This window comes from Gobio gobio (genome assembly GCF_949357685.1).
Source record: "Gobio gobio genome assembly, chromosome: 21".
NCBI lineage: Eukaryota > Metazoa > Chordata > Actinopteri > Cypriniformes > Gobionidae > Gobio > Gobio gobio.
In genome coordinates, this window is record NC_137117.1 from 8,138,676 (window position 1) to 8,282,854 (window position 144,179).

The 144,179-nt window shown below is 40.6% G+C and overlaps 3 protein-coding genes across 4 annotated transcripts; 1 reads left to right on the forward strand and 2 right to left on the reverse strand.

Annotated features, from left to right (window-relative positions):
- Nucleotides 1-9,140: 9,140 nt before the first annotated feature.
- LOC307117747 (inactive serine protease 35) lies at nt 9,141-10,406 on the forward strand (the record flags this gene model as incomplete). Its single annotated transcript, XM_079802789.1, has 1 exon — nt 9,141-10,406. One exon carries the CDS (start codon nt 9,141-9,143, stop codon nt 10,404-10,406), a length of 1,266 nt encoding a protein of 421 aa, XP_079658915.1.
- A 2,673-nt stretch (nt 10,407-13,079) lies between these two features.
- Nucleotides 13,080-31,510, reverse strand: tcp1 (t-complex 1). Its single transcript, XM_079802788.1, has 12 exons — nt 31,211-31,510; nt 28,121-28,206; nt 27,896-28,024; nt 27,535-27,632; nt 27,343-27,453; nt 24,068-24,249; nt 23,856-23,982; nt 20,263-20,438; nt 20,050-20,173; nt 19,130-19,322; nt 13,800-13,963; nt 13,080-13,511 (listed from the first exon to the last, which is right to left on the reverse strand). The coding sequence occupies exons 1-12, from the start codon at nt 31,281-31,283 to the stop codon at nt 13,298-13,300; spliced, it is 1,677 nt and encodes a 558-aa protein (XP_079658914.1). The 5' UTR covers nt 31,284-31,510; the 3' UTR covers nt 13,080-13,297.
- A 7,349-nt stretch (nt 31,511-38,859) lies between these two features.
- LOC307117738 (pleckstrin homology domain-containing family G member 1) lies at nt 38,860-105,081 on the reverse strand. 2 transcript variants are annotated; one of them, XM_079802775.1, is made up of 18 exons: nt 104,935-105,081; nt 77,794-78,254; nt 70,422-70,522; nt 67,951-68,020; nt 63,060-63,106; nt 51,310-51,460; nt 51,060-51,191; nt 50,267-50,449; nt 48,011-48,106; nt 47,034-47,120; nt 46,438-46,471; nt 46,265-46,351; nt 46,124-46,162; nt 45,985-46,007; nt 45,718-45,888; nt 44,651-44,770; nt 41,796-43,668; nt 38,860-41,665 (listed from the first exon to the last, which is right to left on the reverse strand). In XM_079802775.1, the coding sequence occupies exons 2-18, from the start codon at nt 78,127-78,129 to the stop codon at nt 40,686-40,688; spliced, it is 4,530 nt and encodes a 1,509-aa protein (XP_079658901.1). In that variant the 5' UTR covers nt 78,130-78,254; nt 104,935-105,081; the 3' UTR covers nt 38,860-40,685. The 2 variants fall into 2 exon arrangements, with proteins under 2 accessions (XP_079658901.1, XP_079658900.1); XM_079802774.1 differs by lacking the exon at nt 104,935-105,081 and adding an exon at nt 93,094-93,367.
- Between the last annotated feature and the right edge of the window lie 39,098 nt (nt 105,082-144,179).

Consider the following 144,179-nt stretch of genomic DNA (forward strand, 5'->3'; position numbering starts at 1 on the left):
ATGGCGTTTTCCAAAGGGATCTCAATACGTCGGTGATGTCGACATAATGTTGAACGTGACCAACTGAAAGGGAACGTCTTGGTTACGTATGTAACCCTCGTTCACTGAAATTTTAAATATAATAATTGATTTAGTATTTTACATTAAATACAATGAAAAGTGCTATATACCTTATCGTACGCCTATATAGACAATGCATAATGTTACAATATTCCTATTCCATAGCTATTGCACTTTACAGTAATTATCCTAAACAAAAATAAATCTTCCTAGACTGTGTGAAGTAGATTTTGTATCATTTAGGCTATTATATGATAGGCTTACCTTTTGTTAAACTTTTGTAAGAGATAGCTTAACTCGGGATCTACTCGCTGTAAATATAGCCTAAAACTGCCCGTAGCCTCGTTTAAATGGCCTGGGTGTGCTTGGCACAAATGACAGACTAGTTATGTGCCCGTTCCCGCCTCTCTCTCTCTCTTTCTCTCTCTCTCTCTCTCTCTCTAGAACTGAACGGTCTCGTGCATCCCAACACAGTCAGCACGCGCTGCTCCTCAACACATCCTCCATCCATCCGGTCTGCTCCTTGTCAAAACACTTGGATACATGCAGTTACAGAAGAGTTCACAGTTTTCGTCCGCAGCTTTCTTCTCGCATCATTAAATTTGAGGGTGAGTTCGTTTTGTAATGACTTTTTTTCCCAAACATGAAAGTAAATTAGAAACATGCAGCAAAAAAAACGTACGTGCCAATTTAGGCGGAGACAGTTAATACTAAATACAACGAGTAATCCATTTCTTTTTACAATAGTATTTACAATAGGAGGAGAGCTGGGCACAACCTAACACTTTTTGACTTTCAGTTTGTGTAAATCCACTTAGGGATTAGAGTATTATTTTTTCCCCACACTCATTTTTACACATCTAGTACAATTATGTGGTTTTGCTTCATTAATTTATACTTTTTTATACAGTGCATACTTCATGATTTAGCCTACCCCGAAAGAATGGAAGTGACATATGACAGCTGAAAATGTTATCTGATATATATATATATATATATATATATATATATATATATATATATATATATATATATATATATATATATATATATATATATATATATATATATATATATATATACAAGACAAACTATTGACTCCCAGTCTTTATTCTCCTTTTCCTTATGGTTCCTCAATAGAATTCATAAAAGTATAGAATAGAATCAGCATAACTCAACTGTTAATTACATCTTCCAAAGATTTTTTTAATTTTGGAGCAATTTTTTTCTCTATAGAGTTATTACTTAAAATAACCCAACAATGTTAAAATGACCCAACATTTTGGTAAAATAACCCAACATATTGACCCAATATGTGTAACCCAACAGTTGGGTTTAAAAAGTATTATTTAATTTTTTTTTACTGTGTATATAGTGTTGATATGGCAACTAGTAAATACTTTTAATACTTTTTCTTCAACGAGTAAATACTAAGTTTTGTCATGCTAGCATGTGTTACAACTAGCCCCACCTTAGGTTGTTCCCTGCTCACCTTAAATGCAGAAATATCATGCTTCTCTTTACCCTCTCTCACTATGTACTGAATTATCAATAAAAATTCAGCAATTACACAAGCCTAATCCTCATCTCTTTACAGAGTTGTCTACTCTGCATTATTCATGTTTAATGCAGCAATAATATGACTAATTCTCTGTTCTTTTAAGGTTATGGCTTAATTAGTAGACACAGTACAATTTTAAAAAATGTAACTCCACCTCTGCAGGGAAATATAAGAAATGGAAAATTAGGTTTTCCCTAAAAAAACTAAACAAAAACAATCTGTTTTCATGCTACCTTCAGTCCTGGACAGAATTATCGGCAGCCCTGAGTTATAAGTGCAGAATTTAAAAAAAGGGGCTGATTGTTTGCAGTTTCTTTTTCACAATGGTTGAGGCAAGAGAATTGTATGAGAGCATCAGAAATGCTATTTTTCAGAAACATAAACAATCCAAAGGCTAAACAAGGCAATTGGCAAAGATCTTGAAATCCCTGTTTCAACAATTCATAATGTTATCAAGACGTTTCACTTTCATAAAACTGTTACGGCGCTTCCAGGACGTGGTGCCAAGAAGTAACTTTGTTTGAGAAGGCTGCGAAGGTTGGTGCAGATTATGGAAAAACACCAGGCAAGACATCTAAAGAGCTTCAGGCTGACCTGAAGGCATCAAAGGAATGATGAAATCAGAAGATTACCATTAAGCATTTTAAAGTGAAATGTGTTAGTGACAAAAAACTAGGTTTGTGCTGAAGGTCTTGGCTCTTTCAGCAGGACCATGACCCAAAGCACACATCTAACAGCACCAAAGAACCGCTGAAAAGGCCAGACCTAAATCCCATTGAAAAATTTTGGAGAGCGGAAATTTCCCACACAGCAACTTAGTGTCGGCCCAAAAAGGACTCCTGTAAACTTAAAAGAGCTTGAGTGCATAGCAATGGAAAATACCAGCAGACAGGTGCAAGAAGCTTCTGTATGGATCAAGGAACATTTAGAGGCTGTCATTGTTGCCTAAGGTTCTGCTACCAAATATTAGTAAAGGGTGCCAATATTTGGGCCTCATTAATGACATTTTCGTCAATAGCCTATATGAAAAAATTCGGAGTAATTTGTGTGTAAAACAGACCTTCTGGAAAACTCAACTCCAGACTCACCAACGCTTCATAAACATCAGATTTGGTAGTTAAAGTGGTCCTATAATGCCCCTTTATACAAGATGTAAAATAAGTCTCTGATGGCCCCAAATTGTGTATGTGAAGATTTAGCTCAAAACACCTCACAGATCATTTTTATAGCAAATTATCACTTTTTGAGGATGAGCAAAAACGCACCATTTTTGTGTGTCCCTTCAAATGCAAATGAGAAGAGGGCGGGGTTTCAAGAGCTTGTTTTAGCAACTCCGATTACCTCACGCAGACACGCACTGAAAAGGTCAGAAACTGTTCAGCCTTTTATGTTCAAACCGGAGTCAAAAAATTATGGAGAGACTCAAGAAGAAGTGATGTAGAATGCAAATGAATTCATGTATAATGTGGAGTTAACTATCTTCAAGTCATTGATTAACATATTTTGTCATGATAATCTATAAATCGCTCGTGTGGGAACTGTTGTAAAATGCCTGCAGAGCCAGAGAATATCTGCTGCATGAAAAAGAGACTAATAGGCTATATGCCTAACAAAATGTTTTATTAACGCATGTCTACAAAAGCGTTTTAGCCAATGGAAAAAAATAAGGTGCTCTTCTCAAAACGGCTTGCTGGTGACGCTTAAAAACGCCTTGGAGTCGCACCGTTTTTCCAGCTGAGACGCTTTGGTTGCTATGATGTGGAACATCCACGGCAGTAATGTGTTACTAATATCTAATTTTGAAGAATATTTCTGAATATAAAAATGCAGTAACTAGCAATATTAACTTCTCCATTGTTGTTCAGGAGTTGTACAAGGAGGATGGTTGGTCGGTGTAGTATTTGTCCCGCCCCTCCTTCACTGTGATTGGACGATTGGAAAATGTGACAGTGACGAGCACTGTTTTCAAAAGTTTTCAACTCTCAGCTACAAAAACAAACAAACAAAAAAACAGAGCAAACGAACTCGCAAAATATTATTATGGTACATAGTGTTATCAAAATGCAGTCATCAGTTTGCCAAAAAACCCTATAACCATTTACATGTGGTAGGGAGCAGGTGTACATTTGTTTCGTACCAACTAACATTTTGAAAATATGAAGATTTCAATAGACCTGAAAGTTCCTGAACTTTGAAAAAGTACTACCTTTTGAGCAGGGACTTTCTGAGGGGGACATTTTTACCCGGCACTTCTTTTAGACCCTGGTTCCTACAGTCGAAACACACAGAGTACCACTCCAAAGTCCCTAGTTCATGGGGAAAGTTCTTGTGGTGGAAATGCGGCTAACAATATCCTTCTTAAATCTCCATCTGCAGAATTTCATTGCTGGCTTCGCACACTATTTGCCTTTACGGAGCTTAATAATAATTTGTTACATTTATATAGCGCTTTTCTAGGCACTCAAAGTGCTTTACATAGAAGGGGCAATCTCCTCAACCACCACCAATGTGCAGCACCACCTGGATGATGCAACGGCAGCCATTTTGCGCCAGAACGGCCACCACACACCAGCTTATGGTGGAGAGAAGAGGAGTGATGAAGCCAATCGTATATATATGGGGATGATTAGGAGGCCATGATGGACAGGGGCCAATGGGCAAATTTGGCCAGGATGCCAGGGTTACACCCCTACTCTTTATCGAAGGACATCCTGGGATTTTTTAATGACCACAGAGAGTCAGGACCTCGGTTTAACGTCTCATCCGAAGGACGGTGCTTGTTACAGTACAGTGTCCCCATCACTATACTGGGGCGTTAGGACCCACACAGACCACAGGGTGAGCGCCCCCTGCTGGCCTCACTAACACCTCTTCCAACCTGGTTTTCCCAGTTGGTCTCCCATCCAGGTACTGATCCGGCTCAGCCCTGCTTAGCTTCAGTGGGAAACCAGTCTTGGGCTACAGGACGCTTATCCCTTTTCACTTCCAGGGAGATCAGTTAAACAACCCAATAGTTGAGCTACAAGAACTATCGTAAGATGGTACAGTATTTACTCTTGGTAGGTTTTCAGCATTCATCTAATTATGACTTCCAGAGGTGGTGTGATGCTATAGGGCAAAGGCATAGTTGTTCAAGCCACATATGTGAATTTTACTCCTCCCAAAATGGAACTACTTAAGCATTGCAATTCCTGTGATGAGATTAGTCAATAGGAGTGTCTCTCTTCAGCGAAGCAGACATATGTTGCCTTGTTGAAGTACAGGCCTGGTAGACCTGGATGTTACCTTGGTGTTTGATCATTAAGGTTATGAAACATTGTTTTAGCCTCACTCTTGGGGCCGGTTGCATAAACTGCTAAGAATAGTCTTACAAGTTAGTCATCCATTTTTTTTCCTGAAGGCTGTTCAAAACTTTTTTTCATTTAATAAAATGTAGAATTGCTCTGACACTGAAAAGTAAGACTTTACTTTTACCCGTGACTAACTGTTAGTCGGTCAAACTAGTTCCCAGTGTTGGGGAAAGTTAATTTTAAAAGTAATGCATTACAATATTGCGTTATTCCCTAAAAAAGTTACTAATTCCACTACTTTGTTACTTTTTATGGTAAATAATGCCTTACATTACTTTTTCTACACCTGGCCATAGTCTCAGCCTCAGACGCACACGGATTGTTGGCTGAACGTCTGATGTGGCACGTCTGTTCTGGAAACACTTCAGGAGTTTCGAAGTCGTCATCTGATTGGTTGAATTCTACAGGGTGTCCGTGAGGAACAAAGATGCTGTGACTCCAAACTTCCTCGTGGAAGAACGCTGTCGGGTTTACAACTGTGACAATTAATGAGGACTTACCAAGATACACTAAACACTGGATTTTCTAAAGTATGGGAAGTTTGCGGCTCCATTGTTGCAGTAAACTTGCACAACGTTCTTGAATTAATAATTTATAGATGCGCGCCGGTCTGTAAATTGCAGGGACATCGACTTTACATTTTCACACCGCTAAAAGTGACACGGAACAAAACGAAACTGTGATTGGTTTGCTTTACATGTCAGTCAAACATCCTCTTTGTCGGTCCTTGACCAATGAAAGCTGTGAGAGAGTCCAGGACCCGTATTCATAAAGAATCTTAATGCAAAGAGTAGCTCCTAGAGACAAAATTCTAAGAAAATTCTTAGAAATGTGGGCGTTTACTCTTAAAATTAACTAAAAAATCCTAGTAAAGAAAAAAGTAATTCAGAAAGCATAACCCTTAAAAGAGGTCTTAAGGTCAAATTTGTTAGGAGCACGGACAAGGACTTTTAAGAGGCTTAAGAGTTTCTTTAGCAGCGGAGAAAATGGCAGAAAGACGAAGAGGGAGAAGAAATGTGTTGCAGACAATGGAGGACAGTGACTTAATAAGACGCTATAGATTAGATCGTTCAGGGATCATGTTTGTTGCATTAAACCCAACTTTCAGACCACCAATTAAATAGACATGCCAGCAATCAGTGTAATTGGAAAGAGTGGAACAATGTTTATAATTCTAAGCCAATCAAATACCTTATAGGATATTAACAGCATGGTAAATAATAAAAGGATTTATATACATATATATAATGTGTGTGTGTGTGAGTAAGAGAGAACGGTAAAATAGGACAATTTGCACTTGTAATTTCAAAGTGAAGGCTTAGAATAGACCCTATACTTAAAAGCGTTCCTTTTTTCCCCTTTTTGGACACCCAACCAATCACAGTCTTCAAAAGACTGTGTCATACGTAGCAACGGGGTCAGCCCCGACCTCTTCACTAAGATTAAAGTTTTTGTTTTTTCCTTGCTCAGAGTTGCTCTCAGATCGGTCCTGAATAGCTCTTAAGCTAACACTCCTACGTAAAAGTTTTTAAGCTAAATTAGGAGTTTTCTGAGAGGACTCTTAGAATTTTTATGAATACGGGCCCAGGGGAATAAACCCTATTGACAAAGCTGCTGAGAGCAACTTTTACTAAGGAATAGAGAGAAGTCTTAAGCTAAGAGTAAGGGCGGGGTTGACCTCGTTGCTATGGATGATGTCAACACGCTTACTAACTATGGCCATAGTGATTGTCTGATAGGGGAGGAGTCTCTGTCAGTGATTGAATCATAGAAATATTGTACAATGAGGTTTCAAGTTGCAATATTCAAATAATGGTTTTTAAAAGCAAATGTTGCCTCGAGAGATTGCAGAATTCAAATGACAAATTATGCCTGTTCGGGAGGAGCACTACCTAATCAGCTCGAGAAGAGGCATATATAAAGTATACAAAGTCGACTCACCTCTACAGTTTTCTGCATCCCTCCGCCACCCCGACTCGTCACAGTCTCGGCCCAGCCGGGGGTATGGGGCAGAACTCTGGGTTTGGGCTAAATCCTGAGCTCGGAGCCCTCAATCCCCTTGGACAGCATGCCAAATAGTCTTATTTTACTCTTTTACTCCATTTATAAGTGTGAACTCGTGAAACAACTGCCACAGAGTATTTATTAAATAAATTAATATTATTTTTGCCATTTTATTATAATAGAACGTTGAGTAGACAAGAAGAAAAGGTGGAAGAGAGGTCTGCAACAGCCATTAGGATTGTTTAGTGATTTGGTCTTAGTGACTTAAGACTCTTGACCTCTTGACTCCTCCTAACATTTCACAGATAGGAGCTAGTTTTAGTGCTAAAATTCTTTGTGAAATACTCTTAGAGCAAAAATTTAGGAGTCCTAAAATTAGGACTGACACAACCATTATTTTTTAAGAGTTTCTCCTAAATCGGCAAGTTAGGAGCTACTTTTAGCCTTAAATTGTTTTGTGAATACAACCCCAGACCTTCTGACGTCAGGCTACGCGAGACTAACCTGGGGTCCGTTCTTCATGCGTCGCTTAAAGGGTTAGTTCACCCAAAAATGAAAATTCTGTCATTAATTCCTCACCCTCATGTCGTTCGACACCCGTCAGACCTCCGTTCCTCTTCGGAACACAAATGAAGATATTTTAGTTGAAAGCTGATGCTGAGAAAGGCTTCAGATAGGCCTCCATTGGCATTCAGTACATTTACACTCACAAGACCCATAAAAGGCACTTAAAACGTCGTTACAAAGTCCATCTCACCACAGTGACTCAACAATAATTTTACGAAGCGACGACAATAGTTTTTTTGCGAAAAAAAAAATCAAAATAACACCTTTATCCAACTTGTTCTTGTCTTCCGTGTGTGCCTCCACGACGCATGCGCGAGAATATGACGCAGATCCGGCATTCGGACACATGACCCAGAGGCGATTTGTTTACAAGCAGAGGAAGACGCGCGTGTCTAAGCTGATGAATTCTACATTGATCGTGCTTTAGGTCTCGGCATAGTTCTCAAAATGGGATTAAAGTGTGCATTTCATGGATTCCCGAACCCCGGCGCTACGTCATATTCTCGCGCATGCGTCGTGGAGGCACACGCGGAAGACAAGAAGAGGTTGAATAAAGTCGTTATTTCGATTTTTTTTTTGCGCACAAAAACATCGTAAAATTATTGTAGAATCACTGTGGTGAGATGGACTTTGTAACAACATTTTAAGTGCCTTTTATGGGTCTTGTGAGTGTAAATGTACTGAATGCCAATGGAGGCCTATCTGAAGCCTTTCTCAACCATCAGCTTTCAACAAAAATATCTTCATTTGTGTTCCGAAGATGAACGGAGGTCTTACGGGTGTCGAACGACATGAGGGTGAGTAATTAATGACAGAATTTTCATTTTTGGGTGAACTAACCCTTTAATACATCTGAGATGATTTGACAGATCCCAGATCTGCTGATCATGATAACTGATCTCTGGCTAATTTGGTTCTTCAAATGAATTTGTGGATTGGACTAAAATTGGATTAAATTGTCTGAGATTACTGCGCATTCTCGTGTTCCCACGATCAGCACCCTTGGCTTGGCTGGCGGTAAGACTTTAAGACACGTAATTACGTCATATAATTAAAAAAGCCACCTTGCAAAAAACTGCAAATTTCTGGACCTTTATAAGGAAACAGCCAAGCAACCAAAATTACATAAAAGTTATAAAAGATAAATGAAAAAAAATCACGATTCCCAATAATTTATATTAACAATTTCTAGTATTTGTACAGGCTTTACATTTTTATTTCAATGATGTAATTAGCAATTAATTTAATTTTACCTTTGAAGCAGATTTATGTGACAGCATTATACTAAAAACATATATCTACTACTAAAGTTTCTTTTAAGTTATCTGCATGTCATGTGCTACATCAAGCCACTCCCATAAAGTCTGTTTCGGTTCAAATGAATGCACCCACAGCATAGACTAACTCCACATCATGTGTAAGAATAAACTTATTAGGTAATTATTATTATTATTATTATTATTATTAGGTATTCCCTCATGAATAAATCTCTCAACGAGTAAAACTGGTTGTGTCTATATTACACAGTCTTCACATAATGGCTATGTTTATCCAATTGGCTTCTGAAATCTTGTCTCTTTACTTTCAGGTAGAGCAAAATGACAGGCCCTCCATCTTTGTTGTTCAGTCTGACTGCATTGGCTGTTTCTTTGGTCTCTACTGGTGCTTCTACCACTAACTATGAAGATGACTGCCACTTGACACAGATTAAAGTCCCAGTGATCCTGGACGAAAGCACAGTGAGGCTTCAAAGCCCGGAATTCACTGCTGACGACGTAAGCGAGCCAGGAGAGATGTGTGGGATTGAGTGCCAGCGAAAGCTGCCAGAACCGGGGCCTGCTGAACTGGAACGACTACTGTCTTATGAAACAATCTACGAGAATGGAACACGCATCTTCACCAAAGTAAAACTGGAGGGGGACACTGAATTAAGAAACACGTCCTCTTCCGTTGTCTGCGAGACAGGACGCCTTACACGCAGAAAACGGCAGGTTTACGGCATGGACGGGCGCTTTGTGATCACGGATAAACACTTCACCACCAATTACCCATTTTCTGCCTCAGTGAAGCTCTCTACGGGTTGCTCAGGCATCTTGGTTTCTCCAAGACACGTACTGACTTCCGCCCACTGTGTCCATGATGGACAAGACTATTTGAAAGGGACCAAGAAGCTCCGAGTGGGTATCATGAAGCTTCGCTCCAAACGCAGGGGAGGGCGCCAACGAGGAGGCAGGAGGGGAGGAGAAAAGAGAAGAGGAAGTGAAGATGTAGCCACTGAAGGAGAACTACTTCAAAAAGTTAGAGAACACAGGAGGAAAAGGAAGAACCGTTTTAGGCGAGACACCGACTCCAGACAACCCGTGTTCCGGTGGACACGTGTCAAACTAACTCAAGTGCCAAACGGTTGGATGAGGAGAGCAGGCAAGGAGGTCTCAGCTGACTACGATTACGCCCTTCTGGAGCTCAAACGGCCCCACAAGATGAAGTTCATGGAGTTAGGCGTTGTTCCGGTAGTCAAGGACATCCCCGCTGGAAGAATCCATTTCTCTGGTTTCGATAATGACCAATTAGGGAAAGTGGTCTACCGCTTCTGTTCGGTCTTAGAGGAATCGAACGACCTGATGTACCAATATTGCGATGCGCAGAAGGGGTCGAGTGGAGCCGGGGTGTACGTAAGGCTACGAGATCAGGCAGGAAAAGGGAAGTGGAAGAGGAAGGTAATTGGTGTGTTCTCTGGACACCAGTGGGTGGATGTCGATGGGATACAGAAGGACTATAATGTGGCAGTCAGAATAACACCCAACAAGTACGCCCAGATATGCCACTGGATCCATGGAGATGCTACTCAGTGTAAACTGGCCTGAAAAAAAGTTTTTTTGGAAGTAACTAAATGTATTACATCCAACTTGCCAATAGCCGCTTTTCCACTGTCGGGCCTGTGGTAGCCAAGACTAACAATGTGCCATGCGAGGCCAATAGCCTCGGACCTCAAGCACCGAGCCCAAAATGAAGTCATTGCACTGTTGAGCCAGTAGCTCCACAGCACTTCCCTACAACCCTTTAACACACCTACATAGAACGCCAAACAACCCCACCATTTCACCAGCTGACACAAAACTAGCTAGTTCACAAAATAAGCATGACAGAAGTGATTGTTTGGTCTTAAAGACTTAAGATTCCAGAATCGATATTTGATCAATGTTTTACAATAAATAAATACAAAGTTAGTGGCAATAATTTATTAACTAGCAGTGCTAATCAATCTTGCTGAATCAAACTGGTATACTTACCCTTTCACAAATAAAGAGAACACATACTTATTCAGTTGCACCTTCCATTTATACGAGTTAACCGAGGTGCATGTTATTATGCCGAAGCTTTAGTCTGGTTTCAAAGACACAATATATACATATCCCTTATACGGTGATCAGAATCCCTATCGCAAGGAATTCATTTCAAACACTCTCTGGTGTCTAAGGCTGCGTTCACACTGCAGGCTGAAACGACCCAATTCCGATTTTTTTGCCCTTATGCGACCTGTATCTGATCTTTTCATGACAGTCTGAACGACACAGATCCGATCTTTTCAAATGCGACCCAGGCCACTTGGGTATGTGGTCCAAATCTGATACATATCCGATCTTTTGAAATGCGTCTTCAGTCTGAACTGCCAGGTCACATGTATCCGACCCGCACGTCGTTGATACGCGACAAACGTCATCATTGTAACTCCCGTTCCTTACTCCAGTCCAGTGGTGGCGGTAATGCACAAGAAATAGTTGCTAACCGCCAATAAAAGAAGAAGTACGCACCTGTTGCTAGCCAATACACTCCAACTCCAACGCGTTTCTGCACTGTTTTGGGCCGCCGCAGACGTGTCTCTTCCCGTGACTAAGTTAGTTGAAGGCGCTCGCAAACATAATTGAAGGTGGATCTGGTCATTCTGAAGTTACTGACGAATTCGGTATCAGTAAAGCCACTCACATCAGTATCCCACCACTCCTGGCTGCGACTCCGCACACACACGTTTCTCTGTACCGACGTTGCTACCACTGCTCCACAAAACGCCATGGCCAAAAACCTTGCTCTCCTCCTCTTTTTTAATTTTCTTCTTAACATGAGAAGGTTGTAATGGTGCTGGCTCCGTTGCGAAAATAACTTTAATAAAGCTAAACGAACTCCAATGCTGACACCCATATTTGGCTACTTCCGTAAACAACAAGTGACGTCGTTGACCGTTGAGTACTCTTCTGCGCATGCGGGTCACTTCTGGGTCATTTCACGTTCACACAGATGATCACAAAAGGTCGCATTTAATTGGAAATGTGAACGGCCTTGCAAAAAAATCGGAATTGAGCATTAAGCCCTGCAGTGTGAACACAGCCTAAAAAGTGAGTTTTGAGCTGAGAATTGTTTTAAATGTTGAAGTTAGCTGGTAGCCTGGTATAATAACATTGGAAATGAGTAGCAGTGTTGACCCTCTCCTGACTCTGTTCATGACCACTCCTCGAGCCCCCGTTGGCCCACTTTGGACCAAGGTATTCGGCAGGCCAAAAACCCCCTGGCCATCGGCCCCAAAGCAGCCCTGGAAGTGACAGTGAAAATGCGACTGGCCTTGGCATGCACTAGCATACAAGCTTCTGGCCCAACAGTGGAAACGCGGCTAGTAAGTCCTTCAGACTGCTGGGACGGTCTAGATGCAAACTTCATAACTGGTCATATCTGTGACCCAATGGAAAGTCCATGGCGAGTAGTTGCGTGCACAAATGGAGCATCTATAAAGGAAATGCCTTTTTTCCCCACAAGCTGTATATTTATTTCTGTTTTTATTGGCAAACTTTGAGACTGTAGGCTTTGTACCGTCATGTTCAGGCCAAGTTTATGTTGAAAAGCCAACATCACCAGCTGAGGCCAAGTAGTTAACTACTGAAAAGCAAAACAACTTGACATTCAGTATGATTTCTGTTTAAGTTTTTGACGAGTTTACCCAAATATGAGAATGTCACCAGTTGCATGTTTTCAATAGAAGAAAAGTGGATGGTGATTCATGCTACTGCTGAGAGAAAAGGGATTTGTGAATAACAGCTTAAAAGTTTGAGAAAAAAAGTGATGTAAATGATATGATCTACACTATAAAAAAAATAAAATAAGTTGTGACATGTTTTTCAATAAGATTCAACTTTTTAAAAGTCAGTTTAATGCAATTTAAGTTAATATGACTTCAACATCGAAGTTGATTGTACTTAATTTAAGGCAGCAACCTTAAATCAGTATAAATCCCCATCCGGTTTTGCTGCATGGAAAGTAGTAGCTCAGACATTCATGGTTTAAAAGGATGTGTAGGTAACTCTTAACTGGGGTGATCTTTTTTTGGTCATTGTATTTGTATTTATTTAAAGTTAAATACTTTTAATAATGTCCATTCAGTTAAAATACGAAAGTATCATATCATAAATGTACTGTAAACTCCGCTTCTGTGGTTTTGATTCACAATACATGGCTTTAATATCTTTTACAAAAAAAAAAAAGTCAAACAATTTTCCTTTTTACACCATTCTGGTTTATTATTTTTGAAATGGCAGAAAAGGAACGTGTTACATTACACATGACACAAAGCCATGTTGGCAAAAAATAAGTAACGCAAACAAAGTGCACATTCTACACTAACAGCTCATCTGTTGGATCCAAATATAAATACAAAGCTGAGCGGAGTGACACCAGAACCGGCCAACTGATAATTTGATGCAGCTGGACTTTAATCCTCCAGAGAGCCTGATTGGACAGCATCCTGGTAGGAGGGCCCGCCCTCTTTCTGGTCAGGGTAGAGCTTGATAAGGTCGTCGATTCGAAGGATAGTGATGGCTGCCTCTGTGGCGAACTTCAGACTCTTGGTTTTGACCATTGTGGGTTCATACACTCCCGCTTGCTTGTTGTCTCTTGGCTTTCCATTTACCAGGTCCAACCCGATCCTAAGAGCGCACACACACAAATAAACAGAGTTAAACAGAGTAATCCATCTATTTTTAAACTGCACTGGCTCTTAGTTTAATCCATAATAGGCCACATAACTTCCAGATTATTGTCAAAATCCCATCAATCAACAAAACCAGTGGAAAAGCCATTTTAGGCAAGTAAACCAAAACCTTACTTCTAAACACCACATTTTTCATTCCTGATTGTATGTTTGTCTGACGGTACAGTCGTATATCCAAGACCTGAACAGGTTCCCTGTGTGATGAGGAGAGAGCGAAACTAACCATTTGAGGTTCTTGCGTTCAGGGTTGACTTGAGCCTCATTGTGGAAGGCTCTGAGTTTGGCCACCAGGTCAGTGGAGTCTTGCGCGGCGTTGACTGCCAGAGTTTTAGGAATGATGAGCAGAGAGCGAGCAAATTCAGCAATAGCCAGCTGCTCACGGGAACCCTACAAACACACACAATAGTTACATGCATACGCACAACTTCACAAGCAAATTATTAAAAAGCACTATTAACAACAGTGTGCAACAGTGACCATCTTATTTCCCCACAGAATATTGAAAAATGTAAACAGAACTTTCATTGCAACATCGACTATTCTTCTCAGGATTGTGGTTTTAACAATTCATTGAGAATCCAGCAATTCAATGTGAAAAAAAACAAAAAAAATATATCTGAAATCTCACTGAAGTATAGGGATAAGTACCGAAACCCGGTATTAAATGAGCCCTGGTGCTAAATTATGAAAGACCGCAGCGCAGTATCGAGAAGCTCTGACGCTATCGGTACTGGAGAAATGAAGAAATATACCCTAAACCCAAACTTAACGTCAGAATCGGTGATTGTTGTAAAAGGCAGTGTCTACTGTTGCTAAAATGCAGGACGTGTTTGGTGATAAAAAGAGCTATTAAATGCACAATAATCCATGGAAGAGACGCGGTTTCCAACTTCAAGGCAGCTGTGTGTGTGTGCGCGCGTGCGTGCTGTGAAACGGACCGACTTGCACATTATACATTAGGCTTCGTGTGCGCATCTAAACCATCAAATACACAACAAATAGACGGATTGGAGAGTAGTCACCTAAACACAGTTTAAGTCTTAAATGGGTGAAAATAGTTTGGAGAAATGGGAGAATATGATATTATGCATTAGGTCTTAAAGGGGCAGCGTCTAATAAACCTGCTGTCGATTGAGCCATTAATGTGAATCAAACAAAAGGCAAAGAGAAAATATGCACAGCTCTTGAGTGAATAACTTTAGCTTTAATAAGTATTAATCTATCAATTATACAAAACTATGGAGCGTTATTTTACATTTCATTACTTTACTAGATTTCTTTGTAGGCCGTATTACTTAATGTTGGTAGACCTTCCTGAAATTAAAGTACTGTTGTTTTTGTGAATTTGTGTCTTTGTTTTATTGTGTATTTATTTAACATTTGTTTCATTGTTCTTATATTGTATCTTATGTTTAGTTCAAACATTCCTGTTTCTTTTGCGTTAGATATTTTACTTTTCATATTATAAAGCAGTGTTATGTTCTTAATTAGTTTTTTTTTTATTATTAAAAAAAGAACCGATAAGAATACCGTTAAAGTACCGGATCGATAAGCAGTATAGGTAAGAGTAGTAATACGGTTAAAACCTTTACGATACCCATCCCTACTGATGTATAGCTTCATTTAACATCAAAGCTAACAGTAGGTCTGTCTGGAGAGGTTTACAGATGAATCACTACCAGGGTTCCCACTCTTTTTCAGCGATCATTTCAGGACTTTTTCAATTTTACTGACAGGATTAAAATACAAGGATCATGCCAAATATTGCTCTAAAGCCCTATTCGCACGGGATTAGTATTATCTGGGCACCTCGTGTGATTTAGAAATGACTCCCCTACATCTGAATTTTGCGTGGCGCATTCGCACAGGATAAGCAAAGCCTGTGATTTTACTCGAATTTACTGACTTATCTCCCGGATATGATGTAAATGACTTCTCTGATGTCAAGACTTGTAAATGTTTTTTCGTTATAGATATAGCTGTATGAAATTATAAACAGTCGTATCGATATCATTTTGATTGTTTTATAGTAATACAAATAATTTAGTTCAGTTAGAGAACAGACGCTACAATTAAAAACTGAACTGAGCAATAATAACAATATACGGCGGAAGATTCAGTTTCAAACCTAACTGTAAAAGCGCCCATTTAAGCGAGTTGTCATTGTACTGTTCTGTTTTTGTGTTTTTCATTAAGAATAATATTAAACACACCATTCAAGCAATTTACTCCCAAATTGGTGCTCATTCTAAAGTGAAAATATAATCCGCGCGGCCGCACGGGATTCATAACGGTGCGCATTATGAACAGCCTAGCTCCATTCTTCGTGAAAGATAAAGATAAAAATGCGCACAGGAAACAAAAACCTTGCAAAAATTATATGATCCGCCCTAATCCCGGCCAAATCACAGAGATGCCGATTCGCACGAGACTAATATCACAGGACCTCAGTGTTTGGCGAAATATGGTAGGTAATTTTTACTTTACATATTACAGACATGGCCGAGTCGCACGGGATTAAGATCACAAACAAATTCTCTGCAATTATTACAAATCACCAGAGGTCCCCAGATAATACTAATCCCGTGCGAATAGGGCTTTAGTCTTTAAAAAGACGTAGTTTATTGCAATGACTTAACTGTAAAAATATTTTTTAATATGAGCTCTTAATCATACATTATGATTATGACTATGGAAGCTTGTTTTCGCCACAGAATAAAAAGATAAAGGTAATTGCAATTGTGTAGAAAAAGTCAGAGTAGCGAGAAGTCGCAATGTGCAAGTTTACATAATCGTGATATAAACATGCGCAATTCTGACTTTATAACACAATTATGCGATTAGGGAGCTTCTTACCAGTTAACATCCACTGCATAAATTTGAGCAGTTAATAACATTATCTAACTGCTGCAAGTGGCAACAAAAGACTAAACATCATCATTGAAAATACTCTCACGTGTCAAAACTCAGCATTCCTGAACATTGCCCTTTCTGCAACTTGTGGTAATTGTTTAGGGCCAGTGATGAACTCTTTGTTCTCGGCTAAAGAAAAACTTTCCAGGACAACAACAAGGTTTTCCAGGACGAGTGGAAACTACCCTGAACTACACATCCATTTCTCAACGGATAAAACAAATGAATTCTGTATAGTCTGTAACCGATCACAAACAGGTCTTGTGAGGGTTAATAAGTCTCAATGATAAATTAGGCATGTTAGTTCCGAGCAGGATGGACGCAGCTGTCAGCGGAGCTGTTTATCTGTCCTTTCCCCGTCTCACGACTCTCACCGTGCAACCACACAAGCCATCGAACAGGCACAGCAGCAACAATAATGGGAGTGTGTCCATGCATGCAATCACACTCAACACAGTAAAACCTGTAGAAACTGGTCTCAACTTCATTCTGACAATAAAAGATTGTCGCATTTATACATCAGCTATAATTGTAACACTCAGTGTTTCCCACACATAGACTAATTTGTGGCGGTGCGCCACAGAATCAACACCGGCCGCCCCATATTGCGCGTCGTTCTTCTTTTTTTTAACGCTATTTAAAACAAGCAGCGTATTCGTTGAAGGGATCGACCGATATGGATTTTTTTAGTGCCGATGCCAATTTTTTTTTCATCAGCCTTAGCCGATGACCGATACGGGCTGCCGATTTTCTTGAGCCGATATTTGGAGCCGATACTGCTTTTGCTCCCTCAATTTACATCATAAAAATGACACAATGATCAGGATGATAACAATTTAAAATTTACAATTAAAAAAAAGGAATATTTATTGAACTAAAAAAAAAATTATTTAACAAATAGTAAAAACAGGTGAGGTAGAACAAGAAAAAAAAAAAAGAGTTCAGTGGTGAAAATAAATTCTGAAAATAAATATTTAAATCATAGATAAAATAATTACACTATTGCACAGTATCAACAAGCAAGCAGCATAATAAAGTGCACACTGACTGTACTATACTTCATTTTAAAACTATTTACAACCTAGTCATTTAATGGTTACACTCAACAAAAATGCTGGGTTAAAAATAACCCAAGTTGGGTTGAATATGGACTAACCCAGCAATTGGGTTAAATGTTTGCTTAAAACAACCCAATTGATGGGTTAGTCCATTTTCAACCCAACTTGGGTTATTTTTAACCCAGCATTTTTTAGAGTGTAGGTGCACTTAACTTAATCTCTTGTAGAGCAACACCAGCGGTAATTCAGGAAAAAATCTCCCAATGCTCCACGTGAAACTTCAGTCTTTCGACCTTTTACCATTGTGTCAATTCTCAATTGATTTTGATTAATATGCGCGAGGGAGGGAGAGCAAGACAGTTTGAAGACAGTGAGAGCTTCCCTGTGGACGCCTGTCTGTAAATAATGCAGGGGAAAAAAATATCGGTGCACGCAGCAGCCTTATATCGGCCAATGCGATACACGTAAAAATCGCAAATCTCGGCCGACATATCGGTCTAACACTAATTCGTTCAGCTGCATTTGCTTTCCCTGCTCTCCCTCCGTCTCTCTGTCACTCACGCGCGTCTCTAGCTCTCTAATGGCCAAACCTGCTTTTCATATGAAACAAAGTTTTAATACGAAATTCAAACAATAAATAGCGTTTTGGCGCTAATGTGGCAGTTAAAGTCAGAGGCGTTGAAAAACAGAGTTGCGACATGCTCTCATCTCCCGGTGGCGCGCACGGTCATGTGGTTCACGGAGCACTCAATAGTTCCACACAAACCTGCGCTGTCAATACATTTCAATGGATAGATGACAGCTTCACTAATACAACTATACCGGTATTTGCAGCAATTTTTGGTAAACAGTGCAGCATAGTGTGCAGATCATTACTGCTTATTTTTAGGTTTTGCATTTGAATACATATTTAGACATGTGAAATTTTAAAACGTTAATAACTTACTTCCTAATATTTTTTAATTTAATGATACTTATATGAGCACACAATTGAATATTAATGAATGCGAGAAAATATAATTTTCCAAGAAAAGTTTCAAATAGTTCTTAAAAGGCAAACGTATTTTTCCCTATATGTACAGTAGGCTATATACATATGTATTGATACTGAATCGACATTTGTGCCAATCACCAACCCCCAAATACCCCCACCCACCCGCCACCACAAATTGGTTTCTAATCGGTGGGAAGCACTGAACACTATTTTACAGTGTCACTGTGTTAACAATAAATGATGCATAATAACATGCAACTAACCCAAAATTACATGTACTTAATATTACTCGGTACTTAAATGTATAGTTACAGTAATACACTTTAAGGTGTCTGTTACAGTGTAATTATACATTTAAGTACAGAGTAATAATAATAATTAACAACATGTTCTTACTATAGGGTTAGGGTAGGATTAGTTGCATGCAATTTACTATTATTACTATGATAAGTACATGTAACAAATGACACTAAGATAAAGTGTAACCTAATGTACCCATGTTGGTTTGTTTCAATGTAACATGACTTGATGGACTTCACATAAACATGCACACAAGTTCCCAGCAGCTGTGAAAGACGTGGTCCTCACCATGCTTGTTGCATAGTTCTCCAGATAGATAGACAGTGCAGCCTCTACAGCGCCACCTCCTGGCACCACTGATTTGGACTCCAGCACCCTCTTCACCACACACAGGGCGTCATGCAGAGAGCGCTCCATTTCATCACACATGAAGTCATTCGCCCCGCGCAAGATGAGAGAGGCACATGTACGTGCCTTTGTGCTGAAATGCAGAGAGGGAAAAGAATAAGGCATGAAGTGTTACTAAAACAAAGTTGTTTACAATGCAAAACATTTCTAAAAGGTCCCATGCAGTGGAGTTAAGAGCAAAATGTGCTGAGACTTACAATCCAAAGCAAGTGACATAATGAAATTAACATCAAGCACGCAAAACACACAACATTTCAGTTCTAGCATTACTAACTTGACCCTGCAGCCGTATTCATCATTAAAACTAAAGTATTGTCAACCAAAGCTAAACGTTTGTTTATTTGTAGCACATTTCCCACACAGCAGTAATTCAGTTCTGCTTTAAATTTGTTTAGGCTAATCGAACAATTTCTAGTGCCATTCATTATAATTATTTACTGTTATTTTACATGATTTCGGAATTTAATAATAAAATGTGACTTCTACACCTATTTGACTTATACTTTTTTAACTTGAGACTTATCTTATCTGTATTTTTCTGGAATATCTTTAACTTGAGATATACAGATAAAAAGATTTAACGCTCGTTTGCATGATAATACTAAGGTAGAGTGATCAAAAGGAACCGGAAGTGATTTCATGAGCCACACGTTTACTACACTGGCTTTGTGGACTTTTACACATTGCTTAACCTCTGGAGGATGCAATGGGCAGGCATACTAAACGTGCATCTTCAGAATATAGTTAATATCAGGGACAAGTTCCGTCCTTCTGATAACGGAAAAGGAACATGATCTCACTTTTTGACAAGGATGAGCTCGTCGTCACACACTCTCTCCTGCACCACCTCCTCCGCCTGACCCAGCATGGACACCTCAAACGTCTCCTCTCCCTCCAGGTTAGACAGAGACGAGCAAACAGTGGCTATAGGGGACAAGTGGATACATTGACATTAAAGAAGGCGTAAATCTAAGCTTAAGTGTAGATAAAAGCAAGTGTAGTAGTCAGCTGACCGCCAGTTGCTTTGGCGATGCGTTTGAGGTCCTTCTTGAGCACTCTCCTCACAGCCATGGCTCCCACATCTACAAAGTACTTCAGACACATGTCATCAATGCCTCCTGTGGACAGAATCACATTAGCCCCAGACGCCAGGATCTTCTGAATGCGCTCCTTCGTGATGTCCGATTCCCTGGGAAACAGATGCAGAAGAGGCACGTAATTCAAATGAAGCGTCAATTATACAGTGATAGTACAATGGCAGCCGACAGAGTCTAGGTAAATCGCATTTGTGCTACCAGTGTTTCATAATAAACCGAAAACATTTGAACTTCTCATAACATAAAACGTCTCTAACGTTGTATTTTGCACCATTGCTTTGGCAAAGTATCCGTCAAACAAACTAAAATCACAAGAGTTATATGGCTTTATGTCCTTATCAAAATGCTGGGATTTGATTTAGTATAAAGTTTGTTGTAGGGCTGCAACAACTAATTGATCAAATTGATAATCGATATTGAAAATCGCTGACGTTTCTCATTATTGATTAGTCGGGTCTTCCGTCTGTGCATGGAAAACTTCCACCATCCGCGCCAAAATATAGCACTGAATAACGCATTTCAAAATGCTGACAAAATGCATCTAGAAATAGTGGAGTGGAAACAGAGCGAGCTGATGCAGGAAAGGTACGTGATCCAAATGCCCAAAACATGAGAATTCTTAAGCTTTAGGCGAATGTATTAGCGTTTAACATACCCCGTCATGTGCTTTAACAGATGTGTGTGAAGCGCAAACCGTTCATTTTACAGGTTATGTCCTTATCTGTAAATGTTACTAATTCACGCAAGTATTTCCATTTTGCAGGAAGGCTCTTCCTGACACCAGCATTTTTAGCTTCAAACTTCACTGAACAAGTGCCGGCGAGTAGTAGAGAGTTAATATTCAGTACACATTCATTTAGCTGAAATATCTGCTGTTGGACACTACATTTAAGTTTAAAAGTCAACATGTAACAAGCATTTTATGATATTATTAGTAAGTGTGTAAAGGGATAACAGCGTGTAACTGAATATAAAAGGCAAGATGTTTCTACAGGATAAAAAAAGGACAGTAACAGGTCATTGTGTCCAGAGCGAATGTGTGTGTGTTCCTGCAGAACAGTCCTCTAATATGGTAACACGGAGTTCCTGTTTTTTGCATTTTTGTTTTTCTTTAATATCATGTTAATGTAGGGATTTAAACTGTCCTTTTGCTTAGTAACTTTTTTGCTATTCAGAAGCGGAGTACGCAGAGTGAGCTGATGCAGGGAAAGTGCATGATACAATTTGTCCTAAACATGATACATGCTTTATATTAAGGGCTTTAAAATAACTGGTAAGACATTGTTAAGGCGTAACTTATAGTTTAAAGCAGCTCGCCCTATCACTGTCAGACGCTCTGAGAGATCTTGTGCTGACAGACAGACAAATACCTGCGGTGTTTAATCCGTTTGAAATGTGATGCTTTCTTCAGTGCATAACTTACATTTCACAGGGATATTCTCCATCTGTAAATGTTAGAAAGTCATGCAAATATGTCCATTTTTCTGCCAGGAGACGACGAGCCTTCTGCATGTGAATCTCCGCTAAAATTCAGACTTTCGAGCACCGCAGCGCGCCAGGGTTGCCAGGTTTCACAACAAAACCCTCCCCGCATTTGGGCGGTAAAATATATGTGGTTATTTTGGCATGGTTGCCTACTAAAATTCGCATTCCAGGGGCTAAATATCACATAATTGGGGTCTCTTCAACCAGCGGACATGAAGAACAGCCCGCGGCAACAGTGATGAAGTAGCCCAATTCCGCGGGAAAATTGCGGACTTGGCAACACTAATCCGCGCCAAACAGACGGAGAGCTATAGGATAGGAATGCAATAATTCTGACTAAAGTATACATATTTCTAAAATATTTGTTGTTGGACAATAAATGTGCCATATGTAGAATTTTAAACCTACAAGTATATATATTTTTATGAAAGTGACCATTATAATTGGGTAATCAAATATAGGCTAATATGCTTTTGTTTTTATTTTCATTTTTAATTCAGTGAATTAAAAAACAAAATTATTAATACATGCCGACATTACATTCACTGTATTTGTTTATAGCCTTCTTTATCAACATTGTTTTCAGGACATCATTGGGCAGACTGTGAAATAAAATTATTATTAAAATAAATACAGATTTTTTTTTTTTCAAATAGAAAAACGTAGAAAATACAGCCCTATTAAGTATCCTGATATGCATAGTGTTATGCAGAAACCCCATTTATAAGGCATATTAAAATATTCACTGTATAATTAATATTTTTTTGTGATTATTTAGTACCCTGTTAAAACAAGTTACATTACAGTACATAATTACCATAAAAATGTAACAAAAATATAATAAAGGCAACATCTATAGTTTTTTTTTTTTATCTGAAAAAAAGGTTAACTGTGATCAAAGAGCTTACAAATCAGTGAAGCATTGGAATCGGGATCAGTATCGGCCGATCACCATGACAAGAAATCGGTACTCAGTATCGGCAGCAAAAATCCTGATCGGAGCATCCCTACTGCAGTCTGTAACTTTTAGCGCTCGAGCGGTTAATAAACAGAACGGAAGAACATTGCAGCCGGAGCTACTTCTCTCTGTTTGTGTCTATGGCGAGTCACGCAGGGACTGTCCCAATATAAACACGCATTATAAGTGTACCACAATGATTCAGGGTAAGATAAAAACACGGTTTGGAAAATGGATTCATGTTGTACATTCTCATTAGATAATCTTTAACACAGTTTTAAACTATGGATTTGAAGCAAAACCATGTTTAATTTGTGATTACCATGGATTAACTACAATAACCGTTATTTATTCATTTTGGGAACACAATGTGTGCCAGTTACGCTTCATTCGCACATTGAGATGAGATGCATTTGTAGATGAGTAGTGTTCTGCCAACATAAAACAAAGATTGATGTCCGACACTGTGGCAGTCTAACGTCAATCAGAAATAATAGAAAGCTGGCACTTTTAGGGAAAGAAATTAGGGCCTAAAAAGTTTTCAATAGTGTTGAAAAGAGGTGCTTAGCCTTCTGAATAGGGACAAATAGGGACACTATTTACACTTGATATTAATATCCGCCTCTGGTGATCCGAGCACTAATACATACGCAAAACGGGTCCAAAACATTGGTACTCAAATGACTAAAATCAAATAGAGAAAGTCAAGTGACAATAATGCACTGTAACAAACCCAGTTGATTCAAAATACAGTAAATAATTGTAATATTGTGAAATATTACAATTTAAAAAGACCTTTTCTGATATTTCTATGATAGTAAAGCTGAATTTTCAGCATCATTACCCCAGTCTTCAGTGTCACATGATCCTTCAGAAATCATTCTAATATGATGACATTTATGATCATCATCAATACTTATCAAAACAGTTGAGAGCTCCTTCATATTTTTTGGAAATACTTCTTCATATTTTTTGTCTTTCACTTTAGATCAATTTAACGCGTTCATCATAAAAGATAAATAAATAATAAGGTTTAGTTTAGGGGGTTATAACAATGTGACCACACCTCTGTCTGATTTGGTCAAGTTTCTCTGGATCATTGATGACCACCTGAACACCCATCTTCATCTTGGTTTTCTGCAGGCTGAAGTCCAGACAGGCTATCTTGGCATTGGACACGCGCTTTACCATTCCTAAACAAACACAAGACATTTTACCACAGTCACACTAACGAATACTACACAAACGGCAATTAAACCCAGCAGTGCACAAACAGACCTTGTGATCCGACAGTGCAGTTAAGTGCATATCCGTTGACGAGGAAACTCTCCTTCTGGCTGCGTCCGTGAGCCTTCAGCACATTGACGGAGTTGATGGGATAGCGGGCAACACCTTTACCATCAACAAACTTCACAGCCAGGGCAGCGTCCACCACCATATTAGCAAAAAAATCAGCATCACTAGCACAATGTCAAGGAACAACATCTTAATTTGCACGTCAATGTCATTTTATGCAGTTTCAAACTAGGGATGAAACGATTACCGGTTTCACGATAAAATTTAGTGACAGTTAGTAATATCGTATAAAATTTTATTATCATTAAAACCGTGTGTGATTATCACAATTGTGAAAACTCTCGGTAAATCTTGTCCAGTCAGCGTCAGTCTGGCGCAGCGCACCGATGTTTTTTGAATGAGAATAAGGGCGTTTTCACACCTGAAAGTCTGCACCAAGGTCCGAACCGAAGTTCACGTTTTGATACTTTCGGTTAGTTTTGGTTTGGTTTCACATTGCAATTATGTGAGCGGACTAAAGAACTTTACATGACACACTTGCGTCCCCTCATCTGTGTGGGTTGATCTGGACATTGATTGGTTTGTAAACGGACGTGTCTCTGACGTCAGCGTCTTTGACAAGAATGAATGAACGGACCACTGATATAGATCAGTGGAACGGACTCATATCGCTGCCACTATTGAACAGTGCGCATTGCTTGACTATGTTCTTTTCGTTACGTTTAAAGGGTTAGTTCACCCAAAAATGAAAATTCTGTCATTAATTACTCACCCTCACGTCGTTCGACACCTGTAAGACCTCCGTTCATATTCGGAACACAAATGAAGATATTTTTGTTGAAAGCTGATGGCTGAGAAAGGCTTCAGATAGGCCTCCATTGGCATTCAGTACATTTACACTCACAAGACGGATAAAAGACACTCAAAACATCGTTACAAAGTCCATCTCACCACAGTGACTCTACAATAATCTTACGATGCGACGACAATAGTTTTTGTGCGCAAAAAAAATCAAAATAACACCTTTTTCCAACTTGTAACTGCCTTCCGTGTGTGCCTCCACGACGCATGTGCGAGAATATGACGCAGATCCGGCGTTCGGACACATGACCCAGAAGTGATTTGTTTACAATCAGAGGAAGACGCGCGTATCTCAGCTGTTGGATTCTACATTGATCGTGCTTTAGGTCTCGGCGTAGTGCTCAAAATGGGGTTAGAGTGGCATTTCATGGAATCCCGAGCCCTGGCGCTACGTCATATTCTCGCGCATGCGTCGTGGAGGCACACACGGAAGACAAGAACAAGCTGGATAAAGGTGTTATTTTGATTTTTTTTTTCCCCCAAAAAACTATTGTCGTCGCATCGTAAGATTATTGTAGAGTCACTGTGGTGAGATGGACTTTGTAATGACATTTTAAGTGCCTTTTATCGGTCTTGGGAGTGTAAGTGTACTGAATGCCAATGGAGGCCTATCTGAAGCCTTTCTCAGCCATCAGCTTTCAACAAAAATATCTTCATTTGTGTTCCGAATATGAACGGAGGTCTTACGGGTGTCCAACGACATAAGGGTGAGTAATTAATGACAGAATTTTCATTTTTGGGTGAACTAACCCTTTAAAAGTGGACATTTCAAGCTTTATATACACATACCCCACATAGCTGCTGAGTTTCGGTTTATTTGAGACGCGCTCAAGTTCATGTGTAAAGCATGTGATCGCTCCCGCGATTATTGTCTGCTATAGACTATTTGCTGTAAATGGTCTGAAAGTCTGAACCATACAGAAAATGCTTTCACACTAGAAACGAACCGAACCTTTGTTCAGTTTGATCCGGACCGAGACGACCTCTTTTCATCTGACCAAATTTCGTCTGTTTGGTCCGGACCGTGGTACGGGGGAGGTTTCACACCTGCAATTTTGATTCGGACCAAACTGAAAAGTCCGAAAATCCAGACCAAACAAGATAGGTGTGAAAACGCCCTTAATGTCAGAAGGCAGTGACAGCACTCGGGGATTGTTCAGACTTCTAAAAGGACCAAATCTGAGGTGTGGTCATATTTTGGCTTTTACTAAAGTCCTGAGGGAAACGTAATCTAAGATGGTCACCTTGTCTGCAGAAAATGCCAGAAGAAAGTCGCTGTAATAGGGGGAACACTTCAAAACTACGAACGGAAGGAAGGCAAGTGGACTTTGACCTCAATACCAAATCTACGTCTGGCAAATAATAACGTGAAGTGAACGAACAAATTCAGACAAGACTAGGGCGACATTTAAGGTATAATAATCAGGGTTTGACATTTAACAACGTTAACGTTATTTCGGCTGCACACTAGCCACTCTGGCTGTAGAACTTATTATAGTCTTCTCAAAAGCCATCTGTTAATCGCGTTGCGCATTATAACCACTCACACGTGTTTCTATTGAGTTTATGAATGCTATGTCTCATAATCAGAGGCGTTCAGATTAGCCGGAGTTTCGTTCAGAGCACTCGCTGAAATATGCACTCAGATCAGAGATAAATGTGCGATGTATGCAGGAGATTCACTCATCATACAGTGGTTGACTGTTTTTGTTCTATTTCAGCAGCGAAAATGGTTTAAAAAAACACAGCAGAACCACAGCGCATCTGATATGACTGGCACAACGCTGGCGAATTTAGGGACCGTCTCTAAAGTTACATACAACATTGGTAACGTTATACACGTTTCAAACTTCAAAAGCATTTGAAGAGAATGACAGTCATAAAACTGTAAACTGTACAGTTAAAGACTGTAAAGTGATCATTTAGGTGTCAGGTATGATGCACACATTTTGATATTTAATAAAATAAACTGTCAAATCATATGGAAATATGGATATGCATTATTTCACTTGGATGCTGTTTGGGCTCTTTAGTTATTTGTTGAATTTCAAATATAAAACTTGTTGAAATGTTTTAAGTGTGTGCATCTCTTCTTTTTGAACACTTCCATCTCATTTGAACAAAACCGTGATAATATTGATAACCGTGATAATTTGGGTCACTATAATCGGGATGTTAAATTTCCATACCGTTTCATCCCTATTTCAAACTCTGAAGAGAAATGCAGACTCTCCTCGCGGCCTTACGGAAAGCTACTTTCACTTACAGAAACAAGCGTCAATAATAGTATCATAATATTATGCTTTTTTGATACCTCGGAGTGGAATTGCTAACAACATTTTTTTGGACACTACCATGATAGTAATCCAACAACGTAACAGCACAACAGAGGATACACTCCAATGATCTTAGAGGACATGGACGTCTTGGCGGCATTGATGAGACACTCTCTGCCCAATTCATCTGTGGCGATGGTCAGATTCTCATTGATGTATCGGACCGCCTCCCTGTGAACCACAGCAAATTACACCGATTAATGCTAACGTCCTGCTGACTCATGCTCAAACGGCACAGGAAGTGACTCTTACTTGCAGGCCAGTCTGTATCCACTGATGATGGAGGTGGGGTGAATCTTCTGCTTGACAAGCTCATCGGCACTCTTCAGCAGCTCAGCGGCAATGATCACCTACACACACACACACACACAGAGAGATGAGTGGTTTCTACAACACAATCCTACTTTGAGACTCAATCAGCATTGTCTAATGTGCGGTCCAGACATGGGGAGGCAGCAGGGGAAGACCTGCATGTCCCGCAGTTTACGACAGACAGATTCTGTGTCCTGTTAGCATAGCCACACACACTGACAAAGCACAGATGGATGGTACTATAACAGGAAATGTTTATATACGTATAATAGACACTCATCGAAAGTAACAAATGTCTCACCACTGATGTTGTGCCGTCTCCAACCTCCTTATCCTGCAGCTCTGCTAGTTCACAGAGGACCTTGGCCGCCGGGTGCTCCACCTCCAGCAGCTTCAGGATGGTGGCCCCGTCATTGGTGATGGTCACGTCCTGAAACACACACACACACACACACCAGCATTAGCAAACAAACCGGACACTGGATCTGGACTGATATCACTCTGGGGGAAACAAGCTTAAACTTACACCAATGTCGTCCACCAACATCTTGTCCAGTCCGACAGGGCCGAGAGAGCTCTTGACGATGTTAGCGATGGATGCAGCGGCCATGACTGCAAATGAACAAATAAACCGTATCAGCATATGAAGATTTTAACATGATTTGAATATTGTATATTTCAGCCTGCATTCCGAAACCGTTACCGTGTACGTTTTTAACGCAAAGTTAAAATGCAAATGGTTAGTTAAATGTGACTACGGGTGTTTTCACACCTGAAAGTCCACACCAAGGTCCGAACCGAAGTTCATGTTTTGATACATTTTATACATTCGGTTAGTTTTGGTTTGGTTTCACATTGCAGTTATGCGAGCGCACTAAAGAACTTTACATGACACACTTGTGTCCACTCGTCATCATCTATGTGGGCTGATCTGGACATTGATTGGTTTGTAAACGGACGTGCGTCTGACGTCAGCGTCTTTGACAAGAATGAATGAACGGACGCATATCGTTGCCACTATTTTCTTTTCGATACGTTTAAAAGTGGACATTTCAAGCTTTATATACACATTTCTCATGTTTGTGAGGCAAGTAGCTGCTGAGTTTCGGTTTATTTGAGACGCGCTCCAGTTCATGTGTAAAGCATGTGATCGGTCCCGTGATTATTGTCTGCTATAGACTATTTGCTTCTTATTTATTAAATCCAGGCAATTATCTGATTAAACATTGATTAAAATTAAGATACGATTTATACAAAACAATTCACATTAAAGAAAGGCTTTCTAAGCAAAATCATTCAAAATTTCTTTCAAAATCATTTCTGACCTTCTGTCTTCTGACAGATTGCGCATCTTTTCACTTTTCATAATCAATGTAGTTAAAATAATATAATATTCAAACATAAACAGGAACTTCCTGTAAATGGTCTGAAAGTCTGAACCATACAGAAAATGCTTTCACACTAGAAACGAACCGAACCTTTGTTCAGTTTGATCCGGACCGAGACAACCTCTTTTCGTCGGACCAAATTTAGTCTGTTTGGTCCAGACCGTGGTACGGGGGAGGTTTCACACCTGCAATTTTGATTCGGACCAAACTGAAAAGTCCGAAAATCCAGACCAAACAAGGTAGGTGTGAAAACGCCCTAAGTCACTTAAAGGCACAATATGTAAGATTTTTAGATCAAAATATCCAAAAGCCACTGGAACAGTGTTATATATTTTGTTGACTTGTGTACTTGCATAATCCTAAAAGTTTCCAGCAATGTTTAAATCCAGACAAATAACCAGGACATGGATTGTGTCCGTGCGTTGCTTGTCATGGAAACACCAAAGATGCTTTAATATATTATATTTTATTAGACAGACTCAGGGCTCGACATTAACACTTGTCCGGGACAAGTGAAAATGTTACTTGCCCAACGGACAAGTATCCAGGTTAAAACCTCAAAACAAAAAATAACTAGGGAATCACCAAAGTGCAATAATGATTCTGCGTTCAGTTAGTGCAAGTGGAGATCGATAGTGGATAATAATATAAAACGAACTGACAAGCTTGAGCTGTTGAGGCTCGCGCAGCCTCTCGAGGAGAAAATCGAAAACAAATGAGCGCCGCTCACACACAGAAACTCAGTTAACATACACAGTTAAAATTGTGCAGTTTTTATATTTATAACATATGATACAATTAAGCAACATTACACTAACAAGAGTGTTGTTTTCCTGAATACCATCACGACTGAAAAAAACACTGATTTCATACGCCAGTTCCATAAACAATTATTTAACATTAAGTCACTTACATTTTAGATGTAATATGGACTGTTTTTGTTCTATTTCAGCAGCAAAAATAGTTCCAACAAATATCACAGCAGAACCGCATCTCACAGCAACAGTGTGTGTTAGTGAATGATTCAACGTTTTAATGAATCGGTTGAATCAAAGATTGTGATTCATCTATGAATTAAAGAACGCAACACACTCATCTTGCGGACGTCCTGTAGAATTCAACCAATCAGACGAAGACTTCAAAACTCCTGAAGTGTGTCCAGTGCGCCATATGCATCAGACATTCAGCAAACGGTCTGAGGCGGAGACTAAGCTCGCTTCATACCATTGTGCCGTTAATACAACTTTAATACCTTTGCTCATCCATGAACATGACTTATGCCCAAATCGAGTGCCTTTCCATCGGCTGTGGAGCTGAAGACAACTCCCATGATCCCACGCTCAAACAAAACGGCATCAAGCTACGCCTTAATTATGAATAAGCGACCTCTAGTGGCGACGACTTACATACTGTGCCTTTAAGTGTTTGTTTACGCTGTGTGGGCTTATATGGCAGTTTACACACTATGGACTTAAAGGGTTAATTCACCCAAAAATAGTGTACTCGCCCTCTTGCGCCAGTGATTCTAGTTTGTAAAACCGTATGCGTTACTTTTATGATGGATGGAGGCACTTCTGCGGCCTTCAAAATCTAAGGTACCATTCACTCCCATTATAAAGCTTGGAAGAGCCTGGATATGTTGGTATAACTCTTGTGTTCGGCTGAAAGAAGACAGTCATAGACACCTAGGATGACTTGAGGGGGGGTAAATCATGGGATAATTGTCATTTGTGGGTGAACTATCCCTTTAAACTGACACTAAACGGGGCGTGGACGCAGCATCACACAATAGCAGAAGTCTTCAGTTACCAAAGACATACATGTATTATATCTCTTTCTTCCTGGTTACAGCATCGTGTGGTGTTCGCAAGGCTTTTCATCCATCATGGCATCACTCACACACACACACACACACACACACACACACACACACACACACACTTCTCCATCACAGGCATTCATTCGTCTGATAATGTCGCAGTGTCAGTGATGAGCATCTCTACCGCCTATAGATGCACAATCACTGAACCGACAGCGCGCAGCCCAGAGATATTAACCCATCAGCCACTCCTTTTGTTGTAGATCCAGTATAAACGCACCGTAAGCCGCACGTGCTGCTCGAGACACCGGCCGCTGCCGCTCTTCCGTTAAAAACATCGCCACACCGGGCCTGTGTCTCGCGCCTCTCTGCTCGCATCGCGGGCTAAAACGCGCTCATTCACACTCACCGTTTTGAGCCCTGACGGACTCGCCGCTCGTCCTGTGGCCGAGCACAGTTAACGGACCCTCTGTCATGGACATGTTGAACAGGAGAAGAGAATGGAGATGCGCGCGGTGGGTTATGGGTAGGGTGCGCGCGGGAGGGGCGCGTGTGGAAAGTTCCAGATCAATCTAGATAAGCAGCTTTCTTTCCGTTCACACTCGCACACATGAGCCACTTAACCACCCCAAAGACTCGACTCTACACACTAACGTCTATAAAGAGCTATATACCTCACAGATTAAGCCAACGACCGTGAAAGTTGTATAAAACTACAATTCCCTGTTTGAATCTGGTCATTTATTCGATGGTTTTCGTCAGTGTATTTCCTAAGATTGAGTGCCTCTAGTGGACTGGTGGAGCAGCGGCAGTTCTTTGTACACCATTGTGATGGGAGAGCCGAAGCTTTTTAAAGCTTCGAATCAATTTATTCACTGTTTCGAATCGTTCGAAGCGACACTCGCTGGTGGGGACACCTGCTGGCCAAAACAAAAACTGAGGCCAAACATGCATAAAACAACTTTTACAAACACACTGCAAATATTTTATTGAACGTAAAATCTATCAAATGCAAATTAACTAGTCATCTAATAAGATTAAATATCAAATGTCTGTATAATATGTGTTCTTGTATCACTTTTCAGGCCAATAAGAGCAGGGTTTCTGTTTTATGAAGGCACATTTAAGACCTTTTTAAGACCAGTTAAATAAAGCACACAATGAGTTGTGTCACTTTAAAGTTTGAAAATACAATTTCCAACAGATCTTTATAACTTTTACCAAAAATAGCTTAAAGTTTGAGATAAGAAATCTTGGGAAAGTTATTTTATGATTAAAACAAGAACGCATATCTTCCAATAAGTTCATAGAAATCAACGTAATTCAAATTTAAGTGATTTTCATACCCAGTGACAGATATTTGTTCTTTTTTTAAGCATAAACTCACTTAATTTTGTTAAATTTCTCAGAAAACAAGACTTAATTTCTTCATTTTGCATGTCATTAAATGTATCTTGATCTTAGGATGTTTTGAATTTGTACTGGAAAACAACAATCCTGAGAAAGAACATCTTTTTTTTTTGCAGCGCATGCATTGAATTTTTGTTTTTCTTTATAGTTTATTCTGTTTGGATTTTTCTGGACTTTGCTTTAATGGTTAGACACAATTTTACTGTCTTTGTTTCATTCATCTTAGGAACACAAGTGAAGATATTTTCAATGAAATCTGAGAGCTTTTTGTCCCTCCATTGACAGTCTAAGCAACTTCCACTTTGACGCTTCAAAAAGTTCATAAAGAGATCGTAAAACTAATCCATACGAATCAAGCGGTTTATTCCAAATTTTCTGAAGAGACTTGATGGCTTTATATGATGAACGAAAGCCTTACGGGTTTGGAACGACATTATGGTGAGTAAATGACAGACTTTTAATTTGTGGGTGAACTATCCCTTTAAGTGTACTGACCTACTTATGATTTATTCATAAAAATTTGACAAATTCCATAACAATACAGTACATTTTTTATTTATTTTTGTAAATGGATTCTGCAATTCCGTCCACATTTTCTGTATGGCAGAAATCATAGGGCCCTATTTTAATTCCATGATATTAAATAAAAAATTTTTTTTAAGTCCTTAAATTGTTTAAGGTCAAATTAAGACTTTACCCGTGGAAACCCTGTAAGAGACTATTAACTACTATTATTCCTTTATACTAATGTCTAATTAAAACATCTATGTACATCACATGGCAAACTGCTCTAATGCTAATGATATCTTGCATCTTAATGTACATGAATGCAAGACGACAATTTGATCATAATTGTTTTGTACTAATAAACTAACAAGAAATATATTTTTAAAATGAAAACAAGTGGTATTTGCACTATACTTAATACTATAGCGGCCCTTGTGTCTATCTGCCACAAATGTACTGCAAAGTTCTCAAGAACACAGATTCCTTTCCTTTTCTGTTTGCAGTGTGTCAGTCACGCTTGTCTGGAAAGTGATTAGAACACACACAAACACAGTTTTATCCAATCATACGTCTTCAGACAGGTAATCAAAAGCACCCCTACTCGAACACTTGGGCCAAATACAAGGAAAAACATCATGTAGACACGTGGTCAAGTGCAATGTGGTATATTTGCACAGTCCCTCAGACTGATTCAGCCGATTTAACTCATCAAAAGACTTATTTGTTTGTGAATCAGACATTGCTGGTGAGTGAACTGGGAAATGGTAGCAACTGTTTACAGTAAATTGCTATGCAGATTACATGAGCATGGTTTAGAATAAGTGCACTGTGCACAACTGCAAATTTTCAGATTTGTCTGTTGTTTTGCCCTTATGGCTGGTTATATAAGCTAACTTTTGCTCACAATCCTAAAAGTTTTCAGTCATGCAAAGTATAGTGTTTATTTACCATAATTAATCCTAAGCTTAAAGTATCAACTTTTCTTGTATGTCTAAATTAAACCAAAGTGCTGTTATTTAAATATAAATTATTCTTTAGTGTGAACATAAGGGACCATTTACACAACTAAAAACTGAAAACTTTTTATTCATTTTGGTCGTTCATTTACACGACAACAGTGTTTTTAGACGTTTCACGCATCTGTGTGAACGGGGATCATTTTGACAATGTTGTCGTCTGTATGTAAAAAAAAACATAGGAAAAACGTTTCTGTTTTTAGTATATTGTTGTCATGTTAAAGGAACACGCCGACTTTTTGGGACTTTAGCTTATTCACCGTATCCCCCAGAGTTAGAGAAGTCCATACACACCATTCTCATCTCCGTGCCATAACTCTGTCTGACGCACCCACCGTTAGCCTAGCTTAGCACAAAGACTGGAGGTAAACGGCTACATCCATTGCGGCGCAATGATATTACACAGCGTCTGAAAATAGGCTAACTTCCGTCAACATAACCAATGTGACAACCTGCTGTCACAGAGAGCGTGCTGGGGACTATTTTCAGGCGCAGCGTAATATCATTGTGCCGCTGCAGTTCCTTGATCATTACCATAGACCGTAAAAAAATATGGACTACGCGACTTCATTGACTTCCGCTGACCATAGTTGAAGCTTTCATAGGCCCACTCACGGCGCTGACATCTTGGGACCGAGTCTGCGCAGTAGCGATCTCGAGACCGGAGTTGCGCAGTAGAGAACAGGAAGTAGAGGCGCGATTATCAAAAGCCCGCCCACACTCTCACAGATGCAGAACAATTCATTATGTTGGTGTGAAATAAACAGTTATGGAAGTGTAGAAATTAAAGCTAAAGCTGCAATCTCCTCCCAAAAATCCAGAAAAAAGTCCGTTAGTGCCTCAGTGACGACTTCACTCAGAGAAGCCGTCAATCTCAGCTGTCAATCATGACGTCACACCCCCCGTTTTTATAGCATCAAATAACTCACTAAAACTAAACTTATTTAAAAAACGAACACTTGAAATGAAATTATTTGAATAAAAACTGCCTAAAATGACAGAAACCATCTTTAGGAAACAATTATTTGAAGTGTAATTAAATAGTTTAGTGTGTCTCGCGCCCGTTCAAATACATGGAGAGGCGGGGTTTAGGAGCTATACTGGGACCGGCCACCGGGTGGGCGATCGAGGCGCGGAAGCTTCAATTTCTGACTGGAGCACTACAGGCTTGATCATTACGCAGGAATGAGAGAATAGTTCCTAGCCATATCGGTCTAGAAAATTGCAATTTTTCATTTTCCGTTGGCCTTAGTACACATTGTATACACATCACAACATGTAAATAGGAAAATGTTGGCGTTATTTTGTCACGTATTGAGCAGTAGGCTAGCTGGAGCCATTTACCTCCAGTCTTTGTGCTAAGCTAGGCTAGCAGGGGGTGCGTCAGACAGAGTTATGGCACGCACGGAGATGAGAATGGTATGTATGGACTTGGATACGGTGAGTAAGTCCCAAAAAGTTGGCGCGTTCCTTTAAACATACCTTCAGTGTTATCTAGAACAGGGGTTTTCAAACCTGTCCTGGAGAACCCCCAGCCCTGCGCATTTTGTATGTCTCCCATATTTGACACACCCTTCAGGTCTTGCAGTTTGAATCAGGTGTGTTAGATGAGGGAGACATACTATAGCTGTGTCCCAAAGTGAAGGGTGCGCACTTCGAAGGCCGTGCACTTTGAAGGTCAGGCCAGGCCACGCCTTCGAAGTGCACGAAGGGGGAACCGAGGGACAGGGTTGCCAGGTCTGCACAACAAAACCCCTCCAATTGCCAATCAAAAGTAGCGGAATCACGGCCAAAATGGCCCAAAATATGCGAAAAAAGAGGGGGGCGCCCGGTAGAAATATTGCTAAAGTAAAGACAACTTAAACCTGTGGACTATAGACTACAAACAACCCACATCAACAGTACTCGCAGCCCAATTCCAGACTTGGCAACACTGAACCGAGCGTCGTTGAATGGGCCAGGTGTGTGTCAACTGACAGCGGATGTTCGCGAGGAGATTTTAAAAAGAGAAATGGAGCAGAAAAGTTTGTTGTTGTTGTTGCTTTTTATGAGTTTTATTGGATTTTGACATGCTTCAAAGCCTGCGACGATGGGAGACCGGACCATAAGCACGTAAATCTGTAGCCTATGGTTAAATATTTAATCGTTAAGTTGCAACTGTTGTTTATTTATTATGTGAAATGTAACTGTTACAATATATTTTAAACATTTATATAATTACGTCCAAGCATAGGTGTCATTTACACTGGGGACGCTGGGGACATGTCCCCACCACTTTTTGAAATGGCTGATTTTGTCCCCACCACTTTTTGAAAGCATTTGGTTAAAATGTTCTGAAAAATCAAGCGAACCAAGAAATGTTGAAGGTTTATTTGCACAAAATAAAACATGCAATGCAGTTTAGATACAGAAAGAAACAATGTACATTGTCCAAAAAAAGTAACTTAAACAAAATAAACTATTACTGATTCTAAAATGACTCTAAAATGACCCAAAAACATGCATGCGCCGATCAGTAACTTGAACAAATTCTTGACACAGTTTCTTCTTGTCCAAGTTATACATTCTCTCTCTGTGAACATGACAAGCAGCCACACTGTTGAATCGGGTTTGTGACATTACGTTGTATGCTTATGATGTGTTTTCTTTTACATATGTAATGAATTTCAATGTAATCATTGACTTAACGTTCGGTTGAGCTGGTGTTGCAGGGACTTTTACATGTGCAGTCGACACTGTTGAGGGTTTTATGCTAAGTATTTTGTTGACTGGCCTAAGCTACTAAAAGGATTGAAAATAATCAAATATATTTGATATTTGAAATCCAACAAAGAAATTTGCTTTACTGTTGTCAACACATTTGCTTATCACAAGGACCTGGAAGACAAAAGGCAGGCCTGTAGGCCACATGAGGTGCCACACCTTTATGTGTGACAGTGGGGGAAGTTTGGTCAGTTTGAATGTTATGTGTGAGTTTGGTCTGATTGGTCAGTTTAAAAGAATACATTTGGTTTCAGTCACATGGTCAAGGAATAGATAAAAGGATTGGAACTGTGGCTCTCTCTTTTCCTCTGGCTCTTGAAGTCATCTGGGCTTCTTGTCTTTGCTCTCTTCTTCTCTCTCCCCCCCCCCCCTCTCTCTCTCTATCTCTCAGGTAACATTGTATTCATGCTGTGTACGATTAATGGTATAAGTTTATCATCTCATTCATCCATTTTGAAACTATTTTAAGTGTAACCATAACCAGATTTTGTCATTAAATCCTTTTTATTCCAAATACTGTGCTAACTAGTTTTGATTTAGTATTGACTTTGAAGTGCTCCCTATTGCAATACAATATAGTCATATTATAGCAACGCTCTCCCACATATTTTGCTATTGTAACTGCGCTTATCTCCGTCATTGGTATGAGTTGCAGTGGGTGGAAATAGACAAGAAATGTACAGTTTTCTTCCATCTTTCTGATAACGTTTTTTAGTCTAATGGCAACCCTGTAGATTGAACCATCTACAGGAGTCCACTCTTACACTATGCCCATTTTGATGCGCCGTTATTCAATATTTTTCCCATCCAGCTGTAATGTTTTTTTCATCTGATCTTTTGTCCCCACCACTTTTCAACACAAACTGACGCCCCTGCGTCCAAGTCTTTATTTAAGTACTTATTTTTATTCAATCCACATCATCTCAGATGCATTGTACTTTTTGACATGACATCCGTGGACTGATTCAGCCCCGCAAACCTGCGGACAGTGGAAATATGCACTCATCCCAGGTGAAGATGATGTCCCGCTGGCACAGGCCTTACCAGGTCTCTGTTGTGCATTACCATCCCGATCCGGCTTAAATTTAATCCCGCGCCAGATATCTGATCGAGCGCCGCGGGAATGTGGACCAGTCAAATCCTGTAGTCACCAGTGTGCTTTGAATTCTGGGATAGGGTGGGCTGCGAAGTTGTGGGAAGGTTCCATCTGCTGTACCCTTCCCCTGCCCGAGAAATGGAGGGCGCATTTTGAAGTCGCTTTAGAATTGCGGCAGCCTTCGTCGCACCGCTGTGACGCAATCGCACTTCAAATGTGGCCTTCAGAGGTGCAGCTTTCACATTGGGACACCCTTCGTTGCGCCGCTGTGACGCAATCGCACTTCAAATGTGGCCTTCAGAGATACAACTTTCACATTGGGACACCCTTCGTAGTGCCGCTATGACGCAATCGCACTTCAAATGCGGCCTTCGAAGTGCGCGCCCTTCACTTTGGGACACAGCTAAAATATGCAGTGCTGGGAGTCCTCCAGGACAGGTTTGAAAACCCCACATCTAGAATGTCATCTAACAGCGCTTGTATTTTTTGACTGCTTACTGCTTTCTGATGCTGTTTTCAGCCCATCTGTAGGGTTTCTTGTATGGTTCTCTCCAGGACTGGACTGGGGCTAAAATTCGGCCCAGGACAAACCCATCCGGCCCATGAATTCCCCCATGAATGTTTTTGCTGGGGTTAGGGCCTTAAATTCGAGTAAATAAATAAAACCAGGACAGGGACAAATAATGATGGATATTATTGAATTTGCTGCAAATGCAGTAAAAAAATGTAATATTGCACTTTTGTCACACAGAAATGGAATTGATAGTAAAGCACTGATTTTGAGCTAGGATGCATTAAAGTGAATTTACTGCTAATTAATTCTGTCATCACAAAACCATCACTCTTCTGTGAAACACAACATAAGATATTTTAAAGAATGTTGGAAACCAAACCATTTTGGTTAGGCTACCATTGAATATTGTATAGACAAAAAAAGAAAGAAAGAACAGTTACACAGAAAGAAATTAATTTGGAATGAATGCCATTAGGGTGAGTAAATGATCACATTTTTGGGTTGAACTACCCTTTTAAAAACAATAATATTTTAGAGTTAACACCTAATTTATGTAAGACACTGATATCTATCGCTCATTAAAATAATATTTAATTACGTGTCATTAGAACTATTAAAAAGTTCATAAAACATTTAAAGAGAAAAAGGCTTTGTCCTTGATTCATGGGATCCAGGCTTTAAAAAGGTGACTGATGAAAATGTCAACAAACATTTAACCTCAGCAAAACTGAAGGCAAAAGCAGTTTTGTTTTAATTCAAGGTTTATTTGTTGCCTACAATACATCTTCAACCAGTTACTACAAGGCAGTTATAAAAACAAAACAAATGTCCAAAAATTAAATTAAGATCATGAAAATAGGTAAATGGCAACATTCATAAATATGTACATCTTTACAAACAGAATGTTTAAAAGGAGGAAAAGTGCAAAAGTAACAACTCCAATGGATAACAGTCCCCACCAGTGAAACAGGAAACAAAATGTACAACTAAATAAAAAGAAAGAAAAACTATAGAAACATACTTCATTCAAAGCTTCCATCCATATTTAAATTCAATTTATTTACACTAGTACTTTTATTAAAATCATTTACTCCTGGTTTCAGCTTTCTTATTTCAATGTAACATTTTGTTTTGTAACATTTTGTAATGTAACATCTTTGAACAATGCATATACAACAACAGAGCTACACATTATAAACCGTTTTCCAAAACCAGCTGAACAACCAGTTGACCACGGAGTGGAGGGGAATAAATAAATAAGAAAAATAAACTGAAATGTGCTGTGAAAATCACTAATAAAAATATCTAAATCTTTGGGATGACAGACAGTGTGTAGTTTGAATGCGGAGACAGGGTGGGGACTTCCAATGCTGAATATTTTAAACACTAAACACAATTAAATTATCAAACAACACATAGTATTGAACTCAAATTTACATCAAATTACAGTACTTTTCTGACACCTCAAACTCCTCATTCTCCAACATGGTCCCCTGAACAGATTAATCTAAAATTAGCACACTATAAATTATATTGTCCTGTGTTTTTTGCCGATTACATCTTCTAGTGTTGATCCTGGCATGATGCTAATTTATATTTAATCTAAAAACAGTATTGTAATTTTACTCCATAGTTACTGATACTATGCTAATTTGTTTGTAACTAGCATTTTAACAAAACTTGATCACCTTTTAAATATACTTATGCCTTTCCAATCTGATAAATCTATATCTATATCTAATGTACAGCATATTAAAATATATATATATGGATTCTATGTATTCTTGGACTGGAGAAAATGTGGCATGCTAATATTACAAATTACACACTGAATGGTCATTGGCTGATGTTAGCATAGTTTCCTGTAGATGCAGCCACCTACACAACCAAATTTACTAACGTTTACACAATTACAAGGAAAATATTGAATTATTGGCTTAAGGAACTTTCAACATGTTTACACAGAAATTATGGCAGATAATTTAATTAACATCACCAGGCATGTGCGCCTTATGTGGCTTATCTTAAAGCTTGTATGACAACATTTATTTACATGTACTAGAATATTATAACCAGTAGTTTGAGAATATTGTAACATTTTAAGAGAGAAATAAGTTTAAGTTGTGTCTATGATTCAAGCCCATGTAGCCAGTGTTCTTCTTTCATTTTCTTTCTTTTCTGAATTACAGTTCCCTTTTAAACTTTGTAAAACTTAGGTCATGGTACAGGTCAGATCATGATGATGAAATCATGTGACACAATTCTTGGGTCTTAACATTAAGGAAAAGAAAGATATAATTTAAAAGATGTTGTGTACAGTGTTTCTGTTTGGATCTGTGTTCAAGTGTAGAGATGAGCAAAGTAATGCTTGAATCCATATTTTACTAATTGTGTGGTGTTGTTGAGTGCACTGAGATCTCTAAAGTACAATGAATTACCGTTAAAATGTTGTATATCATGTGCTTAGTGTTGTGTCTTTAAGTTGTGTAACATGTTCCATGTGGACGTTTACGTTTATTGTTTCATTTCCTCCTTATATGTGCTGAGCATATGACATTGTGTCCATCATTGCTGCTTCCTATGCAAAACTGCTTGAGCTGAGACACTGGAACTTTTCCCTCAGTGACTGGACAATAGTGGGCTGATTTACGTCTTGCTCGCTGCAATCCGGATCATTCCACAAGTATTCCTGCACAGCCATATCAGGGTTAGTGGAAACCTGCTGTCCTTTTACGAGGGTGTCTTGAGGCGGGGTGCAGTACTTCACTGCGGTTTCCGACAGACTGTGTGGCTTTGCTATTTCTTGCTTCTGTTCTTCACCCTCATCTTCTGAACGGATCTCTACATAATCGTCATCATCATCTCCAGTGTCTTTAAAGTTGGCCAGATAATTCTCAGTGGCACTTTGCGCATTCAGTGGCACCTGTCTGTTCAGCACAAGTATTTGCTCTGAGTCCCGCAGTGTCATATCACTCGGCAATGAGAGGTCTGAGGATCCCTGGACTTGGCATTCTGGGAGGCTGTGCTGTCGATGCATTTGTGTCCTTGATTCTTTTCCGTTCACTTCCCACACCTGATTACATAGACCCCTGCCATTTTCTTTTCCAGCCTGGTCTATCAATGAAGATGAGGACTGGCAGCGATTATAGGATGACACCTTGGTGTTTCGTGGTCCAATAGAAGAGTAAATGTGATCAGAGTCATCTTTACTTGGTGTCACACAGGCACTCCAACGTTGATTGGGTGGAGGACAAGGAGTAGGCGGAAGGTTCTTCAAAGCAGGGGTTGAACTTGCAGTGGTCAGTTTTCTCTGTGGGGTTGAAGTGCACACTGCTGTTTCTGCTGACCAAGGCACAAAATCAGCAAGTTCCCCATTACTATAGGTGCAGTTCAACCAGTCAGACTCTTGTGTAGAGCTCTCAGATAAGGAGCTGGAGCTGGGGTAGAGTGGATGAGGGCCGGCAATACTGATAGATGACTTCAGCACTGGAGGAGTGGTCGGGGAACCCTTAAAAACCACATGGTCATACAAATGAGAGTACTCTGCTATTCTTGCACCTAAGCAGAAGAAAGGAAGCAAGACAGAGGCATTCATAAACCAATATACCACATTGTTCAATCTTTGCATCTATGAGTAACACATTGTAGAACAACGAAAGAATAACATTATCCATAAAGTATGTCTTACCTATTGCAGTGCCACCTTGTTTCTTCTCCTCCAGTATAGATGCCAGGTCCTTCTGTTTGCTTAGCCTTAGCTTAGCACAACTGGGTTCATGGTCCATGCTCTTCATCTTCAGCAACTGGTTGGCCTTTTTGATCTTCTGACTGTACTGTCTAGCCATGAGGAACACTCTGTTTTTGCCCCTATCCCCAAGCTCAAGAACCTGGTCCCCAGATTCCCCAGCCATCAGCAGACTAGAGCATCCAGAGTCCAAGCTAGTAAACAGGGTATGAAGCTCTGAGTCCTTCGGTGAAGAGATGTCCTCATCGTCCACCCGGAAGCTTCCGCTGCTTAATCTTGCGAGTTTATTGCGAATACTCTTCACTGTGCCAGGTTGAGGCTCAGGGATAGGGGGCAGAGGAAGGGAAGGGGCTGCAGGAGAAGACAACGCTCCATCATTCTCATCTAATGTAGTTTCTGGGAGGAGGTCTGGAGTTTTAAAGATAGGGATCTGGAAACCTGGAGGGGGATTAGAGGCTGGTGGGTTGGGTGATCCGGGTGCAGCACAAACAACAGGGATTGTTTTTAAGTGTAATTTACATGAAGAATCACTTGACTTTTGTGCAGAATTAGCTTTCTTATTTGGAGATTCTTGTGCTTTGCATTGGGGATCATTACTTCTCTGTTGCAACATGTTCATTTTACTTGGAGAGTTGTGTGTTTTTCTTGGAGAATCTTGTGCTTTGTTTGAGGAATCATGTGTTTTTTTGGGAGAGTCCTGTGTTTTACGTGCGTTGTCTGTTCTGCTTACAGGAAATGCAGCTGGAAGTCTGTCCGGTTTCTTTTCATTGTTCCGGATGTAGTTTTCCAAATCCGTCCAGATCTCATCCACTTTTTCCAATGTATGATCATCTGTGGAAAGCTGAGATGTTTCAGTGTCTGAAATTGCAGCAGAGGAATTATGGGGCTGATCTGCCTCTGCCATATTTGTAGGACAGATTTTTTCCTCAGATACAAACCCTCTTAAAATCTGGCTAGCCATGAGATCTACCTCGGATGTCTGCAAATTGTCTGGCTTTCCATCATCCATCTCAGCTGCAAGGACTGGGGGCTCCCGAAAGACAATGGTGTCGTAGATATTCTCCTCATCCTCAACGATTTGCAGCTCACATGCCTCAAATGGCTCCCCGTCTTGACCAGAAGACCTATTGCTCTCACATGAACTCTCAGTTTCAGTTGGAGTTATGATAACTTGAGGAGCTATCCTAGATTTGACCTCTGCTACCTCAGGGAGGCCATGGTTAACTTGATCTTTGCGGATAAGTCCCATGGCCTGAAGCTCCTCATAACTAATGTTGTCATAAACATTCTCAATATCATCTATCGTTAACTGCTCGGCAGATGATGACCCTGAGATTTCATTGCTTGAAGACTCAGTCTGGTTGTTAGTCTCTTCCTCTTGTAGGGCTCGATTGGTAGGACTTAGTTGCTCACTTTGGTTTTCTCCAACACTGCTGGCCCTACGAAGTACTCTGCTCCTGCTTGTAGGAAGGTCTAGGCATGATGCTTTAGTCTGTTCAACATGCCAGCTACAGGGTCTTTCTGAATGGTCAGCGGTCTCATGGTCACTCTCGGCATCATGACTGCTAGTCTCATTCTCCGTTGGCAGGAACATCTGATAGATGTCTTCATCATCATCAATTTGAAAACTCTTTTGACGAGTGGGAAACATAGCTCTCCGTACTCGATGATCTGTCCATATGTTGCGGAAAGAAGGTTCCTGTCCAGTTGCCAGCATGTTGCGTGTGTTGTATTCATTTCCATCTGATTCAGGAGGTGCGGTCACCCGTAGGATAGGGGGGGTGATAACCTTATTTTGCAGGGACTCTTTAGCAGTCTGAATGAAAAATGAATAATAAACAGTTTACCATACATAAGATTAGTGCTGCCGGAACTAAAATAAAATGTGACCCGTGCTGGCAAAATGAGTGGTAATGCGCACAGGCTAATTTCGAGCTACAGGCAAAACAAGTGACATTTTTTTTTAATTTGAGGTTTTCACAAAAAATGTGTTAATTAAGCCCTCGTATAGCGACCCCAATGCTCCACACAGCAATTAAACATCTAAAAGTATCTTTATTTGTACATTTTCTGAGAGGAGTACCTTTCCCTTGTCAATTAAAAAAGCTGATTTCTCTGCTCGCTTCTGGACGACTGCGGCTTCCTCTCAGCACAAGTTTGGTATTGTTTTAAAGCACAGTATTCCAACTTTGTGAATATTCATACCAAATTCTCGATGGCATGAGTCTGAACCAATGAAATGTGAAACTCATGCTGATGTCAACAAAACCATCTTACTCGCACTGACAGATCCGAAGCGTTTGCACAAAGATGCCTCAGACAGCGCAATATACACATGTACAGTTTTTCAAAATATCTTTTTGAGCAAGTATTGACATATTCACGCAAATCTGCAAATCTGAATGTGAAAGTAACAAAAACAATATCGTTTTTGAAAATGTGCTCATTGTGATTCATTTTGCCAGGACAGGTCACAAATATTGATAACAACAATTTGTTGAATTATTGATTAGTGAGATTGATCAAGTTTTCAAAGCATGGGAGCCTTCTATACTTTGTGTAATGATCTGTTTGCTTTTCTAAGTATAAATGCAAGCCAGCTTCATTCTTTGAGGCATGTTGCTAAATCTCAAAATAATTCAAATTCAAATGTATTTATTTGTATAGCGCTTTTTCACAATACACATTGCCTCAAAGCAGCTCCACAGAAAGTGCATTTCATAAATGTACATTGAAAAACAAAATAATAAGTGGTGTGAACTATGTCCCAGCCACATCATGTGTCACCATGTCCTTACCTGGAGGTCTGCATGAGTAAGGTCGTGGTTTCTCCACTGGTCAATGCTGTCCACCGACACTTGCTGGTTTAGTCTTTTCCGGCTACCCTTCCCTGGCACTCTCAACTTGCCCCCAGAGCTCTGGTTGTGCAAAAGTTGTCTCTTAGATTTCATTTTCATAATAATTTTTAAATGTGAAAATAAGTGATGTGCATGTCCTTGCAAAGATTGCAGGCACAATGCTAGGCTAGGACTAGTCACAACTAGTTTGTTAGCTTAATCTGTCAAGTGCCTTGCACAATGGACAATGGTGATGAGAAAGACTGAAAACCTAATGTCAGAGGCCGCAGTTTCTCATCATTATGTCAGCAGATCAGATCCTACACCCTTAAGGCCCCGATATACTCACGGCAAAGTTCGTTTTCGTTGTTCGTTTAGGGGTAAAACCAAGTTCAAAATACGTGACTAGCGATATACTGTTATTGAACATCCGACGCCGCCCACACTGCTGAGAGCGAAGTTTAGATGAATATGTAAATATGTGCTGTGCGCTTTCCTCTCAATAACAAAATAAACACACAACAAAACTGAGGAAACAGCAAGCATTTTAAAGCATAAGAAAAGCATCTGATCATATCAATTTGAACAAGCTCTACGGCACTGTAGTAAAGCCACGTCACATTTATTTATATATCCCTTATACAAAAGATAGCTTAAAATCAAGCAGCTTTAACGTATTAAACATGAAAAACAGTGTCTGTGTCTCATTTCATCAGAAGTCCAACTTAATTTACTACTATAAAGCAACTCTCCAGTGTGTTCATGTTTTCACGGTCTAACCTCGACCGACTGAACAGGCCAAATGAACCAGAAAAGCTTTGGCAAGCTGATTCGAACTCCCAAAACAAACTTCTTTTCGGCCTGATTTTGTTCTAAATTATGTCACATCAGTTCGTTTTTCGATTTCGCTTGAATTATATCGGGGCCTTTAGCCTACTAGCATCTCCTTGTTTGTCCTATTTTAACTGACCTCTAACTAATTATTAATCGAGTGAAAATAAAAGCATCAAATGTCAATTCAGACTAACCAAACCAGTATCATCCTCATCATCAGCATCCTGTGGATGTGGCTCTTCGTCTACATCACTGTGGTCACCAGGGTCCAGTGATTCCTGTGATTCGCTGACAAGGCTACGGGATCGGCCAATAGAACCCAAATTGGCCACAGGCGACAGCAGAGTGACTCCAAAGCTAGAGCGCTGTGAGGAGCAAATACATTTTTTTATTACTTGTTTAAGATTTCTCATTAGATTTGTATGGATCAATGCTTGCATGTTATGTGTGGTGTTCTTTACCTTTTGTATATCTGGACTGGATACTACAGCAGCAAGGAAGAGAGAAAGAAAAAAACATATCAAAACAATGTCTAAATAATTAACATTATTTGCACAATATTTTTTCTTAATTATTATTTTTCAAACAAATGCCACTTACTTATATGTTTGGAGTTTTTCAATAACTTAGATAAGGGCTCTGATGAGACAGGAAGACATGTACAGCAAGACAGACAAAAAGAATGAGTAAAATGATGATCAATGAAAAATTATGTTTGTTTGTTTGTGCTGTGGGTCTCACCAGTCTTCCTGCGTACTCTCCGGGGCGAGGGACCCTCTTTAGTGTTCACTCTCTTGTCATCAGAGTTGTAGTTTAAACTTGGGTGGTCTGAATAAAGTGTATGAAATGTAGTCATTGCAAACACACATAAAGTACCAATATAGTGGCGTATGGCTTTCAGTTTCAATACTTACTTGCGGTATCCATATCCAGAATGGCCTGCTTAGCCTGTGGACAGACAGAAAGAAAACGGACTTCCTCAAATACTTAATTATAAAGTATTCATTTTATAATTGAAACTATTAAAATTAAAAAAGTGTTACAATTTGGGTGAAAAAAAATAAAATGTCACAATGCAAAACATCTGAATGTTCCTAAAAAATGTCATGTTCTTAATGCAAAATGTTCTTTTATATACGATTTAGACACAACTAAAGGTAAATTAAATGTGCATAGAAAAAAAGTTCAGGACCTTAAAGTTAGTCGAATCATGGGTTTACAGTATACCTTTAAGCATACCTTAATAAGAGTAAACAGAAATTTGCATCTTTTCTCTTTGAAAAGAGAATTTTCTGAACTAAATGTCCTCTGGATGGCGCTATGCCCTCACTTCTGTAAGTACAGAGACTTCTGCTTCACCTTCAAAGTTCTTTCATTCTCTTTAAGATGTGAACTACTTTATCATGACATAGTTGAGTGTGAATAGCCAGATTTGGCCACAGCTGCCTAATCACTGAGCACATTGTACAGAAGTATAGTTAGGGAAATGTGTCTATGTGCACGTTCTTACCTTGGCCGGTATTTTGGCGGGGTGGTTTTCAAGGATCAGTCGTTTTAGATGCAGGACCCACATTCTCTTGTCCTGTTGAGACTTTGCCTGAAAGAGGATTAGAGATATATCAGCACAATCTGCAAATTTAAGATAATTTACTGACACACCTCTACAAAACAACTGTGACCGAGTAATCCTGCAATTAAAGAACATCAACACCAATCCTTAAAATCAAAACAAACACTTTCATCAACTGGGTGAACGTCAGAACAATCAGTAACTAACACACAGATGTGATCGACTGGAACCGCTACTCAGCAGTGACGCACTTCACACAGTTCATTTCAAAAGAAAGTAAACTCTCTGATTTTTCATTACAGCAATACGGTTGGAAAACAAAATTGTTTTCTCAATGTTATAATGACACGGGGTCATAGGTGGATGGATGGATGTTCTATTTCATAACCTCCGAACATATGACTGGACATGTACTATCTGCTGAGATAACAGTGAACCATCCAATTATTAGGAGACGAGGTGATTTACGGCCGTTCTGTTGATTCTGTGGCACACACTGCATCATATTTATGACTTCTCGGCTCAAGTCCAACATACAGGTCAGATGTAACAGCACTGGCTTTAGGCGAGACTCATACCGTCACTGACACACACACTTATGTGTGCGTATATTCATACATGCTCAAGCCTGTAGGTAGATGGGTGTGGTTTTACTTGGCTAAAGTTTGAGGCGATTGGCTATTTGTCAGAAGCCTGGCCTCACACTGAACATTCCTCTGTGTGTTTGACATAACCTGCTGATCTTCAGTTACATGGTGTGTGTGTGTGTGTGTGTGTGTGTGTGTGTGTGTGTGTGTGTGTGTGTGTGTGTGTGTGTGTGTGTGTGTGTGTGTGTGTGTGTGTGTGTGTGTGTGTGTGTGTGTGTGTGTGTGTGTGTGTGTGTGTGTGTGTGTGTGTGAGAAAGTTTGAAAGATTACCTGCACAGTGTGTTGAAGTTTGGGGTTCTTGTAGTGAAACACGCTGAAGCTTAGAGGTTCTTTCGGAATGACTTCTACCAACATTAGGTTACAGCACTGTAAATTTGTAGAGATGGGAATAAACATAGAATAGAGATTATAGTCCCCAAAAATGTATAGAACCATGACAACTTACACCACTTTCACACTGTCAGAAAAAAGCAAATGTAAAACATTGTGTACATCGGCTTCTCACTGGGGTAGTACCCTCAAAGTGACACCTTTGTACCTTATTCAACTCCAAAGCGTGTTTATTAATACTTTGGAGTAGTAATATATTCCTAGTAAGGTAGTAATATGTAACCAGCAAGGAATACCCGTAATTTCACTGTCTCGGTTAACTATAGACCCGATATAGTCCGGCTATGAGTAACCCACTTCTAGACAAAATAACCTTGAATTTGGTTACATGTCGTTTTTGCCAAAATAACTTGCGAGATGAATGATATTCCATCATGTTGCAAAGTCAACAGTGATTTCAAGGTGTTTGGTTTCATTTCTTTGACATGTTCATGTTCTAGATGACTAGTCTATTCTTTGATTATAGATACAAAGGTGCCACTTTGAGGGTACTACCCTAGTGACAAGATTGGAAAGTTCAGTTGGTCAAAAATGGTAGAAAAGTGAACTGTTTTCACAACTGGATCAGTTGCACAGTCCAATCAGAATTTGCTTACACCCCCCCTGCCCTTACCCTTGCCCCTGCAGGTCTATTTTCACACTGTACTATTTGGGTCCACACCATGGTATGCTTCATCATTGCGAGAGCTATCCGGAGCTGTTTACTGTAGTGGCTACATAATGACTTATTTGTGCCTTGGATTTTCCACCAAATTTTACATGCACAGAATGTCACTTGTGTTTGCCAAGGATACACTACAAGAGATGCAAAGAATGCAAGATGCTCTCTGAAGGTCATATTTCGGAGACAAGCAACAATGAGAAATGCATTATGACCAGGAGCATGCAAAGATCAACTTGTACATCATCATTCGCAATATACTTGTGAGAGTTAGGCCCAATCCCATTTCTACCTCTTAACCCTCTGCTTTCCCCTACCCCTCTGTTTTGTACGATCACGTGAAGGGGTAGGGGTGTCTCAATTCTCTTTTGGTTGGAGGGGTAGGGGTGGGTGGGTGGGGGGGGGGGGGGGGGGGGATAGCCCTTTAAATGAAGGTTTTTCGGGACCCCACTTCAACCGAAGGCGTATGAGAAATTTGCCTGGATACATCGTCTACAGCGACAACAAGGAGATCCATAAATGTAAATATTTCTGCCATTAATAAGGATTTTTAGAATAATTTGTTTTATGTTACATTCAATCTTATGTTCATATTTACAGCTTTCGGCAGGAGGTCAAGGCTGACCTGGGGTGCTTTCTCAATTCTTATTTGGTCATCCTTGTTTCCTTTCCTAGCTTCCTTTCCTTGCATCTTAGCTCCACCCCTTCAGGATGCGAGGGAAGGACACAAAGAAAAGACTCGAGGATGGAGGAAATGAATCAAGTGAAATTATATATCCTCGCTTCCCTTATGTGTCACTTCAAAGCGTCGTCAATTAATAATGACTCTACCGCTGGATTTAGCTTGCTTGATTCTTGGACATCAGAGATAATTATTTATATTGTAATAGTTTCAACCTCCACAAAATACCACATTTGTCCACACATTTTTTTATATTACCAGTTATTATTAACAATTAATTATTCCCAGTTATTAACTGCATTTTATTTGTTGTATAGTATTACAGTTTGTTTAATTTCCTTTAATTTTCTTGTGCTTTGATATAATTCTGCAACTGTCCTACAGTTGTTGTAATCTGACATACATTTGTGTCTTGTACACTGTGGCATGATGTGAAGGGGGAGGAGAATTAATATGTGCGTCACGATTAGTTGATAAAACACTTCCGCAAAAGATACACCTGTGTATCCTTGCTCATGACTCCTCAGGAAGCCTCCTCACTCCTCCATCCTCGCGGTGCAATTAGAGAGTTGAGATGTCCTACAAGATGGCTGAGCTCAGTCGGTTTCCGGGTCATAGGATGGAGGACGGAGGAGCGAGGAAACGAGAAGGGATATTGAGAAGCACCCCTGGTAGAGCACCTTGACAAAGTCTAACTACCAGCAAAAAGACAGCCATCATGAACCGAAAAACTGCTCGACCACCTTGACCTGGTTGACCAACAGGTGAAACTAGTAGGTGTATGGGCTCTCACCAGGATGTGGGCCTTGTAGGTGTAAGTCTCCTCGCGTTTCTTGGTGATCAGCAAAAGTTTGTCGAACAGGAAAAGGGTCCTCTCATTTTTCGCTCTCTGGATACGGAATGTTCCCTCGAGAACCAGCTCGCCATAGCCAATCAGATCAGGTCCCTTCCAGTTTGTCAGCAAACTCTGAATCTCCTGAGAGAGAGAAAGGAAGAGCAGAAGAGGAGGAGTGTTACTTTCCACGTACATGACTTTAGCCGACAGGCAAGTTGGGAATGACGTTTATGTCTGATGAGTCTCAAACATAATGTTCTATTATCGGTTACCACACACCCATAAAAAACTGTGCACCCTGCAGCTATAAGCAACTTAAGGTGAGTAGGTTTTAACTGATCCAGGCTGGTCATTTACAGACAATTTTCTATTCAAGGACAGAGTCTTAAAGTCGATTAGCTGGACTACTAGCTAGTGGCCTTGTGTGGTGCTGACATAGTAGACTAGGGGTGCTCAGGAGGGCCACTTTCCCACAGAGTTTAGGTCCAACATGCTCCAACACATCCGCCTGGAAGTTTAGTAATCCTGAAGACCCCGATTAGCTTAGGTGTGTGTAATGAAGGTTAACCCCTCAGGAAGATTGTCCTCCAGAGGTAAAGTAGGACACCCCAGTTGTATAATCCCCTGTTTGTTTCTAGGACTGAGTTTCCCAAATGCATCACAGGCCAAAATAGATAATAGAAACTAATGGCACCAAAGGTTTCTAAGATCTACTTAGGCTTACAGCCCAGTGTGTGTAGGGTACACAAACCTGCAGCCTCACTGCATGCTCGTGTTTTCTCTTCATGTCATTGATGTGCCAGGCCACCCTTTGCATGGTATCGATTGCCTCCTGGATCACATCATACATCTCCGAATCCTTCTCCAGATGAGTGGCGATCTCCTGCAAGACACCAGTACAGATCAGTGCCGTGACCATCTCTATGTGTGCGTCTTTATGTACAGGTGTGCTAAGGTCTGTGTGTGTAAAAGAAGGTCCTTCTGTGCGTGTGTGTACTTACATGCAGTAGTAGATGGTACTTTAGGATCCTCTGGACAGGTTTAAGCAGGTAGGAGCCGAGAGGAAGGGAGTGTTTAAGACTTTCCTGGCGCTCTCGCAGAAACTTTGCCACCGTTTTGTTCCGCATGCACTCTGTTAAGACAGCAACGGACCTGCAGATGCACACAAACACATTGTCAATTAAAATGTTTCCTTTTTTATATCTACTCACAGACTTCAGCAGATATGCACAATATAATCCGGTCACACACATGATTATATACATCTCTGACAACCAAAAATTACATAATGCTATGGCCAAAATACACTTAAGTGCATTTAAAATGTCTGGGTTAAGCTGGCCCTGAGCTGGAGCTAGTTTCTTAGGACCAGCACTTGACCATCTTAAACCAGCTCAAACCAGGGGGGTATTCCAGAAAGCAGGTTATGTGACATACCTGGATATGTTTACGAGTAAGTAAGTGGATAACCTCAACTTTCGGTTCCAAAAACGGGGTTAACTTTCAGGGAATGTTTGTAGCCATAGCAACTCACTCTCTGAACATAACCTGCTCCAGAGCCGCTCATGATCCAGGGTTAGTTTGCTTAAGAGGTATTCAGATGTGTGTAATATAATTCATATAGTTATTAATATAACCTAATTTGTTTCAGTTGTATAATATACAATATTATATATTAATTCTAAAGAATTAGAATAAAAAATAAAATGTTAGTTCAATTCAAATATATGTATTCACACTGTTGAGAAGGTCTTGTGTGTTATCCAGGAACATACTCTGAACTTGATTTAACATTATAACATTGAGTCTGAACTTACTCCGGGACTCGTTTTTGGAACCAGCATACCTCGAGTAAGCAAGGTTTGGGTTAATCAACCGAGAGTTCAAGGGTATATGAGACGCTAAGTTAACCTTGCTTTCTGGAATACCCCCGAGCTGCCATGCTTCAAAACATACCTAACCAACATACTGACATTAGATACAAAATAACTTTTAATCAAATGGTGTTTTGGTGAATTTTTTTTGTTGATGTAAGAAGTATTGATGACAAGTGTCCTAGCAAAGTAACCATATGTGTAGTTTATGACACTAACTATGATGTGACAATTCCCTTGAACAGTATAGACAAATTTGGGTGTTTGCAAACATCGATGACGTGTTTTGTGGGCGGAGCCAACCTGCTGGCAGAAACGTCCGGTTACGTATGTAACCCTCGTTCCCTGAGGAGGGAACGGAGACGTACGTTAGTGACTAACGAATGGGGGTTTCGCTTAGAAGCCAATCATCTTCATCGTATTCAACAGCGCCCAATGGCAGTGCCAATGCCATGGGCATGCGGAATTTGCATGCGTAACTCCGCCCCACCTCGTGGGTATATAAGGAAGTACGCTGCGAACATCGCATTATGTTACTGCTGCAGGAGCCAAGACTGAACTCCTCGCGTTCCAGGCAGCACAGCTGACGTGGCTAAGGAAACGTACGTCTCCGTTCCCTCCTCAGGGAACGAGGGTTACATACGTAACCGGACGTTCCCTTTCGTTCAGTCACTACGACGTACGTTAGTGACTAACGAATGGGGGAACCTGTAAAACAGCGCCACTCAGCTGTCATCCAGTGCCCTGCGTAAGTGTGAGATCCCGCCACTTAAGGCCCTAGGACTCCCACTTATCACAGGATTACCAAGGTACACTGGGAAGCATATCCCAGTGAGGGAATGCCAAGATGCCTACCGTAGGGAGGACTTAGAGAATACACATATGACCCGCTGAGGGTTGCATATGGAAGATCTCTAGGGTACCAGCCGAAGGTGGATTTTTAACCCTAGGGGTGGCAGGGACTTGCCAAGGGAAAGACACCTGCTCACTGAGGAGGCTTATGGTGGGAATACTCGTGTGGGGGTCGCCGGAGGGGAACCATGCACACGGAGCACCTGGCCGGACATGAGGGTCTGGGCTCGAAAGGGCAGACTGAACTGATGTCGGCGTCGACAGTGCTGGAGGAGTTCAGGGCTCTCGGGGAGCTCACCTGAGGAAAATATCGCACGTATCCAGTCATGGGAGTGGAATGGCGAGCAAGCGAAGACACCTGAGCCTGGCCCATTACCGGCCACCCGTAGGGGCGAGTAAGAAGTCGGACACTGGCTCCACTCGGAGATTGTAGAATCTGGCGAATGTGTTGGGTGTCGCCCAGCCTGCAGCTCTGCAGATGTCTGTTAGCGAGGCGCCATGCGTTAGAGCCCAAGAGGAGGCCACACTCCGGGTGGAGTGTGCCCTCACACCAAGGGGACATGGTCGGCCTTGCTGCTGGTATGCCAAAACAATGGTGTCCACTATCCAGTGAGACAACCTCTGCTTTGAGAGAGCACTTCCCTTCCGCTCTCCACCATAACAGACAAAGAGCTGGTCTGAGGTCCTGAAACACTGCGTCATGTCTACGTAGGCGCGGAGAGCGCGTACTGGACAGAGCAATGCCAAGGCTGGGTCTGCCTCCTCCAAAGGCAGCGCTTGCAGGTTCACCACCTGATCTCTGGAACGGAGTGGTGGGAACCTTGGGCACATATCCGGGCCGGGGTCTCAGGATCACGTGAGAGTTAGCCGGCCCGAACTCAAGGCACGCTTCGTCAACCGAAAATGCTTGCAGGTCCCCGACCCTCTAAGCGAGGCCAATGCGGTCAGCAGAGCCGTCTTCATAGACAAGAGCTTAATCTCGGCCGACCGCAAAGGCTCAAGGGAGGCCTCTACAGAGCACTTAAGACTACTGAGAGGTCCCAAGAGGGAACGAGAGGAGAGCGAGGAAGATTCAGTCTCCTCGCCCCCCTCAGGAACCTGATGATCAGGTCGTGCTGCTACTTACCTTATTGTCTCCCAGGAGATCGTGGTAGGCAGATATTGCGGCCACGTACACTTAAGGGTGGAAGGAGACAGCCTTCGTCCCACCCCCTCCTGGAGAAACGAAGCACAGACCCGATCGGGCATTTCCAGGGGTCTTCCTGGCGGGAAGAGCACCATGTGACGAAGAGGTCCCACTTCAACGCATAGAGGTGTCAAGTAGACTCTGCCCTAGCGGAAGTGATGGTAGCGACCACCGCAGGTGGAGGCTACTCAAACCAGCCGCGTCCCGTCCAGAAGCCACACGTGGAGCTTCCAGAACGCTGGACGCGGGTGCCAAAAGGTGCCCCGTCTCTGAGTGAGGAGTCTCAGAGGAATAGGCCAGGGAGGGGCTGTCGCAAGGAGTAGCAGTTCTGAGAACCAGGTCCGGCCGTGCCAATGGGGCGACCAACATGACCTGCTCCTTGTCCTCCCTGAACTTGCACAGTACCTGTGCGAGAAGGCTCACTGGGGGAAACGCAAAACTGCGTAGCCCCGACAACCAGCTGTGCGCCAGTGCATCCGTGCCGACCATAGGTCAGGGAATAATACAGGGAGCAATGGGAAGAGTCCTGGGAGGCAACAGGACTACCTGTGCGTCGCCGAACCGTTCCCATATCAGCTGGACCGTCTGGGGATGGAGTCACCATTCTCCAGGAAGTGGCTGAAGCCGTGAGCTCGTAGGCTGCACGGTTCAGGACTCCCGGGATGTGGACAGCATGAAGGGACCTCAGATGCTTCTGACTCCAAAAAACGAGACGGCGGGCGAGTTGAGACATACGGCGGGAGCGTAGACCGCCCGGCCGTGTCGTCTGTCCTGACTAGTACATGTTGACCCTTCAGCAACGCTCGGAAGCGGTGCAGGGCGAACCGTACTGCCAGCAACTCGAGGCAATTGACATGCAGAAGGCGCTGGGGTCCTATCCAGGAGCCCGCGGCTGCTTGTCCATTGCACATGGCACCCCAGCCCATGGATGACGCATCTGTTGATACAACAAGATGCCAGGAAACTCGTTCTAAGGACACTCCGGTCCGTAGAAAACTGAGGTTCGACCACGGGGAGAGAGTCTGTAAGCAGGCCCGAGTCACTTGAACCCGGAGCGTGCCAGACCGCCATGCCCATCTCGGGACTCGATCGCGTAGCCAGTGCTGAAGCGGTCTCATATGAAGCAATCTGAGCGGCGTTACCGCGGCTGCAGATGCCATATGCCCCAGGAGCCTCTGAAACCATTCAGTGGAACCGCACTCTTGCCCTCGACTTGTCGAAGGGAAGTCAGCAGAGACTGCGCGCGCTCGCTCGAAAGCAGCGCGCACATGGCGACCGAGTCGATCCATACCGAGAAAAGAGATCCTCTGCGCGGGGCAAAGTTTGCTCTTCTCCCAGTTGACCCGAAGGCCCAGACGGGCTAGGTGATGGAGCACCAAATCTCTGTGTCCGCAAACCTGCTCTCGAGAGTGACCCAGTATGAGCCAGTCGTCGAGGTATTTCAGGATGCGAACCCCGTGCTGCCGAAGGGGCGCAAGGGCTGCCTCGGCAATCTTCGTAAAGACGCGAGGGGACAGAGATAGCCCGAATGGTAGAACTGCGTACTGATATGCCCGCCCCTCGAAAGCAAACCGTAGGAACGGTCTGTGTCGAGGTAGAATGGAGACATGGAAGTAGGCGTCCTTCAGGTCGATCGCTGCAACCAATCGACTGGACGAACGCTTTCGAAAAGGCGTTTCGCTGTCAACATCTTGAACGGAAACCGGTGGAGGTAACGGTTCAAGACGCGCAGGTCCAGGATCGGTCAAGCCCACCGGTCTTTTTGGGTACAATGAAGTACGGGCTGTAACACCCGGAATTCACCTCGGCTGGAGGGACAGGTTCGATCGCACCCTTCGCCAGTAGGGTGGCAACCTCCGCTCGCATGACGGGGGCATTAGCCCCGATCATAGTGGAACGGACTCCCCGGAAGCGGGGAGGAACCTGCGCGAACTGAATCGCGTAGCCGCACCTGACTGTCTTCGCGACCCAGCGGGACAGCCCTGGAATCTGAAGCCAGGCTCCCAGGAACTGCACCAGCGGAGTCAATCGGACTACAGGTGTACCCGGAGTGGGGCAGCGATGCAGCGTTACCGACCCGGACAAGGGAGGCTGTTGGGCGTCCCGGTGTGGGGGTGCGGTTAACGGCTGCGTCCTGACAGAGGAGACCAGGGAAGGACGCGCGTTCCACTGGGGTCTGCTCTGCCAGGAGGCTGGCGACAGAGAGGGATGCGAGTGGCGGGACCCGTGGGTGGCGCGCACTGTCATCACCGGTCTCTGGGTTCTCAGAGACAGGAACATGAGTTCTTCCCAAGCGCTGCTAGCCCGGGGGCCAGCAGCGGAAGGATTTTCCCCCGGCCCTCCACCGGGGGAAGGAGAGGCCCTGCTACCATCCCCTGGGAAGAACTGGAACCCATCTCTGAGTTGTCCACTTCCAGCGTGGCGTTTAACCAGGCTGGGGAGCGGACTGGGCGTCATCCTCAACCACCTCCACGGCGCGGCCCGGGTGAAGGCTGCTGCTGGGGCCGGGCGGGAGGAGGGAGGGCGCCCTCGGCGGCGAGCGGACTGAGGCGACTGAGCCGGCGGCTGGTGCAGCAGCTGGCCGCCGGGGCAGTACGTGTTACAGCCTCAGTCTGCTCTGGGGCGGCCGAGAACTGTTGGGCGCAGTTCCCAGCCGCGCCGCCGAAGAGGCCAGCCTGGGATATGGGTGAGTTGAGGGGGCGGGCCCACTCAACGTCCTCCAAATCACCAGGTAAGGCCAGGTGTTCTCCCGGACCACAGCTGTGGACATCTCCCGACCCAGGGAGCGTGTGGCCACCTTCACCGCCCGGGGGCGGGATCAGTCGCGGCACGCAGCTCAATGAAGAGCCCTGGGTCGGCTCCACCCTTGTGCATGTGCAACGGGGCGGCGGCCTGCCCGTAGCTCTGCAGGACCACGCCACCGAAGTAGACGAGCCCACAGGCTTTGGGAGGGTGCTTAGGACAGCCACACCACGCCACGTCAAGCCCTCTGTGGACACCGTAGTGCGCAACAGAGAGTTCAACAGTGGGGGTGAGGGGGCCCCAGTGTACCCTAGGCCGCGGCCCCATCAAGGGCAGAGAAGGTGGAGGAGGCCACCAAACGATCGCGGGAAGCACGGGGACTTCCAGGACCGCGTGATCTCCTCATGCACCTCGGGAGCGAAAGGCATTGGGGGCGGGGCCCAACAGCTGTCGGGTGCCGTCCCCAAAAACCAATCGCGCAACCACGAGCACTCGCGACTGGGCGGAGTTCCACACCAGCGCGAGACTCGCGGCTGCCCGAGATAACATGGCTGTCAACCTTAGGTCGGATCAGGCAGCGCTGACACACCCGGAGGCGGAGCACAACTCCTAATCGTCATCCCCAAAGGACTCCAGCCCACCTTGGGATGCGGCGATCGACATCTCACTGCTATCTGGAGCGTGAACGAAACGAACGAGGCGTCAGAGACGGGCCGCTGTTTCAGTCCAACACTCGCGGGTTTAAGCAATGTGCAAGAGGGGGCGTGGCCCGAGGAATGATCGTCGGGGTTCTTAATACCACGGCACCGCACTCAGGTCACCCTGGCCACCAGCCAAAGTACCGCCTCACTCGGAGACGGTAGATTGGGGTGTGGCAGAGGGGACTCTCTCTCCTCACGGAGATCACTGAGTCTCGACCGCAACATCGCGATGGTCACGTTCCCGCAGTGGGAACATGACGCATCCACAAACACTGCCCGAACGTGCTGAAGCCCAAACACATCGAGCAGTGAATGTGCCCATAGACAGCAACGGAGATCGATCGCACCCGGAAGTGCACGGGCGAACCGTCTTGAAAAAGACGTGCCACGCGCAAGCTCTTTTTGTGAGAGGAAAGCTCTGCAGAGTGCCGAAGCGCCCAGGGAAACACACACACAGCTGTTGCAGATCACTGCACAGATCAGCAGGCAGGCAGCATGAGATCGCTGGAACGCGCCGTAACACCAACACCCTGGAGAACCGCTGGTCTCTCGAAGACTGAAGAGAAGACTTCAGAATTCAGGCTTGTAGGAGTGAAGAGATCCTCTTGGCTCCAAAGCAGAAACATAATGCGATGTTCGCAGCGTACTTCCTTATATACCCACGAGGTGGGGCGGAGTTACGCATGCAAATTCCGCATGCCCATGGCATTGGCACTGCCATTGGGCGCTGTTGAATACGATGAAGATGATTGGCTTCTAAGCGAAACCCCCATTCGTTAGTCACTAACGTACGTCGTAGTGACTGAACGAAAGGGAAAGGTCAGTTCTGCAGTAGCACTCTATGGAAGCCACGTTATACAACAAAAAAAGGTAATTTCGAGTTTATATCTCACAATTTTCTCGCAATTCTGAGTGTATACTCAACAATTATAAGAAGGAACATCAGAAGTTATTAACTCAATATTCTGTCTTTTCCCCCTCAGAATTGTGATATCACCTCGCAATTGCAAGAAAAAAGTCAGAATAGGCCTAAAAATGTTGTGTTTAATTGTTACCTATAGAAAACGTTATAGGTTTAAATATTATTTCATGCTGTAACTGTAAAGCTATTATGCCCCTATGAACTGCATTTGTGAATATTATGTAGATCTATTGTTTACATCAAATCTGTGCTTAAATAGTAGACTAATCATCGCAGGTTTTATCAGTCCAGTTTGTGGCTTGCAAAATGTCTGTAAATGTCTGTGTTTAGCTTCACAGAGTGTCTTCAACGACGATATTTTATAAATATGAGGACGTTTTGCATTCCGGTTCTGATAGCCAATGGCACAAAACATTTTTTTATTTTGCCCATTTTCCTTGTCATCACTGTTTTTCTGCCATCACAATGTGCACGCAGCTGCAAATGACGTTACCGTGGCGTCAACTCCAACTTGGTCTATATCACTTTATTATTTAAAACCCAACAAACTTCTTTTTGCAAAATGTTTTGCTTGAAATGTTTGTATACGCTCTCTTACACATGGTTTAAAGCTATCTAATGCAATTACATTCAGACATTTTTAAATGTGGTTTAAAGTTTACCCAATAATGAAAATTCTGTCACCATTTACTCACCCTCATGTTGTTGGAAACCTGTATAACTTTATGACTTTAACTGTGCGGACTGTTTATTTTCCCCAATACAATGAAAGTCACTGCGGTCCTATGTTGTTTTGGACCCACCTGATTTTCATTGAATGTTTTTCTTTTTCTTTTTGTTCCATGGAAAGAAAGAAAAACATGATACATGTTTGGAACAACATGACGTGAGTAACTGATCACAGAAGTATATTTTTCTTGGTTGTCCAAGTGTCCAAAACGTTTTTGTGGCCAATGTACAGTATATTACTGCATGCATAAACAAACACACAGACACACACACACACACACACACACAGACACACACACACAGACACACACACACACAACAAAAACACATGTATACACGGTTGAGAGAGTAAGGTCGGGCCCTTCTGTTAAAACACAGATTTTACAGTTTATTGGATCTGCTGCCACGCCTCACGAAGCACTGGGACAGATAGATGTGTGTGTGTGTGTGCGCATTCCAGCGTCCTGCACACAGACTTCACATTGTCCCAATGGGAAATATGACCCAAGTATCACTGAGATACAGCTATTGCTTTCAGGAGTGTTACTGTATGTGTGTGTGTGTGTGAGAGAGAGTGTGCCATATGACCTTGGTTAGGGTCAACAGCTGTGTGAGGGTGTGGAGAGAGGGTCTCCATGGCCCAGACAAGAATTAATTCATACACACACACACACACACACACACACACACACACACACACCTTGCAGCATCTGATGAAACTACTACTGAGTCATGTCACTTTTAATTTCTCTTAACATCAGAAGTAGGACTCGTGACAGCACGTGCTGCACCAGTGTGTGTGTGTGTGTGTGAGTTTGATAAAAATGAAAAGAAAAGTGGGTGTGTGTGACATTTTTCTAGAGAAAGGTGTTATATATCAATGCTTTTGTTGAACTCTTGTCATATTTCAGGCTTATGAATAGATTCAAATCTCTGCACACATACATGCACCCAAAGGCAAATATATATTGACGTATACTCACATTAATCTCCAATAACCTTTATTCAAAGCCTCAACACTGTTCAGCTACAAAAACAGTTACTTAATCTTTATATTTTCCTCTCTGATTCACACTTGCTCACCTATTTCACACACCAAGACAAATGTTTGTGGAGTTGACCCAATGTAGCTCGCTCGCCAAGCACTTTAACAGCGACTGATACATTATACTCATGCATTATCTTTCTCAACTGATTACATTCACTTAAGTCATAAATTACTGTGTTTACTTGCAAAGACATGGTCACTTTGACACATAGGTATGTGTATTTAACCGTTCAAGCCCAATTAGTCTGCAAAAAGCCCTCTTTTCATTTCTCATGAGCTCTTATGAGCAGTGGCTTCATGCCGTGCGTCTCTCAGACAGTGCTGAGAAACCGTCTTTCAAAGAGCACGTGCATATAGTGAAATTAGTTGTCTTTCGCTGCTTATTGCACTTCAATGGTTTAAAATCACATGTTTTTAAACCTCAATACTTAAAAACGTTCGTAAATGATCACGTAAGCGTAACCGCGATAGATACGATAGTCCAAAATCTCTACCGATTGACAAATTTCCACCAGTTAATCGTGTCTACCGGTATATCGCCCACCCCTAAAAGCTATAGATTGTACTGCATGTCAGCTTATTTTGCTCAAGAGCATGATCTATTTCAATCCACATACTAATAAGAAATTATTTGTTTGCGACTATAACTTTGCGATGCTGCTTAAGGCTCCGACATACTTCAAGCAAAACCAAAGAACAAACTGATGTGACGCCATTTAGAACATAATCAGGCCAAATCGAAGTTTGTTTAGTGTTCGTTTCGGGAGTTCAAAACAGCTGGTAAACACCTTTTAACCACCAGCTCTGAGGCTCTGCCTTCTGTTCTATCCGTCGAGGTCAGACGACCACGAGTAAAAACATGAACACACTGGGGAGCCACTTTATAGAAACTGAAGTTGTAATTCTAACCTAAAGAGACACTGACACTGTTCTTTTGTTTAATACTGTAAAGCTGCTTGCTTTAAAGCAGTAGGCTACATTGCAAAAAAATATAACTCTAAAACATGACTTTACTGGAGTGCTGAACTGCAGAGCTGGTGCAAACATTTCCACATCGCTATAATCTGATGCTTTCTTTACCGCTGTTTTCTCACCACTGTCATTTTTGTTGTGTTTATTTTGTTTTTGAGAGGAAAGGTTGCAACACATATGTGACCCTGGACCACAAAACCAGTCATAAGGGTATTTCTTTTTTATTGAATAATTTTCCATTGATGTATGGTTCGTTAGGACAGGACAATATTTGGCCGAGATACAACTATTGAAAATCTGGAATCTTAAGGTGCAAAAAAATTAGCAATTCATATTACTACTAATAATTTTTATATATATATTTATGGTAGGAAATTGACAAAATATCTTCATGGAACATGATCTTAACCCCCTCGAGTCGGCGGTCGCGCCGGCGCGATCAGCTCTCTTTTTTTCTTATCAGTGCCCAAGAGACTCAAATAACTCTGTCGTTTTTTATCATTCAGGCAAGTGTTATACATCATTATAAACTGTTAAATTTCTTTTTTTGTACAGTCACAATAAAAGCGAAATGTTTTGCTTTTTGCAAAATAAAGAAAACAAACATTATGCGCGATCTGCAGCCTGTCAAAAGATGTTCATTCAGATAGTCTTCAGAAAAGGAACTCTAGCTTAGTGAATACTTGTCTCACAAACATGAGACATATGTCTAAAGAAACGCTGAAATGCCAGGTTTTAAATAATGTAAACCAAATCGGAAACAAATATTCTGTGTTTATGTAATCTGTTTGAAAAGCGATAGATGTGAGTCACCCGCGAGCCACTTCATTATCCGCTAATGCGACCACGCCCACGGATCGCGCGTTCAATTGAGATTCAAATACTGACGATCCAGAGGCGACGCCCACACATCAACTCATACAAACACATCTAGTGAAGTGCTGTAACGTTACTTCCTAATGATTTTTGGCATAAAGGAAAAATTGATAATTTTGACCCATACAATGTATTGTTAGCTATTGCCACAAATATACCCGTGAGACTTATGACTGGTTTTGTGGTCACATATTTACATATTCATCTAAATACTGCTCTCATCAGTGGGGATACCATTGGGATGTGTTCGCTAGCAGGAAATCTCTGGTCAAGTACTTCAAACTTCTTTTTACCCCCAAGCGAAGAATGAAAAAGCGAATATATTGGGGTCTTCATGAATGTTCATTGCTAGTTCTCGGGGAAACCGTGAATCGTTGAACTATGATGTTAATGATGCAACTTGCAACCATAGTTGGCTAACTATGCTTTTGGGAAACACACCCCTAGTTATCTTGGCGGCCACCATAATTGTCGTCTTCATCTCATCTTTAGGGGTAAAATATGTGCAAAAGGTTACTTGGTGCACTTTTAGATGTAATAGACAAAGGGCCAGATTGGACAGGTGATAGAGAGAGAGAGAGTCAGACAGACAGGGGTTTTCCCTCAGGGGTGAACATATAGAAACAGACTCCTAGACTCCAGTGGTGTTATGCACATGCACACACACAGCATATAATATGACCACACACTCTCACATGTCTCACATTCCACACAGACGCACACATACACAGGCATCCGAGACGGCCATTGCTCTTGAAGTCTTATAAAGCTCTATATTGAGTGAAAGATGGTGACACACAAACCACAGGAAGTGAACTACAATCACAAACCACAGGATGTATTTCTTACCTTGGATAATTTGTGCAGTACTGTGTGTATATGTGGAAGTCTTCGCTCTGAAAAACAATAAGGAAATTAGGGTTGGTTACTCAAAGGAAGACATGCGGGTCCGCCAAGGAAAATGACTACATAATATCTTAATGAAACATAATGCAGAAAGGTTTGAGTCACGGTAAAGTATACTTGTTCAATACTTAAAAGTTTTTTACTCAAGTTACTCAAAATAAACATTCTGTCATTATTTACTCACCCTCATATTGTTCCAAACGTATAAGACACATACATAGAGCTCATCAAATATACCTATATATCTGTTTGTACTTAAGTATATTCTTTTAAGATGTGTTATTTCTAGTACTTTTCATTATGCTTTTCACAAGGGTATGTCCACATTTAGATGGCTATGTCAGTGTGTGTTTGTCTGTTTTTGCAAATACGCTTGCTTGCTCTGAAAGGTTACATCAGGATGGTGTGTTACACCACAAGGTTCAGAGGGCCAGCGCGCACACACACACACACGGCGGTCGCAGTGACTGTAATAAGAGTCCTGATGTTGTGTTTACAGTAATGCTATATGTGAGTGTGCTCTGATTAAATCTCTCTCTTCTCCTCCTTCATCTGGAGTCTTTTGCTCTCTCATTCCGCCTATATGAACTTCAAAGAACTTGGAAAAGTACAGAGAGTCTGAGTATCAAAGAGCCATTTATCCTCTTCCTCTAATATCCCGTCTCTCGCCGCCCCCGCCGGCTTTCACATCTGCCCTCTCGCTCCATACACACACACACACACACACACACACACACACACACACACACACACACACACACACACACACACACACACAACACACAACACACACACACACACACACACACACACACACACACACACACACACACACACACACACACACACACACACACACACACACACACACACACAAACAGGTAACTTTAATAATGAATGTGTCCCTGCATAAATATGCTAGTTGTCTACATGTCATAGACATGTGCTATAATATTAATATTAAAGGGTTAGTTCACCCAAAAATGAAAATTCTGTCATTAATTACTCACCCTCATGTCGTTCGACACCCGTCAGACCTCCGTTCATATTCGGAACACAAATGAAGATATTTTAGTTGAAAGCTGATGCTGAGAAAGGCTTCAGATAGGCCTCCATTTGCATTCAGTACATTTACACTCCCAAGACCCATAAAATGCACTTAAAACGTCGTTACAAAGTCCATCTCACCACAGTGGCTCTACAATAATTTTACGATGCAATGACAATAGTTTTTGTGCGCAAAAAAATCAAAATAACACCTTTATCCAGCTTGTTCTTGTCTTCCGTGTGTGCCTCCACGACGCATGCGCGAGAATATGACGCAGATCCGGCGTTCGGGAATCCATGAAATGCACACTTAAGCCCCATTTTGAGAACTACGCCGAGACCTAAAGCACGATCAATGTAGAATTCATCAGCTTAGATACTCGCGTCTTCCTCTGCATGTAAACAAATCGCTTCTGGGTCATGTGTCCGAACGCCGGATCTGCGTCATATTCTCGCGCATGCGTCGTGGAGGCACACACGGAAGACAAGAACAAGTTGGATAAAGGTGTTATTTTGATTTTTTTTTTCGCACAAAAACTATTGTCGTCGCATCGTAAAATTATTGTAGAGTCACTGTGGTGAGATGGACTTTGTAACGACGTTTTAAGTGCCTTTTATGGGTCTTGTGAGTGTAAATGTACTGAATGCCAATGGAGGCCTATCTGAAGCCTTTCTCAGCCATCAGCTTTCAACTAAAATATCTTCATTTGTGTTCCGAAGATGAACGGAGGTCTGACGGGTGTCGAACGACATGAGGGTGAGTAATTAATGACAGAATTTTCATTTTTGGGTGAACTAACCCTTTAATGGTCAACTTAGTTTCGTGTCAGCGATGTTACTATACCGCTGCATTGACCAATCAGCATCCAGGACCCGAAACTCTTTATTGTATGAGTTATTTTAGGGTTGTATATGCTACTGTCTGAACTGCAAACAGCAGGTGGAGGATCCTTACTGTTCTCAGAGAAATACACTGAGTCAGCGTTTGTCCTTAACAGAGACAGAGAGAGAGAGAGAGGCAGTGTTCTCAGGAAAGCTTTGATAGGAATCAGATGTAATAAAACCCCTCACTTTTACTGGAATCCTGAAGCTCCTTTGTGATATCAATAGCACAGAACTGAGTAATGCCTTTAAACAAACACACACACACACACACACACACACACACACACACACACACACACACACACACACACACACACACACACACACACACACACACACACACACACACACACACACACACACACACGGTTCTGGGAGTATTTGCTAATGATGACTAACCTTTATCGAGAGGACTGACCAATAAGCACACACCTAGCTTTTTACACTGTAAAAGGTGGGAATCTGCAATCGTGGCTTTAAAGAGCTTTTTTTCTGCCTGATTTAACCTGATTTAACATAAAGTGCTGTAAATTAATGTGTTATGTTGATTCAGCGATATTAAATAATATTAATTACTTGAATAAAACCAGTTAATTTAGATGTTACCATTTTTTCAGTGCAAAACTGCATTGTTCATTGTTGTTATTAAAAATAAAACTATTAATAATAGGTAATTGAAATAGAAAAAGTAAGATAAAATAAATTAAACAATGAAATAATAATATTATCTGAAACACTTAAACTCAAATTAACATTGGAAATATTGGCTTGTTGGCAGCTAACTGGAATAAGTGAATTACTAAAACTGAAATAAAAAATAAATCCAAACTAACTAATATATAACTAATAAGGCACATAACAAAATAAAAATAAACAAATTTAAAGTATTATATTAAATAATTTATAAGATAATTTTTTTGTTATATTCCTCTCTTTGGATGAGTGTCATCATATACTGTATTTCTAATAAATACAACAGCTATAGCTACAAAATTATGGGAAAATGTCCCTGTAATAAATTAATTTATGTTTTTTATATTTACATTCTAGACCTAGTTAATTATCTTAAAGGGGTACTTCACCACTGGAAAGGTGAATGTGTATTTTAATTGGGTCATTTATGATGTAGAAATGTGAAATTATTTTAGAAGTTGGTGCCTTTTGGACTGAGAAAAGCCAGAAAATGTATTTTTGGCTCATATGGATGAAAGACATAAACAACTCCGCAGCACGTTTTGATTTTTATAGTAATAAAATAATTTAGTTCAGTTAGAGAACAGACACTACAATTAAAAAACTGTACGTGTCTGCTCAATACAGCTCGAGCCGAACGAGAGTCGCAGCACAAACGCAGCAGCAGGAGTCAGATTTCATTCATCAGAGAGTGAGGAGCTGACAGACCAGATGATTGCAGAAGATTTGGTTTTAAAGCGAAATGTAAAAGCGCCTATTTAAGTGAGTTTGTCATTGTACCGTTTTGTTGTTGTGTTTTCATTAAGAATAATAGGCTAATGAACGCACAATTCAAGCAACCCGCCCCCGAATTGCCGCTAATTCTAAACCGAAACTAAAATGACACGGCCGCATGGCATTCATTCATGGCCTCACAGTCATTCACGGTGTGTGTCCAGTCTGGCGCGTTTTCAGTTGATGCCTATGGAAGCTTAACTTTCATAGGAATTCATTGAAAACTCGCTTTGAATCCGTTATGAATGCCCGAGCGGCCGTGCACATTTACATTCTGTGAGTGAGATCCCTTCCCTATGGGCGGGTTGAAAACATACGGAACTAGCTATTGCTACTGGCTGTAGTCTCTAGCTCTTGCCTCTGTCCAAAAAAGCCTCAAATGACGCTAAATGACGATTTTTGCGTCATCTGAGTTTTTTTTTTCAGACATAAAATACAGAAATCTCTCCTCTCAGGGGGACATGGGGGGGGGGGGGGGGAGCACAGTTATTCGAATATATTACCAGGTTTTTACTGAAACAAAGCTTAATGCTAATCGCTGAAGCAACCCTTTAATTATTAGATGCCCTTAAAAATCAACTCCAGGTGGCAAATATTAAAATATTAAAAAGATTAAAATGTGACCCAACTACAGACTAACTCTAACCCTTATTTAATTACAAAAAAGAAAAAAAATGGATTTACTATATTTAATTGAAAAAAAAAACCTTCGAGGTCAGTGTTTTGTCAGATTTGGATAACCTGTAGGGACACTTCTCGTCCACATATGCACAGATTTAGATTCCTTTTATAAACTCAGAGCCATATGATTAATATGAGAGCTTGACTGAGAGAGGAAATCATGTGTCAATCAAACCACCAATCTGTGTATCTCGCTGTTGATTCTCAAACTGTATTTCACAGACGTCAACATATAACCAGAACAAGCAGACCTCTGAAGACCAGTTTGACACTCAGGGCTGGTCTGGGTCTGAGGGTTGTAGGTTTTCTTTGAGTTCTCGTATAAGCCTCAGTCATTTGCACTGTGTAAATTGTCAGACCCCTGCTAACGCCACATTAGCACAACAAGCCGAACAATACAATGCAATTATCACACAAAACCACAGGACCGAAAACCACGAAAACCAGTTCCATTCCAGCAGCTGTTAATTACAGCTATAAAACAGCGAACACGTCCTCAAGTGTGTGTTATTACGCCAGTCAATAGAGACACTTGAGGTAGGAAAGTAATTATAACACGTAATAGGCATAATAGTGTTGATGCTTGTTTATGTGTGTGACCATGTGATAGCTTTGAGCATGACAGAGTGAGCATTCGTTATAATTTCTCCATTTATGTTTCACGAAAGGTAATGGGGACTTTTGAGTGATCTAACCTTTAGGTTTTGTCTGTGTGAAGAAGAAAAATACCACAAAGAAAAGATAAGAGCTTTACCTTGGCTACGAAACACTTTGCAATGGCAACTGGGTTGGCGTTACACTTCTCCAGGTCATGAAGCAGGTCACTAAAACACACACACACACACACACACACACACACACACACACACACACACACACACACACACACACATTATAAGTCATTACTCACATCCATGTTGGCGGACTGAGCCATTATGAAGCTAACTATTGAAAATCTCTTCCAGTAATGCGCTGCATTGTAGGCCATGAGCTGTAAAGGAAATACCCACTTCCATGAATTGAACAGCATTGTGAATGCATGTGTGGTCACTTCGGCATTGCAGTCATATGAAGTAACACTGTGTGAGTGTGTGTGGGCTGATTTTGGTGCGAGTCTGGAAAAATGTGCAGGTGTGTGTGTGAGTGTGTGGTCCGAAGTGAAAGGAACTTAGGGAAGAGATGATGGCAAAAACAACAGACAGTCTAAAACAGGGGATCTTCCCTCAACAGGACACTTTCTCTGAATAGGACACAAAGGCACTCCTAAAACAAGCCATGCTTGCTCTTTTTTTGGCAAATGGTCAGTGAAGGGAGATGTTTAACCTTCAGGGAATGTAATAGTCAACTTAAGGAGGGCAAACTAAATATGAGCTGTTTTATTATCTTTACTTTGGTTAATATGAAGTTAACAACTTAACTTGACGTTACCAAGATGTGAGACATCGTCTGGATACAGTTTTAATCATTTAAAAGTAGTAGTTCTACTAATACACATACAAAAAAAATTAAGTACATTTATCTTAATATATCACTCACTAGATATTAGTTGTTTTGGGATCAGACTGTTCTCCAAATTAAAACAACTCTATAGGTCGTTTTTCAAGCTTAAGCTTATTAAGTTATAGCTGGCGTAAAAATAATTGCAACAAAATTGTAAATTGTTAAAAATAACAGTGTCGTGTTACGTCTGTCGTCATGAAATGACGTATGACTATACCAATCAAAATGTGTGTTCATTTAAATGCAATGTGTGGACTTTTTATCACCATTTGTCATATTTCAATTTAGCAAAAATCATTTTTTATTAACAACTACAACTACAACCACAACCACCCCAACCCTAAACCTACCCAGTGATTTATAGTGCATATGCACTTTATGAGCACATGTGTTCCCTGGGATCGAACCCACGATTGCTTGATCACATGATCACATGATGTTGTATTTTGCAATGCGCTATCAATTGAGCTACGCAAAACCCGAAATATGGCGCAAACAAAAAGAAACAAAGCATTAAAATGAAAGTGTCCTGTTGCCGATAGGGGCACAACTTTAGTAAACGCTCCTATGGGTCGTATTTCAGGGAATTGACAAACAACCTATAAAGGCGTATTGGTTGGAGGACATGTTGTTTGGGATCTAATGTTGAGTTGTAGTTTTTGATAAACATACATTTTCCATAAATTTTTTCTAAAACATTTGTAACAGGGTTGACAAGTTGCACTTGATGAATGTTTTTAAAACGACAATGTTTGCAAAAATTGAGATTTAAAAAAAAAATTATTTGCAAAATATTATGTGGTAAAAGGACTGCACATTGCTACATATGTTATTAAAATTAAAGTTTGAAAAAAGTTAATTAACTGAATAGCAAATTATTAAATGGTCACACTTTAGATTAGGGTCTAATTCTCACTATTAAATGCGACTTTTGCCTCAAAAAACTCCTAATTGCTTATTTATGGTTAGTTAGGTAGTTGTCAAGTTTAGGTATTGGGTTGGATTAAGGGATGTAGAATAAGGTCATGCAGAACACGGCATTATTATGTGATTTATATGTACTAATAAACAGCCATTATCCTAGTAATATGCATGATAATAATCAACTAGTTAATAGTGAGAATTGAACCCTAAACTAAAATGTTACCTATTAAGTTAATTTTTTTTTTTAATTCAAATTGTGACATTGATGTATGATTTTAAAGTAACACTTTATTTTTTAAGGTTAAGTAGTTACACGTTACTACATGCAGTTACTATAGTAATAATTATAAATGATGCACAATTACAAGTAACTAACCGCTAAACCAAACCCTAACCCTATAGTAAGTGCGTGCATTACTATTAATCAGCACTTATTTGAGTAAGTAAAATGTAACTTCCCCTTAAATAAAGGGTTACACTTTATTTTAAGGTGTCTGTTATTGAGTAACAACATAGTACTTACTATAGAGTTAGGGTTTGGTTTAGGCTTAGTTGCATGTAATTATGCATAATTTATAGTTATTACTATAGTAACTGCATGTGACATATGTAACAAGGACACTGTAAAATAAAGTGTTACCCCAATTTTAATTGTTGGAAACGATGAGAACTGTTGTGGAACAGGCCAAAATCACAGTATTAAGGTGGTATAATGATGTATATTACATAATAGTTCAAATGTGTGCATTTTTTAAAACCTAATGGTTTTGTCACTGAAGCTAGCAGGGTGTGTCTGTGTACCTGTTAAAACGGTAGATGTCCCGGATATTTCCAAATAAAGAATTCCTCTCTTCATCTCCCAAGAGCAGAAGAGACTGGTTGCTGATGCAGTCCAGGTAGTCCTGTAGAAAAACAGATTAAAATAATGAATAATCTCATCAGCGGTCATGTGAGATGGCCAGCACGCCTGGCATCAAACAGGGTCCTGCCCCCGACTGGCTTTGAGTTCTTCAGGGTTTGCCGTATTTGGACAGACATGCCTGCTTCAACTCTCACATCTGACATTAAAATGCACATCAGTAGATTAGCTATGTCCGCAAGTTATGTAAAGCACTTAGGGAGCGACACTTTGATGCATCAAAGAGTGGTATTTGCCATATCCATAATGCAAATTATACGTAAAGACATCTTTTGAATGATCTGTGGGAATCTTCTTACGGAAATGTAAGAATACCTTAAACATTTTTATTCAAAGCAAAGTTTTCTGAGATATACTTGTGACCGTACATGTACATACATTTGTACATTTGATGTACATTTGATGATGTGGCGTGATATCGATGCTGAAGGAATACTTCATTGGTTTGAGTAGGACAAACTTAAATTAAACAAATAAGTTCAGTTAAATTAACAAGTATTTAGAACATTCTTTTACTTTTGAGTTCACAGCACTGACATTTCAAGTAATCTGAACTGTTTCATTGTTTTGAGATGTATGAATCCTTTTCCTTTCCCCAGCATGCTTTGATCATGGCACTCAAAAGGGAGAGTAAATGCTTTTTTTTGTGCAAGATTAATGGTAAGTGAGATTTAGTAGTTATTAATGCTTTGTTAAGCTAGTTTACACTGAAAAATCTAATTAGTTAGACTTACTTAAAAAAAACATGCAAACTGATTGCCTTAAAAAAACAAGTAAAGTGAAATAGGGATAGTATGTTGTGCAGATAAATGCTTAGTTAGTATAGTTTGCTTACATTAGAGTTCTGGGGCCTCATTTATAAAACTTTGCGTAGGATTTGCGTCAGAAGTGGCGTACGGATGAAACATAGGACGTGCGTACGCACAGAAATATTCGGATTTATAAAACCGTGCGCACGCACATCCTACGCAGTTTTCCCTTAATAAATCACAATCAATTCTAAATGTAGCGTAGCTTTTGCGGCCTCATGTCACGCCCATAGTTGCCTATAAATAGTCCGCGAAACGCCCCCAAGTTAATATTCATCGATTGCGAAATCATGGCAAACACAGAGATGAAATCAAAAAAACGTAACCTCACTCAATGTGAAGTAGAAGTTATCGTTGGCGGGTGGAAAAGATGAGAAAAATGTTGTTTTGGAGGGCACAGTAATTGGCAATTACTAATGCCAAAAAGGCACTTGAGTGGCAAAATGTTGCAGACGCCGTAAATGCTGTAGCCCTTACAACCTTGGACCGTGGCCGAAATAAAAAAGAAATGGTCGGACATCAAAGTCGAGGCAAAAAAGCGTCTAGCGCACCATCGCCTGAGTGTGTCCTCGTTTGCCAGCAAGTCTTCTTGCTGTCTGAAGATGCGTTCACTCTGACTCCTTCCATTTGCCACATCTTCTAAGAGCGCAATATCAGCCATTGTGCGTCATTATGCATTGTGATGGGGCATTTTATTTCCATCCATTTAATTGCATCTGACAAGCTAAAGATGTCGGTTATAATCTACGTGGAAATGGGAAATAGGCTAGTTCAGTGCAAATGGAAAGTCTTGCAGCTTTCTGAATGGTTGAGACATACGTTTTACGTTATTTTATCAAAAATAAAACAAACTAAAGGCATATGCATGAATACCATGATTCCGTAGCTGATGAAGAAATTTTTACTATGAAAACAACTTTCCCCAGTGGAAAATGAATAGCCTACATCAATCTATCTATTTATCTATATATCTCCCTAATTATCTATCTATCTATCTGTCTGTCTTCCTATTTGAATCTATATCTGCTCCGCCAGACGGACACATTGACGAGAATAGCCTATCAGTTTTGCACATTATTTCGTTCTGTTTACCATATTATTTATGAGGATGAATTGCATAACATGCCAATATTATTGCAGAACATATTTCACTTTTCTTTTTGCAAATATGTGTTAATTTGCATTTCTGTTGTAATTTTCGTTTGGTTTTGTTTGTTTTACACTGCAGATCGATCAAACAGGTGTTCGTGTAGGCTGTTAATTGTAAGACTTGCTTTGTGAAGTCTTCATGTTATTTATGAGAGGAAGTATAGCCATTTCTTTTACACAACGTTCTACAGTTTCACACACTTTCACGTGTTTCTTCCATCTGCCGACGGTGTCGCCATTTCTCATTTCACCCATTTTTGTGCGTACGCCTGGGTCAGAGCTTGCGTGAAGGACCGCACATTTTCCCGTCAAGTTTGCTTTTTATAAATACCAATTATTGCGTAGAGAGTGGCGTACGCCTTCTTTTGTGCGTACGCAACGTTTATAAATGAGGCCCCTGGTAACTAAAAAATAACTGTAGAGAGTACTAAAAGATTTACTCTTGATTTAGTATTGCTACCATTTTTTTACCATTACTGTTACCATTGTTGTGTTTTGATGCTGAATGTTGAAGTCTGTGTGTGACTCAAACATGATCAATTGCAAGATATTGTCACAAATATAGAGGGAATATATCAGCCCAATTAAAAAGGTGTTTATGACGTAAGAGTTAGCAATACAATTTTAAACGATCAGTATACGACATGAAATAATACATAGGTTTGAGTGCCATTTTGTCAAGCAAAAAAAAAAACCTCACCATTATGGGGATCAGTGTTCCATTTGGTTGGGCACTTGAACTTTACTTATATTATTGTAATTATCTTTCTATTGATGCAGCGATGAAACAAGCAATCACAGTTATTTGGTTTCAAAGGAAGAGAAGTAATAAATAGGTTGCTTTTAAAAGTTGACCTGGCTTTTGACTGAATAATGAACTATTAGTTAACCAAAGGGAACACTAATCACCATAATGGTGAATTTAAGTTTTTTTTGGGCTTGACAAAATGGCACTCAAACCAATCAATTAATCTTAACTTGTGTTTCCTGAGTAAACCAGGCATAGTATGTGAATAGTACAGATTACTAGATTTTTACAATTCAGTTAAGACATTAAGTAAAGTTAAGTACAAAGTGTTAGTTAGAATCACTGCTGGATCTTACAGTGTTGAAGGGTTTCTAGTGGGTTTTTGGAGTTACCATCATGGTGACAAGTAGCGCTGCTTGGTTTGAGAGCCGGTAAGTTACATATTTTAAGTTACTGTACTCATTCAGTAAGTAGTATACCATGCTATTGTTAACATATTAGCAAATTAGCAAGTTGACATTTTCTGAATTCACTTTTATGAGTTCTGACAACTTAGGTTTACAGTGAAATAAGTAACTAATTTGATTAGCAAGAACTCAAAATAAGTTAATGAACAAAAACTTTTATGTTACTATCAGATTGTATGAGTTAGCTAACTCAGTATTTCAAGTTAGGAGCAATTAACATGCATGAATACTACAGACTCAAAACTTGATAGTTCTGGTTACTTAAAATTGGGAACATCATAACTCAAACTGATCTCACAGCAATTTGTACATATTGTATGAGTTTTGCAAAATCATATGTATTTGAAGAGTTGCCCAATTCTCATGATTTTGTACGGATGACCTAACCCCCAACCCTGCCCCTTAACCTACCCGTCACTTCGGTTTAGACAAATCGTACAAATTCATACGAGTGAGGTCGTACAACTTCTTACGAATTGGTCGTGAGATAGCATTGAACTTATTCGGGTTTACAGTGTAACAAATAACATAATTTTGTTGTAACTGAACGGTTGTGTGTAAACTGTTGAAATGTTCCCAGAGGTAGACTCTTGAAAACTGTTTTGTATAAATATACTTTAACCCATAAAACCTTTTGTTATGACTTCCAAGGCTGAAGCATTGCCTGAGCCTTGCAGTGCATTAATATTTTCATAATAACATGAGCCGACTGAATTAAAGAAGGCAAATTCATATCATGACTGATATGTAAAAAAGTAAGCAAGCGCTGATTTGTTTACGGTTTGCATATCTGCAGTCCTAGTTTCGGCTGCTCTTTTTGAATGATGAATATAGACTACTGATACTCGCTGAAATCGACAGTTATTTCCAGAACAAATCTGCTAGTTGACAGTCGCACAGTCGGCTTTTGTCGCCACTCGCTCTTTTAAGACGGCTTGGTGTGTCACAGCCTTAAGGACGGAGGAACAAATTGTATGAACAACAGAATCCCCCAGTGAGCTTTCACAAAAATATAAGCAAACAAAGCATGTCAGAATCTGTATTTATGCTGTGTCTTCTGCTCCGCCCTACATGTGAATGTCTCTCTCTTTGGTTGACAGACGAGATAAGTGATTCTTTCACTATGATACAAATCTTTACCTGAACACCCTCAGGCAGTGTAAAATAACCATTCTGAGTCTGTTCTAAAACCCGCCCTGTGTCAACACCCTGTTCACACATAAACACAGACGTAAAGCTTGTGTCATTTTCAAAACTGAAAAATAATGTGATAGTATCACCCCAGGAAGAAAAAAATCAATTTATGTTAATTTCAGTTTTAGTTTGAGTCATTTTAACATTTCAACTTATTTTATTTCAGAGAATTGCCAAGGCAAAATCTAAAATGTAATATTTAATGTAATATTTATATTTTATTGCATTTATAACTAATTAAAAAAAACTAATTTTGAATAATTTTAGCTTAAGTTTTAGTTAACAATAGCAACACTTGGCAAGCCATTCTAAAGTTTGATGTCTGATTCACTGCGAGAATCATTGCGAGAAAATATGCTCACATTTTTACATTCTTTGCAAAAAGGGAGCAAAAATCTGCACATTGGATATAACATTTGTTAAACCAGGATATATGTGATTTCTAGGGGATCCATCGTGGTTCTGCAGGGGCCCACCAATTATTGTTGGATTTCAAACTAATTTTAAGTTAAATTCAACCAAAGCTAAAATTCAACTAAATGTTGCAGTATCCCTCACTCATTAACATAAGTAAACTAAAGGTGATGTTTAATGCTACTTCATGCACACTCTTAAAGAGTTGATTCTCATGATAAACATGGCCACAATTTAAAAAATGAGTTGGACGTATAAATATTTCTGTGCCAAATACACTCCTTCAGGATTTAAATAAGTTTCAGAAAGTTTTTTTTTCGAGTATGGCCCTGTATGACATCATAAAGGGCGGAATTCCTTTTATGGGCACTTCTCCCAGATGAGCGGGAGGGCACACACACACACAGACACACACACACACACACACACACACACACACACACACACATCAACGAGCTTCGTTCAGGTTACAGAAGCCGTCGCCGGCGCTGTCATTCCTGTTTTTAGCCCACAAAATCAACAATGTCACTAAAGAAGTGTGTTTCTGGTTGTGAGGGAGTTTGATGCAGTGGATGCAGTTTGTTTTCCCAGAGCAGCAACGAAGTTCTGCAAGTGTGTTTGTTTGTTCCCGGCCACGAGTGGAAACTGCAAGCAGTGAGTGAAACTGCACTAAATGTGTGTGTTTTTGTTAATGTAAGTGCATATAATGTCAACAACACAAACGTAAAGTGAATCGAGAGTTATCCAGGGATAATGTCAGGATGTTTTGTGTGTGTGTGTGTGTGTGTGTGCTTGTGACTCTTTAGCTCCGCCCACTGCACGCCTCCACAAGCTCAGCTGTTTTCAGAAAGAATCGGTACAGCGTATCTGTCTTTTATAAATATGATAAAACTAAAGACTCTTTGGAGATATGAAGGATGCAGTACTACTCTATAGGTCCTCAAGATTAACATGAGATTGGCAGAAACTGTGTGTGTTATGTAACCTTTAAGTAAGATTACAATGTACTTGGCTTTATAAGGCGGGAGACCAGTGTGAAGAATACTACATTCCTATTTCTAAAAGAAAGCATAATCAAATTACATAAAATATGTAACATACAAGGAACCAATTATAGATCAGCAGAAATCTGAGGTGGCTGTTTTACGTCCTTTAGCTCACAAATATGTTGTAACCAAGACAATAGAACGAGAAAATTTCAGAGCATTACTTTACACACGCATATGTTTTCAGCAGTCTCATGTGTTTCTTTTAAAGTTGTTTTCCTAACCTATTTTCCTCTCCTTTATCTGTCCACTCCATCCATCCTGCCTGCTTTCCTTTTATTCCATTCTCTCCGCGAACCATCTATCATTCTCTTAGTGCCAGGGGGCCTGTGAATGTGTACGTATAGAGGAGTAGGTGGGGAAGGGGGTTGCGACCCCCTAAAACTCTCCATCCCCACATTCAGCGAGAAAGAGTGAGAAAATCAGGGCAAGGGTGAGAGGAAGAGTTTAGCATTCATCTCCTCGCTCTCTGGGTCAAATGACAGCCATGTGCACTTTACATTTGACAGCTATATAAATCATACACAAAGAAACACACACACACATGCCTCCAGTACTCATGCTTTATAGGGAGTCGTAGCCTAATGGTTAAGGACAAAGGTTCAAGGTTTGATCCCAAGTATGGGAATTCTACACACTGGACAATCACTTCCATTTGTATCCGTGAGCAAGGTACTTGCAATGGATAGTTCACCCACATTATAAGGCACACCTGTGTAATAATCATGCTGTCTAATCAGCATCTTGATATGCCATATCTGTGAGGTGAATGGATTATCTCGGCAAAGGAGAAGTGCTCACTAACACAGTTTATGTACCCGTTTCTCTGAAAAACAATGCTATCTTCAGTTATTCTACTTTGAAATGTGCGTTCCATGTCAGAATATCTGTTTTCGTCTGTGCGATACCACACACTGCCAATTGACCCAATAGTATTTCAACACCCTGTGTTGCCAGATGCCATAAAATATAATGTATTGTAGTAGCCATGGAAGCCAGAAAACGAAGTGGGTCAGAGATCGCAGATTATACCCGACCTAAAAAGCCTCGGCATCCATCTAATGACCAGAGGCATATTAAAGCGCGGAAAATCAACTTACAGTGTAAGGCTCTATTTTTTCCATTGTCAATTGCGCTCGTTCCTATTGCGTCCTCAATCTGGCAGCCCGTGTGAGCATCGAGTCTGAGGAGGAGGGGGTGGAGGAAACAACTCTCTAAAATATTTTGAATTTGAACTGCAGTACCTATTTCAACCACTAGCAGTCAATATTACATACTGTATCTTTAATGTCCGCGTAGAAAGTTTCAAACCAAATGTAGGACCTACTATACAGTATTTCGGATGCAGTGATCGGCTATATGTCCTTATATCAAGATTATGTCATTATATAGGTTGTATATCATGCTCAGCTTTGTGTCTTTCATACCTGGACTATACTGCGAAGGTCCTGGACGTAGGTTTTTTCCGTTTCAAGAATTTCCTCCACCACTCGGTCCACGTATTGCACTTTACGTCCTTCCGGTGACTGAATATCCACATCCCCCTGATTGGTCGGTGTAGATGTTTGTCTTTCTGTCTCCTCCTCCTCCAGCTGTCGGGCAGGCACCAGCTCTAATCGGATGGCTCCAGAATCATGATCCCGCTCAGGGGTGGAGCCTAACACCGGCCGACCCCCCAGAGAGCAGTGACTGTCACGGGAGGAGGCGGATGAAGACGTGGAGCCGTAGCTCACCGGTCGGTCGTTGCAGTGCGTGGAGTCCATACTGCGTGAGGAGCAATATCTTAGGGCAGAGTTTCTGATGGGACCTCCCGCCTGGCTCAGGACCGCCCCTCCAACAGGGACCTCCGGGAGTGGCGGTAAAACATCAGTGGAGAATGGATAATCTTCTGAAAGATAAAAAAAGTCCAAAGTGGTTAGACGATTTTGAAGAAAATATGCCATAGGTTTTTAAATAATGCGATAGTGTGAAAAATCTATTAAAATTATATGTTTAAATGATATAACCAACATACACATTGCACATTCTTTCTGAAAAAGAAAGCATCATTACAGTAGCAATATTTACTGACAATGTCATACATTCCAAAAACACACACAAAAACTACAACCCAAAACCCCACTGCAATTACACATTCAGTTCCCGCTGAGTTAGATCTCAAGAGGGAACTTACACAAAAACATCCTGAAAAAACCCACAGCAATCTCTAGCATTCCTGTGCGGTAATCGCCATGAACATACACACACTCAAAACAGTTTTGGGTTTGTTCTTCAGACAAAAGTGCTCTGACAATTGAGGAGAAAGCTAAACTTTAACCTTCTTTTAGATACTAGTAGTAGAGTCTCACTGACCCATTATCAGGGTTGTGGAAAGTTACTTTGAAAAGTAATGCATTACAATATTGCGTTACTCCCTTAAAAAGTAACTTATTGCGTTACGTTTTAGTTAATTATTGGAGATTTTCTGATATTTGAGGTATTCTGATTTTGCATTTCACTGATTTTATTCATTTTAAGGAATACTGAATCTTTTTTCTTTTTTTTCAAGACAGATGAGTAAATGCATGCTCACATTTAGTCTAGAACTACAATAACATCATGTTCACTCTCACCGCCTCATGATTTCACTTAACATGTGGACAGGAGAGCTGTCAGTCAATAAATGGGAAAACAAAGTAACTTGCGTTACTTATTTGAAAAAGTAACTTTTTGTTGTAAATGTAAAAGTAATGTATTACTTTACTAGGTACTTGAAAAAAGTAATCTGATTACGTAGCTTGAGTTGTATTGTGTCACCCCCAACACTGATAACAACATAGAACAAAACACTAAAATACATTATTTTTATATTTACAACAACAAAAGTTGTGAGTGGACTCAGTGCTCTTATGTGCTTGCTAATGTTTTTAGCATAATGCTAGGTGATTACCAGGGTATTTTGGGTGGTTGCTAGAGAGGGACTCAAATCTAGAGACTAAAAGTCATTGGGGGTGACTAGAGGGCGGACTTGGGACAGTAAGCAAAACCCTAAAAACCACTCAAAAGACCCCCTACAACATCTTAGTATTGTGGTGGAGAGTAGCATGGCATTCATATTTTCTTCAGAAAATGTTCAAACTCTTGTGTTTATTTTATTGAATTGTATTTTACTGCTAGGTAGAGTGTTTGCACGTGTCTCTGAAGTTTGGCATGATTCAGTTCAGTCTTAAAACAGCAGTTGACAGGCACTCACCACATCACTTCAAGTGAATTGCCATGGGAACACACACATGCGCACACACACACAAAGACATGCACACACACACACACACACACACACACACACACACACACACACACACACACACACACACACACACACACACACACACACACACACACACACACACACACACACACACACACACACACACACACACACACACACACACACACACACACACACACATACATACAGAGCCTTTCATACAAGAGAAAGGGCAGCACTGAAAGAGAGAGGCTTTAATGAGCAGATTAACGTGTAATGGAGACATTTTACTCTGTGGGTGAAATGAAAGAGAGCTCTGTGTGACCGTGTGTGTGCAAATGTGTGTGTGAGAGAGAGAGAGAGCGTGTGTTTGTGCATGCACGTGTGTGGTTATGGACTATTCTCAGACTCACTAACAAAACACCGTAAGACCATCCAGACGCACCCACTCCACACACACTATAGCACAGGTGTGCACACACAATCAATTCAGTGTAACATGGTAATTTTTACACTCCGTTGACACAATAGGTAGATTACGAGAGTGGAAAGGGGTAATATATACTGTACGTATGGGACAAAGTGAAGTGTTGAATTACAATATTCCATACAATTTGCATCAAATCACATCATGGAAGGGAGTAAGATGCAACAAGTAATCGCTTTCTCACGACAAAACCATATAAAGGGATTCCAGGGAATTTAAGACTTTCTTTTTTGTCTTGCAGTCAACCACATGTCTCCTTCTCAGATGCCAGTTATGAATAATCACCGTCATTACTCACTCAACACGGAGCCATCTATATTATCTAGGGCTCCAGAAAAAAGCCACATGATTGGCTCTTGATTGTCTGAGCAAGCTTCTGATTGGTTAATTCTGTGCATGCCAACCTCACACACTGACCCACTTTCACTAGACAAACAAGCACACAATGAGATGCGGCCACCAACAAACACAATCTGAAGTAAATACACATGCTTTTGTGTTGCATGTTTACTTCAGTTTGACCTACTGGAATATGTCTACATTTGTTAAAGTCTTTTCATGCATCAGGTTCACTGCTGATTGTGTGTTTTGGTGGGTGGGGTCATGTTCAAGTAAAATAAACTTCTGTGGGTGTGTTTGTACACTGTTCATGCATGAGTTTGTCTGTTGTATGCTGTGCTCATTTTAGTCTACCTCTTGTGGTTCAGTTTGAAACCTATTTGCAATACTATATATCCACGTGATGTAAAAGACAACAGGATTCCTCAGACCGGCACACCTTCTTCCATTGCTCTGTGGTCCAGTTCTAATGCTCACGTGCCACTGTTGGTGCTTTCGGCGGTGGACAGGGGTCAGCATGGGCACCCTGACTGATCTGATTGCTCTGAAAGGCCTCCATTGGCACAATGCACGGTTCACTCTCAAGACCCTTAAAAGTTACTAAGACGTCGTTACAAAGTCCATCTCACTACAGTGGTTCTACAATAACTTTATGAATCGGCGACAATAGTTTTTGTGCGCAAAAAAACCCTAAATAACGACTTATATAGTGATGACGATTTCAAAACACGGCATCATTAAGCTTCGAAGCGTTATGAATCAGTGAGTCGATTCAGCAGTTTGAATCGCCAAATTTCAGCAGTTTGGCGGTTTGACACGCGATCTGAATCATGATTCGACTCACTGATTCATGAAATCGTCGTCACTATGTAAGTCGTTATTTAGGGTTTTTTTGTGCACAAAAACTATTCTCGCCGATTCATAAAGTTATTTTAGAACCACTGTAGTGAGATGGACTATGTAACGACGTCTTTAGTGCCTTTTAAGGGTCTTGAGAGTGAACCGTGCATTGTGCCAATGGAGGCCTTTCAGAGCCATCAGATTTCAACTAAAATATCTTCATTTGTGTCTGAAGATGAACGGAGGTCTGACGGGTGTCGAACGACATGAGGGTGAGGAATTAATGACAGAATTTTCATTTTTGGGTGAACTAACCCTTTAAGTAAGATATCCTTGTGAAAAATAAATGCTTATCTTAATGTATTAAATGTGCAGCTTGTAATGTACTGTTTTCTTTTATACTGTACTTGCAAATACTATATTATTAACAAAATAAAAGTTTGCTTAAGTGTAGTGTACTTAAAGAGAGCACACTTCCATGACTATGTTTGGTTACACTTTATTTTAAGGTGTCCTTGTCACAGTGTAATTCTACATTTAATAACTGAGTAATAATAATTAACTAGATGTACTATAGGGTTATGGTTATGATTAGGTTTGGTTTAGGGTCAATTACATGTAGTTATGCATGATTTATAGTTCTTACTAAAGTACAAGGACACTAGGACACTGTTACCCTAGATATTTTTTAACACACTTAAGTACACTTTATTAATTTTTTTAGAAAAATAATGTCAAGTTACATTTATTTTAAATAATTATGTTTTAATCACCTTTTGTCATGTTATAAAGTACACTTAGTTTGATGTGTTGATTACTATACTAAGGTAAAGTAATTGATTATAATTGTAATTGCAATTCTAACAATATACAACAAATACGTTTTGCAATCAACCTGTAAGGCATCATGACACAAATTAAAATAGTTCAGTACAATTACTTATGAGGTTCAGTTTCAGTTAGAAATCAAAGCAGCCACTATATGCTAATACAGGGAAGTCAAGAGGTAATCATTCTTACTTTTCGGATTTCAAATGAAACCAATCTACCTTTTACTGTATCTGAGTTATGACCAGTCATAAAAAAGATGACTTATGCACCCCTTTCTGCTTCCAACAGCACATGACTTTTACCAGCTCATCATATAATACATACTAATGTCGGCTAGTTCATATATATTTAACTTGCTATGTCTGACACGGCAGAATTTACAGAGAAGTTTTAATAATCAGGTCAGAAGCAAATCTCGCAATGAGGTCACAGACAAAAAGAGCTCAAGTCCTGGGTTATTAGACATTTATTTATTTAAACATTTTTAATAAAGTAAGTAGGGTTGCATTTGACTGTGATTTTACCTTGATTAACTTGACCTGTACTCTTTATCTGTACAGTGCTGATACACTGTGCCTGTACAGTGATAGTTTTATAACATCCGTCCCCTGTTTTTGGCTTCTAGCAGGTGAGGAGACTGATAGCAGGAGAGGTGGGATGGGTCAGCGTGGCCCCAATCCCATGAAACTGAAATGTTCTGTGTTGCTTATCACAGGATAAACTACAACAGCGGATTTGTTTTTCGGTTAATCATTTTAATAAAAGTAGTTTTGTCAGATGGTCAGACAGTACTCCATTTCATTCCAAATTATTTGCTGTCATATCTAACCATAAGTGGCAAAGCCATGAAAGACCAATACCAATCCAAACCAAAAAATGCCAAATTAAACCATTTAATCACAATTCAATTATTTGTCATGCTGGGGTTGAATAAAGACAAGAAGCAGTTCTTTTAATGAAAATAAACTCAAACTCACTTCTCGGGAATACAGAAAACAGAACAAACACTCATAATCTACGAGATCTGACAAAGAATAACTGGAAAAGAGCGCTTGCAGAAAGAAACACAAGGGACTAAACGAGGTAATTAACAAGACACAGGAGAGACACATGAGGGCAAATCAAAACCATGGCAACAGAAGCTGAAACTGAACTGAGAACAGTGTGAAACTTACAAAGTCCAACTGATGCAAAACACAGACCAAAGATGACACGGTTATCCTACATCAGGGGTCTCTTTTGTGAAGAAAAAGTAGCAGAAGAGTAGGGGACACACTACTTCGTCATCTTAAACGGACGCTCTGTCGCTTAGTTACGTGCGTCCTGTCACCGTTTAAACGGCCCTGTCAATCATCTTGTCACCGTTAAAATCCTCAATATTTAATTTAATTCAATCTCCTACCGTATCGGAGAGAAATGTTGTAGCACGTTGATCTGGAAGTCGTGGGTATTTCATGAGGAGATTCTCCTCATGTGTTTGCAATTTGAATATAATTATGCATTTAAAAGTTAATGCCCAAACCTGTCATTACAAAAGTTCACAATGCTGTTGCAGATAATGGGTATATAATGGATAACATTTTTGAATAAATATATTTTCGTCAAGTTATATTCTGATTATGAATCACTCAACCCCCTTTATCTAAACCTCTAACCGCCAGACGCGCACATCCATCATGTTTGTAGTTTTTAAACACTTTTTATCTGTGTTTGTAGTTCTTATAATCGAATCCTTGTTCAATACACAATGGGTTGTGGGCAATATTAGCCGTGTGTAAAAAGTAGACCATCCGAGTATCTTTTGGATAGTGATTTCAACATACTACAACGTTATCCAACCGATCCCCGTTCACACGGATCTGAACGACTAAAAATGCTGTATTATTCATGCCAGGCCAGTAGGTGGCGATGCTACTTTGTGAAGACAAAGACACTACGCACCTATAGTTTGAACACGTAATATGCATCTGCATGATGTCACCGTTTTCACAAATTCACGGTTTTGTAGTTTTCGGAGACGATAACGGTGTTGCTTTTAAAAACTTTCACTGTGAATGTGTTTTTAGGCCCCCAAAACACTGTTGTCATGTAATCGCACGGACAAAATAAATAAAAAGTTGAAAATGGGGTCGTGTAAACGGCACCTCAGGGTGCTTTCACACTTGGCTCGATTGCCTGGTCAGAACCAAGCTTAACTTGAAATTAAACATTTAAGACATTTGCTCCGTCTCTAAAACCTTTTTCCATTTCAGCTGATGTTATGAATCTTTGAGGCTTTGAATGGGGCTTTTGTCACGATATAATTGATTACTTTATTATACACACAGTTTGAGCTCATTCAAACTAATGACTGAACAACAGTGAGAAGCATAGACAGTAGCTCGTGCTCCTTTATGTGTGTTTGTATAGACTATTTTTCCCGTTCCAGAGAAACTCCAACTATCACATGACTGGAACTAATTTTGTTTGTCAATGTTTCACTCTTTCACTCACACCGTCAGGGTCAGTGATACACCCTGTAAAAAAACAGCTGCTCATGCTTTTACAACCTTATACACACACACACACACACACACACACGCAATAAACACAAGTATGGCGTGTGCTGTTGAACTTCAAAGGCTAAGAAGCTCAGAGGTAACCGGAAACCAAGCAATGGTTTAAGAAGAAAACAAGGCTGTGTGTGTGTGTGTGTGTGTAATAAATGTAAAGACATTTGTATAAGATCATGTTCACTTTGATCATTAAAACCACCAAACACATTAGAGCACGAAGACTTTGGTTTGTTTAGCTGAGGATTCTGGGTTTCACCAGCTTAAATTACAGCTAAATCTGATATCCACTGTTCTTTTTTTTATATTTAGCCTTTGATCTGTGCAAGTGTAGTGATATAGTGTATAAAGTATGCTAACATATCTGTTGCTACACAGTTGCTAGGGCATTCTGGGTGATTCTAAGTGGATGCTAGGGTGTTCTGGGTGGTTGCTAGGGTGTTGCTAAGGCATTACTAAATGGCTTCTATGGTAGGTGATTGCTGGAAAATTGTTCTGAATGGTTGTTATTGGATGTTAGGTGGTTGCTAGAGGGTTTTCAAGGTGTTCTGGGTGATTGCTAGAGCAGTTCTAGGTGATTGATAGGGTATTGCTTGATGGCTGTTATGTGTTCGATAGGGTGTGTTGATATCAAATTGCTAAGTGGTTTCTAGGGTGTTCTAGGTTGTTTCTTACTGGTCAAAGAAATGCACCTTAATTCTCTATGATATCCTGGCCCAGTTCCCTGCTTTAATATAATAACTTCACCTGTTTTATCATTCAGCATGCAAAAATCTTCACCGCAATTATGGGTGTTATTTGTCATGTCTGTGCGGGTTTGTTAAGTTATTTGCTGAAGCCTTACGAAGCTCTATGCAGATCTTAAGAAGCTTCACTGCTCACAGTGGGACTCAGAGGTAAAATCAGAAGGTGGGCAGCTGGACTCAATTTCCCACTCTCTTCATATCACAATGCTGGCTTAGACACACACACACACACACACACACATATCCATTCCTCCCAGTGAACGGTAGATGGAGGATGAATGGGAGAGAGTAACTAGGGGGGTTTAAGGCGGATTAAGCCTCCTGTCTGCTCCCCTCTGAGCGCTACTGCTGGGAGACTCAAACATGACATAATTCAGAGGAGACTAAAGGACAAAGACCTCTCTCTCTCACACACACACACTCACACTCGCTGCCTCGCTCTCGTCTGCTCATCAGACAGACAAGATCAAATAGTTCCCCCCAAAAGCCCTCTTCAGATGAATGGTGCAAGTTTTACAGTTGCACACACATTCAGAGGGTTGAAGGAGTTCAGGCCGGGCGGCCTGTGAATGCAGGGCTTTTATAGTTTACTGGAGGGAGAAAGAGATTTTGAGAGAGTCCCAAACTTAAGACGTGCATGTGTGTGTTTATACATAGCTGGATGTCAATAAAAGTTTTAAATACAGACTTTGAGCTGAAGTCCATCCAGCTGTGAGCTAAGCTGTACAGTTGAGCGTTTCCCGAGGCCTGTACGTCCCATTTAAACCTATTTTTATTCTATCTTTACTCAAAACACACTAGTGGTCAACCAGTATGGGCTTTTCTATGGCTGATATCATGGTGACTTATAAAATAGATATAAATACACAGTACATTATAATTAATTCACAGTAAACGAGATGTCTATGCACACTTTGCTGCGTACACACACTAAGTGTGAATTTGTTTGAAATAAAATGTCAAATGAACAGCAATACTCGCACAAAGAAACATACTAACTTTTTAGACAGACAGACAGATGATGGATGGATGGATGGATGGATGGATGGATGGATGGATGGATGGATGGATGGATGGATGGATGGATGGATGGATGGATGGATGGATGGATGGACGATGATAGATAGACAGACAGACTAGATAGACAGACAGACAGACAGACAGACAGACTAGATAGATAGATAGATAGATAGATGATAGATAGATAGATAGATAGATAGATAGATAGATAGATAGATAGATAGATAGATAGATAGATAGATAGATAGATAGATAGATAGATAGATAGATAGATAGATAGATAGATAGATAGATAGATAGATAGATAGATAGATAGATAGATAGATAGATAGACAGATAGTGCTGAGATGTATTACGTTCCAAGGTCATATTCAGTACAAACTCTAACCCTAAGTGTGAACAAAAGTAGTAGTGACACTAGCCTTAGTAAAATGAATGGAAAGAAAAAGAAACAAACATGTACTTCCACCAAGTATGCACAGTTTCACAGAGATATACAGTATGCACACAGTGAAATAGTCGTATAACTGCAGTCTTTGTGCATTTCCGCCTTGTCGGTTTATGCACAGTAAGCAGTTCCTACCCGCACATAAACTGTACAGTAAGCATACATAATCATTTCCATACACACACTCATAAACATGTCAAATAACGGTTGCCTATCAGATATGTAAATCAGATATACGTATCTAAATTGAGCAAATAATGTTATGTATTGTATATTCTTGCTAACATGTAGGCCTACATTAAGATCAAACTGTACGTCATGCTTCGACACACACGTCCATCTGCAGGGAATGTGTGTGTATTTCTGACCTGTGAACTGTGCTCCACTGGAAACTATCGCAGGAACTGAAATTAGAAGCTTGCGAGAACATCAAAGCATTAAACATAATAAAGATGGTTGACTGCAGAGGATTTCTAAATGGTCCATTTAGCAAGTTCTTATGAAATCCTGCAATCATATGTGATGTGACCATTCTGATTTATAGTGGCTTTCTCAAAAAAATAAAAACTCTGTTACTCATTTACAAACCAATATGATCTCCTTTCATACTGTAAATGATATTTGGGAGCTTGAGAAGAGCTTATCAGTGAACTTCGGTCTTCACACAAAGATATAATATGGCTCTTGTAATAACACATGAATTATATGGACTACTTTTATGGTGCTTTTATGGTACCTACATTTTCCTTTTGTGTTTGTCAAAGGAAAAAATCAAGGTCGGACCATCAAGACAGTAAGTAAACAATGACAGAATTATTTCCTTTAATTATCAGTATTTTTTGTTGCTCTAAGCTTTGTTGCTTTTTCTGTTGGACTTGTCTATCCGGTCAGACTGATAAGGTCAATCTTCAGTCTGAAGAACTCATTATCCTATGTGGCCTCAAATAAGTGCGTCAGTTTCCAAATTCAATTCCACATATGCGTCATTGACAGACTTTCATTAAATATATTATGTTATATTGCATACGTACACTATATTGCCAAAAGTTTTGGGATGCCTACCTTTACATGTGCATTAACTTTAATTACGTCCCATTCTTAATCTGTAGGTTTTAATATGGAGTCGTCCCACTCTTTGCAGCTCTAACAGCTTCAACTCTTCTGGGATGGCTTTCCACAAGGTTTAGGAGTGTGTTTATGGGAATCTTTGACGCACATTTGTGAGGTCAGGCACTGATGTTGGACGAGAAGGCCTGGCTTTCAGTCTCCGCTCTAGTTCATCCCAAAGGTGTTCTATCGGGTTAAGGTCAGGACTCTGTGCAGGCCAGTCAAGTTCCTCCACACCAAACTCACTCATCCATGTCTTTATGGGCCGACGCTTTGTGCACTGGAGACCAGTCATGTTGGAACAGGAAGGGACCGTCCCCAAACTGATCCCACAAAGTTGGGAGCATGAAATTGTCCAAAATGTCTTGGTATGCTGAAGCATTAAGAGTTCCTTTCACTGGAACTAAGGGGCCAAGCCCAACCCCTGAGAAACAACCCCACACCATAATCCCCCCTCCACCAAACTTACAATGCAGTCAGGCAAGTCCCGCTCGCTTGGAAACGGCCAAACCCAGACCCGTCCATCGGATTGCCAAACAGTGTAGCGTGATTGGTCCCTCAGAGAACACGTCTCCACTGCTCTAGAGTCCAGTGGTGGCGTGCTTTACCCCACTGCATCCCACGCTTTGCATTGCACTTGGTGATGTAAGGCTTGGATGAGCTGCTCGGCCATGGAAACCCATTCCATGAAGCTCTACACACTGTTCTTGAGCTCATCTGAAGCCCACATGAAGTTTGAAGGTCTGTAGCTATTGACTGCAGAAAGTTGGTGACTTCTGCACACTGTGACCCTCAGCATGCGCTGACCCCGCTCTGTGATTTTACGTGGCCTACCACTTCATGGTTGAGTTGCTGTTGTTCCCAATTGCTTCCAATTTGTTATAATACCACTAACAGTTGAGCGTGGAATATTTAGTAGTGAGGAAATTTCACGAATGGACTTATTGCACAGGTGTCAACCAATCATGGTACCACGCTTGAGTTCACTGAGCTCTTGAGAGCGACCCATTCTTTTTTTATACACCTGTGGCCATGGAAGTGATAGGAACACCTAAATTCAATGATTTGGAGGGGTGTCCCAATACTTAATATAGCAATATAGTGTATGTTTAAAATTACCACGCAGTGCATTTTCAGGCTCAAACACTGACATTTGTGTGTACTCATTATAAGTGAATCCTACAGCGTAAAACATATGCAAACACAAAGATTTCACACTGTCACGTTTGCTTTAAGAGATCTCTGATCACTAGACATGAAAAGAATCAGACACATGCACAAAATCAGACAATCTTGATATCTCCATGACAATGTGTGTTTTGCAGCCAAAAGCTGCGTGTCCATAACCAACGGGATTAATTCTCTCAAGCACGAGAGCAGCACACACGCGCAAGCAACAGAAGGTCTATTCTGGTCTCTGAAACATGTTGGAACGCCACCACGACTTCTGGAGCTGGAATGTCTGTAACGGATTCGTAACACCCCGAAAACATTCCCAAACTTCTCCTCTTCTTCAGACGCTGAGAAAAATCCGGTCTTATCTTTCAATCGAACATAATGACTAAGACTTAGAGTAATCATCTCTATAAATAGCTCTTCTTCACTGCCCATTTCCTGCAATCAAACCGGACCATTATCTCTCAAAAGTCATCAGATCTGATTGTAGAATGTTCTCAAAGTTGCGCAGTCTAACTCAGAGCATTCATTCTAACTCATCATCACTTCGGTTACTATGTAAAACCTTGATGCACAGTAGAAAGAAAGAGTTATTTTATACTTTCCCCCATATGTTTTACTTGCAGACAGACACTTTATCTACTATAACACATCAAAGAATGGGAAAAGACAAAACAGCCTGACTGCAGTCCAAGGAAAATCTTAAATATCCATTTATCAACCACAAAAACTATTCTGTACGGGAGAAGGACAGACGCGTTCACGCTCTTGATGGATGGCTGATCATAGATCAGACTTTCTCTAATGATCTATGCAGTCATCTGCAAAGCGCTGCTGTCCGGTATGACATCTGAACTGTGTTTGCCCTGTCTGGAGGATCAGGGTCTTTTATGTATACGCTTCTATTCCCAGACAGCAGCAATGTGATATCATTAACATGTATGATTCACTTTTTTGCCTCTCTCGGATAAAATAACATACACATGCTTTATTACACATGTATAACACAGACAAAGTGGTAATTACACATTTATAACAATGAATTACTGACAGGTTGGTAAGAGGTTCTCTTAGAGGACTGAATGCATTTAAAGAATAGAATGTGACAAAGGGACTTATCCTGCATGAATGAACACACACACACACACACACACATATATAAGGGGTGAATGTCCGCCTGTGACCCACTGCCCCAGTGCTACCCACAGATAAGATTTCACTGAGACGGATTTGCTTCAGAGAAACCTAAACCTGACATTTATATACGGCACACATTTATAACCCCAGCACAAAGAATGTAAATGAACAGACTTCGGCAACTTCCTGATTTGCAGTACACTGTACCTTTAGAGGTACAACAGTTTGTCACTGGTGCAGGACATCTACGTCTATAAGTACCTTAGAGTTGTAATATTTACCCTTAAGGTAGTAACCTTTTAGGGGTAGATTGAGGTACAAAGTTGTCCCTTTAACCTTTAAATGCATTAAGGTTTCGCCAATCATTCTTACATATTAGGGTCTTTAGCGACCCGGACCTATATCTAACACAGATTGATCTCTACCTGTCGTGATAATATAAAACTCTCCTGATATTAGAGTAACAATTACAGAAGAATAAAATAAAGCATATTTTATTACCTTTTGGAGGTTGTAAGGGTTCAGTTGGAGCAGATGTTTTATACCACCAACACTGTCCTCGTCAGAGCTCATTTCCCAGTACATTCAGCATCTGCCTCATATTCACCATTTCAAACATATCATTTTCAACATCTCCAGAATCAATATTTAGATCACTGACAGCTTCTTCACCAGATCCACCATCAGTAACAGTAATATTTGACTGCGTTCAGTTCTTGCTCTGCTGTAAATAAGAGCCATTTCAAGTTTTGCTGATGATTCTTCCTATTCTTTTGTTTTCTGCCTGCGGCAACTATGAGTGAAACGTCACTTCATCATAGAGTATGAGACATCGCCACCTTGTGGAATAAAGGTGAATTGCACTAATTCAGTCATCAAAGATTGAATTATAGTTGTGCGGAAAAAAAGATACACTTACACTCTTACACACCTTGGGTCGTTAGCGACCCTATACAATTTTTTACCAAAAAACGAATGGTAAAACAGGCATTCTTTTATAATTTCATATATTTTTTTCTTGTTATATTGTTCATAATGATCAATTCATTATCACTAAGAAGGAATACTAAGAAGGTTGATGAATGAGGAGGAGGGAAGTGAATGACATCCCGGGTCACTAAAGACCCGAGGTATGAGTTTAAGAGTTAATGGTACTGGCACATTTCTATCTGACAGTGTACTTTCAAAATGCTGAATGTGAAATAGCTGCGTGAAGCTCTAAATAAGGGAGGGTAAAACCTCCTAGGACGACTGCTTTTTGAAACAAGTAATTGTTATCTGCAAAATAAGTTCTGACAGGTTTTCAATGAATTCTTCTATGCCATCTTTCAAACACACGCTTCAAACTCTTTCTCGCTGTCTCCAGCTGGGTCATGTCCCAGGGGGTGTATTGCTTTAGGGACAGATGTCCTGAGGGGGTGCTGGTATTGTCTAAAGCAGACTCTAAACTGTTATTATCCCCCCGAAAAAACCTTAACCCATGGGGGACTAATTTAGGTCAGGGGTGGGGGAGAGCGACAGAGAGCCAGAGGTTTCCTCACAACAACAACAACAGGATAATCGAAACATACACTTACTTATTACAATACATACATCTACACTGAAAAAAAATGGAGTAGGATTGACCTTTTCATTCTGATTAATTGCACCAATAATTACAAAGACATGGCACATTGGATCAAACATGAAATTGTGAAGTAAAACGCACATATTAAGTTATAATGACTTCAAACCAACCCAAACCTTCCTTCTTCAAGTAAAGGTTTTGTCTGATCTAGCTAATGTCTGGAGACAATTTGTACCCAAAGTACAGCTAAGTAAACCAACCCACACACACACATATGCACTTACAAACATCTCAGTCAGTTGAGGTTGTGTAGAGGACTTCTGTTTGGTACACGCGCCCACCAGAATATACCAAGCCAAATAAATACTCTCAGTTCACAACTTGCCAAAGGACACACACACACACACACACACACACACACACACACACACACACACACACACACACACACACACACACACACACACACACACACACACACACACACACACACACACACACACACACACACACACACACACACACACACACACACACACACACACACACACACACACTCATGTTTGTTTTTGTGAAATGTGAGGACATTCCATAGGCGTAATGGTTTTTATACCGTACAAACCGTATTTTCTATCCCCTTACACTGCACCTGTCCCTAAACCTAGCCCTAACAGGAGACTGTGCAGTTCACTTTCTGTGAAAAAAAACTCATTCTGTGTGATTTATAAGCATTTTGAAAAGTGAGGACATGGGGAACGTCCTCATATTTCACCCTCTTTTTGTAATACCTGTGTCATACCCATGTCATTATACACATTTGTGTCCTGATATTTCACGAAAACATGCCCACACACACACACACACACACACACACACACACACACACACACACACACACACACACACACACACACACACACACACACATACATACAGACACACCAGTATGTTTAGTTAAACAGAGAGTGCCTTAACGGCAGGACTCTGGCAGTTTACACACACCCGCTCTGAAGCTCTGACATCAATCAGAGAAGTGTTCAAATGTTGTAACACACATTCACAGAAAGCTTTCAAGAGCTGATATGACATTACAAACCTATACTCTGATTTGACACATAACCAACATGTCTGAAGATCTCAATTGTACACAAAAGTCACACACCAAAATAATAACAGTAATAACAAAAGACTCATCTGTTTATGATGATTATTGCAAGAGTGATCTCTTACCCGTAGGCATTGCAGCTCGATCCAGATTTGATTACATATCCACTTAGTATTCCAGACCAGTGCCACACACACACAAAACACACTCCTTTAATCCGTCAATTCACTTTACATTCTCCCTGAGACACACAGGATTGCTCCGTCTGTGTGAGTGATACTGAGGGTATCTGCGCACACACACACACACACACACATTCAGTAAATCCTCGGTTCACACACTCATAGGCTTTGAGCCGCACTGCAACGGTCTTGACGGTCTGCCTGTCACTCACACATTGAGCAGTTCTAGATTCTCTTCCCAAATCTCCCTCCCTGTGGCTCCTCCCTCTCCCACTGCAACAAATTAGCAGCTCAGACTTCCATAGAATGCTCCTCTCTCTCTCTCTCTCTCTCTCTCTCTCTCTCTCTCTCTCTCTCTCTCTCTCTCTCTCTCTCTCTCTCTCTCTCTCTCTCTCTCTCTCTCTCTCTCTCTCTCTCTCTCTCTCTCTCTCTCTCTCTCTCTCTCTCTCTCTCTCTCTCTCTCTCTCTCTCTCTCTCTCGCTTTCTCTTTTGACTTTCTGTGAGCTCCGGGAAATTTCTTTTTACTTTATGTCATGTGACTTATTTTAAGTGTTTGTATTTTGGCACAGCAAAAGTTTGACATCATCATGACCCTGTCCCAAACATTAGTGAGGCTGTATGACACTGTATCATTTTGGATGGGAACTGTAAAATATTCTTTTCATAAAGTCTTTGATTGTTAACTGTGACATGCTCACTGCTCACACTGACAGCCAAACAACTGCAAAGCATTTCTGGCTCTGATGAAGTCTCTACTTATGGTCAGTTTTAAAAGTAAAATGGGACCTCACTAGTGACCGATATAGAACACACTACATGCTCTATAGGCAACGCTTTGCATCATATATATATATATATATATATATATATATATATATATATATATATATATATATATATATATATATAAATTACACCAAATGTATCAATATTTTGTAAAATGGCACAGCTTTTTAAATGTCTGAACATACACGCTTAACATCAGTAAATCAAGCATTAGACTATGTTATGATATTATGATAACCAAGCACTATTTAATGAACTTTAGTAATTAGAAGTAAAACTATTGGAAATCATGTATGAATGTATATCTCTCATTTAACTGAACTTTGGACTGTTGGTGGTGCTTAAGATATTGTTGGTGTTTCTGTAAAAAAATAGATTATTGTAATTATATTATATTATTAAAAGATAATACTACTACTACTACTAATTCGACTACTAATGACAATATACAACGCACTAAGGATTGATGAGCTGCTGGGTTCATGAATATTAATCACGTTGACAGCATTCGCTCAAACTGATTTGCTGAAATCAAAACAGGGACAGGAAAAGATGAGCGCCAGCCAATGAGATTGCCGTTTGCGCATTAGTTCCGCCCATTACCGGGAAAAAAAACGACATATCTTCTGCTTGTTCTTAAAGGCCCACTGAAATCAAAATAAAGTTTAGTATGATTATCTTAGCCTTAAGGTTATGAATAAGCTGGTGTGTTCCAAAACAATGACAAAATTTACATTTAGGAGATATAAGCATTCAAAATGTACAGTCTCTCACTTCCGTTAAAACGAATCACAGATTTTGATGACATCATCGCAGACTTCACCTTCTCATCACATCTTCTGTCCAATCAAATGCGCTCTAGAATCTGAAGTCCCGCCCCCTGCTTTATAAATAGACCCTGAACTGCGTCTGAAAACGGTCAGTTGTTCACGCATTTACTATTTTCTACATGGTGAAAGGCACACAGCGCACACTATACATGCGATAGGAACGATTCAGAGTAAATATGCTTTCAGTTGAGGCGAAAAGTCTGGGTTCACGATAGTTTCACGCGCACAACTGCAACACACACACATAGTCTAGAGCAGAGCCGTTATACTACATATACGAGAGCGCAGCGCGGATCATATGCGCGAGTCGGCACAGACAACAAAACATATCGAACCCATTTAAATGCTGCACAGAATGCTGTATTTCAAGGAGATATGGAGGAGATTATGATGATAAACGGTTAGAGATTAGGAGAAAACTGGCATTAAAAAAAACAGAAAGGCTAGTCAAACTGTGGTAATAACGGAACGCTATTGGCTGTTTCAAAAAAGGGGAGGAGCTGCTAACAGCTGGAGCCGTTTGAGGGGAAATTACGTCAACACATTGAATAATGCTGCGCGTTCCAAGGCACTTCAGTGCGCCTTTAAAAGCTGAATAATTCCAAATGAACTCCGTTATTTTGACAGGAAAATACAACAAATAATATTGTTAACCTGTAGCGTGTCGATTTTGCGTGGTATGTAAGACTCTGGCTCTCTCTCTCTCTCTCTCTCTCTCTCTCTCTCTCACGCGCGTGCAAGTTCTTCACACTAGAGTTTACGATACGTCAGATGAGCTGATTTGAAATCGTATAGATTGTTTGACGAGAGTGAAACTCTCAAGCGCTCATTCAGAGTGTCCAGCGAGTAAAAATATATTTATGCTAAACTTATTCTTAGCATCTAACACATACACTGGCGAGTAAAATATGAGAATTTATTAGCCAATGGCTAATGATAGATATTATTTAATCTCCCAGAGTGACGATTTACTCGCATATGCAAGTGTTTTACTCGCATTGTAGAGGGTTGATATATGATCAATAAGTTATGACAACATGTTTTACATTGCTTTAAAGGTGCAGTGTGTAATATTTATGAGGGTCTATTGACAGAAATGCAATATAATATACATAACTATGTTTTCAGTGGTGCATAAAGACCTCACATAATGAAGCGTTGTGTTTTTATTACCTTAGAATGAGCCATTTCTATATCCATACACCGCAGGTCCTCTTACAGTGGAGCCATTTTGTGCCGCCATGTTTCTATGGTAGCCCTAAAGGGACAAACTGCTCTACAGAACGCTAGTCACTCTCTGCTGTCTCAGACAACAACATCTATGTCCTGTGTCAGCCACCGTAGCTTCTCTATGTGCTCGAGCATTTGTTGATTGCAATTCATAACCTCACCACCAGATGCCGCTAAAATGAACACACTGCATTTTTAACAACTTTTAAGCAATTTTCAATTTTTTTTAAATAATTTATACAAAAAACAACTCTTTTTTTATTATTTAAGTTGAAATGACTTAAACATCCAAGTTGATTGTGCTTAATTTTTTTTTACAGTGACTCACGAGAGAGAATATTTACAATGAGAACAGAGCTTGGCATCAGCACAATTCTAATGAACATACAAAACACTTCACACACAATGTCGAGTAAAAAAAGATTCTTCAATATAGACTGAACAATTTTTATCAATATATGTCATGATTGAATGAATCATATTTAACATTTCTCTTGCTAATGTGCACCCACTTCACTGTAAAAAATCCAACTTATGTTTTGTATCACAAATTCAGCTCTTAAAGTTTATTCAACTATTTAACATGAAAAAAGTTTGTACAACTAATTGACCCTAAGTTGAGAAAACTCAAAAATGCTCTGCAGCTGGTTGCCTTAAACTTTAAAGTTTTCTCAACTTTTTTTTTTTTTTTACAGTGTTGGATACCTTTTTGTTTCTGTTAGCTTGTCCCTTTTGAAAAAAGTATGCTAAATTGTTTTTAATATGCAATCATAGTGTATTTCAAATCTTAAAAGTTTATTAAAAAAAAGCTGTATTTGCAGATAATATTAATGAAGTAAAAGGCAACTTAAAGGGATAGTTCACCCAAAAATGAAAATTTGATGTTTTCTGCTTACCCCCAAGGCATCCAAGATGTAGGTGTCTTTGTTTCTTCATCAGAACACAAATTAGGATTTTTAACTCCAACCGTTGCTGTGTGTCACTCATATAATGCTTGTAAACGTGGTCTAATTCTATTACAGTAAAAAAAACATGCACAGACAACTTCAAAGTAAACCCTGCTGCTCGTGATGACACATTGATGTCTTAAGACACGAAACGATCGGTTTCTGCGAGAAACCCAACGGTATTTATGCAATTATATCACCTCATATCAGACGAATGTCATCAGCTCTCCAGACTGCCATAACTTCCTGTGAGGGAGGTCAAAATACCGCCGCGGTCATAGATATATACATAGATGCCTCATCAGTGCCTGCGTGGATCGGTCGAATGAGGAATCTACGTATATATATATCTATGACCCGGTATTTTGACCTTATTCGCAGGAAGTTATGGCGGTCTGATGACATTTTTCTGATATGAGGTGAAAAAATAGCATAAATACTGCTCTGTTTCTCACAGAAACGATCGTTTCGTGTCTTAAGACATCAATGTGTCGCCACGAGCCACAGGGTTTAATATGGATTTGTCTGTGCATGTTTTTTTTACTGTAATAGAACTGGACCCCATGGACATGCATTATAAGACTGACAGACGGCAACGGTTGGAGTTAAAAATCTTCATTTGTGTTCTACTGAAGAAACAAAGACACCTACATTTTGGATGCCTTATAGGGGTAAGCAGAAAAACATCACATTTTCTTTTTTGGGTGAACTATCCCTTTAAGTGTAAAAGAGAATACACTTTTATGTATTGTTTCTTAACTAATGTATGTAGGGTATTTGCACTTTTTAATATTGTTGTTTTAAGTTTTACTTTAAAATGTACTTAAAATGTACTAATGTAAGTATTTAAAAAAAAAAACACTCTAAAGTTCAGATTATTGCATATAATATAAATTTAAGTGTCCGGAAAACATTACAGTCAGTTTTCACTTAACTATATAATTTCTGTAATAAATACTTTTTTTTTTTTTTTTAAGTAAAAACTTCTTTTTCACTAGGGGTCCCAATGTATTCTGGGATTGTCTTCTCTACAAAGAATACATAAGGCAAAAGAAAGCATAAATAGGTTATAATTTTGCATTAGGAGCATGGTTTAAAAAGTTGTCTGCCTAGGCAGCTCACTAGGTTTTGGACTACAGCCCAGGTATAAGAAGAAAGGGGGAAAATTATAGCATATCATTTTTTCTTTTTTTTTGCGTTTGTCAGCTTGTCCACGGTAGGCTCTTACGCACACACACATTCTTTGAAACAGTAGCAGGGGGTTCAGGCCTGATCAATAGCTGAGAACAGCCCCACATAAAGACTCTCTCCAACTCCCCCCGTTCTCATAGGAGCTTCAGCTGAAACAAACAATACACCACAGCCACTTCATCAAACACCATCAGCCAGGGAGAATCATGTCTGTCCACGAATGAGCCTGATTAAATCATTCACCTTTCACTTATTTTAGTTCATTCATTATATCTAATTATCACATCTGGATATTTTGTCCCCTACCCAAACTTTATGCATTTTTAGATTTTCAACAAAAAAGAAAACCAGATTGCGATTATTGCCATCTTTGTGGCAGCAAAGTGACAGCATTTTGCTCAGCTTGAAACCAGAGAAAAACACAAAAACACATTTCAAATGGGAAGTAGCTGTCCGAATGACTGCAGAAATAAACTTAACAAGAAATTGGAGCTATCCTTTTACAGACTGCCAAAAGCTACAGAAATGAGAAGCAAATGGATCGTTGCAATTTGCAGAAACAACATGACTCCAGGCAGCAGAACGTGGGTCTGCAGTTATTGTTTTGTCAGATATGTTGCATTTTGGGGTAAAATCATACCTTAGGTTATGTATATTGTATTGAAAACTCATCAATTAAATGTTTACATATTGTATTGTGTAACTGTAAAGTTTTTTTTGTCAGCATTTATTAAAAAACATGATGAGCTATGAGTTGTACAAAGGGGGATGGTTAGATAATGTTAGACAAAAATTTTTTTCCTCTTACAAAGCAAGTTTAGAAAGATAGATAGACAGCTCTTCTTTTCCAAGCAGTTTTATGGAAAGTCTATAATGTTATGTCTATAATGCTTTAGTGCTTTAACAAGTTTAAGGGCTGGGTGATATGGTGGATATAAGCAATCAATAGTGTTGTTTAACAGATAAGACGTTCACAGGCTTTGATTCATGTATTTCTCCAGCATTGAAATCAGGTACATATAGATGTCAGGAAACCCGAATCCTGGCCACATGTCAATGTCCATGGACCACTGGTTCTTTGGCGAGTTGTGAGGATCACTGTCAAGTCCAGCTACCTTTAATATAAGCAGATAATTGTTTGTTTTACTCCTGTTTTCACAGTTTCCCGAACTAAATGCTCCAGGATGTTTTGCCAATGAAATTACCCGTAGCAGTTCTAGACAGGTGGAGCTGGGGGAGGGGGAGGGGTTCTGACAAAAGACTTACTTACACCAAACACCAAACCAAACTATTTACATTTTGAACAGCATTGGCTGGAGATGCAGCAGAGACCAATCAGCTTGCAGAATGAAGTGAATGATGTGATAGCAAGCAGATTCCATTAAGGACCTACCAGCCATCTAGAGTTTCAAGGCTGAACTACAAATATCACATTTTAATTACCTATATTACCACATATATTTTGGCCATTAAAATAATAATAATAATAATAATAATAATAATAATAATAATAATAATAATAATAATAATAATAATATATATATATATTGAAACTTTTTTATTTATATTGTCCAAAATATATTTAGCATTTCCCCAAAATGTATTTTACATTGCTCCTTGAAGTACATTTTGTAACATATATTGGCATTTTGAAGGTTTAAACCAAATATATTTTCAATAAAAAAAATAAAAACAATCTTATAACATTAATTTAGCAAATATCTGAAATACATTTTAGCCAGATTTAATAGGATTAACTAACAAACAAGACAAGCAAGACAGCAAGCAAACAAACTGACAAATGAACAAACCAAAAAACGGAGTGATAAGTGAGCATTTGAAGGAAGGTATGAACGAGTCTTCAAGCCAACAAACAATCAAACATCAGCATCACATCATTGTCTGTATTTCTCTAGTGCGTCGCATCGATGTCTGTGGTCAGCCGCTGCTGACAGTTAACTAAAGTTTGAGTAATGTTCAGTGTTTCACTGGATAATTAGTAAGTGTGAAGTAAACAGATTTGTGGCTTTGAGTTCATTCAGAATTGGCTTGAGTTAAAGAGACTAAGTCAAAAGTAGATAACAGAGGTACATGCTAGTACAAGTGACTTTAACACACCTTAAACACTCACACACACACACACACACACACACACACACACACCTTTTGAGGCCTAACAAACACACTGCTATTTTACGCAATAGGATAGGCAGCTGTGAAAGTGATAATACCTTTTAATGAGCACTGGTGGAACGGACACACACACACACACACACACACACACACGCACACTCACTCACTCACTCACTCAGTAACTATAGTTTGACTATCCTCAATCGGCAGGGCTATTCATATCCAGTGACCCAAATTAAAGAGTGACCACCTCTCAGCTCCATCATGCAGTTTATCACACACACACACACACACACACACTCACACACACACACACACACACACACACACACACACACACACACACACACACACACACACACACACACACACACACACACACACACACACACACACACACACACACACACACACACACACACACACACACACACACACACACACACACACATATATGGTTTGACCATGTTACAAATCCAGATTACTGTTGGTGAAAACTGTCGGTGTGTGTGTGCGCATTTGTGTGTGCGTGCGTGCGTGTGTACTGCATTGTAACATGCAGCTATAAGAGCTATAAGAGCTTGTTGTCAGTTAGAATTGATGGATTAAAGTCTCTCTCTCACCCAAATCCAGCCCCATTCACAGTTTCAGAGTTTGGAGCTGCAGTCTAATCCCTGATCACTCAAACAAACTGAACAAACCCCCACAGTTAGCAGGAAGAGGGTGAGATTTCACACAAACACACATGCACCCATTCACCCTTATATACTTACATGTGTAGTTTACACACGCTTAGTGTTAACTGAGGACATCCCTATACCATTCAGGACTATTTGCACCAGCAGATATTGTATTAAAAGGATGTTTGTGAAAACATACAGTGGTAATAAAATAATAATAAACAGCACAACGTAAGGACTGCATTATTTAAAAGAATATAGTTTGGACATTTGCATAACTCCAATGTTTGCATATCACATTACCAAAGCTAATGTTACAACAGAGGGGGAGTTATTTACTACTTTACTTTTCATTGTACTGTTCAAAGTTTTTGAAGAAGAACACATTACATCGATCAAAAGACTGTAAAACTTTTCTAGGACCAATTTCTCAATATTTAGGTCACTTTTCCCAAACTCAGTGATCACTGATATATATATATATATATATATATATATATATATATATATATATATATATATATATATATATATTAGATCTGGTTGAACGATGTATTAATTAAATTAATTAAATTCTGATTGGATTCTGTTGGTAATAGGCTCTTACCTAAAGCTAAAAGAAGTTACGTGCCACTGAAAAATGCTTTAGACCTTCTTTTTGTTCTGAATGGTAAGCAGAAAACACTTGAGGTTTGCCACAGACTTGTCCCATCATCTACAACGCAACTGAATGCTTCTTTAATCACCTCTATACTTCAAAAACCACAGAAAACTACTTTTAAACAGGAAATTACAGACTATTTATGTACATATTTACAGTGGGTCTTCGCACTGGATTAGCTTTACCTGAGGTAATTTTCCAGAAGGTAAAAGTAAAAGTCACTGTAATCTACTGATATTGTCCGTAATGATTACTGAGATGGCACATTCGGATGGGACTAATATCACTGAGAAGCTCTGGTAATAATAACTTTACCCAGCGCCGCCGCTCCCACCACGCGCATTACGCGTTCCGTGTAGTGCTGAGGACCTGTGGATCCGCATTATATCTTAAAAATATAATATTTCTGCTGCTGTATGTGTTTTTTATGTTAATCAAACATCAAAGGAACAATAAAATCAGTTTAATTTATACAGTAAACACTGTCCAGTTTTATTTTACATTTGATCACTTTATTTAATGTATCTACCTGAAAACTACTGTTTACTTGTCTTTAATAATCTCTATATTAGTGTTACTGGATCTTAGCGCTGCATTTGATACTATCGACCACAACATTCTTTTGAATAGACTCAAAAATCATGTAGGTATATTTCAGTGGAATTGCATTGGCATGGTTTAAATCATACCTATCTGACCGTTATCAGTTTGTAGCAGTAAATGAAGAGATGTCACACCGATCGCAAGTTCAGTATGGAGTACCACAAGGCTCAGTGTTAGGACCGCTACTCTTCACCCTGTACATGCTACCACTGGGAGATATCATTAGGAAGCATGGTGTTAGTTTTCACTGTTACACTGACGATACTCAGCTCTATATTTCTTCACGCCCTGAAGAAACTTACCAATTCACAAGATTGGCAGAATTCATAGCTGATATAAAAATTTGATGACTAGTAATTTCCTGCAACTTAATACTGAAAAAACGTAATTTTTAATTATTGGACCAAAAAGCTCCACAAGTATAACCTAGAATACTGTCTAACCCTTGATGGCTGCTCTGTCAAGTCCTCGTCATCAGTGAGGAACCTGGGTGTGCTCTTTCATAAGAATCTTTTGTTTGAAAGCCATGTTTCTAGCATCTGTAAAACTGCATTCTACCATCTTAAAAATATATCTAAATTACGGCACATGCTCTCAATGCAAAATGCTGAACATTTAGTTCATGCGTTCATGACCTCAAGGCTAGATTATTGTAATCCTCTACCAAATGTGTGCACACTAACTTGGATGGGTTAAATGCAGAGGACAAATTCTGCCTTCACATATCACTTATCAAAGTAAAACACAAACAATGCAAATGGGTTGCCAGGAAGACAGCTGTTGTTATGACAACAGGTTTGGTGGTAGGCCCTGCAACGACGATCTAAAGGGTGAGACGGCCCACACATCGTTAATAAATGAGTTGGTGCCTCACTCTCGCACTATCGTCACACCAGATGCAAATCTAAAGCAAATGTTCTCAGATGCATCCTTGTAATAGACAACATTTCAGCAGGTGACTGTGTATGCATCCGTCTTTCTGGTTGTCTTTGCATGGTTGTGCTCAAGTGTGTGTGTTTGTGTGAATGTCAGATGTTGTTTTGATGATAAATGAAAGCCAACGTCCATGACCCCAATCCCCAAAACATGTCAACAGCCCCCACCACACACACACCTTCACACACACACACACACACACACACATAGACAAATGAACACATGCGTTTTAAAAAATCAGCTACACAAGTGCACACACTCACACTGATTTTACAGCATGTATACCGTATACAGTAAACTGCTAAATTGACTGAACTGTGCTAGTTTCATATCTCTTGTGACACGCAATTTCAAAATTTCAACTCAAATCGATGTTTAAGGGCAATTTATTTTGGCAGCCATGTAATAAGATGGATATTGTTTGGCCAGTTTTGTGTTTTAAGGGGTCATTGTCAGCGTGTGTGTGTGTGTGTGTGTGTGTGTGTGTGTGTGTGTGTGTGTGTGTGTGTGTGTGTGTGTGTGTGTGTGTGTGTGTGTGTGTGTGTGTGTGTGTGTGTGTGTGTGTTGGAGGAAGTGCTGTTTGGCCTCAGATGATCATGCTGGGTGAGCAGTCAACAGGAGGGGGAAATGGTCTTCCTCTGACTAATATGGATGTGTGTGCGCTGAGTAAGAATGAAAAAATTGGTTGCAGTATGCTTTATTTTACAGTATGTGCACTTTCAATGTACTTATAGTGTACTTACCCACAAAAGTGCTGAATAATGTAACTACTAGGAGTAAGGTTAGGTTTAGGGTTAGTACCTAAGTTAGTACCCAGTTAGTGTCATTACTACAATAAGTGCACAGTATGTTATGGCAAAATAAGAATGTAAAATAAAGCGAAAAATCTAAGAAAAATCACAGATTCAAAAATATAACAATAATTTGACACTGACTGTGTGTACATCAGCGGATCAACTAGGCAGCCCATTCACACACTTATTTCATGATTTCAGCACATTTCCAGTATTTTAAGTAAATAAGTAAAAGCTGTGCTTTATTTTAGTCCTGTTCCCCATGTATACTATGTACTTATTATAGTAATTGTAATAACTGGGTTATAACTATGTACTAACGCTGAACCTACACCTAAACCTAACCTTAACCCACGTAGTTACCATATATCACCCAGTACTTTCTTATATAAGTACACTGTAAGTACACGTACTGTAAAATAAAGTGCAACCGTAAATGTTAACATAATGTTGCGTATCACATATTTTCATATTGTACAATTTGACTGGCTTTGTGAAACTCCAGAAAACACAACCACACACACTCAGAAGACAGTTATTTCATGACAATTTTTTTTTTAAATTAGATAAGATATAAATAAAATCGTATTTTCATAAAATGTATAATAAATATAATTAAACATTCTATTTTTCCATTTTAAACATAATCCTCACTAAATGTATTATGCATATGCGTTGTGTCCAGTTGGATGTTCATAAATATTTTTATGAAATAAGCTTTCTAAATGACATCTTAAAGCTCAATAATACTATAATGCATCTGCCTACACAGATTAAAACATATGAATACTCCTACAGATACACATATCAGTACAACATGGTCAAAGCAAGAACCTGATAAACATGCAAAGTTGAGGTATCTCTCTTTGTCCTACATAGAGCTGCACAAGCATCATTACAATAAAAAACAGTATTTGGTTGTTGTTGCTAAACATTGAGTCTATATAAATGTTGTTATCATTATGAGTGAATAAATAGCAGCCATAAACTCACCTTTTAAACAACGTTGCCACTGTTTCCTGCCCTTTGTATTGATTCACACAGTTTTCTTGTGAGTAAAATCCTTCGTAAGTTTAATTCCATGTCCATGGGCTCAAGCAGTCTTGCTTGCTGTCAAACACACACACACAAATTGAGTCTGAGTCTCAAAGTCAGGCTGAGCGTCCACCGCGTCCACACCTCTATGAGATCAGAGAGAGAGAGAGAGAGAGAGAGAGAGAGAGAGAGAGAGAGAGAGAGTGCGCACATATCTGATGATCTTTCTCCTGATGCACCATCATATCACAAGACACACATACAGTCAATCACATTTAGTGGATGCAGTAACTGGATCACGGTTAATGCTGCGGGCAACGCAAATTGTAAAACATTACTGGAACACAAGAAAGAGTTTGAGAGAAAGAAAGTTGGAGAGAAGCGGAGGGGTTAAGAAAGCGAGAAAAGAGCCAAGGGCGAACTGTCCTCCTCTCTACACACACATGCACACAATTGGGTCACTTTAAAGAGGCTACACATACAGAAATAGATCTGAAAACAGTCTGAGATAGACATATAGAGATGGGATTTCTGCTCAGCGCTCAGTCAGGTGCTTTGAAAACACACACACACTCAGGATGTAAATGTAGGAACCAGACCATTGGATGACCTTTAGTCAACAGAAGCGAAGAAAAAACTTTACCTCACACATAATGCCACAAGAAGAAATAAGCGAAATTGTATGAGATGCAAAACATTGTCATGGTGTAAAACATGGCCATTGTTTCAATAACCGTTGCACACTCTTGAGGAAAGTCCCTCAGTACAGTCCAACACTCATTCCTGCTTCCTGAGACTTAAGTGTTTCCATCACACTTCAGTTTTATACTAAAACACACACACACCTAACATATTTATGACCTTATTCATAACACAAGATACAATGCAGCATAAATAATAATAAATGTCCTTGTAAAAATGCCATGAGCACATAGACACACCCGCACAGGGCACACAAGGGCAACACTGTTTGAGTTTGTGTGAGATTCAGGTCAGGTGTGTTATTGTGAGGTCTGGCTCGCCCTACATGGGAAACATAAAGCTTATTGAAGCTGTAAATGAGTTAAAATGTTTAACTAATTACAAATTTCTGTGATTAATCATAGATACATTTTTTTACGTAAATATACTATTTACACATTGAATTCCCAAATGAATGTAGAACCGACATTACAAGTATATTTTTAATAATACTTTTTTAATAGCATATTTTTACTAAGTACTATCAAGACTAGTATTTCCAATAGCAATACATTTAAATTACTCAAATATTGAGTAATTATACCCATCCATAATATATTTGAATTTCAACATTTAAAGGAGTCCTATTATGCCCCTTTTTACAAGATGTAAAATAAGGGTGCTTTGACACTAGCACTTTTGGTGAGTTCGTTTCGGTGGTCTGAGGTTCGGTTCACGTGAACTCTGGTATGGTTCGCTGCTGATGTGAACGCAATTGTACTAAATCACAGAAGTGAACCGCTATTAATGACGTATGATTTAATGAAAATGTGTGTTTTTTTGTGTTTCACTCATTTTCCTGACGAGCGTGACTGACATACTGCAAGCAGAGAGCTGTAGGGGAGAGCGGGACACAACCTAACGCTTTTTGACTTTCTCAGTTTGTGTAAATCCACTTGTCGTTCAGAGTATTTATTTTTTCCCACATTAATGTCACACATGTCAAGTACAAATATGTGGTTTTGTTTCATTAATACAGTGTATACTTTTTTCTTGATTTACCCCGAAAGAATGGAAGTGAAATGTGACAACATGCCCCATAGGTGGGGTACATTGTAACATGTGGTGGGGCGCAATGTAACATGACCAAATAATGGCTTAAAATGTTATCTGATATAATCAAAAAAATATACAAGACAAACTAAAATATTTTGTCCACAAGATACAATTATTAACTTTTAAAAATAAAATAATGGCATTTTTTAATCATTAAAAATATAAGCATTTTTAAGTTTTACTAAAAACACATCGCTAAATACAGCTATACAGCATAGTTCAAAACATAATAACAAACAATAATTTCTGAACATTAACTCTCAGTCATTATTCATCCTTTTCTCATGGTTTCTCAAACGAATTCATAAAAGTGTAGAAAATAATGGCATATTTCTAACAGGATTGTAACGCAGTGTTAACACACACCCCACCTGCGCAACTGGGATTTAAATCGCGGCTCGTGTCTTCTGCTGTTAGATCAGCATTAAAGAACCATCTCAACTGTTAAATAACAGATATAAGATTAAAATAATATCTTATATTTTAAATAAACACAAAAAACAGAGATGAAAACTAAACTTAAGTAAGAAATTTACTTTTGCTATGGTTAAATACATGTTCAGTGATATCTTCCAGAGATTATTTAATTTTGGCGCAATTTTTTCTGTAAATAATGTTGATATAGCAACTAGTAAATACAGTAAGTTTCGTTATTCTGACATGTGTGGAAAGGGTTAAAACATGCGCGTTACAACTAACCCCGCGTTAGGTTGTGCCCCGCGCTCCCCTATATCTCATTTCTGCTCAAGTGCCATTACGTACTGAAGCTTTGGTAACCAAACCAACGGTTCAAAAACAAAAATATAAAAGTGAGTTGAGCAACGCTATGCATTTTGCCACATTCTCGCTTGCCGTCCTTACCAAGCTATGGGGTAAACAGCTGCTGCTTTGACGATGCAAACACACCACGGTTCGGACCCAAATAATATAATATGAACACAGTCCAGCGGGGGCAGGGGGAGGGGGGTGCAATCAAACTCGGGTTCGGTCCAGGCAATCGAACCAAGTGTGAAAGCACCCTAAGTCTCTGATGTCTCCAGAGTGTGTATGTGAAGTTTTAACTCAAAATGCCCCACAGATCATGTTTTATAGCCTGTTAAAATTGGCACTTTTTTGGGGGTGAGCAAAAACGCACTGTTTTTGTGCATGTCCCTTTAAATGCAAATGAGCTGGTGCTCCCTGCCTTATTCTTTCAAGAGGGCGGGGCTTCAAGAGCTTGTGCAACAACAACAACAACAGAGCATGTCAGAAACTAATGGTGTTCAGTTCGAACCGGACTCTGACAATAACGCCTACAGAGCCAGAGAATATCTGCTGCATGGAGATAGAACAGGTATAGCTATAGTTTAATTTAATTACGGTTTTAACTTATGTTGTCATCTTGCTTTTATACACTATTAGTACAACTATTAGCATGTTGTAGCAGACCCTGTCCGAATGATGGCCAAATCTTTACTGATGAATTTTATGAAGGTTATTGTTCATCACACAAAATATGAAGCATCTGTTTTCACTCCAGAACATTTACATTTTACATTTACATTTCGCAAACGCTTTTATCCAAAGCGACTTACAGTGTCCCTTATTACAGGGACAATCCCCCTGGAGCAACATGGAGTAAAGTGCCTTGCTCAAGGACACACTGGTAGTGACAAAAGGTTGCTGGGATCGAACCAGCAACCTTCTGTGTATCAGTTCCATGGTTTAACCCACTGGACCACCATCTCAACCCACTGGACCATCATCTCTGTAAGAAAATCACTGTAAGAGCTGAATGCGCATTAAAGTCTTATCCATAAACTCTCTTTCCCTTGCATTCTCATCAACACACATAGCGACTTACACAAAAACACTCCTTACAACTAACAGTAAACAAATACAGACAGTATGCCATTTCAGGGGGTGCTTAATAAAATGGTAAATTTTATATCTGTAAAACAACTCAAATAAACAATTATAAAGTGTGCGCTCTCCCTTTCGTTCCTGCCGTGACCAGTATCGCTCTGGAGACTATAAACTGGAACACAAATTGTTGGTATTGATCCATCCCTGAGCTTTAACTTTTTAGCAAAACCTGCCTTGAATTGTCCCTCGTTCAGGCAACGCACCTGCATTGCTTACAAGACATTGTTGTTGCTGTAGCTGCTCAAGCACGGAGAAAATGGTGGACAGTGTACTGAGGGTCGTAAAGTATGCTTATACAGAACAGTCTGTCAGCGCTGTGGGTGGAAACGTGCAGACTAAGGGGCAGTAATATTATAATAGATCCCCTTCCTACATCAGAAGGGGAGAGAAATCTGAGCGGCTCATTTTTTTTAACATGCTTGAAGAAAAAGACTTACCAAAACAAAGTTACTGGGTTGCCCTTTTTCACGTTTTCTGAGTTGTCAGATGCCCCGGATTTCACAGATTTCTGTGTTTAAGTGCTATAATCGGGTCCCGATTATAGCACTTAAACACAGAAAAAGTCAGATTTTCGTGATATTTCCTCTTAAATGAACAATATGTTTTTGGTTTATCATTAACAACAATTACAGAAAATGATGAGTCTTATAACCTTTTTTATTTTTATTTCAATAATCTTCAACAAGGGTGAGCATCTCATATGCATTGATGGGATGTGAACCTGTTGTTCGGGGATCAGGAGAAAGCATATAAACAGAAGAAAAATGTGAGTTTCATTTCCAGACTAAGCTTATGCTGTTTTGTGCTTCTGTCTCTCCTCCCTAGACTCCAGTGATGAGTAAGCCCAATCAGCACAAGATTGTCGCCATCATGCACCTAGGGAAGTTAATAATGAGAAAATTGGTTCACTACTAGGGGAAGTTTAGCACAGCACAACACAAGTCACAGCCAGCACTGCCGCCATCAATCACACTTATATGTTAAACCCTTTGTCTAATTAAGAGGCCTCTGGGGTAAATTATACTGCATGATGTGTCTGTAAAGCAATGTAAAGGGTGAGAACATATTAAGAAAATCACAAAGATTTTTCTTCCATCACAGATTAGCTCTCTCTCAACATAGATGACATTGTACAGCAACTTGCTGACATTGCACTGCCCCAGCAGAAGTTCGCTGAGCAGATGGACACTAGGCAGGAGAGAGCGGGGTCGATTAGAAACAGTGCTTCACTCTGCAATCCCCAAACCCCATGCCTGAGCTAATCAGCCCTTACAAAGTTGACAGAGCAAGATAAAATGGAAGCATACTTGCATACATTTGAAGTGGCGGCCAAAGGCTAAATACTAGTACCCTTTCTCACTGGGCAAGTGCTACTCTCTAGTCCCACCCGATAATGATGACAATAGGGGCTTTCGCATCGGAGGATCTTGCATCTTGTTCCTAGAACTATTGGCGGAAGTATCCAGATTTTGGCGTGTTCGCACAGCAGGAACTAGGAACGATTAGGAACTCCTTTTGGGGTACCTAATTTAGCTCCTACTTCAGAATAGGGTCTAACCCAGCACAAAAGGAACTACCAGTGATGTAAGTGTACACTGATTGGCCGAACGCATGCGAAATACCAGCACCCACCATTTAAAAAAAAAAAAAGCCATCTACACACACAGATTATAGTATATACAGTATATTTACTCCGGAAACTAACTTTACAAACATGGAAAACAGTGATAGATGGACCTCTCAACCTTTACGCTAAAGAGAAAATCCAACACGACTTTAGGGGTACCAAGCTAGCGACATTGGGCAACAACCACACAGCAAATGCTAATATTTAATATTAGAATTGTGTGCTCAGGTTCTGGTGTTCTCAAAATAAAGGTTCAAAATATAAGTTACAAAAACAAGCACGGCTTACGTCATTTCAGAGTTCCTACTCATGCAACCAGGAAAATGTCCCTAGGGGAACTTTTAGTTGCCCTGGTGGCTAGTTTCTATAACTAAGTTCCTATAACTACCCAGTGCGAAAGCCCCTTATGGTACTCTAAAGTAAGAGATCCTGGCAAGGTTGGGGCTTTCACTGGTGTGTGCGGGACAGCGTTTCCATGAATGGTTGTATGAGGCTCACATCACGGTCTGCGTCAAGGCAGCCCAATTAACCCGCTTAGGTCATCTAAGGTAGGTAGAACACACTTCAATGCAAGTAGCTGAGAAGGTGATGGAGGAAAATCCCTTGTGTTCCCTGACATTGTGTTCCATCAAAATCCTGTTATGACCCCTGAATCCCCAACCCCATATTTATACTCTGATCTATTCAAACAGGTATCATGGGGTGTGGACAGTGCAATGTGAAGGTGAACAATTGAGGAATTGCTGGATGCCCTGGGCCTCATTCCATGCCACATTTCATTGTGGAAAATGGTTGTTTTACTTTGTTGCCCCAGTGGCGGGGGAGAAAAAACGACTTTTGGTAGTTCCAAAAACAAAGAATATGATTGACCTTGTACACACCCAACGCATAAGAGATCAGTACCACCAGGCTGGCATGGAGGTAGAAGTGAGATGGTTTTGCCAGGGTTGTGAGGTTTGTAAGAGAACAGCACCCCGGCGAGCTCCCGAAGGCATCTTATTCCACTGTCTAGCATTAAAGTGCCCTTTGAGTGCATTGGAATGGATTTGGTGGGTCCGCTGTCTAAGTTTGCTTGGGGCCATGAGCACATCCTAGTCATTGGGGATTACACAACCCATAGGGATTCCCACTGAAGACGGCTACATCAAAGAACTTTGCTAAAGAAGTATTCATACTGTTCAGCTGTGTTTGATTTTCATTGTTTCGATTTTCGCCGACCAGGGTACTCCTTTTGTATCCTGGCTTATAGTGGACCTCTATAATTGGCCGCAGGTAAAACAACTCCGCAACTCTGTGTATCACCCCCAAATGGATGACATGGTAGACCAAACTTTGAAGAGAATGCTGAGATGGGTGGTCGCTGAGGAAGGGCACAACAAGGACCTGATGCTTCCATATATCGTCGCTGTCCGATGAAAACCACGTATGTCTATTTTGCCTATTTTGAGATTTTTCGACAGATTGAATGTCCAGGTTCATTTCCGTATACAGTATGCTTCACATATCTAAATGGCCAATGAAAAGTTGTGAAATCATGTCATCTGATTTTCACGTATATCGATTTGGTGCCAAAGCTGTCAATCACGCCGCGTATCTCCCGCCCTGTGGAAGCATCTCGCCGGTCTCGTGAAGTTTCATCGAAGCTCAGCACCGGATATCCGAAAGTACGACATTGAAGCTCTCCACAGTTTAGTTATAATCTAGTTCTTCACAGATTAGTTTGCTTGCTAGTATGTAAATAAACTCATTGGTCTCATTGATAAGATTCAAACTTTTTTTTTCTTAGTCAAACTGATCAAATTATAGCCTGTAATGCTACTGTCATGATTGTCACTAGAACATGCCTCACTCATACTGCTATCACCGCTTGCCAGAGGCTGAGAATGTCCAGCACGTATTCCTCTGTCAATATGAAACGCTGAGTCCTCAGAAAAGGCTATTAGGCACACCAAAGGCATACTGAGTGAATGTTGACATTATAGGGTACTAACTTCCGGACTGCATGGGGTACCCTTCATGTTCCATTGAATGATGGACATTCTATTCTAGCCTGCCCTTTAACAGACCTGACCAAGAAAGGGGACGCCAGAGAGGGGGAAGATGTTTTGGGTCAGTGAAGGTCAGATGGTTTCTATTTCTGTTAGATGTAATATTTGTCAAAAAAAAAAACGTTTGAATTATACTTCACAAATAACATGGCAGATGGAATGGGATGAATGCCACGGAAATAAGTTACATTAAATAAATCCTCCTTTGGCTTACACATGGCTATTAATTAAAAGACGAAGAACCATCATGCCTTCCTTGTCAAACTACAATGACTGTTAAACACATTAAACAGAGCAACATTTTAGAATTTGTGTCTAGTATTAACCTTAAATGTCTTATATAGCTTTTTGTTAATTGTAAGACTTTTGTTGTTTATTCTGTTTTGGCCACAAATATGGCCTTGCTGCTGACATGGCGTTAAAAATAATTAAATAAATAAATAAATATTTATACTTCTAAGTTCACACTTACATATAATCAGACCGTATAAAGAGTATGCACATTTGGTGTGCTGTCCGAGGGGAGAGCTCAGGGCTCAGAATTTGGCCTGAACCCAGAGTACTCACCCCATATCCCCAACTGGGATAGGAACAATCAAGAGAGAGGAGTTGGGATGGTGGAAGGATGCTGAAAAACTTTTGTGGGACAGAGGTAAGTCAGCTCTATATATAGGCCTCCTCTCCTGCTGACTAGGTCGATTATCTGAACGAGCTGCTCCTGAAACATCATATTTCTATCAGAAACTCTTTTCATTCAGCAGATTATGTGCTGCTTAATAAATTGTCTATATGTGAGAAAGTTCAAGGAACATCTATATTATGGGTTAAATATTAATAAAGTGGGACGACGTTGGTGCTATCTCAAGTTAAAAAAATGTTAACCAACATGCACTGCTTCAAGTCAGATGGCGACCGGTCTGCGCAGCACCGCATGAAGTCAAACACTCCTAAAATGTTCACATTCAGTGTCACTGAAATCTTATCAAATCACACCTGGTTAAAGCATGGTGTATTAGTCAAAATATCATAGAAGACGGCACAATATTGCTGTCTACCATTTAGAAACGTTTAGATCATTTAGATTAAATGACTCAACTGTCCACGTCATACATTTTTCAGTGACTGGCTTGTTAAAACAAACAAGCCACAAATTTCAGATACAATCATCTGCAGGAAATGCATCATAATGTGACATCAGCTAAAATTTTGCTACTATTGAATACTTGGTCATTGTGGTGGGAGGGGGATCAAAGTTATCTTGTTCTGATTGGCTATGAGCCATCACGTGACTCATTGATTACACATCAGAAAGACTCTCGAAAGCCAATCAGCAGTGAGCATGAGAGCAACAGCACGTTCACATTGCAACGGGAAGCTCCCTACTTCCTGCTCCGGATCTCTGGAGATTGGGAAGTAAACAATACGTGATGTCATTAATGAGAGACCTCAGTCATATGGTAATTAATGGATATTGTGATAGTATGACCTCAAAACTATTTATGTTGACTTGCATACATCAACCCTTTACAATCACACTGCTGTACATTATTACTCTGAAAGTGCATTATACACATGCATAGGAGCTACACACACACAGAGCACATAAAAAGTTCATTTTAGGCACAAAGGCTGAAATAGACAGCGGTTTTTAACATACACTTATAAAAATGGTGTGGGTAAGCCAGTATTGGTATCCCATATGTTCTGTATTAAAACTAAAACCACAGTCTCTAAAATACAACCCAGATATAACTGAAGTCAAAAGTATCACTGGACACTGCAATGGAGTTTCCTGGTTGAATTTTCAATGAAGTTTGCTTGTGCACAGAGATATTAACTAGATTTTAGAGATTAGACAATGTAATTGATGTCTGTACAAAACGTCTCAGGTTAAGCATGTAAAAATGGTTCCCTGAGAAGGGGAACGAAATGCTGCGTCCCCTAGAGGACGCTATGGGGAAATGCCTCCGGTATGAGTTAGCATGAGTCTAAACACGACAATGAACTTGACATTGGCAGGAAGCAGGCTATGATGTCACTACTGGTGCGACCATGATTATATAAATATGTCATCCACTTCTTGCCTGAAGGAGGCATGCACAGGAATACCTGAAGCATGGCAAAGGGAAGCAGCGTCTCGTCCCCCTTCTCAGGGAACCATGGTTACATGTATAACCTGAGATATTCCCTTTCGAAAGGGAACTCGAGCTACGTCCCCTAGAGGGCGCTATGGAGAACGAAAACCCATGCCGCCATGCTGAAGGGATGAGTGCCTTGATGGGATGACATAAGTCAAAGACACAAAGGAGTCCCCATCCCTAAGGTGCACACCAGCATTGCTCAAGAGCTTGGTATTTCTACGAACATCTATGAGGGAATACCGTCATAGAGCGGAGCTTCTCAAGAACGGAGGCCTCAGAAGGATGACTCTAAAAGAGAGGAGGCCTAACTACGTTCTCTATTCAGGCCAGCATCCAAGGGGGCACAAAGAACAGGACAGCATAAAAGGTGGCTCACAGAGAGCCTAGAACTCACAATTGCTACCTTGGCGGAGCTCTGGGGAGCAGAGGCCTCAGCAAGATAACTCTCTATAGCAAGAGGAGGCCAAGCAACACTCTCAGATACCAAGGAGGCTCAGAAGAGCCTAACCACTTAGATTATGGCTGAGCTCGTGGGACGGAGGCCTCAGCACTATATCATACGCCTGTCAAAGAGGCTACATCATAGAGCCAGCAGCTTGACACAATATCGGGCGGAGCTCGGGGGATTGGAGGCCTCTCACAGAATGACTCTCTCTTTAGAGAGAGATAAAGGAGGCACAGCTATATCCAACACCTGTCAAGGAGGCTTTATAGAAGACCTAGCAACTTGACACTAGTAAGCAGGCAGAGCTCAGGGGAGCGGAGGCCTAAACAGGAAGGCTCTCTATAGTGACCGGAGGCCTGACGATGCTCCCATCACAGAGAGCCTAGCAACTTAGCATACTGGCTAGCTGAGCTCTGAGGACAGAGACCTCAGCATAGCTCTCTAAAGTGAGAGGCAGCCTAACAACGTCCTACGCTCAGGAGCAGCTTACCAAGGAGGCTTACAGAAAGCCTAATGACTCAATAATGCTATCCAGATGGAGCTCTGTTATTCACAGAAGCGGGGCAGTTATGTCCAGATAGAAGTGATTTCCATAAAGTATGTCTCATGCCACCAAACCAGATCTGTCATTGGTACAGGCATAACTTTCCATAACTCCTAACTGTTATAATAATGATAATTACTACACTCTTCTGTCTCTAATTCCTCAGAATTAGATACATATATAGTATAGCACCAAATAGTATTATTTGAGCCAACAGGAGCAAAAAAAGGAAACTCCATGTTCGACTCGTCCTTGCTCTGCCTACAACCCCTGCGCTTAATCCCGCCTCAGCATAATGGCGAACGCAGGACCTGCACCGTGAATTGCAGCCGCTTAACTATCATCCCTCAGGAGAGAGTCAAGCCTAGGTGGAATCAATTACTGCGACCACATCACAAAAAACATGCATTTAACCCCCTCGAGAGTCAAGCTGACTAGTCAAACATCAGATTCGATCACTCTAAGAAAAATCAAATGAGAAAAGACACGAATGCATAGCTATGAGTGCCTTAAACTCCCTCAAGAGCGAACACGCTTGTGCAAACGCTAACTACCATCCCTCAGGAGAGAGCAGAAAGGAAAAAGCTTGTAGTCAGACTTGTGAATGCTTCATTCCTAGTGCATCCAGTTTCTTCGAAGAGTCGACAGCATTCCACCCAAATACGCGTTCACATCCCTCGAATATAGGGAGCTTTTCATTGAGAAATCCTCACAATGCGTGCATTTAGTTCCCTTAAGAGCTAAGGGAATGCTCCTCACTCATATACAAACAAACACATGTACTTGTCTCCTGAAGACAAGAAAGAGGATGACGTATTTCACAGGTGCCCTTTTATACTCACGGTTGTCATAGGCTGCCGCCTGTCAAGTTCATTGTCATGTTTATACTCATGCTTCAGACACCAGTCATGTCCGAGGTATCTCCCCATAGCACCCTTTAGGGCAGGGCTATTCAAATCTTGCCCTGGAGGGCCAATGCGCTGCAGAGTTTAGCTCCAACCCTAATCAAACACACCTGAACATGCTAATCAATGTCTTCAGGTTCATTAGAAAATCACAGGTAGGTGAGTTTGATCAGGGTTGGAGCTAAACTCTGCAGCGCATTGGCCCTCCAGGGTAAGATTTGAATAACCCTGCTTTAGGGGACGCAGCATGAGTTCCCTTTCGAAAGGGAACGCAGCACAACATTGCTAGTGTGTTGAGGCTTATTCCAAGGATGGAGCTATGTGGTTGCTAAGGGATACTTAATGGCTCTCTTAGTGAGTTGCTAGGAAGTTATGGTTGGCTGTCAGTGTGTTGCTGTGCAGGTGCTTAAGTTCTATGTGGTTTTTTATGTGTCACTATGCAGTTGCCAGGGTGTTCTGTGTGGGTTAGGGTTGCTTACTAACCTGAGTAAGTCCAAAATGTTGACAGTGACAAATTCAAATGTATGTTTGACGTCAGAAAGTCGTGGATGGCCGTGCGACTCAATAAATTATCCTTTTTCAGGTGAGGATGAGTGAAAGTACTTTTTTTTCATAGTATAAATGCTTCATCTGTTTGTTTGTTTTTAAATCATACTATGATAAGCAAATGATTGTATTTTTTTCTTCATTATGAACAATGATGTATGTGGTTCAGGGCTCTGATCTTTCAGATAAAATATTTTGAATATGAAAATTGTGAATACTTCATAATACACACAAGTCTCTCCCTGTCCCAACAAATCAGAAATGCGAAAACACGAAGAGAGAGAAACTCTGTAATTCATTTGGGCTTGGTTTTCTGCTTTCATTGTTGGCTGGACGACCAAAACCATTAAACAGGAGAGCACATGTCTGACTAATGAAGGGTTATCGGTGTCAAAACTGCTTTTAGACATGTATACACACTCACAAAGCAGTAACAGGGCCCAGATGTTTGTTGAGCTAAAAGTATGAATATCTCAGAATGTGAAGAATGTCCTGACACAGCAAACTGAGTGACAAACAGACAGCAGATGAACCAAAGATTTCATTAACAGTATTTACATAGTCTTTCTAGGCTTTCTTCTACCGTCAAAAGACAAAAAAACAAGACTAACATTTGACAACACTGACAACTAGGTTTACATATTTAGAGGTAAATGTGAATGCGTTTACCTGTGCAAAAGTCCCCACAATGATACCAGGATGCCGTGGGTGGGTGTCAGGACATTACTAGATGGGTCCTACAGTGTTATAGATGATTTGTTAGGTGGTTAAATTAAGTATACTGTTAGCGAACATCCGATGCCGGCCACACTGATGAGAGCAGCATTTAGATGAATATATAAATATGTGCTGCACATTTTCCTTTCAATAACAAAATAAACACAACAAAAATGATAGCAGTGAGAAAACAGCAGTAAAGAAAGCATCTGATCATAGCAACGTGGATATTTTTGCACCAGCTCTGCAATTCGGCACTCCAGTAAAGTCATCTCAAGTCTTGTTTTTATATACCACTTTATACAATGTACTGCTTTAAAGCAAGCAGCTTTACAGTATTAAACATGGAGAGAAAAAACAGCGTCAGTGTCTCTTTCAGTTAGAATTACAACTTTCTACTATAAAGCGGATCTCCGGTGTGTTCGTTTTTACCAGTGGACATCTGACCTCGACAGACTGACCAGAAGAAATGAACCAGAGAAGATTTCCACGTCAAAGTAGGCGGAGCCGCAGAGCCACACCCACCTATTATGTAATGGCCACGGACCAATGGTACTTCTAAGGTATTTACCATCAGGAGCAAAATTTTCCGGAAAGTTCGATTTGGTCTGCTGTCAAACTCCAAACAAACATAGTTTTGGCCAAATATTTTTTTCTAAATGACGTCACACCAGTTCGTTCTTCGATTTAGCTTGAAGTATATCGGTGCCTTAAAGGTGCAGTGTGTACATTTTAGCGGCATCTAGAGGTGAGGTTTTTCATCCCTCCCTTTCGAAGAACATAGAGAAGCAACGGGGGCTGACACAGGGCAAATATGTCATCATCTGAGAGAGCAGAGAGTAGCTAGTGCTCTGCAGTTTGTCCATTTAGGGCTACTGTAGAAACATGGCGGCACAAAATGGCGACTTCACTGTAAGGTGACCCAAGGTGTGTATAGATAGAAATGGCTCATTCTAAGGTAATAACAACATAACGCTTCATTAGGTCTTTACAGGTAAGGTCTTTATACTCCACTGAAAACATAGTTATGTATATTATATTGCATTTCTGTCAATAGATCATCATAAACACTACACACTGCACCTTTAAAAGGATAGATCACCCCAAGATGAAAATTTTGTCTTCTTTTACTCACCCTCAAGTTGTTCCAACATAAGTTTCTTAAGATATAAGATATTTTGAAGAATGTCGGTAACCAGACCGTTGATGGAACCCATAGTATTTTTTTCCTACTATGGAAGTCAATGGGTGCCATCAACTTTCTGCTACCGCCATTGGCTTATAAATGTCTAATATATTATTTTGTGTTCAACAGAAGAAAGAGAACAACTTGAGGTTGAGTAAATTATGACATTTTTTTCTTGTGTGCATTGTCAAAAACCATCATGTAAAAATGATTCAGCCAGGAAATTTTAAGAATGTCATTATTTAGTAAGTATTGCCAAAAACCCAGGGCTTCTTCTTTCAAAGGGATTTATTTCTAGACATAATCCAGTTTAACTGGTGGAGCTGTTTTCAGTATAAATATTTGCTTACACATGCTTTAGAGATCCAACGCATTTGTGACTACAGGTTGAGTATAATTTATATCCTGGACTGTGTCCTGTAATCCACACAGATCAACATGGTGAACTGCTGCAGGCAGATCTGCTGTAGCACCGCATGCTGTGCAGACATGCAGGGTGTGTATGTGTGTGTGTGTGTGTGTGTGTGTAGACACAGATGGCGAACCTGTGAGTCATCTCGCTGTTCTGCACATAAAACAGCCCATAATTCTCATTCTGATCTCATATTTCTTGTGTGTTTTGTTTCATTTAGGAGCTGTTGTTTTACAGAGCATGAAATCATCATCACTTTAATGTCACTTGTTGCAACAAGTTTCTTTCAGGAGAGATTTAAACAGTAGCATGACTACCAGCAGTGCAGGTGGGATATTGCACTGGGGCCCACAGAACAAGGGGTCCCTTATCGCAATATTTCTGAACACGTATACTGATAAATACATTCGTAGTAGTGTTGTAGATCATCAGTGTATAATCTATCAGTGTTGTAGATCAGACAAGACCAGACCAGACTTAAGACGGAGACCTGAATGGTCTGAACAATTCAGAGAGTGTAAATATTCTTTTGGGTGAATGAAGCCTGGTTCCTCATTAGGGTCACTCGAACCTCCCCAGTGAACACGTGGATCACATGCACGAGTCGGTACTGACCACAAAACGTGTCTGTTCACATGCTCCCAAGCCCATGACAAGAAAATATTGCCATGGAAATAATCTTTAGTTGTTTTCAGTACACGTCCAATATAATCATCTTATTTACACACGATTACAGTTAAAGATACTGTGTTGGTTCAATACAATATTGTTAAGCCAGTTAGTTTAGTCACAGTGAAAGCATACAAATTGCCTTTGAAATTGTAATTAAATATAGTTATGTGTAAATAACATGACTTATGCACTAAATCCAGCAGAAACTCTGGCACAATTGCCAGGCTTTGAAACGCTCATACTGTCAGGCATTTTTTACTGAACATTTGCATACAGTTTAGCGTTTCTCAACTTTTGAACAGGCTCAACGCTTCTCTGATCCACTGTCAATCCCCGTGCAAGTGCATAAGTGACACATACACCTTGGAATCTTGGGAAATTTTTATTTAGAAAGTGTTGTTGTATGATGTCATTTCTGTCATGTGTTTTTGTACTGAGGTCCAAAAGATCCTAGTTACACCGCTGGATCTCAACAATGTCTCAGGTTTACCAGATTGAGCAATAAAATTCCCCTCTGGGTGGGGAGTTCATTGTGGTATGACTTAAAAAAAACAAAGTGATGAATGACTAATTACAATAGCTATAAAATTACAAACAAGGTTCTGTTAGCTCTCGGCTCTAATGTTAGCAAGCTACACTAAAACCAAGGTACTGTAAACATACCACAGAAGAGAGTGGTCGACAACCGTTACTAACCAAGTTCATGACCCAGGTGCTCCCAGCATTACCATGAGGGGACAATCAACATATGAGAACATCTTGAAAAGTGTCATTTGAAGTAAGAGTTTTTTCATGGACCCCTTTAGATATTCTGTTGACTATGTAACATCGCATTTACAAGTCAGAGTTGCACTTCATTAATCAGAGTGCACCTGTTTATGCTATGGATTAGGGTAGAACCGATTGATAGATCCATTGGCGATGGTTGACAGCCATCACAATGTTAAAACCCGGGGTATATTTCAAATTCCGCGTCCGGACGCATCTTGCGCACAGTCATGTCCACACAGCTTTCAAAGTATACTCAACCGTGGATGGCCGAGTTCAACACATGAGCAGTGCAATACCAGACAACAGAGGGTCAAATTGCTTTCTCATCACAAGCAAACTGCTCCAGAGTCTGTTTTTTGATGGGCCAAGACCACCAGGCAACATCAGTGTGGATATTTGTGCGGCACCGATTCATATATGCCTAAATAAAAATGCATGAAGTTCACAAACAAACGCTCCAAGAAAGTCAGGTGTGAAAACGCCCTTAAGGTACATTCACACTGCGAGCCTTAGTGCTCAATTACGATATTTTTTTTTTTGTATAGCTGTTCACATTGTTGTTTTAAATGTGGCTAATATTCAATTCCAGTGTGAACAGATCATGGTCCTGAACTGACCCGCATGCACAAAAGAACAATAAAAAGACGCCGGGCAGCATGCTATCATACGGAAGTAAACACATAAGTGATTACGCGTTTATTTATTGTGTGATCTGCCGGGAAGGCAGTGAATTTATGCACAGCCAATATAAAAAAAATAAACACGAGGATGTTAAAAAGAGGGCAGAGTTTTTAAACATTTATGTTTTGCTTGTATATACAGCAACTGTCAATGTAATACTTATGAGCTCCAGTGTTGGGGAAAGGAACTTTGAAAAGTAATCCATTACAATATTGCGTTACTCCTTTAAAAAGTATCTAATTGCGGTACTTAGTTACTTTCTTAAAGAAAAGAAATCCGTTACGTTACTTTTGCGTTACTTTTTCTCTTTTTAATAACAAAAAAGTAATATTTTGGGGCAAATGTAAAGGCCCTTACAGACCAACATTTAAATAATAAGGCTGGAAATTTAACACTAAAACGAAAAATCGAATGTAATTTTTGCTTATGGTTTAAAGGTCCCGTTTATCCTGGTTTTTTGAAGCTTTGATTGTGTTTACAGTGTGCAATATAACATGTGTTCATGTTTCGCGTGTAAAAAAACACAGTATTTTTTCACACAATTTACTTATTTGTATACCGCTGTTTTCACTGTCCTAAAAACGGCTTGATGATTTCCTTATTCTATGAAGTCCCTCCTTCAGAAATACGTAACGAGTTCTGATTGTGCCAGCGGTTCCCATGTTGTGATTCGACAGCAGCTTAGCGCACGTTACCGGAAAGGTCACGCCTCTTATCATAACGGGGAGATGCATGTGCTCAATGTTATTGTAAACATGTCTATATTACCGTATCAATTTGAGCCACAAAGGTGATTTGACTCCGGGATGAAAATAACAGCGTCTCAACAACATGGCGACAAACACACTCTACAAACGCAACACTTCCTCTTCTCCACTTGGGAGAGCAACAAGACCACGCCCCCTTTTTTGCTTATTCTTGTGGGCGGAGGTTAGTCAACAAACTGCTCTACTGACGTCATTAAAGCAGGAAGTACAGGGATGTAGTCCAAACCAGCCGTTCGCTCTAGGCTTTGAAAGGGAACTTCTGTTAAATAAAATATCTCGCTTGGCATCGAACTAACTAAAGTTTGAAAAATGGGATCACGAAGAACAGGACCTTTAACTGAATCATCGAAGGTTAGCAGCAAGTACACTGGTCAATAAAGTGAGATTAAATGCATAAAAGTATTTGTTTTATTTAACATATTTTATTATTGGAGGTTTGCATAGTATTCTTAGTTTGCAATTTATTCATTTTGAGGAATACAACTCTGCAGTTACGATTTCTCTCAACATGAGGACAAGAGTCGTCAGTCTATAAATGGGAAAACAAAGTAACTTGCATTACTTATTCGAAGAAGTATTTTGCTGTAAATGTAAAAGTAATGCTTTACTTTACTAGTTACTTGAAATGTGTTACCCCCAACACTGATGAGCTCTAACATATCTCCGTCTGACTACCTTTCTCAACTGTCTTGACAACATTGGGTATGTAAAATCTTTGAAGTGACTCCCATGAGCGCAATTGAACTCCCAATTGTGACGAATCATGATCTAGAGTGACATAAAAAACACATGGATTCTGATTTGACTGTTCAGACTGAGGTCGCATTGCAAAACCGCTGACCTGTATCTGATTTAGGACCACAGATGGAAGTGGCCCAAATCCGAATCGAAAAGATCAGATTCCATGTGGTTTGTGCCGTTCACACTGTCATGAGAAAAACAGTCCATATGAGCAGAAAAAAAAATCCGATTTGGGCCACATTTACCTGTAGCCTGAACATAGCCTTAGACTCTTCTCATAATGTTAGCCAAACCAGATGACATCTTTGGACCCTGCAAGCTGTTTGGATTATGTCTTTCATTTCCAAAAGGTCATGATGACATTCACGTGGCACCCTGAGGCTAAACTAAATACGACCACACCCACGCGTATCTTTAATAGGGTCTCGGTAACACACCTGCCTTTGAAACCAAATCTCAACAGAAAACAACTGTAACGTCCACCCTTACACAATACACACACACACACCTCTTTAGTCTGACACATACTGCTCCGTCTCAGCTCCCAGTCTCTGAACGGCTCCGGTCGTCAGATAGACTGCTCGGCTCGTCTTTCGCCTCAAGTGTGTCATTAATATAGGACAGCTAAACCTTTAGCGACTAAATACAACTTATACAGCCTCTACTCTCTAAGCTCTCCTTCTCCTCGCCCCTCTTTCTCCCCATAACTCCCCAAGGTGCTGTCACAGAATACAGGAAACTAGGACGAAAGACAGGAGGAAAGAGAGCGTCAGTTCTAGAACCAGAGTAAGAGTGTTCTTCTTTCAGAGAAAATCCAACTAAAATGTAACTAATTCACTCTTAAAGATAAACTCAACACACACACTCACTCAATACATATCTCCAGAGATCAACCTCTGCTTTTTTAACCAGAGGTGCAGTTCCCAAAAGAATTGTTAGCCAACTATGGTCACAAGTTCCATCATTACTAACATAGTTCATCCATCCATCGTTTCTCGAAACCACAGTTTCAACGAACATTCACAAACAACATCACAAACTTGTGTGTTTGGAGCTACAACTCTCGATGCTGGTTAGAGCTCGTATAGTGCTGGTCTAACTGGTGGATCAGAATAGTCATGCTGTTCTCAAGCAAAACTGAGCTGGTCAACAGCACTCCTGCTTCCCATGCTGGAGACCAGCAAACCAGTAACCAGCATCCCATGCTGATCCCAACATGCAAAACATACTTATACTGGTGACCAGCAAAGCTGGATATTCAGCAAGGACTATATGGTTATATGTTTCAAACAAAGAACAGTTTGAACGACCATGTTACTACGGTTACGGGAAATTAGTGTGACTAGCTAGTTAATTTTCTCCATTGATGCATTGCACTATGGTAGTAAGCATGTATGGAAAACGCACCCCAGGGGCCCGTTTCAATAAGGAGGTTCAATCAACTCTGAGTTTAAAACTGAACTCTGAGTCGACTTACTCTGAGATGGGAAACTCTGAGTTTTGGGTTTCAGAACAGCTGAATTGAGGTAGTTCAATCAACTCTGAGTAGACCGACTCTGAGTAAAGCACATGCACCACGACTATGAAAAGCCACGATCAATGGAGCTCCGAAATTATGATTCACCATGGCAACAGCACCCAACAAAAAGATGTTTCCATACTTCCGAGTCAATCTATAAGTTTAATTCTTAATTAGTTTAAGTTTAATTTTCATGGTATCCAAAAGGCCAAAAAAAGAATGTGCAAAAATGAAAAATAAAAACATAATTCAATCAGGTAAAGCTTTAAGCATAAAATGTTCATAGGTGTAGGTTTAATGACTTTACAAACATTTGACATATTAAATAAATATCATTCAGTGTCCAATGTGCAGCAGCTTTTCCCACATAGACCCTTTTCACAGACTTTGATGACGGGTCACCAATATTGTAAATAATGCAACGTTTTTTTTTTGTCAAGTGGCAGATAATTTAATTTGTTTTAAGTAAACTCCGCTTACTTTAGATTTAGATCAAATTGATAATTTTTTGATATTTGTACTTGAAATATGACCAAAATACTCAGTAAGAAAAGCATTTGTGGCATTTGAATGAATTAATTAAGTATTTAAACACCGCTGGCGCTTTAAAAATGAGAGGAGACTGAAAGAAACTCTAGGTTTACCAAAGAAAACCTGCTCCTGACCAGGTTAGGTTCACAGAGTAAGTTACCCTGGTAACTGACTCTGAGTGTAAGTTACCTCTCTTTTAGAAACGGGCTTGACTTACCCTGCTTTCTCTGGTTTGACATACCTCCCATTCTGAAACAGAAAACCCAGAGTTTCTCTTATTTCAGGGTTAGCATACTCAGAGTTTTCACTTAACCTCCTTTCTGAAATGGGCCCCAGGTCAGTTATTATGCTAAAGCTCACTGACAGGTTAGCCTCAAGGCCAAAATATACTTCAGTTTTTACAGGGTATGCCTACAGTGCATGTCAATTTCATCATCAGCATAGTACTTCCAAAAAAGCACCAATGGAAATGGACATTTCTGCATGTGATCTACTGGACGCGCAAATCAAAGAACACAGACACAGCCGGATCATTTCCATAATGACCACCATAATCTGCCAAGAGCAGCGCAAAGCATCTGGGTTAAGACATGCTTTTCTGGGCGGTAAATAATTGTGCAAACATCAGCAAATTGACGAGCGTAAACCTTATTAAATCACCTCTCATGACTCTTTATTTAAATACTCTCGTCCCATAAATGTTGCGCCTGACAGGGAAACTCCTACAAATGCATATGCAATAAGGTCAGCCGCAAAAATAACCCCCGTCCATGCCTTTTCAGCTCTTATTTATCACTGCGCGTCTTTAGTAAATCCTGGCAGGAGTTTTTTTTTTTAACGGCAAAGGAAGGTTTGCACTGGTGCAAGCTGTTAGTAAATTTGGCCCTAAGGGTATGTTTACGCAGTTTTTTCCTTGCATTTTTCACGTATGGACAACAACGTTGTCAAAAAAAGCTGTATTCTGCTGCCAGGCCAGTAGTTGCCGATTTCACTTTGTGAAGAAACACTACGCGTATAGACGTACTATGCATGACGTCATGTTTTCACAAATTCACATTTTTGTAGTTTGCATGAAGATAACTGTATTATTTTTGTGTCCGCTCAATTGTGCTCTTTCTTGCAAGAAAATGATATCTATGAAAAATTTCAATCAGGATTCAGGCAGCATCATAGCACAGAAACTGCACTCGTTAAAATCACAAATGATTTACTTCTAGCTTCTGACCAAGGCTGTATCTCAATACTAGTTCTACTTGATCTTAGTGCTGCGTTCGATACTATAGATCATAAAATACTATTAGATCGACTTCAAAATTACACTGGTGTTCAGGGACAGGCATTAAACTGGTTTAGATCGTATTTATCAGACCGCTACCATTTTGTCTGTCTAAATGGGGAAAAATCAAAGATAACATCAGTAGACTATGGGGTGCCGCAAGGATCCGTGCTAGGCCCTCTGCTATTCTCAATATATATGCTGCCACTTGGTAATATTATAAGAAAACATGGAATTAATTTCCACTGTTATGCTGATGACACTCAATTATATATTTCATCACGACCAGATGAAAACGCTAAATTATCTAAACTGACAGCGTGTGTTGATGATATTAAACACTGGATGACGTGTAATTTTCTGCTATTAAATTCAGATAAAACGGAGGTGTTACTTATTGGTCCAAAAAATTGCCCACAAAACCTCTCACAATACAACTTTAACTTGGAAGGATGTCCTGTCACTTTATCCACTACAGTAAGAGACCTGGGTGTTATATTAGACCGCAACTTATCTTTCGAAAGTCATATTTCATATGTTACAAAAACGGCATTTTTCCACCTTAGAAACATTGCCAAGCTACGTAACATGCTATCTATTTCTGATGCAGAAAAGTTAGTTCATGCATTCATGACCTCGAGATTAGATTACTGTAATGCTTTATTAGCTGGTTGTCCTGCATCATCGATAAACAAACTGCAGTTAGTCCAAAACGCAGCTGCTAGAGTGCTTACTAGGTCAAGAAAATATGATCATATAACACCAATTTTATCATCCCTACACTGGTTACCTATTAAGTTCCGTATCAATTACAAAGTATTGCTACTGACCTATAAAGCCCTAAATGGGTTAGCTCCAGTGTATTTAACTGATCTTTTATCGCCCTACAATCCATCGCGCTCTTTAAGATCACTAAACTCTAGGCTTCTGGTCATTCCTAGGATATCTAAGTCCACTAAAGGAGGGAGGGCTTTTTCACATTTAGCTCCTAAACTCTGGAATAGTCTTCCGGATATTGTTCGAGGTTCAGACACGCTGTCCCAGTTTAAAACTAGATTAAAGACGCATCTCTTTAGCCAAGCATTCACATTATAATTAAGTTTTATACTACAGTTAAATCGCACCAACAGCATTAATATTCTGAACAGCAGCTATGCTAATTATTTCCCATCTGCTTTTCTGTTGTTATCTCGGGACACTAGTCCCGAGGTAACTAGTTCGTCAGCTCCAGTTTGTATCCAGCCTCTGATGGAGACTTCAGATGCCCCGACACCTGTGATGAGACGACTCGACGCCTGTGAAGAGACGACTCAACGCCAGCGTTGTTATGGCCTAAAATAATACATGATTGATTAACTTATCCTAATATTTTTTCTTTAACATTCTCTTTTCTAACATTTTTCAATGTACATTTATGAAATGCACTTTCTGTGAAGCTGCTTTGAAACAATGTGTATTGTGAAAAGCGCTATACAAATAAATTTGAATTGAAATTTGAATTGAATTATTATTTTCAAAAACTTGCACTTTGAAACTCGTTTTTAAAAGCATGCATTTTCAGGTCCTCAAAAATGACACTGTTGTGTAAGTGCACAGCCAGAACGCATAAGAAGTATTCCATATTTAGTTGAGAACTGTGTCTTGCAAAAGGCCCCAAAGTGTTCCCGTCAAAACAGATGTATACTTTGGGCTTCAGCCACAGACACCAGCATACCGCCGAAGGTCCATTCACAGATTGTCTGATGCATATTAAACACAAAGAAGGAAATAACTGTCCTGATCTGGCAAGCTCTGATTGGCTAGTTAACACAAGCAAGAGCACCCTCAGTTGATACTGTAATAATATATTGGCGAAACAGATTTGGCAAACCCTCCACCGCATATTTGCGTTGCTCTCTGGAGAACTTCAAAAGTATCTATTTACAACCTGTTTTTTCAGCAGTGAGCAATGTAGCCAATCACAGACATAGCTGTTGATCTCTTGAACGCAATGGCCAATCAGAGGCGTTTAAGTCAAAACTAACCGCTCAAAATGCTTTATTCAGTGCTGAGTTATGCAGGCTCGCATGAACTCTTATTAACAAAGGAAGTGTAGACACATTGTAAGTAAGATATTTATTGTGCATTGTTGGCAGCTTCATTGATTATAACAAAACTTTGTGAGATTGCGATTAACTGACAAAGCGATTGTGAAAAGAGCGGTCATGGCTCGTTTTCGAGGATACAGCTGATATAATCCATGGAATATTGTTTTTCATGCTGCTAAGAGGACCAATGGCCGATTGCATGGTGATGACTTGTAAATAGTTTTAAATGTGTCACTGTACACTGCTAATGTGGAGCTGTTGTTTAACCTACATCTGCACTTTACTAGAGTACCCTCAGTGATTTGATTCTGGAATCAGGCCTGGATCTCATTAGTGAAATTTTGCGGCCGCTGGTCAATAGTGTAGTGATAAGTACAGCTCTTACAGAAGTCACTTTCAAACCAATCAGCTTTCTACGGGGAAATCAGTCGTCCTCACGTGAAATTCTAGATTGCGTGGATTCCTACTGAAATTACTATGAATTTGCTGAAGGTAAATGTGACCACACCTTAAGGGTATGCAGTTTTTTATTGATTCACTAAACTTTAAATCCCAAAATCAGGCTAAAAAAACAAAAAAAAACGGAGGTACTGCTGGACCCCTGTCAGCTGAGGGCCCTTAAAATTACCCCAATCTTCTCCCCACATTCCACCACCCCTGACCTTGAAGCTCATAGTAATTCTGCCCTGAAAGCTTTTTCCAGTTTGTCAATGGAGAAAATGAGTGGGATGTTTATCCCCCACCCTCCACTTTTCGGCTCTAATTTCATGTATTTGTTACAGTCTCTCTCTTTCTCTCTTTTCATTTTGGCTCTGATAATCATTTCCTGCATGTTGTAAGAGGTCATCACTTCAGAAGCACTGCAGCATTGTGTTTTATCAGTGTGTTCAGCGCTGACGTTATCAGTGGCTGATAGCATTATTCTGTGTGTGTGTGTGTGTGTGTGTGTGTGTGTGTGTGTGTGTGTGTGTGTGTGTGTGTGTGTGTGTGTGTGTGTGTGTGTGTGTGTGTGTGTGTGTGTCCGTGTATGCGGTTTAAGGTTAGGTGGAAGCACTGTAACAGAGAGATTTATTTCTGGGTCTCTTATCTGAGCTGTATTTAAATCTTCAACCCTGTCTGCCAGCATATAGATCTTCACACGCACATTCACAGAAGCACACACACATGCCCGATTTTATTACATTTAATCTTTGTTACACCACATGCCAAACACCAATTGAAAGGAGTGAAAGAGTCATAGAGTAAAGACAAAAAGGCCCATATGGTTAGTTTTGAATGTCTTTACAGGTTCAAATGCCTTCACATGCTTGAGCTTTGCAGCTGCACGCACGCACACACACACACACACACACACACACACACACACACACACACACACACACACACACACACACACACACACACACACACACACACACACACACACACACACACACACACAAGGCTATTTATACACAGTTTCCTTTTATTTATCCATTGCATTGTTTAGCGCACATCTGCTGCAGTCATGGAGCACAATGGACGGGGCCACACGACACACAAGCAAAGAGTCTACAAACACAATTTGTTAAAAGCAGACTAAAAACAGTTGTGGTGCTGTACTGCAAGACAGATGTTAGCTCTCTGCCAAAATCTAGCACTTCCTACCTAGACAGCATTTTTAGGGACAAAGATCTCCCACAAGATAGTATTCTAAGCCAAACTCTAATCCCAGAATGTACTGCGATGAACAAAGGGCATCAACACAAATATTTCAAACAAATTTTTATTTTATTTATTTCTGTGTGCTGTGTTTTGTGCTTACGAGTATCAGATTGTTAGCTTAGCTAAATGCTAACATCAAATTCAATTAAATTCATTGTGTCGTCTTTTGCATTTTGTGTGAGAATCACTATTTGTGTTGCACTCAGAGTTATTGCCTATGTGGGATGTTCAAAATCTGAGAAGAGGAGCTGTAATAAACTGAAAATGTTGTGGAAGAAATGTTCAAAACCAAACACACATGTTAAGACAGCTATCTAAAAAAAGGACACACATAGACCTCTTTTGTTTTTATATAATAGCTAACCCCAACTTTAGCACTACCAATTAAAGTTTGGAATGATTTTTACATTATGTACCTTGTAAGAACAAACCCAAAGGGAGGTTTTGCTAATGGTTTGCGAACAGGTCGTGTTTTCCACCAACTGGCAACCTGTGGTGTCAAAATACTATTAACGTGCGGTATCACACACAGCAAAACAAACAGATATTCAGACACAGAACACACATTGTGAACTCAGAGGCCCAGTTTCACAGACAGGGCTGAGACTAAGCCAGGATTAGGCCTTAGTTCAATTAGGACATTTAAGTAACTTTTATAAACGTGCCCAAGAAAAAAACATTGCTGGTGTGCATCTTGAGACAAAACAATGCCACTGACATATTTTAAGATTTGTCAGTGCAAGATTCTTTCAGTTAAAACAGCTCAAACATGCATTTTAGTCTAGGATTAGTTTAAGCATTGTCTGTGAAACAGCGGGAAGAATGTTTCGTAAATACCTGCAAACATAGTATGGTATTTTTATGCTTTAGTACAGTCAAAATCTTTCATACAGCACCTTTGAAGTCAACAGAATGTCTAAAGTGGACCATCAGAATAAAAATTGTTACCTAAATACATTTTGTGTTACATAAAGCAAAGCTTTGCATTTATCTATCAACTGTTCCATACATCATACCTTTAAAATGATTGAAATACAGCATATTTAAATATCACTCAAAACCATTATAATTCAAATCAACATGCCCCTTCCATCACAACTCGGCAACCATTCTTCGTTCTATCATTCGTGTGCTCAAAATGTATACTGACAAATTTCTTACTCCACTTGAAGGGTGCATTAAACAAAGGGCTCAAAGTTTGGCTCGTTACAAAAGGGTAGCTGGTTAGTGTCAGTTATTATTATATCATCTAGCCTCGCATTTTTTTTCTCCCGTCTTAAATGCATTAAACTTGTATATTTTAATATTGAAAAGGTGTATAGTGGACTTGGCCTTGGTAACCCCCTCACCACACATTTAACAGATCAGAGACACTCCATGGGCATCTGTCTGTGTCCACCAAGACTAGGTGGTGTTAAGACACTCTGTCTTGAACTTCAACACAAGGATTAAAATAGCCTCGGGTTCCCCAGGCTAAAGATGAGTGAAGGGGAGAACTGACAGGTTAAGCTCTTAAAAGCTTCCTCAGCAGGTGTCCAACACATTACAAACACACACCAGTGGACCTTTTTAGGGTAGACGACATTTAATATTTCACAAAATAAAACGAAACTGTGAGAGATGTCCTTTTCAATGGCTTTTACTCTCAGAGTGTCTCTTGTCATGTTGAAAAGACTGTACTTCTTTCCCCTTCTATCCATAAATAAGGTCCACACACACACACACACACACACACACAAATTCCTACTCCGAAATGTTGTCTATCCCTGTACGCCCTCATTTCCTGATTCTGAAAGGTCTCAAAATGGCTGACTGAACTATAAACAAGATCAGTATCGCACACCCACAGAATGCTACATCCCAAAACGAGACAAAACATGGCTCTCTAAAACCTGTAGTGTGTGATTGTGTCAGAGTGGATCTGAGACCTACATTAAGACTCTGTAACAATGCCTAAAACACACACACACACACACACACACACACACACATGTTTGTTTTTGTGAAATGTGAGGACATTCCATAGGCGTAATGGTTTTTATACCGTACAAACCGTATTTTCTATCCCCTTACACTGCCCCTGTCCCTAAACCTAACCCTCACAGGAGACTGTGCAGTTTACTTTCTGTGAAAAAAAAACTCATTCTGTGTGATTTATAAGCATTTTGAAAAGTGAGGACATGGGGAACGTCCTCATATTTCACCCTCTTTTTGTAATACCTATGTCATACCCATGTCATTATACACATTTGTGTCCTGATATTTCACGAAAACATGCCCACACACACACACACACACACACACACACACACACACACACACACACACACACACACACACACACACACACACACACACACACACACACACACACACACACACACACACACACACACACACACACACACACACACACACACACACACACACACACACACACACATGTGTGTGCAAATGGTTGTCAAAAGCAGCCAGTTAGTTTGGCCCTAGGGCATTTCTAAAACAGGCAGCTATGAAAAACATACACACATTTAGATTGTAGAAAGCTGGTGCGGTTGCTGGGTGCTGCTGAGGAAGGTTTTACCATTTTAGTTCAAGTACATTCTTTCCTCCCCAGACAGGAAATGGCCATTTGTCATTGGCTCAAATAACAGTGTTTACTTCCTGTTGCCATCAGAGTTGTGTTTCTTTCTGAATGGCAACTGGGGAGAGATCAACTGAACAGAAACTGGAAGCATGTTTTGTGATTTCAATGTGAAATCCCTTTTTGGGAATCCCCATATTTAAGTATAAAAGTAACACTTTATTTCGAAGGTCCACTTTAAACATTCTTCTAACTATAAATAAATTTACAACTACATGTCAACTAACTCTAAGACCGCGTGTCCACCGAAGCATTTTTAGTCAGATGAAAACACAAGGTGCTCTGCTGAAGGTGCCCTAGCTGTTGGCGCTTGAGCGTTTTGGCAGCGCAGCGTTTTCTTCAGTCAAGACTCTCTGATACGCAATATCTGTGAAAGTCTTACTAGTATCTCAGTTCACAGATAGCTTGTTTCTTGATAAAAATGTCTATACAATTTCACGAGTTCACACTTACAAATAAGTCCGATAGAATAAATGGTATGCATATTTGGCGTGCTGTCCGAGGAGAGGGATCTGAGCTCGGTATTTGGCCCGAACCAGTTGTACTCCCCCCGTATCTCTGGTTAGGAAAGTAACCAGGTGAGTGTGAGGACTGGTGGAGAGGTGGAGGGATGCTGAAAACCTGTCAAGGAACATTGGTGAGTTGACTGGGTATTTACATGATCCTCCACTTGTGCTGATTGGGTAGACATGTTGATTACTGATTGCTGACAGCTAGTAGGAATGATATGATGATCGGATTAGGGTTATTATTAGGGGGCTCCTCCCGCAAAGGGGCGGGACGTGGCTGGAGCTGAGGTGACGTGATGACTAACAGACAGCAGATAAATGGCTATCCACCTGTCACTCAAAGTGGCCACTCCCTTACGTATGCAGAACTTTAAGGCTTTATACAATGTAAACGAATGAGTTATAAAGAAATGTACCCCCCTCTCAGTTGTCATGAAGGGCAAAATTAGCCGTATAGACCAAAACCACAATTTGTATCAGGCTGTAAACATGTTTTTTTTTTCTGCTGTAAAGTTAGGCATTTTAACATGAGGCTCAATGAGATTCTGCTCCTTCTGGAGCCTGTCCCTATTGGCCAGTCAATTAATTGCAGTTTAAGTCACTTCCGTATTGGCTTCAAGAGAAACTGCGGGAGGTTGCCGCTTGAAAAAAACGCTGTGGTGGACACATGGCACCAGAGTATTGGTAGCATGTCTGCTTAATATCTATCTAACACTGTAACCTTAACCATAAATATAAGTAACTTTGCAAGTAGGGGAGAGCGGGGCATAACCTAACGCTTTTTGACTATCTCAGTTTGTGTAAATCCACTTGGGGTTCAGAGTATTTATTTTTCCCCACATTAATTGCACACATGTCTAGTACAATTATGTGGTTTTGTTTCATTAATACAGTGTATAGTTTTTTCTTGATTTACCCTAAAAGAATGGAAGGGAAATGTGACAACATGCCCCATAGGTGGGATACATTGTAACATGTGGTGGGGCGCAATGTAACATGACCAAATAACAGCTTAAAATGTCATCTGATATAATCAAAAAAAAAATATCCAAGACAAACTAAAATATTTTGTCAATAAAATACAATTATTAACTTTTTCAAATAAAATAATTAAATAATTAAAAATATGCTATTTTTTTATTTGACAACAAACACATCGCTAAATACAGCTAAACAGCATAGTTCAAAACATAATAATAATTCATAATTTCTGAACATTGACTCTCAGACATTATTCACCCTTTTCTTATGGTTTCTCAAAATAATTAATAAAACTATAGAATATAATGGCATATTTCTAATAGGGGCTCATTGTAACACAGTGTTAACACACACCCCATCTGCACAACTGGGATTTAAATCGCGGCTCGTGTCTTCTGCTGTTAGATCAGCATTAAAGAACCATCTCAACTGTAAAATAACAGATATAAGATTACAATAATATCGGATTTTTCTTATTTTAAATAAACACAAAAAAAACAGAGATGAAAACGGCTCGGGTTATGTATATAACCCTTGTTCCCTGAGAAAGGGAACGAGCACTGCATCGGTAACGACGAATTTGGGGACACTCCCTAAGCAACAGCGCGTCTGAAGTATGAATGAAATCAGGCCAATCTTGATTGGTGTTGCGTCATGACGTAACTATGACGGCGTACCCGGAAGGTACATATAGGGCAGCCCAGGCATAGTAATGGCAGTTATCGCGATGAAGCATGCGCTCCAGGCCTGCCGAGGTGTGGCGACGAGATGCAGTGCTCGTTCCCTTTCTCAGGGAACAAGGGTTATATACATAACCCGAGCCGTTCCCTTTCGAGGGAACTCCCACTGCATCGGTAACGACGAATTTGGGGAACGAGTACCCACTAGGCCACACCGATGGTAGCACCAGTCCTAGTGTGAAGCCGGAAACCGGGCACAGCTAGGACTGGAGTACCCTAGCACCGGGCGTCGCAGGGAGGTGCAGACTATAAAACCTAATAAAGGTGTGTGGAGTAGCCCATCCGGCCGCCTCGCAAATGTCCTGCAAGGGGACCCCAGAAAGGAGGGCCACCGAAGAGGCCATGCCCCTGGTGGAATGTGCCCTCACGGCCATAGGTGAAGGCAGGTTGCGCACCTGATAGGCCGTGGCTATTGCCTGGACAATCCAGTTACTAATAGTCTGGGTTGACGCAGGCAGCCCCTTCTTAGATGAACCAAAACACACTAATAGCTGCTCAGCTTCCTCCACTGCGCAGACTTCTCCACATATAATTTAAGGGCTCTGACCGGGCAGAGCAGGTGAAGCCTCCCTTCTTCCGCCGTCACGTGAGGCGGAGGATGAAATGCCTGAAGAACCAAAGGCCTGACCACGTTTGATGGCACCTTGGGCACATAACCGGCCCTAGGGTGTAAGATGGCCTTCACTTCGCCAGGGGCAAACTCCAGGCAAGTCGGCGTAAGCGCCAAGGCCTGAAGGTCCCCCACCCTCCTCAGAGAAGTGATGGCTAAGAGAAAGGCCATCTTAAGGGTCAAGCTCTTTGGGTCTGCTGACTCTAGTGGCTCGAAGGGGGCCTCAGCCAATCCCTCGAGAACCACTGCCAGGTCCCAGGTTGGGACTCTGGACCGAGCCGCAGGCCTCATCCTCCGAGCCCCACGGAGGAAGCGTACAACCAACTGGTGCCTACCCAAAGGCCCATCACCCAACGGTGTGTGGAAAGCCCCAATGGCAGCCACGTACACCTTGAGTGTGGACGGGGTAAGCCCTGCAGAGAAACGATCTTGGAGGAACTCCAGCACTGAAGCCACTGGGCAGTTAACTGGGTCCACCTCACGCTCTCTACACCAAGTGGAAAACACATTCCACTTGAGGCTGTACAGTCTCCTTGTAGATGGAGCCCTGGAACTGAGTAAGGTCTCGATCACATCGGCCGGCAGGCCAGCCTCCAGGTATCTGGCCCCCTCAGGGGCCAGACCCAAAGGTTCCATAACTCGGGCCGGGGGTGAAATATCGTGCCCCCTGCCTGAGACAGGAGATCCCTCCTCAGAGGAATCTCCCAGGGTTGACCTGCCAGCAGAGATATGATGTCCGAGAACCAAACCCGAGTCGGCCAACGTGGCGCCACCAGAAGCAGGTTGGCGCCTTGTCGACGGACCCGCTCCAGGACTCCCGGGAGCAGAGCGATCGGGGGAAATGCATACAGACGTAGCCTCGGCCATGTCTGCACCATGGCATCCAGCCCCAGAGGGGCCGGATGCGTGAGAGAAAACCACAGTAGAAAGTGGGTCGTCTCTCGAGACGCGAATAAATCCACTTCCACTGGGCCAAATCTCTCGCACATGGCCTCCACCACCTCCGGGTGGAGTCGCCATTCCCCGGGCCTCAGCCCCTGCCTCGACAGGATGTCTGCTCCCTGATTTTGGACCCCCGGGACATACATTGCCCTGATGGACAACAGTCTCCCTTGGGACCACAGGAGGATGTGATGCGCCAGTCTGCATAGAGGGCGCGACCTCAACCCCCTGATGCCGTGCCCCAACCAGTGAGGGAGGCGTCTGTTGAAACGGATTTTCCGGCAACAGGACGCTCCCAACACTGGCACCTGGGACAGAAACCAAGGTTTCTTCCATATGACTAGGGAACGAAGGCCACTGCGCGTTACCCTGATCATACAGAATGGATTTCCCCTTAAGGAAAGCCACCTGGTTTACTTCGTATAGGGCATGGTGGCCGCGGAGGTCCGGGAAAAAGCTCTTCAGAGCTTTGTAGACCGCCAGCATTTCCAGGCAAAAGATGTGCCAGGAGAAATGCCGGGTCTCCCACAGACCTCTCGCAAGGCGGCCGCCATGACCCCGTCCCAGCCAGTGAGGGAGGCGTCTGTTGAAACGGATTCCCGGCAACAGGACGCTCCCAACACTGGCACCTGGGACAGAAACCAAGGCTACTTCCATATGACTAGGGAACGAAGGCCACTGCGCGTTACCCTGATCATACAGAATAGATTTCCCCTTAAGGAAAGCCACCTGGTTTACTTCTGTATCAGGACATGGTGGCCGCGGAGGTCCGGGAAAAAGCTCCTCAGAGCTTTGTAGACCGCCAGCATTTCCAGGCAATAGATGTGCCAGGAGAAATGCCGGGTCTCCCACAGACCTCTCGCAAGCGGCTGCCATGACCACGTCCCAGCCAGTGAGGGAGGCGTCTGTTGAAACGGAATCCCGGCAACAGGACGCTCCTAACACTGGCCCTTGGGACAGAAACCAAGGTTCTTCCATATGACTAGGGAACGAAGGCATCTGCGCGTTACCCTGATCATACAGAATGGTTTTCCCCTCGAGGAAAACCCCTTGATTCCCAGCCATCACTGTAAGGATCTCATGCAGCAGGCCAAGAGATATTCTGTTGGACACAGCCGCAATGAGCCCCAGCAGTCCTTAAACTGCTTCACAGTGATGCTGTGGCCTAGCTTCCTTCTAGAGACCACCGCCCGTATGGACTCGATACGTGCGGGAGACAATTGTGCCCCCAACGTAGAGAATCCCATACGACTCCCAGGAACACAGTTCTCTGAGAAGGCGTCAACACGCTACTGCGTGTAGAGTCTCAAAGGGCTAGGCCGCCTGGAAGAACCCGATATTGGTACGCTTTGCCCCCAAAGCGAACCTCAGGAACTTCCTGTGACACAGAAGGATGGATACAGGGAAGTATGCGTCCTCTTCAGACCCATCGTGACAGACCAGTCCTCAGACTGGATCTGAATCACAATGGAGGAATTGCTAAGCATCTTGAATCTGAATCTCCTCAGAGAACGATTCAAGTACCTCAGGTCTAAAGTTGGACACAACTCGCCATCCCTCTTAGGAACTATGAAGTACCGGCATTAGAATCCGGACTTCCTGTCTGCCAGAGGGACCCGTTCTATGGCCTCCTTGGCTAACAGGGCTGTACTTCTTGTTCCATAACCCGAACCTGCCCTGGGCCGACCACAGTCCGGACCACCCCGTTGAACTTCGGGGGAGGAGAACCGAACTGAAGCCTGTAACCCAGCTCTACAGTCTGCAGGACCCACGTAGACACACTCGGAAGGCATGACCATGCACCGAGATAATCTACTAAGGGAACCAGCCTCTCGAGGCTGGCCTCGGGTGTCAACCGAAACTCATTCCCGACCCCCTGAAGCGGCTAACCGGCAGGGAGCAGTCGAGAACGTTTTTCGGTTGGCGCACACGTTCGCTGCCCAGTCGCAAGTCCTACTGGAGGCGACGACGGCGGCGTGCGTGCGCGGGAAATCAGTGAGGCCCGAAGCGTCTTTGACGGCGGGAACACAGCACTGATTTCCCGAGAGCTCCTGGGGGAAAACGACCTCGGTCGCTCCTACCCGGGAGAGGGGGCTGGCCAGCAGGGGCCTCATCTAAGGGACGGACACTGCAATTAGCCCTTGCCTAAACCTGATGTGTCCCGCAGGCCACAAGGCGGCGAGAACGACATCACTTCAGGAGGGCTCCATCTTAGATGAATATCCAGTTCACAAGTTAAACACGCTTGGGTGACAGAATTAAAGTATCCAATTTATCAAAGTCGGATAACACGACACTCAATTCCTTGGAATTAAATGCCATCATAATCACCAACCCCGTGCCAACTGAACTGAATGACAGGCTGCATTAAAATACATCTAACTCCTCAAAGTCAGATAATATTTTAATTTAATTCCTCAGAATTAAATGCAGCCACAATAAGGTGAAACAAAGTCTGAATGATAGGCTGAATATCTAACTCCTCAAAGTCAGATTATATTTTATTTAATTCCTCAGAATTAAATGTGGCCGTAATCATCAGACGAACTGTTTATTTGTATTATATGGACTCATAAACCCCGCGTTGCCTCAGCAACGTGGTTCAAGCCGTCATAATACAATTGGCTTTCATCCCTCGAGAAAAAAAGCCAAACAGTTTCAAACAATACGGTGAAACATGGTCTGAATGACAGGCTGAATATCTAACTCCTCAGAGTCAGATCATATCTCATTTAAATCCTCAGATTTAAATGCAGCCATCCAGTATCTCATGCACACCGATCGCGTGTGTTCACTTTAATTGCATATATAAGGAGTGCTTCATGAGTTTGACTGCCTCGATGCTGAGCGCGTCTAATTCCTCAGAATCAGACCGCTGAAGCATCGGGTCCTCCGCCCCGGGGGAAGAAGCCGCAGCGCGGGCTTCCACACGGGGAAGGAGAACATCTGAACTGTCAGACAAAGACTGGGAAGATGCCTCAGCAGTCCCAAGTCCCGCTGACAGTCCATCCGTGAGCCCCATGACCGGCCTCGCCGTACCGCCTCGGCGGATGCGGGACCGATCCACAGGGCTCACGAGGCTGGCTGGTCTCACTGAACACGGCCAGCCGAGAGCGGAGCAGCCTGAGTGTCAGCTTTCATAACGCTCGTAAGCGGCTCCCTCGAGAGCCGCCCGAGTATGCTTAACACCCAGACACTGCACACACAGCAGGTGTGCATCCGAGCCCGACATGTAACGGGGACATGGATGCACACACTGCTTAAACTCTCTCACTTTCCAGTCGCCATTTCACACACACTTTCACTTTTTGACAAACAACAATAAATAGACAGACAGATTTCACACAGAGCGCTATGCTGAAGAGCGATAACTGCCATTACTATGCCTGGGCTGCCCTATATGTACCTTCCGGGTACGCCGTCATAGTTACGTCATGACGCAACACCAATCAGGATTGGCCTGATTTCATTCATACTTCAGACGCGCTGTTGCTTAGGGAGTGTCCCCAAATTCGTCGTTACCGATGCAGTGGGAGTTCCCTCGAAAGGGAACTAAACTTAAGTAAGAAATTTACTTTTGCTATGGTTAAATACATGTTCAGTAATATCTTCCAGAGATTTTTTAATTTTGCCGCTGTTTTTTCTCTTAATAATGTTGATATAGCAACTAGTAAATTCACTAGTTTCACAAGTTTCGTCATCCTGGCATGTGTGGAAAGGGTTAAAAAATGCGTGTTACAACTAACCCCGCGTTAGGTTGTGCCCCGCGCTCCCCTACATATGAGTATTAGTTGACATGTAGGTGCAAAGTTACTTATAGTTATTAAAATGTCTAAAGTGGACCATCAAAAAGACACATTTACAAACATGGCGAGATTCACACCTGTTCAGATGATGTTTGTCATTTTGCAAGAGCTTACAATGTCATTTTCCAATTAAACAACTCCAGCTGAGTGGTGTGGATTCTTAATTATGTGTAGAAGGTTAGAAAAAAAAGAACAAGCAAGCAAAAACTCCATTCTGACAGCAGATCTTGTAAAAGTGCATTTAATATGCCATTAAACTGAACATGGTGCACATGGTGGCTTAAACTCAACTGGTGTTCGGCCAAACAAAAACAAACATTCTGCCAATGTAAAGAAACATTGATAAATCACTCCCACAAATACATGTTTTATATAATAGTAGGAATTTGGTTTCTCTTGTGCCCTAAATATCTCAAATTAGGGTTTTTTATATTCTCTTGACTATACAAATGTCATGAGAAAGAAAATGTAGAAATGATCGTTGACATAAAAATGCCAGTGATGCCAAGGGAACATGGAAGTCAGGAATGATTTGAACTATTAAATATTTGCTCTTTTTCTCACACGCTCAAATAATATTTCTGACCACTAAACTGTATCATTAACTGTTGGCCCAGCAACTGATTTCCTAGCTTTTGCATGCCTCGCATTTCTCTTCGCATTGGGGGTTAAATTTGAACAGGTGACTGTACATTATCCCATACTAATCCACCCATTCTAAATTGGGCCATCAGGCTGAAGTGTGAACTTGTGTAGCAGGAGAGGTTCAGTTTTGTAGGAACTCATGTTATGTTCCTGAATTACATACTAAACTATGTGTATGTAACATCCAAATGAATGATTAAGAGTTGGATTCGCAACTTAAACTATAAAAAGGACTGGAAGGGCAGGAGGTCACTAGGAAGCCGGGTTGCTACTAGTGTGTCTCACGAACTGAAAATCTCTGACTCTTCTGTTCAGACAGGAGAGCCCCCCGATTTTAGTATTGTTTTTTTTTTCTTATACATGTTATTTTAATTTCTTAAGCATATATTGTGATTATTCTATTAATATTTTAATTCCTTTTCTATGTAAAGCACTTTGAATTACCATTGTGTATGAAATATGCTATATAAATAAACTTGCCTTGCCTTGGTAGGCATGCATGAGAAACTATCTTCAACTCTTCTCCCCAGTGACCCACAGGCATCATCAATCAATCATCAGTTTTACATATACACCGATCAGGCATAACATTATGACAGGTGAATAACAAATATCTCTTCATCACGGCACCTGTTAGTGGGTTGGATATGTTATACCTCAAAGTTGATGTGTTAGAAGCAGGAAAAATGGGCAAGCGTAAGGATTTGAGTGAGTTTGACAAGGGCCAAATTGTGATGGCTAGACGACTGGGTCAGAGCATCTCCAAAACTGCAGCTCTTGTGGGGTGTTCCCGGTCTGCAGTGGTCAGTGTCTATCAAAAGTGGTCCAAGGAAGGACCAGTGGTGAACTGGCGACAGGGTCATGGGCGGCCAAGGCTCATTGATCAAACAGACGAGCTACTGGAGCTCAAGTTAATGCTGGTTCTGATAGAAAGGTGTCAGAATACACAGTATATTACAGTTTATTGCGTATAGGGGCAGCATAGCTGCAGACCAGTCAGGGTGCCCATGTTGACCCCTGTCCACCGCCAAAAGCACCAACAGTGGGCCCGTGATCATCGTGGCACCAGGTGCACTATGGGAAGAAGGCAAGCCGGCGGAAGCAGTGATGCTTTGGGCAATGTTCCGCTGGGAAATCTTGGATCCTGCCATCCATGTGGATGTTACTTTGACACGTACCACCTACCTAAGCATTGTTGCAGACCATGTACACCCTTTCATGGAAAAGGTATTCCCTGGTGGCTGTGGACTCTATTGTGTCCTGCCACAAAGCAAAAATGGTTCAGGAGGTTTAGCGAGCACAACAACAAGTTTGAGGTGTTGACTTGGCCTCCAATTTCCCCAAATCTCAATCCAATCAAGTCTTGTGGAGTCCATGCCTTGACGGGTCAGGGCTGTTTTGGCAGCAAAAGGGGGACCTACACAATATTAGGATTGTCATGGTCATAATGTTATGCCTGATAGGTGTGCTTTGAAAAGAAGAAGAGGGCCAAGTACTGAACCCTGAGGTATCCCAATAATAAAATTTGGATATAGCTTTAACACCCGACATTAACACTTTAATGGGAGTGATATTTTTATTTCTAATGTTATGCTACTGAGAAGGATATTGTCAGTGAGCCTAACAGCTGGAACAAGAGCATACTTGTATATTTTTTTGGATTACACTTTATTTCAATAGTCCACTTTAGACATTCTACTAACTATAAGTAACTTTGCAACTACATGCCAACTAACTCTTACAAAAAATATGTTTATTCAAGTGTTCTATTAGTGTACTTCTTTTAAACTAAAAATAAGAAAGTATATTTAAATATACTTTCAGTATACTTTTAATATACTTCTCAGAAATATATTTAAAATTGCACTTAAGTATACTTGACCTATGGACAGAAATGTCTAAGTATATTTGGCCTATACTTGTACTCAATCTTTTGATCGAGATAAACTTAAAAGTATAATAATTAAGTATTCAAAGTATACTTGGCTTGTAATTGTAGCCAAGTAGCCTATTAAATATAGTAGCCTATTAAATATACTTTTTTTTTTTTTTACATAGTTTTACATACAGTCTTATGAAACTATAAAAAATGCATAGCTAAATTTGAACATAAATAATAATTTGTGCAAAAATAATATATATAAATAGTAAACTAAGTATAATGTTATGTTCACTTAAAGAAAACTTACAAGTATGCTTGCAGTATAAAACTACTAAACTAGTAGTTTACTGAGAGTACACTTCAAAGTGTACTTGCACACACTAAAAAAATACTGCTTGTATTAAAATAGTAAACTACTAGAATACTTATAAGTTCACTTGTAGTACAGATGCAGTAAAAATGAGAAACCTAGTTGTTCACTTAAAGTTTACTACTGTTACACTTATAGTACACTTAAACATACACTTTTATGTACTAAAAGGGGGCCAATTTAGTCCCAAACAGTATTGAAATAGTACATTTAATAGTTTACTACTAGTACACATTGATATTAGTATTCTAAAAAATATACTTGAACATTAAGTATACTTCATAACTTTAAGTATACTTCTTTTTCGTAAGGGAACTCTCTTAATTAGGAGAATATTAGTCGACTGTTAGGATAGGTTTAGGGTTCAGGTTAGTTGAATAAGTTGACATGTACTTGCAAAGTTACTTATAGTCTGTTGGGGAGCTTCAAAATAAAGTGTTAGCAGATATTAAACAGATAGACAAATACTCTAATGACTGCTGCTAGTTGACATGCATAGTTATAGAATGTCTAAAGTGGATCATCAAAATGAAGTTACCAATTTTTGTTAATTGTCTGGGCCCACCAGGACACACATTGTTGAAACTACAGCGAAATCAAACTGTAGAAATGTCTGAAGTTGACAGCCCACACATGCATGGCTGCACTTCAGTCTGCCCATCATTATCTCCGAACTTTGACCTTTGACATCACATCCCAGTCTCTTCTCTTGGCAGACAACAGACTCTGACTGACATATGAGGGTCATTTCATCTCTCTAACCTCTGACCTCTAGGCACATATCAGTGAACCCAGTATGTGCCCAACTCTGAACCCTCAACCCTGACCTCATGCGACTGTTGCAAATAATGGACAGGTATGTTACAGAAGAACTTGCACACTAGCAGAGGAACGTGGCTGAGCAGGACAGGTAGAAAATAGACACTGAGGTAAACATCATAAATGCAGCTCTAAACATCATCTAACCACAAGAAGCAAAAGTTCTAATCAATGTTTAAACCTGGATACATATATGTAGTAACTCAGTGGACATCGTCAAAACACTCTCACTG

Bases quoted from the DNA above. Each gene is read 5' to 3' on its own strand.
- tcp1 (XM_079802788.1), bottom strand. From the start codon at position 31,283: ATGTCCATGACAGAGGGTCCGTTAACTGTGCTCGGCCACAGGACGAGC. The intron at 28,207-31,210 runs GTGAGTGTGAAT...GTTCATTTGCAG, and splicing joins GTCCGTCAGGGCTCAAAACG to TCATGGCCGCTGCATCCATC. The intron at 24,250-27,342 runs GTATCCTCTGTT...ACATTGTGCTAG, and splicing joins TCCTCTAAGATCATTGGAGT to TGATGCTGATTTTTTTGCTA.
- LOC307117738 (XM_079802774.1), bottom strand. The intron at 70,523-77,793 runs GTATGAAAGACA...GTTTTTCTACAG, and splicing joins ACCTTCGCAGTATAGTCCAG to GACTACCTGGACTGCATCAG. The intron at 46,163-46,264 runs GTGAGACCCACA...CTGTCTCATCAG, and splicing joins GAGAGTACGCAGGAAGACTG to AGCCCTTATCTAAGTTATTG.